Below are 132,298 nucleotides of genomic sequence, written 5' to 3'. Positions count from 1 at the left end.
AGAAGTGAGGTGCCTAGTAGCCCAGAGAGACAACAACATATCTTGCCACAAACTTCCCCCCATAGAATCCTAAAGCAGTGATTTTCAACTGGAGTGTTGTTTGTTTGTTTTTTTTTCCTCCTAAAGACATTTGACATAGAAACAGGGATGCTGGGTGCTCCTGGCATTTTGACACTACTAAATAGCATACAATTTCCAAAATTGCCCTTCACAACAAAGAATTATTTGACCCCAAATATTACCGAACTTGAGAAACTCTGCCCCAAGGAAAGAAACTCAGCACTGGGTTTCTCGTAAGAAATTCTCCTAAGAAATTAATCATAGGCAATAAAAACCACCAAGCATTTTCTCACATTTTAAAGTAGCTGAATTCACCATGAAACCCAGACCACAGGCAGGCCCTAGGTCAAGCTGTCTGTCAAGAGAGTCCCCACAAATGCAGAGATAATGCTGACACTAGAGGTGTTTGACAAGCCCCAAAGTGTCATCCTTTGATCCTGTTTCCAGACTTGATTGTCTACTATAGCCACTGTAGTACTTGAACATACATACTCTGGAAGTAAAGCGCCTGTAATCAGATTCAGCATGGGTATCATGCAAACAGGGATACTTACCTGGACTGAGAAATCAGACTTGAATTTCCTAATCTGGTTAAACTGGCCTTTTAAAAAATATGGTGAGCAATTATTTTAGGGAAGACAGTAGTTTGAGAACACTGAAATCAACAAAATTAATCTTTGAGAATTAATTTATTATATTAGCTAAGATAGTTAATATGGAGAACAAAATTAAAGCTCTAAACTAAATATGATTAATAAGAAGATTATGAAAAGTATTGTGTTCATTAAAATAAACGAAGACAATAAGGCTCGATAAAAGTTTTAGTTCAACCATATGATGCTCATTTTTAAATTGCACTCCTCAACGTGTTGAACAACAAAACAGACACAGGCTGAGAATTATTCACTGGAAGAGCTAATTTAAGAATTTCTCCAAAACACAGAACAAAGGGGAAAAAAAAGAGGAAAGATATGAGTGAAATATAAAATGGCACTAATGACTTACACCGCGATCTCAATATATTTCCAAAGACATGCTTAAGAAGAGAAGAGAAATAACAGACACTATTGATTATTAAATAGTTTAATGATTCTAGATCACTGTTTAAATTCCTTCAGTTCCACATTTGGTCTTTTGCCATAATTATTATTCTTTGGCATACTATCTTCATCAATCTATGCACATAGTTTTTGCATAGATTGCTAGATAGTCCCCAAATCCATCCATTCTTTCATATTTAGCAGCAAAACCCTGAAATTTAGCTGTTCACATGTTAATAAAGGTAAAGATTTTACTGCCTAGACTTTCTTGCCACAGAACTGTCTCCTGAAAAATGGTAACTGGTAATCAGACTTTGGCAAATCTTTACTTAAACAGAGTAGAATGCTTTTCACATTCTCTTTTTCCTCCTTCCCACCCCCTCACACAAGTGGTGAGCCATCTTGGAGCATGGAGAGAATTCAAAGTGAACATACTGTAGTTTTGTTGTTACCCGTTATCCAATCTATCATCTAACTATGCATCTATCTATGTTGGTGGAATATTTATGCATCTATCTATGTACATAGACAATCTATGTAGACTATGTATCTACTTATTTAAATGGATGGATGGATGGATGGATGACTAGCCAACCTATGATGATACATAATGCAAACTGTGTTTAATTAAACAAATTCAATATAATTGATGAGGGTAAGAAGGAAAAGACCTATTTCTTGGTGTTACATTTAAAAACATGTTTTAGGTAAAGAGAAAAAAATGATATATAACTTGGTACAAAGTTGCAGATCAAAATATCCACATGGTTATACTTTCATGCATCTATTTCTCTCAAAATCAGCATATAGGTTTGAGGAAAATTATTTTTCCTCATACTCTATACAAAACCAAATAATGCACTAATAATTTTTTATGATTTCAAAGTTTTAATACTGGATCTCTGGCTTTATGATGTTCTGTTAAATACCAGATAATCAGGTCAACTGTTTCATTTCAGATGAAGAGAAAAAATATATGGCACATTAGATGTGACTCACATGGCTACTCAGCTCAGCATTCTTATCACACCAAAGAGACCTCAAATGCCCAATTTCCCCTTCCCATAATATCTGTATCATTTTTTTTTTCTGTATGAATCTATAGGTCTTATCGCCTAGACATATAAACTCTTTGGCATTCTGCAGCATTTCACAAGATCCCTTGAGAAATTATATACATTTCTGAAAGAGAATGCAAGTTATGTGGGTCACAACAATTTATTTCAAGGCTCTGTAATAGAGTAAACTCAGCTGCGCTTGCTTCATGACATGAAGCTTCGTGGACATGAGCAATGTCTCTGAAGAAATAAATCCCACCGTGGCTTTCAATGCATTAGCAAGTACACCAGATTTTAGAGCTGTCTTCCAAATCCCAGTATGGAACTCCCTTATAGATGAAGCCAAACCATAATGATGGCAATTTGTTATCTCAGTAACCTATCTCCCTAAATGTGATTTAAAAGGGATCAAATTCATATTGCTCATTTTATAGTGAACAATATGAGAATCAGCCATGTACATATTTTTCAACCCAGCATACAAGAAAGCACACTTACTGTTAATTTATATATTTTCTTTAACACATTTAGTATTCAGCTTGAAACAAAAATGTATTTTTATAATGTAAAGGGCTATAAGTGATTCTAGTTGATGTAAACAATAATAATTACGTTATCTACTGAATAAGGATAAGTATATGTAATTATAAGTACATATTTAATTATACATATACCAACATGGACCAGTGATTTTTGTCTGGCCAAAATCAGTATAATATGCCTAATATAATTCAGTCATGAACTTATGTATGTGGCCAGAAATAAAAACATAGAAAATGATTGATTTTATTATCATAGGTGCTATCAAAGAAGGTATAAAGGATTATAAAATTATCCATGGAGAAGCAAAGTGATCAGATCATGAATGATTATGTATATCATTTTAAGGGGTTCAAACTTTACATGGAGAGGACACGGTAGGTTCTTAATAATTTTAAATAGAGCAATATTTCAGGGCTTAGAAGGATTAAGAGTACACTTACCATGATGAGCACTGAGTAATGCAAAGAATTGACAAATCGGTAGATGGTACACCTGAAACTGATATAAGACTGAATGTTGACTAGACTGAAATTAAAATTTAAAACAAAACAAAACAAAACAAAACAGAACAAAACAAAACAAGCATATGATAGCAATATAGACTAGCACATAGCCTGGATAAAGTGTCCAACTGATCTCCCTGCTCCGGCCATTTGCATTCTACAATGTGTTTCGATAGAGTACTCCCAGTAATCGTTCAGTTTTTTTTTAACTTTACTTTTTATTTTTCAGAGAGACAGAAAGAGTGTGTGAGACGTGTCCCTAAATAATCCAGGTTTCTGTTACATTTTCTGTCTCCGTACTTCATTGTAGCCACATGGATCTCCAAACTTTTCTTTAAATACGTGAGGCTCACTTCAATGTCATAGCTTTGGGTTTGCTGTTTTCTGACTGCAGTTTCTCCCACAGAAATCCTGACTGTTCTTTTCCTCATCCCCTTCAAGTCTTCTCCCAAGTCTTTGCCTGAACTTGGAATTTAAGAGAACAACTCTCTCCATCCCACCAGGATACTACTTTCTCTTTCTCTTCTACCTTTATTATCTTTTTTCTCCATATACTTATCGACCCTGACATTATACACAGTTTCTTTGTTTATTTTCGGCTGTGTTCAGCAACTATTGAAGCAGTGAAAGAGAATTATATTTTTGGCCAGAGCTTTGTATCCATGGACTAGAACAGTACCTGACACACAAGAGTCATTCAGTGTAAGTGGGGAATGCAGGAAGAGACAGACTCATTGATAACAAGTTGATGGCTTTTCCAACTAATGGAATCTTACTTTTCTTTCTTTTTCTGTGAAGTAATACACAAAGGCATCTACAGATGGTGAAGGGTTGGAGGCTGTAGGAGGTTGGAGAAGAAAGGCATCCATTTTCACTTAAGTCTTAAATCAGAAATGGCCCATCACGTCAAAATGCAAGTGTAATGTAAAACTCCTAGTTGCTCCAGAAAAGGAAAGAACCAGCAGTGCAGAAAACACAAGTTTTCTTAATTGTTTCTTTATCAGAAAGAACACTGGAGAACCAAAGAACAGGCCACAGCCCTTTCCAGAATTTCCAAAGATCCAGGCAGCCAGCTTTTTGCAGAGGATATCACAGGGTAATAATTGATGTAAAAGAAATGTTATCCTTAAGAAACATAAGTGCTCATTAATATTTGAAGATTTAAAGATCACCAACTGTAAAATGAAAACATTAAAGCAAATAGGTAACATTTTAAAAATGAGAATGATGTTGGGCAAGACCCATGCCATATCCCAGAGAAATGGTAGCAGATCTCAGGGCATCCCTAGAATGAGTAAGACACAGGTTGGACAAGGGCAAAAATTCTGCTGTCAGAGGTCTAAATCATAGCTCTATATTCCCCAGCAATAAATAAGTAAAATAAATAAAAATAAAAATTGACCCACAAGTGTCTTAGGGAACTGTGGTAGGCAGAATTCTACCAAGACTCCCTTCTTAATTCTAAGACTAAAATATGATGGATATCACAATCATGATCATAAGTTACCTTACATGGCAAAAGAGATTTTTCTGGTGGGAGAAATTTTTCAGATAAAAGCAACTTGGCTTAGCTGGCTAACTTTTAATTAATCAATAATGAGATTGTCTGGGTGAGCACAGTCTAATCACAGGAACCTTCTAAGAGGAATGTCCCACATTGTAATTTTCTCCATCTGGTAGCAGAAGAGAAATTCAGAGAGTTTCTAAGTGTGAGAAGGATTTGACCTGAAATTGCTCACGTACAGATGGAGAGGTCTCACTTACAAAATGAGGAATGTGAGTGACCTCTAGGTTCTAAGTATAATCCCCAGCTGACAGCCAGCAAGGAAACAGCCACCACATACTATAGCCACAAGGAAATGAATTCTAACAAAAATCTAAATGCACCCTGCAGCAAATTCTTCCCCAGAACCTCCAAATAAGAGTCCAATCTAATCAACACCTTGATTTCACATGTAGGAGACAATAGGGAGAAAATTTTAATGCCACTGACTTCTGACCTACAGAAGCGTGAACTATCAAATGAATGTTGTTTAAGGCACTAAGCTTTGAGGTGATTTTTCATACAGCACTACAACACCAATGTAATGATTTTATTTAATTAAAAAAAGAGTTTTGGCTTTACTTGAAGAATTTAAAAATCTGGAGAACTTGGACACTTTTCTGCATGGCATATTAGGATGTCCACTTTAACAGACACGTGATCATAACAATTGTCACACTTCCACGCTGGACACTCCATTCATTTAGTTTAAACACGCAAATGTTTGCTTTTCAGTCTTTTATTTAAACCATAGTGACCGGGGATTCTTCTCTTTTTCTTTACAGATGGAGAAAAACATTCACTGTAGTAATCCATTGTATATCCTTTTAGTAGATGTAAGTACGTATGCTGACTAATAAATATTTAAATCTATGTGGTCAACAAAGTCCTATTTCCAGACTGTCCTATTCCCAAAGGTTTTAATCGTGAGCTTTAGTAATCTTTAAAAGTCTCAAGGTTTGTCATAATTAACTGATCGACCCTCATTTCATTACAAATAAAAAAGGGTGTTCCTTTGTGAAGGGTCTGCAAAACCAGCTAAACAATACTCACACAGCGTTTTCCGTACGAAGTTTTAAAGTAAGAATTTACCCTAACGAGTTTGGAAAATAACGTTATCTATTTTATGAAAAGCTTAAACTTTATAAAAATTCAATTTGAATACTTAAAGATCAATATTCTAGATCAATATTTTATAATGTTGTATATATTTACAGGGAAGTATAAAAGATTAACTTCAAATCAATGAATCTCAGTCCACAAGTTTACAGGGAAAGGAAAAGTTCACGTGCAAGAGAACAACACTGTCTGCAAATCTTAAATTAAATGGTGTACCTTAGTAGTAATGAGATTCTGGTAAGTAGAGAAATGTTGTCAAAGTTGTTCAGGTTGCATGATAAGAAGGGTGCCAGGAACATTTAAAATGTGGGGAGGGGTGCTTTAACCTACATAAAATGTTCGATGCTGAGCTATTCATCTTGGTAAGGAGAAAAATATCTATGAATTTTAAACAGGCTTGACCATACCATCTTCAGGGCAAAATGCTTGTCAATGTGTGATCTGAAAATAGTACAATCAAGCACATTGAAAATTCAGCAGTTTTTCTCATAGGAATGGATGTCTTCCTGACAAGTGAACACTGGGTTTTATTTTGGCCTGGGGATTTGTTTTGATAGAAAACTTTATTTACTCCAAATACATATTATAAACTATGGAAATGAATCAGAACTTCAAACAAGGTTAATTTCTATGCAAAATACACCAATGGCCTGATTGTTCTTTATGATTTCCCTCCTTGAACAAAAACATGATCATTCATCATTCAAATTAGTTTGAGATTCCTGTGTGCTTAATTCCTTAGTTAGCACAGACTTTATAGCAGCACATGATCCCGTGCCAAAGCAGTAAAAACTATTGAGTTCCATGTGAGTATTTATCAATAAGGAAATGTACCTTTTTTTTTTCCTTTTTATTTTTATTATGTAATAACCATATCTTCAATAAACAAAGTTTTGGATGTTTTATGAATTCAAAAAACCATTTAGATAGTTTTAGTGTTTAAGTATTAACTAATGACAGGTGCATGTATTGACAGAGTTTCACCTCTGTTTTTTGGAATGAATTACTGTAAAATGGTATTAAAATGCTCACTGTTTGTGTGTTGAAATGATAGTACCTACACAGCATAACTTTGTTGTACTATATTCAGGTGATGAAGGGTATTAGCATAAGAAGCATGGACTAAATATTCCATAAAGTAAAAGTAAGGTCAAATAACAACTAAATAAATTGCAAGAGCAAAAACAAAAACATGTAAAACAAAAAACGATTGTTTTAAGGAAATGTTTTCCAGGGGGAACAAGTGGGTGATGTAGGTAGCACATTTTCCATTTATATTGTAGTTCAAGAGCTGACCTAATTAAAAAACAAAACAAAACAAAACAAAAACGCTTTTAGTTACTGTGATGATATCACATCATTCCTTGGTCAAATACTCCACGAGGAAATCTCATTCAGAATCAAAGCCAAAGTCCTAGTTGTTCACAGGCTCTGACTCGCGTCTCTGGCTTAATCTGTTGCCTCTTTTCACTTGCTCCCTCTAATCCATCCATCTGGGCCTCCCTGCTATCCTTCCAGACTCAATGCTTTTTCTCAAAGGGTCCTTTGAACTGGAAAATATAATATAATATAATATAATATAATATAATATAATATAATATAATATAATAATATAAATATAAATATAATATAATATAACATAATATAATATATATCCAAAGATATAGTAGAATGTCAGCTCCAGGACTGCTTGTCCAGTAATCACCCAATAAATGTTTGTTGAGTGAATCACTAACTGAATGAATATATATTGGGGCACAAGTGGCTCAGTCAGTTAAGTGTCCGACTTCAGCTCAGGTCATGATCTCACGGCTCATGAGTTGGAGCCCCATGTCGGGTTCTGTGCTGACAACTCAGAGCCTGGAACCTGCTTCGGATTCTGCATCTCTTTGTCTCTCTGCCCCTCCTCCTCCCACACTTCGTCTCTCTCTCTTTGTCTCTCTCTCAAAAATAAATAAACAACAAAAAAAATGAATAAATATGTATCACTCTCTTTGAAATAAGTTTGCCATTTTTAAGAAGTGTAGAAATGTTCTTATTAAAAAAACAAATATAAAGCAAAATGTAATGTATGAACGTGGTGCTTTTAAAAATTAAGGATATAAACCAGACTCTACAACAAGATGTGCTAAACTCAAATATACATGTAAAATTTCCTTTATGCCCAGATTGTCAGGAAGGGCAAATAGGTACCTTATCAAAAGTCAAAACATATTCTCCCTCATAGTTGTTCAAGAAAATACTTTATGTGGGAGGGAAGGAGCAAGCAGTAACTTACAGTTCTTGATAGGTGGCCTTTCAATTTCTACAGTGTTTTATAGAGCCTTGCAGAAATTACTTCCGAAGTCTCCTTGCCTATTCCCTTTCTGATCCGCTTCATTCAGTGTCTCAGCTTAATTACTCTAAAGATACTAGTTTTCCAGCATATATTGTTTTCAAGCTTGACCTCTTATTAACATGTCTGTTTTGGATTCTCATATTATTCAATCTGGGTAAATCAAAGACAAGCAACCTTTTTCTTAATAATGTTAGTTGCTTTCCAGCTAAATTATTCCTGCTCTGCCCTAAGTTTTCACTGGGTTGAATTATCTCTTTGAAGTATCATTGGCAATGATAAGAATGCTTTCTTTTTTTATACCTGTTCAGGAGATACTTTCATGGAAATGAAGCCTCAAAATCTCTCTCTTGTCACAATGTATGTGAGAATGGGGTATCAAACTGAAACTTTACCTGTAGACCCACTACCTCTGTGGATTCTTTCTGATTTCTGATAGAATGTACCTATCATAATGACTGAAGTATTTAGTTATCATCAAATGTGTTACTAGATTTGGACCCTTGGTTTCCAAAAGACAAAATAATATATATTTTATTAGCAAAGAAATATTTCTGGGGTGCCTGGGTGGCTCAGTCAGTTAAGCAGCCAGACTTTCATTTCAGCTCAGGTCATGATCTCACATTTCATGAGTTTGAGCCCTGTGTCGGCCAGCTTGGGATGCTGTCTCTCTCCATCTCTCTCTGCCTCTCCTCCTGCACTCTGTCTCAAAATAAATAAATAAACAAAAAAAGGGTGAAAAAGAAAACAAATATTTCTAACCAGTTGTCTCAGTCAGCATTGTTCTGTATCCTGATGTTTCAAATAGAAGCAGCCCACATTTGGTCATTCTTCTGCATGCATTCCTGTCATTGACTTCGTGGTCTGGAGTTCTCTCTTATTCAGCAAGAGAGTGAATGCAGGATTAAAATGCAAAAGAGGCTAATGTCCAGGAGGAGACAAGAGCCCAGAGTAAGGGTCCTTTGCTCCGTTTTTATTAAGATTAGAAGGCTTAAAAGCATAGTGGGTATGCACAAAGAGACAATGAAACTGTGAACATTACCACATGGGCATGAGGGAAAGGGGGTTTTGACGATATGCAGTGTTAGGGGTTTGGGTCAATACAAAACAAAATCTTGGCTGGGCAGAAGGTTGTTTACAGCAAACATGAGGCCCCACCTTTGTTTACCTAAACTGGCCTAGGGGACTAGAAAGAGCATGCAACTTCAGGAGCAGAGGCAGAGACTGGAGTGATGCATGACCTCAGGGTCAAAGAGGCACCTTTCTTTTGCTAGTTAGCTCCATTCTGGGCAACTTCACCCTGCAGCAATCTAAAGTCCTGTTTTCCCGTTTTTGTCCTTCCTTCCTGTGAAAGCAGCTTTCTACTATTGTACTAAACTGGAGGGCTTTTCTGCCCTGAATACCTAATCATATTTACCTCATCTTGGATGTTTTCATCCTGAGATTTCCTATTCCTATATATTTGTCCTATACTGGGACCCTTTGCTCTGTTTACCTAATCTTATTTACCTAATGTTGTTTACCTAATCTTGTTTACCCAAACTTGGGTGTGTTCATTCTGTGGCTTTCTAATTCTTTATGCCTTGTAACCCATCAGTGCAAGTTCAGGAAATTCTTAAGCTTATTCCTCACATAGTCCCAATGCCAAGCGTGCATTTGTTTCTTGTGGCTGCTCTAACAAATGACCACCAACTGGGTGGTCTAAAAACAATAGAAGCATATTCTGTCACAGTTCTGGAGTCCAGAAGTTAGATATCAGTATCAATGGGCCAAAATCAAGGTGTTGCAGGACCACACTCAATCTGCAGGCTCTAGAAGAGAATCTGTTCTAGTTCCTTCCAACTGCTGGCATTCCTTGGCTCCTGGCTTCATCCCTCCAGCGATGCAGTGCCTCCATCTTCACATCATCTTCTCTTCTTTGGTTTGCGTGCATGTCTCTAATTATATTCTAGAACACTACACTCTTCTACATTATACTTAATGGATTGGGCATAATGTCTTCTTTTCATACAGCAAGATTTTTCTCCAACTACAGAGTAAGCATATACTCATATAACCTTTGTTTCCAAACTTTCCCTTCTTCTGTTGGTATCTCTAAAGCAATCTCTGCAATTGAAAACATCTATTATCTCTACATGATAGCTGGTTTAGAGTTTCTGTAATCTAAGATTGCTTGGGTGCAGCCTCAAAAATTGACACTAGGCTGTTTTCCCTATTCTTCACTTTGAAGGACATGACCCATTATCTGCAACCCCTTCTTTGACTAAATATGGTGTCAGGAGAGCTCTGCCTGTAGCATATACATTAGTATCTTTCTTGCTTACCTGAGTCTATATTTTATGTACAAAGTCTGGTGCAATGACACACTAACTCCGTGCTGTTTTAGACTCCACCTCATGGTTTATGGAATTATTACCTTCCATCTATCAAAGTGTTTGCCTTACATTTTAAAGACTTATGTATTTAAATGAAGCTTACTTCATTTCCAAACCTGTGACCCTGGGATTTTTTGGTAAATAATGGAATGAGATAGAGTTGGATTAGCAAATGCCATGACTCTATTTCTATAGTAACCTTCCTGATGTATTACTTTATGAGGGTCTGGTAAACATAAAGGTCTTTAAATAAATTGACAATATTCTATTTCCTCAGCTCGATGATGAGTAAATGAGTACTTACTTACGTTCTCTGCCTCTCCATATGCACTGTATGTCTTGTTTTACATGTATAATAAATACCTTTTACAATTGAATCAAATAAAGTGAACGCACACTTTAAAAAGGTCCATTAACTAGGCTTATAGCCATGGGAAAAAGCACAACAATCGTGGTAAGCCCAACACCATCACCTTTATTAGACATTCCTGAGGATACAGTACTCTGTAGGGATTCTCAACACTGTCAACTCTGACAGCTTAGACACTTTTTAACAGTAGTTCCTGTCAGATTTTTCTCCATGGCTTTTTCATCTTTTCCTATGCTGATTCTTTGTTTAAACTGTTTCTTTTATGCCTCTTCTCTTACTTCTTTAAAAAAAAAAAAAAGAAAAGAAAAAGAAAAAGTCCTGAAAATCAAGCTGGAGGAAAAGAATAAACAGCCATTATTAGAGGTGTGTGAAAAACTTCTGTATACATCTGAGATAGGGGAGAGGAAACAGGGGAGATAGGGGAGAGGAAAAGCTTTCATGGGCGTTTTTCCCCCATATAATAATGTCTCAATTATACGAATTTCTATTTATTTTAGTGTTCACATAATTGTGGGTAGGAAAATTATTGCCAATCCTTAAACATTCATGTTGGCTATGTTCATTTCTTATGTGTTAATCTCTCTAAACAAAGATATAGGAGTGTATAGGAAATTTTATAAAAATTTTGAAATATTGAATTGAGCTTAAAAACTATCAAAGATTTTAAAAAGATATCTCTCTTTTTCATAGTATATCGTATTATTTATTCAGAATTTTATTTTTGCTAATAGTTCGAAGTTAATAATTGCACACGGTATAAATATTGTTCAGGAAATAAGGCTGCTATTTGCAAAGAGAGTTGAATTCTTTCGAGAAGGATGGAACAATAGCAGGAAGTGAGCTAGAGAAAATTTTATCAAAAAGGTTTCCTTCTAAGGGAGATAAGGAATACGGTATGACATAGCAAGGTAAATGATTTGAAAAAATAATATGAAAATAAACACAGTAAGTCATGATTCTTGCTTTTCTTTTGACTTTTTGCTCTTTTACTCTGTAGGTTTTTATTTGCCATTTTAATTACCCTAAAATAATTGTTATATGAGTGAAATATCTTTGTTTGCAGTTGTATCACATTGAGATTTATCATGAATATGAAAAAAATCCAATTAAAGATTATATTTGGGTGATTAATAGCACAATGTAGTAATTATGGGATCTGGACCAGACTTACAGTTGTATCTTATGTCTTAGTTCTTTACTTATTAGGGGGTGGGAAAATGGAATATATAAAATCCGTCTCTACCTCAGTTTCTTCATCTGTGAAACAATAACAATAACAATAATATTTTCTAACTGAAGTAGTCATTGTCAGGAAGGAGTCACTGAAATAATATATTTTATTTATTAATTTACAGAGATTCCTCGTGACTAACATAATTTTATGGCTAAGAATTAGAATTTACATAGAATTAAATGGAAATTCCCTGAAATGCTCATTATTAATTTTTATCAGTGCAAAATTATTGATTCAGTAATTTTTACTAGTGTAACACATGCATTCTCAAGGTCGACATCACCCACAAGGAGGCAAAAATTGGTTCTGGAGGTGTAAAAAATCCACTCTCTTTATGTAGAAAGCACAAATATACGCATAACACATAAACAGATATACAGTACATCCATTGTATTAAAATTTGATGATACTATGTTAATAAAAACATCCTAAATAGCACCTAGGGTGTAGAGTGATAATGAAAAAATAATAATAATAATTGAGGCCAATGGTGTAACACAAAGCAAAGAAATAGGAAGTTTCTAGAAATGGATCTATAAAAGACAAAACTTCTGTTTTTATTATTTATTCTGTACAAACAATACACTAGCGAATAACACGCAAGTGTGGTAGGTAGACAATTCTCTGTGGGTCTCTATACTTTTGCACACCTTGTGAGCAGAAGTGGACTCTCTTTTTTCTTAGTTTTCAGTAATGTATATATAGTGAGCAGCCTCGGAATACAGAGTGTCACCATTCGAAGCAGCAGGCATACTGGCTCAGAGTCCCTCTCCTGTACTGCAGTCCACTGCATGTGCAGGTGCCACCTGGTCATTTTGGTTTCATTCTGTGCATATTGGGACTCAAGAAATTGGTGCCATTTAAGAAATTGCTGATTCTATAGCTACTGCTATTGCTGTGAGTAATAAAACCCTTTTTCTTTGACCTTAGTGTCTCATGTCTTCTGCCAGCCTCCATGAATCTGGGGCTGAGAAACTCGCCAGCTTACATGTAGAGTAAAATCTCAGACATTTTAGTTTTTAACAAGTATAAGTTTCTAATTCTAGAAATTTGTTTTGAGTTGCCTATAGCATGAAAAATTAAGTAGATTTTTTTTCTTACAAGTAAACCATTTACTGTTTCAAAATAGATCTCAGCCTGATGTTAATTTCTACTGTTTTAGGTATTAGGGGGATTCATAGTCTGATCAATGCCTATTGATATCACAGAACAATATATTCAATATTTTAATATCCTTATTTAAAAGAATTATTTGAAGTAGTCTATAGATTCTGTAGAGTTATCTGTGCTTTTAACATTGCTTAAAACTATCAAAATCATTATTTCATTGTTTATCGTTTTAAAATACATTATCCAGATAATGCCATGCTTTTTAAATATTTCAAAGGAATATATAGATTATTTTCCCAAATTATTATCTATTTTAATCACACAAATGATTATTCAAGTAAGCTGAAATAATAATTTGAGATGTCTAATAATAATTGTTCTTATATATGATCCAAATACCAAGAATGGAAATAGTTTTCCATTTCCTCCACCCTAGGGAGAATTATGCTTCAAGCTTATGGTCCCGTCATCTTTCTCTAGCTGCCTAATTGATAATCACCAAACTTAGATTTCTCATGTCAAGGAAAATTTTGGTTTATTGCTATAGGTTTTTTTCTGCTGCAATGATCCCGCTTGTCTACACTTATGTCAAATTCTGTAATAGTTATTCCCATGACAGGGTTCATAGGGGCTTTTCTATTAAGTTGAATTCAGAAGTCAAGTTTCCCCTAAGGATTACTGAATGCCAAGCTGACAAAATACCAGGGAGAATTTCACTGTTTTTTTTTTTCCATAGTCTTCTTTCACTTTTGTCCCCTCTTTTTTTTTTAACTCAGCAGAAAAAATGTGATTTGAAACTGATATACAGCGTGTAGCTCCGTAAGTTTATTTTAAACTAATGGTACTATTAGAGTAAGCAGGTGAAATCTAGATAGAAAATGTATACTGGAGATAATAATGGGCAAATATCACATTTCCTTTAGTTTTGTTGTTGTTGTTGTTGTTCTTCTTCTTCTTCTTCTTCTTCTTCTTCTGATATAAAACATCACATTAAATTCCTTATTTTCAAGTAAACATGAAGTTACCAACTGAAAGTTAAGCTTTGCACTTACTGGAATCTATCTATAGAATGTTCTCAGGGCATGGCGTTCAATGAGAGAGAGAGACTTGTATTAAACTCATCTCATATATGGATTCTTCATTTTCTTGAAAGAATATCATCCATCTTTCAATTATGGTCAAGACTAAATTTTTCCACTTCAATGTCTTTTTTTTTCTTTCAAGCACACATAAATTTATTGTTTTCAAGTTTTTATTTAAATTCCAGTTAGTTAACTTACAGTGTAATATTAGTTTGAGGTGTATAATATAGTGATTCAATACTTCCATACATCACCCTGTGCTCATCTTGACAAGTGCACTCCTTAATCTCTATTACTTATTTAACCCATATCCCTGCTCACCTACCCTCTGGGAATCATTAGCTTGTTCTCTATAGTTAAGGATTTGTTTCTTGGTTTGCTTTACTCTCTTTTTTTCTCCTTATGATCATTTGTTTTGTTGCTTAAATTCCACATCTGAGTGAAATCATATGATACTTGTCTTTCTCTGACTGACTTATTCCCCATAGCATAATATCTCTAGATCCAACCACATCTTTGCAAATGGCAAGATGTCATTCTTTTAATGGGAGGGTAATATTCCATTGTATATACAAATGCCACATTTTATTTATCTATTTATCAGTTCATGGACACTTGGGCTGTTCCCATAATTTGGCTGTTGTAGATAATGTTACTATAAACATTAGGGTGTATGTATCCCTTTTAATTAGTGTTTTTGTCTTCCTGGGGCAAATACCTAGTAGTGCCATTGCTGGATTGTGGAATAGTTCTATTTTTAACTTTTTGAGGAACATCCATACTATTTTCCAGAGTGGCTGTACCAGTTTTCATTCCCACTGACAATGTAAGAAAGTTCTACTTTCTCGACATCCTTGCAAGCTCCTGTTGTTTGTTATACGGTTGGTTTTAGCCATTCTGACAGGTGGTTTTGATTTCCTTGATGATGAGTGATGTTGAGCATCTTTTCATATGTCTATTAGCCATCTGTATGTCTTCTTTGAAAAAAATATCTATTCATGTCTTCTGCCCATCTCTTATCTGGATTATTCCTTTTTGGGGTGGTGAGTTTTATAAAAATGTCTATTCATGTCTTCTGCCCATCTCTTATCTGGATTATTCCTTTTTGGGGTGGTGAGTATTCCTTTTGAATACTAACCCTTTATCAGATATATCATTTGAAAATATCTTCTCCCATTCCATAGGTTGCCTTTTAGGTTTGTTTATTGTTTCCTTTGCTGTGCAGAAGCGTTTTCATTTTGATGACGTCCCAATAGTGGATTTTTGCTTTTGTTTCTCTTGCCTCAGGGGACATATCTAGAAAGAAGTTGCTATGGCCAATGTCAAAGAGGTTACTTACTGCCTATGTTTTCCTCTAGGATTTTGATGGTTTCCTGTCTCACATTTAGGTTTATCATCCACTTTGAATTTATAGTGTATGATGTAAGAAAGTGATCCATTTCATTCTTAGCATGTTGCTATCCAGTTTTCCCAACACCATTTGTTGAAGAGACTCTATTTTTGTCGTTGGACATTCTTTCCTGCTTTGTTGAAGATTACTTGACCATATAGTTGTGCATTCATTTCTGAGTTTTCTATTCTGTTCTATTGATCTATGTGTCTATTTGTGTGCTTCCACCACGCAATTTTGATCACTACAACTGTGTAATATAAGCTGAAATCTAGAAATGTGATGACTCCAGCTTTGCTTTTCCTTTTCAAGGTTGCTTTTTGGCTATTTGGAATCTTTTGTGGATCCATACAAATTTTAGGATTGTTTGTTCTAGCTCTGTGAAATATACTGGTGGTATTTTTTTTAGAGATTGCACTAAATGGATAGGATGCTTTGGTAGGATAGACATTTTAACAATATTTTTCCTCCAATCATATTCTTGGAATGTCTTTCTATTTCTTTGTGTCCTCTTTAATTTCTTTCATCACTGTTTTATAGTTGTCAGAGTACAGGTCTTTTACCTCTTTCGTTAGGTTTATTGTTTTGGGTGCAATTGTAAACGGGATTGATTCCTTGATCAATATTATTCTGCTGCTTTTCTATCCTACAACTTTCCTGAAATTGTGTATCAGTTTTAGCATTTTTTGGTGGAGTTTTTAGAACTTTCTATATGTAGTATCACATCTTTGGCAAAGAGTGAAAGTTTGACTTTCTTCTTGCCAACTTGGATGTCTTTTATTTCTTTTTGTCTTATTGCTGAGGCTAGGACTTCCAGTATTATATTAAATAACAGTGGTGAGAGTGGGCCTCCCTATCTTGTTTCTGAGAGTAGAGGAAAAACTCTCAGTTTTTCCCCATTGAGAATGATATTAGCTGTGAGTTTTTCATAAATGGCCTTTGTTATGTTGAGGTAAGTTCCCTCAAAACCTACTTTGTTGAGAGTTTTTATCATGAACAGATGGTGTACTTTATCAAATGCTTTTTCTACATTTATTGAAATGATCAGATGGTTCTTATCCTTTCTTTTTTTAATGTGGTGTATCACGTTGATTGATTTGTGAATATTGAATCACCTTTGCAATCCAGGAAAAAAATCACATTTGATTGTGGTGAATTGTTCCTTCAATGCATTGTTGGATTTGCCTGGCTAGTATTTTATTGAGAATTTTTCCTTTCATCTTCATCAGGGACACTTCAATTTCTTACTATAATCTCGCCTTGTATTTCCATTTGCCTTCTTTTCCACACCTCCAAACCAAATGGTGTTTTATGTTCCTTCAAAGACCTTTCTGTTATTCTTTTCCCCCCACTCACAATTTCCGCTTGGGGTGCATGGGGTGGGGTAGGTGGAATATTTTATACCATAACTCTTACTTATCTAGAACTGATAGGTGCACATAAAGTGTGATAAAATGCTCTAAGCAAAAGCTATTACTATGCTTATTTGTAGGGATTTCTTAAGAAAATGAACACAGGAAATATTGCTTATAGAGAGTAGTGTTTAGCCCATCCCATCTTACTTCCTCTTAAAAGAAGAAAATAAATAGTGAAAAGAAGTAGGATTCAGAGAAGGAAGTGAGACATTTATTCTGCAGGGAAAAGGGGCAGGCAGCACCAAGATAGGCTGATCTGATATAAATATTATTTTATGTTAAACACAACCAAAACCCGGCAGATTCAGGAAAAGTCCTTTACCATGCCCTCAAATATCTTCCTGTACCAGGAAGAGAGCTGTTATCAGAGACTCCTCTTTACATAAGAAATTTATCTACATAGCAAGGCAACCTTTGTTTTCCAAACATCTCCTCTCACCTTTGTGCTAATGCTCTTCTTCCCCTTCATGTTCTTGGATTGTATCCCTCTCCTTCACCCATCTAAGCATCATATCACCTCTCTCTTCTTGTAACTTCTTGTCTGTGTGGATTCCTTGTATTTACAAAATTAAATATGATTTTCTCCTGTAAATCTGTCTTATGTCAACTTGATTCTTAGTCCAGCTAGAAGATCCTTGAAGAGCAGAGGAAATTCTTCTTCCTTAACAATTCTCTATGATTAAGTAGTAGGAGGGGCCAAGGGATGTTTTTGTGTCTTTCCACAGTGGAAGCCTGGGCTCATGGAGAAAAATAATATAGAGCATTGCAGTTTGTACTGCACACTACAGTGACTGATTGAGGAATTTTGCAGAGATTAGAGTGGGTGATAGAATGAGGGATTTTCACTGAAAATTGATCACAAATGTTATAGAGAATAAAAAAAGCAGACAGATTTTTTTAGATTCAAGAGTAGTGATTTTTAAGCTACTTTTTGACTTATATTAACAACAAGAAAAGGATTTCACACCACAACCCAGAATACAGACACACACTTATAAAAACAGCAAAGGAAAAAGTACTTAAACTAACTCTGTGTTGCAACCTTATATTCCCTTTTCTATTCAATTCAAATCTATATAGTGACCAACTAAATTGATTTCACATCCTGTGGATGGTGTAGGAGCCACGGGTAGGCTACCCCAAGATGGACCACTTTGGTATAAAGATTTTTTTAAGTTGAAAGCAATCAAAATCTAGCAGATTGAGGAAAATATCTTTACCTCCCCTCAACCGCCTAAATTTACATTGGAAAAGAGAGAATGTACCAGGAATAGATATTAACAGAGATTTCTTTTTGCTAAAAAAATTATCTGCCCAATAGTGAAAGCTTTGTTTTCTAAACATCTCTCACCTTGCTGCTGATAGCCTTCTTCGTCTTTTTATCCCCAGACCCCTTCCCCTTATATGGCATATAAGCCTCCTGTTGCCTGACTGTCTTTGGAATTCCATGGTTGGATGGATTTTCCATAAATACGAAACTAAATTTGATTTTCTTCTGTTAATTTCTCTCACACAAATTTAATTCTTAGTCCAGCTAGAAGAACCTTCTATGGGGAAATTTCTTCCTCCTCAACAACAGCAACTCATAATTTGAACAATGATGCTTTAATGGAGACTGGATCTTGATGCTTTTGCTAATGAAGGTGTACCCAGTAATTATAAAGCAAATCTACGGGACACAAACTGATTGAGGTAGGTTTGCTACTTTATGTGTTTCTAGCAGAGAAAATAAGACGTATTAATTTTTGTGGCAAGGCTAGAATCATTTTTGTATCAGGTACTGGTGAGGGGAACTGTGGAAAAAATGAAATAAACCCCAATGAGAGCAGTGGGACAAGCCAGAACTGAGTTAATGCTGCATGTAGTGAGGTCTAGACAGATTGCCACCTCTCCTCAAGAAAACAAAATTTCAGTGTTTTTCTTTAACATAGTTCTCTATTACTCATGCTGTCTTATATGTGTCAAGTAAAACAGTTTTAATAGGTAGATGTTTTACATAGTTTTGTCACCAGCTATACCCCAAGACCTGACCTTTACTGGTCACCCTCTTGTACCCACCAACCTTTGTCCCACATTTTTCCTTAAGCTCTTCTTTCCAGCCTATCTCTTAACTCAGGAAAAATACCCTATGGGCATGGCATCCCATCATGGAAACCAAAGTACCTCTAAAGTACTAATAACTGCCCTGACAAAGAGTTCCAGCTGGCACAGACCACCTGAAATGGCCTCCAGTCTCAGCTTAACCTCCCACTAACTTCTGCCTAGATGGACAATGGAGTGACCCACAGAGTGAGTGACCTATAGTTACCTTTAGTTCATTATACCACACGGAAATCTTCACCCAAGGAGAAGCACAGCCTCATTTACAAACATACGATGTATGTACAGCCATGTTTCTTTGAGATCCATGTGTGAACTTATGTCTGCCTCTGCATACAATGACAAGGCTCCCTTCTGCATCTAAATACTGGAATCACCCTTGCTCAGGGAGTCACAGCTTTGGAAGTTATTCCCCGTGATCTTTGCTGCAAATAAAGTTTACTTTGAGTGTATGACTCCATGTGGTGTAGTTTCTACCCGTGACTCACCAAGCAGTGAACTCATGCTAGTTCAGTTACAGCTTCACCTGACAGGTGAAAGTTTTAATTCCTATCACTGGATGTTACTATATCTAGTGAAGTAAAGGGACAAAGAATTCTTGGAGCAAAACTAATCCCTGAGTGAGTGAGTGAGTAGTAGACTCAGACAGGCAGATAGTCCGCTGTGAGAATCAAATGCTGGCATCAGAACATAATCTGCTTCATGTTTTCCAAAGCTCCAGTCTAATCCCTGGCCTCAGTTCTGTCTTCAGAGAGAACCAGGTGCCAGCTGAGCTACCTCTCACAAAATCAGAATAGCTTCCTTCCCTGGAGTCCTGGAACTTACTGAACTGGCTTTGGATTCTGCATTATTGGCTGCATATCCCTTTTAGGTATGGCTATGAAATTCAACTATTTCTTCAAAAGCAAAAGTTGGATAAGTCAACATGAAAGGACTGCACCAGTGGCCTGAGCTGCAGCTACTGAAATTCTCTGCTCTCTGCGAAAATGTAGTTTGTAAACTCAGGGGACAACAAAGGATCTTAGTGATAACCTTCTGTGATCAGGTCACCTATTCTGTATTTGTCTCTGAAGATGTTTTATCTGACAGGTCTGTGGCTAAGGCCTCCATATGTCTTGCTTTATATCTGGTTTTAGTTGGAGAGTTGTTAATTAACCTGTGAAAGAACTATATGTCATACAATCTTCAGTTTAAGAAATTGTAATCATCAGGGTGCTTGAGTGGCTCAGTCTGTGAAGCATCCGACTTCGGCACAGGTCATGATCTCATGGTTCGTGAGTTCGAGCCCCACGTTGGGCTCTGTGCTGACAGCTCAGAGCCTGGAACCTGCTTGGATTCTCTCTCTCTGACCCTCCCCCATTTAACCTCTGTCTCTCTGTTTCTCTCTCTCTCAAAAACAAAATTAAGAAGAAAAAGAAATTTTAATCATCAATACTTTTTGAATATATACAGTACTTAAAAATCTTGGCTTTGCTTCAAAATCCTAAGGATTTCTTCTTGAGATTTTTCTGTTATAAGTAGACAAAAACTCCTGATGCATAGCATCCCTCATTCTGTGAAGCAATTTTGAAACTGCTGGATCACATGATCATGTAGTAAAGTAGATTTTGTGAAAGCATGGAATGCCTCCAGAAAGAGGATTTGGTAGTCATGCAGGTAGGTTGCGTCTAAGACCCAGAGGGGGTCCCTCAGGAGCAGCCAAGAGGGTCCTTGGCTATAAGCAGCATATGAATCATATACAAGCCAGCAGGAAGTGAAAGCAGAGTTTGTTGAGGGTATAGAGAGAATGCAGGTCTAAATGGAGCATCTGGGAGACTCAGAAAGAAAAAGAGAGTCTCAACTTTTCTCGGGGTCTGGGGTTTTTATTGAAGGTTGTTGTCTGATGTATGTATTCTCTCAGGCATCCATAAGCCATAGAACATTCCAGTTGTCCCTTATAAGTCACTTATGCCTTGGAACTTGACATCAGGATGTCTAGTGTCAGGGGTCTGGAATACACATATGATGGCTTTGTCTGATCATTCTTGGCCAGTCCTTCCTCAAATGTTATCTATTGTGCTGAAAGCCTCTAAAGAAACCATTAACTCCTTGACGTTTACGGGGAAGACACATTATAATGCATGTGGAAGGTAAGGCTGCAGGTCCCAGCAAGACTCTAAGTAGAAAAAGGAGCAAACAGCCAATTGTATTTTATTTCATTTTATTTTATTTTATTTTATTTTATTTTATTTTATTCATTCATTTATTCATTTATTTATTTTTGCACAAAGCAGATTTTTATGGCTTCAGTTTCCCTATCTCAGTAGCAAGAAGTACCGACTTGGCAATACACCTCTGAGAAATGTGGCCCAGGTGGATATTAAGAAAACAAACAAAACGAACATTTTGGTATTCAAACAAAACAAAACAAGACTTGGGTGCCTATAGGGCTCTTCAATGATACTGTAGGAAATATTGTTTATTTTTTACTGATGTCTAATAATGCCTATATTTTTAAAATTTTCTTATTCATACATGTATTCTCAAAACTCTTGCTTTTTACATTATATTAAAACATATTTTTAATGATTTTTTTATTTTTTTGAAGTTTATTTTTTTTTTTGAAAAAGACAGACACAGGAAGAGTGGTGGAAGGGCAGAGAGAGAGGGAGACGCAGAATCCAAAGCAGGCTCTAGGCTCTGAGCTGTCAGCACAAAGCCCAATGCGGGGCTCAAACCCACAAACCCTGAGACCATGACTTAAGCTGAAGTCTAGCACTTAACCAACTGAGCCAACCAGGCACCCCACTTATTACCTATTTTAACATAGCATCTTAAATTTCTTATAGCTAAGTTTAAATAATCATGTTTTATTTTAATTATTGAAATTGTTATCTCAATTATAAAATATATTCTTTAATATTTTAGTTCATATCAAAGAATAATCTATATTTTAACAATATTTTTGAAAAAATTATTAACGATTGAGAAACAATTAGAAACAAAAACCCTGCAACTTTATTTATAAAGAATTTTATTTGAAGGGTGCCTGGGTGGCTCAGTTGGTTAAGCGTCTGACTTCAGCTCGGGTTATGATCTCCCAGTTTGTGGGTTCGAGCCCCACTTCAGGCTCTGTGCTGACAGCTCAGAGCCTGGAGTCTGCTTTGGATTCTGTGTCTCCCTTTCTCTCTGCCCCTCCCTTATCCTCTCTCTCTCTCTTTCTCTCTCTCTTTCTCAGAAATAAATGAATGTTAAAAGAAAAAGATGTTAAAAATGTTAAAAAAAAGAATTAAAAAAAGAATTTTATTTGAACCTTTTGTTGATTTCCAAGCTCCTCAGAAGCTTCCCAGATATAATCTGAAATTGGTCCCTGTACTCAGTGGGCATAGAAGGGACCAAAAAAAGAGGCAGGCCGCTCCAGGTTGGCAGGTGGCAGTTTTAATAGGCAAAGTCAACTTACATATGAGACTTGTCTTGGGTGGCAGCAAAACAGTGGATCCTTGCATCCATTTGCCAAATAAAAGTTTATATAGAAGCCTTAACTAGGTTCAGTTACGTTTACCATGCAAGTGTTCTCAAACCATATCATTACCTCAAAGCTATATCACTGAGCAGTCTCTATGAGTGGAAAAGCCAAACAGAACCTACATTCTAAGGTCAGGGGAGGGGGTGAGGAGTCTCTCATTGTCCAGGGCCAGCTCCTGGTTGATGAACCCTCCAACACTCCACCCGTCATGACCAGCTCATATAATATCACATGCATCCTCTTCTTCCATAGTGTCCTGACTTGTCAGCAAGGGGCTTCACTAGTATGCACGTGGGTCCTCATGCAGATATCTGGCTATACTTTAGCTATGACACAGGTATATGTATGCAGAAACACAGATTAAGACGATGATTCCAAAATCGGTGACAACTTTTTCCATAAGACCCCATGATCCATACCACTGATTTATCAAGTCCTCGAAGCTGGGGGTTGGGCCACTCAGGGTGTTCACTTGTGTCCTCATATGATTTAATAAACATGATACATTAGCAGATTCATCAGATATGAACACACAACATTCTGTTTGGATAATGGCCAAAGTGCTTCCTTTTTAGGTAGTAATAATGTCTAAGGCCATTCTATTTTAGAAGACAAGTTTTCTCATCAGAGACATCTTAGTGTTCAGTAAGGACCAGCCTTGTTGGCTATCATTCAGGGCTTAAAGAGTGAGTAAGGGCTTTCATGTGTGTTATCAAATCCTTCAGGCCAATAGAGGAAACAAGACAACAGCCAAGTGATCATACGAGTGGAAAAACAGGACATCCCCACCTGGACTTGGCACTTCTAGAAACTTGACCTGGCTCTATATTCCATGCATGGCCAGAGTAGGCAGCACTGTCAGGCAGGAGGAGAAGGACTGGGGGAAAAGTATGCCAGAACAAGACCCTCATCTTCTCTTCTCTTTTGATGGTACATGTTCCATTCCGGATACAGTACATTTTGACCGGTCCAGGCTGCAGCAGGATAAATGGATCACAGTGGACACTGAGGAGTTCCCTTTCATCCAGGGGTGTAAAATAGCTCACCCATCCTGGGAGAAGTCCCATTGCAGATTCCAGTAGATAATTTCTTTCCCAGTTGTGATGGGATTGGTAGTTCAACAGCATAGTGTGTTGGACACAGCATCAGGACAATGGCTGTGTCCCACGACACCCTACCTTTATGGCATTGGATGCCTTGGCAGTGTCCTCAGTCTGGCATATGGGCAACAGGCCCAGTGGTTTAGCATTCAAATATATTAAAAGCTGGGACACTACTTTAGTCTATCCAGCCAAGGTAGTTTTATCTGTTACTAATTTCATCTGCTGTTTTAATATTTCATTTTTCTTTTCTGCCAATCCTGCTGCTTGTCGGTTATAGGGGAGATAGAACCTTCATTCATTGTCATGTTCTATCACTCAGTCTTGAATGTCGTTGTTTTTTTTTTTAATATTTATTTATTTTTGAGAGAGACAGATGGGGGAGGGACAGAAAGAGAGAGGGAGACACAGAATCTGAAGCAGGCTCCAGGCTTTGAGCTGTCAGCCCAGAGCCCCACATGGGGCTAGAACCCACAAACTGTGAGATCATGACATGTGCCAAAGTCAGACATTTAAGATAGTCACCCCTCAGTCTTGCATTTCTTGACTTTTGCAATGTACCCCCAATAACAGTCTCATCAAAGAGAATATCGGTACATGGTACTTAGCTGTTCTAATCTCCTAATGGTAGCAGTCTGATTTGCATAATGTCCAGAGAAAGCTTGGATTAGGCCAGATACAGTGTCCATTTAAACCAAGGCATATTTAGAACCCTATTTAGAGGGAAGGGGTCAATATAATCAATAGGTTAATCCTAAATACTTGGGAATTCTGGTGGATGGACTCAAACTCCTTTGGCACTGCCTTCAGCATTGTTTAGAATACACAGAGCATGCTATTGCTATTGCATTAACCAACTCATTCTACTTCAAGGGCAACCTGGTATTCATGGTAATAGGCCATTCTACTCAGGCATTCTTTCTCTGCACCTAATCTGCTGTAGCTTCTGAGGGGTCAGTAGCTGAGGCTTGTACCTGAGCTAAGCCATCAGCTTCTTCATTTCCAGGGGGCGTCAGTGTCTTTGAGAGGAGATGTAGAAAACAGTGAGGACTGCCTCAGGCTCTTGCCAATGGACCCAAATGTCTTCCACAGCTCCCGATGCCTTAAGGGCTTATAAATTGTCATTTGTCCCTCTGCTTCCCTTAGTCCAGCCATACCTTTTATAACAGCCCAAATATCAGTACGAAGTGTTAATGACCAGGGCTCGGTAATCACTAGCCAGACTATTCTGAGCTCAGCCCACACTGTCCACTATGGTTTGTTCCTGCTTCTCTCCGATGGTGTTAGTGATGGGCTAAATAGTAATCACGGTTCATATGGACCGATTTCCTCTACTAGACTCATATGTATACAGGCATCAGTGGGAATTTCCCTGGTGTCCTTTTTGTAGGCTGCACAGGCCATCATAGGAAAAAGGGCAGAGGTATCTGGAAAATTTACATGCTCCATAGGGCCAAGTAGCATCCACATTTCTAGAGACATTGGGCTGGCATATAAAGTGATCTTCTGCTACAAAGAGGCATGTCACTCAGTGGAAGCTTGAACCATGGCAGAGGTCGGTTTATGGAACATATCCTCAACCCAGCCCTTGATTGACAGGGAGGTTCTTACCAAGATATGTTCTTCCTTAGTGAGAGGCTCTACCTGGAGCAGTGTTGACTACACTGCTAGGAGCTATTGCTGTATGGGAGAATATCAAGCTTTTAGAGCTGAGACCAAAATCCTAGGAGCATTATCCTTCTGTTATTTCTGCCCTAGTGCCCCACCCACACCTTCCAGAGTAACAGATATACCTGACTCCAAATGGCACCCTACTTGGGAGATAACCCAGAGCTTTGATCTGCTGTGCTAGAATTTTGGCCTTCTCAAAGGTGGCTTGTTGCTCTGACCCTCGATCTCATAGGTACCCTTTTGTTTATCAGGTGATATAAAGAATGGAGGCATTGGGACAGATGGGCAATAACATTCCTCCAAAACTCATAATCCTTAGAAAGGCTTGCACCTCTTTCATGTTCTTAGGGGATGGACAAGCTTACATCTTATCAATCACAGCATCTGGGACAACATGGATCTTGCCAGAACAGATGACTCCCAAAAGCGTTACAAGGGTGTCGGGGTCTTAAATCTTCTTTACGGTTTTTGCCAATCTTCTCCTTCCCAGATGTTTCTGCCAAGCCTGCAATGTTTTCTGCAGCAGAGGCAAATCTTCATGTGTTAGCATTAAGTCATCAATGTGATAGGCCCATTTTACTGGTGTCAGGAAGGAAAATAGGGACAGATCTCTGGCTGTCATCCATGCCATATGGTGGGGCTATGCACATAACCTTGGGGGAGCACTTGAAGGGCCCCTTGTTGCTCCTCCCATGTGAAGGCAAATTAACTTTGTGATTCAATGGCCTGCAAAAGATATTTGCTACAGCTAGGCATGCATCTATGACCATGGCTAAGGTATCTAAGATGGTGGCAATGTTGGGCATCGCCTCATAGATGTGGGACACTACCCTGTTTAGTTCCTGGTAGTCTATTGTTATCTGCCATGAGCCATCTGGCTTTTTTACAGATCATATTGGATGTTGAAAGCACTGTGGGCAGGGTGTACATATCTACTGAGTACAGTTCTTGGATAGTTTCTCCAATGTCCTTTATGCCCCTCAGGTGTAGAATTGTCTGAGAGTTGCCACTTAAATGAAGCTTTCTAATCATAACCTGTTTGCCTTCCCTAGCCATCGATGGCACTCAGGGGGCAGGGAAACTTTGGAGGGTTACCATCTATTAGAGTATGTTCATTTGCATTGTCCACCAGAGCCATTGCCTTGGGTGTTTCTGGAGGAATAGTGAATAGTGAGCTCAATCAAAGTGAGGCTTCCAGTTGCCCTCAGTGGCCCTCACCTGGAGGCAATCTTGGCCTGCATCCTATGCCTGAGGTATGGGAGGTATCCACCCCAATATCTGCTGGAGCAAGTGGAACATCAGGGAGGGTAGGGACAGTTGGGGCAGGTTTTAAGGCTTTCTACCAACCAACCCAGTATTGGATAGTCTATCTATTTCTCCTTCAGGCTGGATCCTACAGCATTGGAGTCATGCCATATTTGCTTCCAGGTTATTTCTATGGGACCCTTCAAAGCCTATTGAGACTGCCTTCTGGGTTTCTGAGCTTCCCTTTTATGTCTGGGCTTTCCCACAGCTCTTAACTGTTCCTGGGATTTGTCAGTTTCCTTCAGATCATCAATGGATTTCCTGATATCATAAATATCCTGTCTCACAACTGGGCTCAACAAGGATATCAGTGTTTCATACCAGGTACTTCGGGTGGACTGGATTATCTTAGCTTTCATTCCTGCAGTGAATGTGGCCAGATCAGGGCCTTCAAAGGCAGGAGTGTAGATGGCTTGTGTCATTCCCAGCTCCCTAAGAACTTGATGCACCTCCTCTAGAAAATGCCAGGGTCTCATACTGCAGAGAGAACTCCTCATTGGCTAAAGTCTCCCTGCAGGATAGACTGTTTTAATTTATAAGGGGGTGAGTGAGTACCTTGAACCCCTTGAGCATCATGCAGGCACTGCTGGATGGCAGGGTGTGTGGTGATGTTTATTTTTGTTTTGCCTCCCAACTAGTCAGAGAAATGCCAGTACCTGTTGTATCCCATAGCTGTACTAACCGGGATACTTTCCCTGGTCTTTTGCTGGTATTTAACACCTACCTCAATAAGCTCACTGGGAGTGTATTCTCTCATTATTTCCAGAATTGAGGGCTGTCCTGGTAGCTACTGTTGTCATTGCTGTACTTTTGCTTTCTTTTGCATTAGGAGTAAGATAGTATCGGGCATTTTGTCCATTTCACTATCAATCCCCATGACATCCTCCTTTTCATTCTTATCACTTTTCCAGGGATTTCAAGTCTTAGGGTCCCAATTAGACTGAGTCACAAATGTTCAGATCTTAATCTGCCGTGGTTTATGCATTCCTAGCTTTGCAAAACAGCATGCTAAGGTCTCTAATTTATCTTGCTCTCCACCTTGTCTGCCAGCTCCGAAGCCAGAGGGCTAATGGACATTCGCATGTTCTTGTCTTATGTCAGCTCTTTTTTTAACTTCCTTACCCGAGCTTCAGCTTCCACCTGGGCATTGGTGGCCAGTAGAAGTGCCCCCAATAGAGGCCAGCCCAAGGGAGCATCCATATGCTTTCCTTCTCTGCTGCAATGTGCCATGTGCAATTCCTCCAACAAGCATGTTACAAGGACTGGCATTTTGGGAGCATCCCTGTACTCACACGGTGGCCCACAAGCATCCAACATATAGGCCACCCCTCCCCTATAGAAGTTGATGACCAATGCATGATTTCCACCACAGATACCCCTTTCCTAAGGCCCTTTTCTTTGGTCTCCTGACTGGCACACCAAATTTTGGTTTGCACACATCTCAGGAGCTTCCCAGGTACAACCTGAAATTGGCCCCTGTACTCAGAGGGCAGGGAGAAGCTGCCAGAAAAAGAGGCTGACTGCTCCAGGTTAGTAGGTAGCAATTTTAATAAGTGAAGGGAACTTAGGTATGAAGTTTGTCTTGAGTGGCAGTAAGACAAGTGGATCTCAGCACCTGCCTTGATGCATGCCTTGATCCATTATCCTTGATAAAACATCATAAAAAGACGTCACTAGAAGTTCATGGAAGGAAATAAGAAAGAAATAGGGAATCAGAATGGGATAGGGAAATAATCACAAAGTTAAATTAATTTAGAAGTGAAACTAACAATTGCACTTATATTTAATACACTGCTAGAGGAAAAGCCTACATACTATGCACTTCTATTTACTGATAGTGTCTAGTAAAATGCCTTGAATTAAAAAAAACTATTTAATAAATTCATCCATGAAGTTTTGAGTTAAGTAATGCCTAATAAATATTCTCAAAACCTCATTTTAACCATTTATTATGAAATTCCTATTTGGAGCAAGCAACTAATCTGGGGTAACAATTTGTGTGTTCAGCTATTTGTAGGCTAGTACATAGTGAAGAGAAAAGCAGGGAAAGGTGGGTAGGATAGAGAGAAAAGAGAAACGAAAGCCAAATGTGCTTACAACTCACAACATGAATGAAAAAAATATATTTCTTTAGAATCTGTACTCTATTGGCTTAACTTTGTATTATTGTATATTTTCACATTAAGATTATTTGCATCCTTTTAATGTTTTATCTTCTTGGAATTTCTGCTCTTTTTAGAATGCTTTGACCTTGTTGTTAAGAATATTTGCCCTCCTGACGGCCCATGAGATACTACCAGCACGTTAAATTTAGCACCAACTAGCACTTAGTAGCTGTGTGCCTCCGCCCTCAGTCTGCTCATTAACACGTAAGACATTTGCGAAATAGAAAGGGCGTAGCAGATTCAAGCAACTTAATGCACTTTGAGGATTGTCATTAAGTAGTCTGTACATGTCAGTTGCCTTTATAAAATTTATAATTAAAGTGAAAATTTAAAGATCATAGAATAAACGCTGAGGGTCTAACCTTAGAGCCTCATTTCCTAGCCATGTGACTTACACCGAGGTATTTAAGCTTCTTATTTCTTGATTTCATTATTGGTAAAATAAGACTAATGGAATCTACCCTGCTTGTCTCACATTCATCTAATGAAAATTCAAATAAAATTTTTGTGACACTTTCAATGTTATCATATCATAGTGGAGTGCAGAGAAACACCCAACTACTTTCGAAAGTCCCATGGAGCAAAGATAAAATGCAATTCTACAATGACGTGATTGGGAGTGCATACCGGGGAGCAGAACAGTTAATTTTATTTATTAACAGATTCTGTTCAATTGCATCTTCCTAATGATTGATCTCAGATTCCCCATCATTTCCTTGCCCTCGCCTGTATCGTAACTCATTGACTGTGTAGAATGACGTCTCTCTGCCTCATGTAGTTTTGGGTGGAAAATTTATTCAGTGTTAGTAATGCCTTTATTCCCTTATGCAATACACATTTCAAAGAAAGGTAACTGACAGATTCTTTGGTTTATTCAACAATGTCATATTCCAATGTAAAAGGATTGAAGTTCCATGCCATATATGTGCTTTCTTGTAATCTTTCACATTATTTTTATTTTAAGGTGGAAACGGTATTCTATTCAACGACAAAAATCACAAACTATTACTGTGCTGGGTATCAGTTTGTATTTACATATTTTAGTATTTCATGAATAAAGAACATCAGTGAGGTTATGAAATCTGCATCTTCTTTGGTTGATTTTGTTAAACATATATCATTACCTATGGCAATAATCCTGAGATATTAACAAACTTTGTGGAAATTTTGATAAAATAATTTTTTGCACTGGATGTAAATAGAAATCTTAATGAGAAGAGAAAATAAGATAATTTCATTTTCATCAAAGCTATTATTTCAGTATATTTATCCATTTGAAAATATACAATTTTTAGAGCAGTTTTAGGTTCACAGGAGAATTGAGAGGAAGGTACAGATATTTCCACTATACCTGCTACCCCCACACCTGAATAGCCTCTCCCATTGTCAACATCACTCACCAGAGTAGTACATTTGTCACAACTGATAAACCTTCATTGTCACATCATAATCACCAAAGTGGACAGTTTACCTAAGGGTTCACTCTTGGAGTTGTGAATCACTTACGCATTTTTGGAGCCACACTACTTTGCAAATTCTAGTAAGCTTTTGCTGCTATATTTTATATATTCCTGTCCTAATTCTGACTTTTATAATGTAAGGATGAAGAGGTCGGCAATGTTCACAATAGTCCTTAATAATATTAAAGTCCGTGTTAGTGTCTGTGACACAGACACATTGTCAACAATTTTATCGTTTTGTACAAGTTTTACTTTATGGTAAGTTCAGTGTGCAACTTAAAGTCTGCTACAGAGCCCGCATACATTTCCAAGTCCTGAAACGGACTGAATATGAATTCTTAAAAGCAAAGAGTAAAACTGCATACACCGTTGCCTCATCTCTCACTATTTCCTATCCCAAAAGTGACTTATATCATAATCCATTCTTTTTAGTACACTTAAGGTTCAAACTTTATTACACTTAAGTTCAAACTGTTAGTGCTGTAGATGTAAATGAGATTCCTTCTTAAAAGTATATACTTAATGTATTTTAATGTGTTCAATGTTTTCTATTATTTTATTTTTTTCTTATTTTAGGTTAACTGCTCAATTGTGCATAGTAATGACAGAAAAGTTGAAGTTAGTAAAATTGCTTTGCAAAGTAGGCAATGAATGCTTATGATTTGAGTAGTAAGAGTTTGGGGAAGAGTGATATCTATGTATTACCAAAAAAGATCAGAACCACCAATAAAGATATATTACCGCTGCCACATGTCAAGGCATATTATTTCATTTTATAATAACAATGATAAACTCATTATATGAGTTAATATAAATAACAGCATATTTATGAAAATTAGATATATTTTTCCAAACAAAATACATTTAGTGAGAGGAGGAATATCAATGTACCTTTTTGTGGATTCCTGTAATGTCTTATGGAGACCACTGCATCTCACATCTGGTCTGCATTCACAATGTTGAGGTAGAAAATGTCATATAACAGTCACTTTTCTCAGGATATATTTCTGGAATATGAAAGGAGTTATGCTAGTACTGTTTTAACTTGACAATGTACTATTAATGTTTGAAATAAATTTAAACTGTATTTTAAAATTTTAAGAAAATGTCATATAGGTTTTAGAAAGTTCCACTTACATTTATGTTAGTAATTGTAAGAATAAAAAAACAACAGATATTTCTATCTTGCTATTAGGAGGATATTAGGAGGAAAATAGTTTTGACTTTGATGCCCACTCCCCCCCCCACTAAGGGTCTGAAGGACCCCTAAGAAACCGAGAAAACATTGATAACTACAGTATAGTTACAGCCATGCTTCAGAGTTTATTTACCTCATCACAAGTTTAAACACTTTATCAATTACATGACTACCAAATTACATTTAAAACCTCTTGGAAATTTCAAAATAAATACTAATGTAGCATTGTAGGGGGAATCAAATGAAATAGAACAGAACATAGAATTGGTATGATGACTAAAAACTGATGGAGAAAAGTAAAGGAAAAAATGAACAGTAGAAAACGAGCAGGCTGGGGCACCTGGGTGGCTCAGTTGGTTAAACATCAGGCTCTTGATTTCAACTCAGACCATGATCTCCTGGTCACGATCTCATGGTTGCGAGATCGAGATCGAGCTCCACGTTGGGTTCCATGCTTTAGCGTGGAGCCTGCTTGAGATTCTCTCTCTCACTCTCACTCTGCCCCTCCCTGCTCATGCTGTCATGCTGTCTCTCTACTCTCAAAATAAATAAACATCAAAACAAACAAACAAACAAAAAAAGAACATGAGCAGGCTGGCTTACTGTCTGAGTAATCTTATGGTGTTCAGACCTAGCTACACATTTTAATCACCTGGGGGGTTTGTTAATGTACCTGTAGCCAGGCCTTATTCAGGTCCACAAAGGAGAATCTCTGTGGAAGAGGCTTCCTTCGAACAATTAAAAATTAACTCCAGAGAATCTCTAACGATCAAGCAAGGTAGAGAATGTTTTGGAGTAATAACACAGAAGTATCCCATGCAAATAAAGCATAAAAGTTTAAGGCAGGAAATATGATAAAGTATGATCACTGTTGAATAAGTATGTGAATTTTATATAAAATGTTTTATTAAGTATAATGAAAATATGTCTATTACATTAAAAAATCTGTAGCATACATTCTGTTTTGCCTTTTCTCCGAAACCAATCAGTCACAAAGAAAGAATTTTGACAGAACCTTCATAAATGTATTTTTAGCAGCAATACCTATGTGTTGTTCTCTCAAAAGTTTGATCAATGTTTTGAATCTGCTGAGAAGAAATATATTGCTAATTTGTTGCCTAATAATATATGGATAGAGTTCTAAAGTGTGTTCATCACTATATTAAAACCAAACTATTAAAAACTGAGAGAAAAGCCACACTTTGCACCAAATCACACAGGAACATTTACAAATAATTCTCAGATACTGTTTTATCCAACAGTTCGTTAATTCATTTAGAAGTTACTCTTTCATCCCATTGTGTTATTACAAAGTCATGAGGATAAAAGCTCACCTGCCTTCTGAACCTGTCACAATATCTAAGCAGTATTAAAGATATTTGAAGTTTTGTAGTACATGTCCATCTGTATACATTGTACCACACAACTAAGCAAGAGCTTTGTCTGCTGCGGTCTAATACTATTTTTTCTCTTCTTGCTAAAATATAAGTTCCAAAAGAATATGAATCTTTGTTGTGCTTCGCTAATATATTCCAAATGCTTTAGAACGGTGCCTGGTACCTAGTAGGGGTTTTCAAATATTATCAACCAAATGTATAAATAGGTGATTATAATCAAGCCTGAGAATTTGCAGAAGGCTTGTATAGGAGTTGACCTACATTTTCTCCTTTTTTCAAAAAATCTCATTTCTAGAATGTGCAGAATCTGAACAAAGAATACATGAATTCATTATGACATACTGACTTTAAAAAATATTATCAATAACTTCACTTCCAAGCATTTTTAATTTGGCCGTGTGTTCTTTTGTTAAATAGGAAATACTTTATTACTCAAATAAAAATGACGTGGCACAGTAGACTTTAAGACATGCTTTTATGTGTATTAAAATTATAATATCTCCTGACAAAGAAGTTTTGTCACCCTAACAGTCTTTCTATTTATCACTGATACAAGGAAAATGAAGGAATTACTAGGAAACATACCTAAGGGAGAGTTTTTATTTCCTACTGAGTTATCATTTTCTTTTCTTTCTTTTTAAAAATATTCATAACAAATTAAGGCATGATTCATGAATAAGAGAAAATAATGCTCGTAATAAAATGTGGGTATTTTTTAAGAGTCAAAATATTCCTTTGGAATTTACAAGCATGTAATATTATAAAATCAAATGTGAATGATGTATATAACCAAGTAGTGGTGTATCCATGCTCACTATTTATTCAGAAAAATAACAAATATTTTAAGCAATTAAATATTTCATTTAGTATTTAAAGTTAAATATCAGACACCTAAACTGCTCAATGTCTCAGGTTCTTATTTTTCATGTAGTGTTAAATATTGACTTTTTAAATGCAGAGTTTCCCAACACTTGTGAGATTATATATATATATATATATATATATATATATATATATATATTAGTTTCTCCTCTATCCATGGACTGTATTCTTGCTTTACAGCACAGTACAGAGCTGCCATAAAATAGTAGCTTTTTCAAAATCTTCTGTTCCTTGATATGTAGGAGGGTTAGCAGGCTCTTGATGTAAGTTAAGGAGCCAAGGAAATGTTGTCAATGCCAAATATCTGTTCACTGGGTGATATGACGGTTCACTGGGAACTGTTTATAGTGCCTTAACTTTCCAATATTAGCATCCTTTTGGAGTAGCAAATATGTCATCGATGAGGTTGACAGAATTCCTCACTAACATGTTACTAAGAAACCAGCCCAGTATCTTCTGGTTTTGCAGAGTTATTGAAAGAAAAAAGGGAAGGAAAGTTTTAAGAGTTCAAAGACTGTTGAATAAGGCTTGTACTGAATTCTAGCGTAGGTCCTGTAGCAGCTGTGTAATCTAAAGCACTTAAATTCTCTGTCTCTTATGTATACAAGACATTTCTACCTTATAGCAGACATTTATTTCAGTTAATTCAAGGGGAAGGACTTAATTCTTCGGTGGTAAAAAAACAAAACACATCAAAAACAAGAGCAAATCCCACCAGCTTGTTCCCTGTGTGTATGATTCTCTCTTTTTTAAAAAAGAATTAGATTCCATGTAAAAGTAAAATCATGTGACACTTGTCTTTCTCTATCTGACTTATTTCACTTGACATAATACCATCTAGGTCCATCCATGTTCGTAGCAAGATAACATAAGGTATGGAATTGTTGAATCTCTGTGTTGTATACTTCAAACTAATATAATATTTTATATTAAGTGTACATCAATAAAAAAGAAGCAAAAAAAACCAAAACACTTAAATTGGTCAACTAAACTAAGTATAACTATTCCTTTTAAAAAAATTAATGTTTATTTAGTTTAGAAAGAGAGAGAGGGACAGAGTGTGAGCAGGGGAGTTGCAGAGAGAGGGAGACACAGAGTCTGAAGCAGCCTCCAGGCTCTGAGCTGTCAGCACAGAGCCTGACGTGGGGCTCGAACTCATGAACTGTGAGATCATGACCTAGCAGAAGTCAGACGCTTAACTGACTTAGCCAACCAGGCACCTCAAAGTAGAACTATTCTTAAAGCCTAAGTCTTAGTAAATAACGATTATGCATTTGAATGAAACATTCAATAGATTTACAGAGGCAGAGAAACTTAGTGTATGTGACCCAGCTAAAATTTACTTGTGCCCCAACAGAAACAAGGTTTTATTTCCATGTTTTCCTTTTTATGGTTACAAGGCAAAATTTAAATAAACTGTACAGCATACACTATACGTTTTTTTTTTATAATCATGCAATGATTTTTTAAATCCAAGTACTAATTCCCTCATGTCAGCATGTCTCTTTAATTCAGAGCAAATGATCTACAGAATTTGACCAACACAAAGGCTATGATTTAGTCACACAAGAAATCCTATAGTTTATCAAAATAGCACTTCCCACTGGGTTAATCTAAATATAAAAAAATCTAAAAAATTATAATGCTTTTGGAAATAAATAACTTTTTTGTACAAGAATGTTTTATAGGCTCCTATACACATTAAAATACGTTAAAGTGATTTTTACATTTCAGTGTTTTATATGAGAGATTATATAATTTTGGAGCTTATTTTTATCTATAATATCTTAATACTGAACATAGAAGAATATTGAAGAGAACATAGCACTTTTAGTGAGATTATTGGGATGGAGTCATACCCAGATAAAATTATACATAAAATATTACATTCATTTAGTATATGTAATATATTTTATATTATAGGTGTAATCTTTACTGTATTTATATGACATGCATTATAGTTTAATTTCCAAGAATAAAAGTATAATGAAATCACAATGTTAATGTTAATAAATTTGAAGGCAGAAAACAACAAATCTTTCTACACACAAAGCATTATTGAACTCAAAATACAAAATGAAAAAAAGCTACGATAAACCAACAGAATATAATAGCCTTAAGATGGAAATATGTATTCAAATTGATGAGCAATTCACAAGGACTTCACATGAAAAATAAGTAGAATAAATTAAATATTTTTAAACTGTTGTTTTTCAATTTGAAATTACATAGAATCTAATGACTCTGACAAAAGAACACTCCACTATGTTTCTCTGCACTGAATGGAAATTATCAGAGCAGAAATTTGGGGAAGAAATTTAGCAGTATAAATCAAAATCCATGCAAATATTCAAAATATATGCCCCAGGGATTTCATTTTCAGTATTTTATATAAAGTATTCACAAAGTGTGTACTAAAATATTTCATTGAACACTGGCATGTATATTTATTATGGCAAAAAACAAAGAATCATAATAACTTTTATTGAATAATTACTCTGTCCTTGGTGTTCTTCTAAGTGATTTAATTATGTTAACTCATTTATTACACACAGAAACACTTCTCTATTTCAGATATGAGAAAATGAAATTCCAGACAGGTTAATTACACTGAGTTAGAATTTGTAGGACATAAAATCTAGCTGTCTGGCTCAAGGGATCAAAACTCCCAACAGTTATGCAGTGTTGCCTCTCAACCAGCAGATACTATAACAAGATACAAAAACTTTTATGTTAGGGATGTAATGTACAGCATGGTGACTATAGTTAATAATATTGCATTGTATATTTTGAAGTGGCTAAGAGTTCTCATCACAAAAGGAACGATTGTGTAACTCTGTATGATAACAGAGACTAACTAGATTTATTGTGGTGATCATTTTGCAATGTATACAACCATTGAATCGTTATATTGTACACTTGAAACTAATATAAGGTAATATGTCAATGGTACCTCAGTTAAAAAAGAAAAAAAACCACTTCTATATAATAAAAGTGTATAGGGGCACCTGGGTGGATCAGTCGGTTAAGTTCTGGCTTTTGGTTTCAGCTCAGATCATGATCTCACAGTTCGTGAGTTTGAGCCCTCAGAGCCCGCTCTGAATCTCTCTCTCTCACCCTCTCTCTCTGACCCAACCCCACGCATCCTCTCTCTCTTTCTCCCTCTCTCTCAAAGTAAATGAATAAACTTAAAAAATAGTGTATGTAAAACACTTAGCTCCAAGCTGACAACAATTACTGTTGTTATTATTATTATTCAATGTTAGGTATTAATATCATCGTTATAATTTTTCCTAAGCCATTAAAATAATGCTTCCTGGCAATATTTGTTATAATCAAAAAGCTTCTGAAGATGTTATTTAGAAGATCTAGATATAGAATTATAGATAGATGTGATTTTTTTATTTACATTCTACATCATACGACTTTTTTACATTATAATTTTTTCTTTTTTAATATTTTGAACAATAGTTAACAGTACCTCTATACAGCTAAGATCAAACACAATAATTTGGGGGCGCCTGGGTGGCTTGGTCAGTTAAGCGTCCGACTTCGGCTCAGGTCATGATCTCACGGCCGGTGAGTTTGAGCCCCGCGTCGGGCTCTGTGCTGACCGCTCAGAGCCTGCAGCCTGTTTCAGATTCTGTGTCTGCATCTCTCTCTGCCCCTCCACTGTTCATGCTCTGTCTCTCTCTGTCTCAAAAATAAATAAACGTTGAAAAAAAATTTTTTTTAAATAAACACAATAATTTGATGATGTATTATAAAAATAAATTGTGACAGGCTCTGGAACTTTTAGGACTTCTAAAACCAGGCAGGCCATGATGAAAACTAGACCAAATAGGAAGATCCTTTCCCAATTTAGTGTCCTCCTAAATCTGCATAAATATAATTGTGATTTACTTCTATAAATGTGTCTGTTTCTTTCACTGAGAGCTGCTTCACTAACTTTTTTTTTTCCCTTAAGCATTTATCCCTCTTGAAGTGAGCAATTGTTAGGAATAAAAAAAAAAAAAGTGCTTGTTTACATTACGAATAAAATTGTTTTTTCCATGATGTCTGTGCAGAAAGAATTGCTGGTGGAATAAGGAAAGAAATTAGCAATTGGTTGCATGGGAATGGTTGTTGTCAGAATTTCATATAACAGTTGTGTTGCGTTGAGAGAACACATAGCATTTTATTTTCAATAGTTATACATGTTTCAATGATTCATTCTGTTCTTTCTTCACAGTCCAGAAGGACACTCGGATCAGACCCTTCTAGATTTGGAGAGACAGAGAAAAAAGACAAAAAACAAAACCAAAAACAAAAACAAAACGACCTCCTTCATTTTTCTCTCAGTTTTGTTAGTAAACCAGATTATTGGTTTGGTAGTTGAACCCAGCAACAGAGTCTTCTTGATAATTTCTGTGGAGAAAATATCTCTCTTCTGTGGCATCTCTTTCTCAGAAGGAAAAAAAAAATGTCATCCCGTAGTCACCACACACATCTATATATAGAAAAGATATCTGTAAGCACCTAAATCCTGCCTTCGACATAACACAGCAAAGTTATTTTTCCGATATGAATAACATATTTTCTATTTCCTAATTAAATAAGCTTTAAAACTCAACACTTACGTTATTTTCTCTGGGAAATATTTGCATATGTTTGTCGGTGTGCTTTTGCATGTAAAAATTCTTACAGGAAAGCCTAGGACTTCGTTGCAGCCCTTAGAAGTGGGTTCTATGTAGCAGCACCTGGGTGTCTCAGTTGGTTGAGTATCTGCTTAGGTCAAGATCTCATGGTGAGTGGGTTCGAGCCCTGCATTGGACTCTATGCTGACAGTTCAGAGCCCGGAGCCTGCTTTGGATTCTGTCTCACTCTCTCTCTGCCCCTCTCCTGCTAGTACTCTCTCTCTCTTTCTCTCAAAAATAACAAAAAAATGTTAAAAAAAAAAGAACAGAGTTCTATGTTATTTTCCCAGATAATCTCTCAGTAAATAACAACAATAACAAAAAAAAAAGTTCCTTAGCTTAAGTCATTGTAGTTTTATATCTGAATTAAATTTAAAAACCTATTTTATTTCAAAGGAATACTGAGATTGTTTTTCCTTCTTAAATCTTAAGGTTTGACTTAAAATGGGTAACTTTCATTTTCTCACGTAGATTCACATATTCCAAAAGCCATATTGAATTGATAATATTAGAATAATAATATGGCATTATAAAAATGGGTTTTGAAAAATATATTTGTAATGAAATATTTGTTTTCCTAAGAAAAAATCAGTGACTCAAAAATTAAAATCATAGACTAGTTATACTTTCCCTCATGTTCAATTACACTTACCATTCATACTTGAATTTGATATTCTTATTTTCAGTTGATGAATAGAAAGGAGAAAATTATTTCCAGTTGGAAAGCACTTATATTTTTTATCCATTTCAGTTCATAACTTAAGTTTACTCTTACTTAAATTTACTTATAGAGAAAATAAAGGTGACATTTTTTCTTTCATTATTTTTTCAGGTGTTAGGAAAAAAAATTAATTAATGAACCCTGACTGATATATTTTAGTACATTATAAAAATATCAGTATGACATTTTATTTAAATGACATAAACAGCAAGGCCTATATATTTGCATTACTCTATTTGTTTCTGCAGGCTTTAAATAAAATAAGTGAGGTATACCAGAAAATGACATTTTAAGTTATCTTCGTCTTAGGTACTTTCTAGACCTAATGAATTTAATGGTATGGGCATGTTTCTGAAATCTCTGTTCTTCAGTTCTTTTGTGGATACGGTGGAATTTACTTCATAACTTCTCTCAAGAATTGGATAACATGAAACTTTAAAAAGTGTGAGACAATGGATTGTAGATGTTAAACACTCAATAACTGTTAATAACAGCAACGATATAGAGTGTTAATGGTGCTGTTATGCTGCTCTGTCCTCTCTTTTTCAATAAAAATGGAGGGGGGTGGATTGGATACACTGAGCATGATATTACTAGCTTGGTGATTATAAACAGGTCACGATCTCTCCGAGTCTCTGTTTCTGTGTAATAAAGACAGTTCAACACATGTTCCTCGGAAGAATATTGCAACAAGTGGACCAAGTGGTTAGCTCAATGACTTGAAATGCCTCATCACTCACAGAAATATTCACGTATCATATAGCTACTTTTTAAATGCGTTTTGGGGAACTAGGGGTACAAGATGAGAAGACAAAACTCCCATCCTTATGCCTTTCATAATTTAATGGATAATGTAATGTTTTAACAGGTGACTACAATACTGTGTCCCTCTCATTAGCAAAGGCACATACAAAATGCTGAGGAAGTTTAAAAGCTGCAATTAGGTCTGCTTGGTGAATGAAAGACAGTTTTATAAAATTCACAAAAAAGGTGCCATTGAATCTGCAACCTGATGAATGAAAACGAGCAGGTAAAAAGGAGTAGGCTATGCGAACAAATAGGTTTATGAACATGTCTCAGATGATTATGTGATCATGAGAAAATCAGGGTTAAACTTAATCAATGGCAAGACTTCAAAGGCATGTCGTAGCCAAAAATTTTACACACACACACTCACATACACGTAATACGAAAGATTAATGCATGTTTCTTTAATGCATACGCTCACACATTTATGAGTGTTTTCTACTTTTGGCACAATGAGAATTTTCTTGGTCAAAGTCCATGGGCTCTCCTGCTGCACCTGTCTTCTATCTCTGATTTTGTGCAAGTGCGGGTGTACATTCATATTGTAGTTAATTGTCTACTAAGCACAACTTGCTCTCGTTAAGGATATGATGATTTTCACTTCATATGTTTTGATAAAAGTTTGAAATGAGAAAAGAATCCCAGTGCTCAAGTTTGGAACCTCCTTATTTATTTATTTTTATTAAAACCAAATTTTCTTTTTTAAGTCCCCTTACTTTCCAGAAATATGGTAATGTTTATCTTAATCATTCTGGATGTAATCCTCTGTCTGCAGAGTTCTGTAAAGAGGTGATGTACATGATCCTACGGGTCTGGTGTGGATGTCTGCCCGATATGAAGACAGGGCTGCATGTGGGTAGGTTGGGGTGGGGAGAGCCTCACAACTCATGGATGTTTGGCCTATGTTCCTGAAAAGTGGAGTTAGGGGTGCCTGAGTGGCTCAGTCAGTTCAGCATCTCACTCTTGATTTGGGCTCAGGTCATGATCTCACAGTTGGTGAGATGGAACCCTGTGTGTCTCTGCACTGAGTGTGAAGCCTGCTTGGGACTCTCCCCCTCGCCCCGCCTCTCTCTCTCTCTCTAAAAAAATAAATAAAATAAGGGGCCCCTAGGTGGCTCAATCAGTTAAGCATCCGACTTTGGCTCAGATCATGATCTCACTGCTTGTGGATTCGAGCCCACGTCAGGCTCTGTGCTGACAGCTCAGAACCTGGAGCCTGCTTCAGATTCTGTCTCTCCCTCACTCTCTGCCCCTCCCTGGCTTGCTCTCTCTCTCTCTCTCTCTCTCTCTCAAATAAATAAACATTAAAAAATTAAAGTAAAGAAATAAACATTAAAAATAGAATGAAAATCCAGATGTCCTTTGGTTTGTAATAATACAGACTTTTCCAAGAAGTTCCTTTATTTTCCCTTTTACTCAATATATTGCATGAAATCCATATACCAACAAAACTCTCTCAAACTGCTGTCAGAGGTAATGTGCAGGTCACATGTGCAGTGTCTTCTCTAACTAGATTCAAGCCATGCTTATTTAAGCTTCTGAGAGGCACCAGGGGAGTCCCCAAAAAGAAATGCACATATAGCTCTCAATTAATACTAAAGTCCTTTTCATATGCTTCAAATATTACTTTCAGATCTCTTAAAAGTTTTGTGTATTTTACCTGTACCAAGTCCCTAACACAGACAGCCTCTAGTGAATGATGGGGAAAGGGGTAAGCCTTAAAACATTTCCAGTGGGGTACAGATGTGAAGGTAGCCCTTCTCCAAGAGCACTCCACAGAGCAATGCTTGGGGAAAAGTGGAACACTTCAATTTGTCATTCTCTGAAAGGGAACTTGTACGTATTTCCCCCACCCAAAGAAACACTGAACACTGATGATGACAGAAGTTCTATCGAGAGGTTGCAATTAATGTTGGATGTTGTCCTCAAAGTCTAGCAGATTGTTCTCTGACACCACACAAAGTAGAGAGGCTTCAACACAAAGACACTGGAACTGTGTGATATGAATACACACAATTACTTCTCTCACAGTCTTAAGGACTAAGTTCTTAAAAAAAACTTTAATGTTTATTTATTTTTGAGAGAGAGAAAGAGAGAGAGAGAGACAGAGCTCAAGCAGGGGAGGGGCAGAGAGAGAGGGAGACGCAGACACAGAATCCGAAGCAGGCTCCAGGCTCTGAGCTGTCAGCACAGAGCCTGATGCGGGGTTCAAACTCATGGACTGTGAGATCATGACCTAAGACAAAGTCAGATGCTTAACCCACTGAGCCACCCAGACGCCCCTTAAGGACTAATTTCTAAGTCTGTAGAAGACTTATTAAAGCTTGATTTAAGGTTTCATGAAATTTTCTCTTGCAGTACTCTTTTCAAGCAAAATGGTCTAATTCTTCCCACTTGCCACTGATTTTGTCAGATTGTCATTTCTTTGCACACTCTTATACAAGAATACTACCCAGCTATAAAGACAGTCTATGTGTGCGCAGTCAGCCTTACTTACAATTCTTTTCCTTGGGTGACCAAATACCACAGAAACTGATGGGAGTCTCATTCTGTCGGCTTCAATGAAAGTGAACATTGGGATGCCTGTCTTTGGTTTGGCGTAGCCTTGTAACTTACAGTTAGGGCTCAAAAGTGGGGTTAATTGATGTATTTCATTTTTATGCTTGGGTCTCTCTTTTTCTGAATTTGTTCTGAGGGTATCATGTGAGTCACAGAGGCCATGAAGTTAGTGAACTCTTTATAATGGATTTTCTTTCTCTAAATTGTCTGGTGTGTTTATAAATATATGTATATATTTTAATTTAAAAACAAGTTTCATTTCTTTATTAAACTGGGTGAGAAATACAAAGGTGTTTGGTATGCTTTATATTTTTTGAATGTCTTGTTTCATAATAGTTATTTCTGGAAACACTTTAAAGCAAACTTGTTTCACTACTTGATGTTTTTATATTACAAAACGATTGTTTTCCATTTTCATAGAGAACTAATTGACATGCATCAGTTTAAGGCATACAGCATGATGGTTTTATTAATAAATATTATGAAATGATTATTTCAATAGGTTCAGCTAGCATTCGTTACCTAATATTGATAGAATCAAAATAAAAGAAGGAAATAAGGAAAAAAAGAAAAAAAAATAAGATTTATTCTCTTAACAATTGTGTATATATAATGAGGCAATGTTAACTACAGTCATGCTATTGTACATTACATTGCCAGCATTTATTTATCTTTAACTGAAATCTGTACACTAGTCTGTCTTCCTCCAATTTTCTCTCTTCCCTCTTTCTGCCTCTAGTAACCACGTGTCTGATCCCTTTTTCTATGATTTTTTTTATTCCATGAATAAATGAGGTCATACAGTACTTGTGTTTCGTCTGACTTATTTCACTTAGCACCATGCCTTCAAGATCCATCAATCTTGTCACAAACGGTAGGATTTCCTCATTTTTTATTGTTGAATAATATTCCAGTGTGTGTGTGTGTGTGTGTGTGTGTGTGTGAGCGTGCTATGGGAGTACAGATATCTTTTCAAGTTAGTGTTTTTATTCCCTCTGGATATATTATCAAATTGGAATTATTCGATCTTATGATAATTATATTTCTAATTTTTTGAGGAGTCTCAATTCTGGTGACCCCAAGGTACAGTAACCTGATCAACACCTCCATTTTTATCTTCTGCATTATACACAGTACATGATAAAGAAAATTTAAAAAAAATAACCAAATTTTATAGAGGTTATATTATCTTTCTAAAAATTTTAAGTCTTTACATTCTCATGAAATCAAGACCTACTTTACTTTTTAATATGGCAAGTTGAGCCAATAAATGTCTTATCTGGTTGATACTATCATGAAAAAATTACCTGGCAGAGTCTTAGCATCAGTACTCACTGCACTTGGAATGTTTGAACATTCTTCATTGACTATTCCATGTGCATGGGGGAATGGGGCAGAAGTAGAGAGAGAGAGAAAACTCGCAGGCAGACTTCATGCAGAGCCTGACATGGGGTTCAATCCCATGATCCTGAGATCATCACCTGAGCCAAAATCAAGAGTCAGATGATCAACCCACTGAGCCACCCAGACGCCCTTCCACGTCACTGGTAATATTTAACTTATAGTTACCTTAAGTGAAATAAGAGCATTTCTATCCTGGCTGCCCATTCATTACTTCATCAGCCCCCAGGAATCCAGGCATACATTTGCTTCTTTTTATGATGATTTGTTCATCATTAACATGGCTCTGTTGGAGAGATCTGAAAACAATGACACAGTAAATTATGTGTGTGTGTATTACAGCCATGGGAAAACTTCATGCATTTTTGCTCTGAATGAAAATCCAGGCTGTCCTAAGCTATACTATTTTGGACATCTCTTACCATTTTGATTGTTATTCATGAGTTAGATTCCAATTCACTTTGTCCTCTAAATCTCATTGTATTTTATTGAGCTCTTCAAGTGATCTCTTTAAGAAACTTCTCTTTTGTGTGAAGATGAATCTTGCCAGTCAGGAAGGATAAGGTTTCATAGCATCACTCTATTAAAGAAATCTTCAAAAATCCTCTTTCTATACCTTCATGCCTTTGAATTATAGAAATGATTCAGCATTTTCAAATAAATAAAGTAGCCACACTTTGTAATTCTTACAATAGCCCATTGGCCACATAAATCAACGCTATCCATTGTCAGAGGGGAATACCAAATGCCTGCATCCCAGGAAGGGGCAGCCATTGGGAGCCATCTCAGAAGCCAGCTGCTGCAGTGTTCCTCCCACCGCCAATGATTTATAGGCAAAACACTCTCCATATGCAAAACATACTCACCCTTTCTCAAGCTTTGAAAGACCTTATCCCACTAAAATTTTAACACCTTGGGTGCCTGGGTGGCTCAGTTGGTTAAGCATACAACTTTGGCTCAGGTCACTATCTTGCAGTTTATGAATTTGAGCCCTGCATCAGGCTCTGTGCTGATAGCTCAGAGCCTGGAGCCTGCTTCAGATTCCATGTCTCCCTCTCTCTCTGCCCCTCCCCTGCTCACTCTCTCTCTCCCTCAAAAATCGATGTTAAAAATGAAAATAAAATAAAATTCTAGGATCTTATCATCCAAATTAATTTTAGGTGTAGCTCTTCAAGCAGAATTCCTCTTGATACAAAGACCTGTGAATTAAAGAGACAACTTCTCTGCCTCTCCTGGTACACATACGATACAATCTCATGAAACGATCCTAGGAGACTACTATAGACATTTCCTTTCAAAGGAGTGTGAGTGGTGGGAGGTACACAGGAATTGCAGTTTCTTAGTATTTCTGAAATCCTACCAAGCAAATGTTGAAATGTCCTCGTTCAGGACTCAGTCATATACTCATCATGGACTAATTCTCCATAATTCTTGGCTTTCCTCTCTAGATTTCAGAATTCATGATTTCACCCTGAACCACCCATCCTATTTTTGTAGCATAGTCTGTTTGCACCTGAGTCATTTCTTCAACCTACCTTCTCACTGTAAAGGTTAGATTTCCAAGGACCTCTTTTCAGTTTAACCGTCTCTTTCAGTCAAAGCTGGCACAATTCTTTATAGTACAGTTCTCTTAAAAACGTGTTCATGTTTGGGTCACCTGGGTAGCTCAGACAGTTAAGCATCTGACTCTTAATATCAGCTCAGGTCATGATCTCATGAACCGTAAAATCAAGCCTTGTGTCAGACACTGTGCTGACAGCATGGAGCCAGCTTGGGATTCTCTCTCCCTCTCTCTCTTTCTCTCTCTCTCTCTCTCTCTCTCTCTCTCTCTCTGCCTCTCCCCTATTTGTGCTCTTTCTCTCAAAATAAACTTAAAAACAATTTTTTTAATTTATATTAAATCATCTTTTATTGATTTGTGGCAGCTTTTTTTATATATTATGATTACAAGCCTCCTATTAGATTACACGTTACAAGCATCTTATTTCACTACATGGCTTTCGCTTGCCTTTTTAATCATATATATATATATATATATATATATGCACATATATATATAATATCTATCTATTATATAGAGACTGCTACATATGTAATTATGTGCATGTGTATATAAGTAATGGCGGTTTAATATATCAGTCTTCCTTGTCACCACTTTTTAAGTTCTATTTAAGAATCTTTGATTAGAGGTCACGTTGATATTCTCCCATATAATCTTCTAGAGAGAGATTTACTGGGTTCAAAATCACTTTTGGATCTAAAATCCCCCTGAAGTGGATGAGAGGTCATCAGTGTCTTTTTTCACATATATACTCAAACCCCATAGACAGACACCTGCCCTACCCTTCCAAGGACTCTCTCGCCAAGCTATTCGCAGCAGCAAGACTGGTGGGAGAGTAGCCCTGAAGAGTCTGCAGCGAGGCAAGCTTCTGGGAGGCAGTAAGATCCCGATGCCTCTCTTCCTTATGAATTACACTTTTGAGGTCCCTTGGTTTTTCTGCATGGGGGTTGCTTTCCAAATGCGTCCCCTCAAAAAGCTTACAATGCCAATGCCAGTGACTGGCAGCTCCGACTCCCACTCTCCCTCCCAGTCATCTTTTGTGAAGCTTGGCAGTGAGCACTGGAGAGCCAGAGTTGTAGAGAAGTGGTGGTTGTCAGAGGGATAAAGTCTGTTGTCTCATTGCTAATCTCTAAGGGTCTTCTTTAGAACTCAGCACACATCATCTCTGGGTATCAGCTGTGGGTCCTAATTTCCTCAGCAGAAGTTCTGCTCAGCCTGTGTGTACATGAGTAAAGATGTAGTTACATATGTAAAAGAAATTCTTTCTTCCATACACTCATTTATCTGTCGAATTAAAAAAAAATAACGTTTATTCATTTTTGAGACACAGAGAGAGACAGAGCGTGAGCAGGGGAGGGGCAGTGACAGAGGGAGACACAGAATCTGAAGCAGGCTCCGGGCTCTGAGTTATCAGCATAGAGCCCACAAACTGCAAGATCATGACCTGAGCTGAAGTTGGATGCTTAACCAACCGACTGAGCCACCCAGGCACCCCATATCTGTTGAATTTTAAATCAGAAGACTATTGATGGCACATATTGAATCTTGAAATATTCTTTTTAGTGTTTATGTCAAAAATAGACAAACAAAAACCTGTATTTGCAGAAAAATAATGCATTGAACTTTTAAAGGAAAATGATCCCAAACCATATATAATCTAACTTTACTTCCAATAGAATTACCTACCAAATTGCAGAAACTCTAATGTAGAATGAATCCTCACAAGAGGCTAGGCAGATTAAAAAAAGAAAAGAGTAACATCTCCAGTATAATTCTTATTTATGTTTCAGCCCTACATACCAAGTTGAGAATTTATTCTTTATTATGTAGTGTCTTCTATTCAAGATCACTCAGTGAATCTTGCAGTTATTAATTGCACACGGGATTTGTTTTTGTGCCATGATAGCTCTTCTGGAAATGAAGTTATAACACGGGCTATGTGAAAATTTACAAAGTGCTAATGAGCTTTCTTCAAACACCACAAATTATTTAAGTAACTTAATGCTGTTGTTATTTTTACAGTGTCAGAGGAGTTTTCACACTAATGTGAGGCAGCCACATAATTTATTTCTCTGTTTTCAAACTTTCATGTATAAATTGAAAACATAAGCATAATGTCAAAGAAAATGACATGAATTTCTTTCTTTCAAATGTTTATAAGCTAAAAAGTTTTTTTCAGAGAAATATAATACATAATGATATGACTGATTTTGATCTTCAACGATCCAAATTTTTTTAGTACTGCTTTGAGATAGACTATGCTTAACAGGATGTTCACACGTTTGAATAGAATTTTATTTCTATTGATGTTAGTTTTATTCTCTATATTCAAATTTGATGAAATTGTAAAATGTATACATAGGTATTGTATATATGTGTATATATGTATACATGTGTGTATATACACATATATATGTATATATACACAAAATACTTATACTAAAAACCTCTCTGTGATAACTGCTCTCATTCCATCACACTTGAAAGTCAATTTGATCTTTACACGCAGATGTAAACATTGGGTAACCATAAGTTTTCTGTTTTCTTAAGAAAACCTAGAAGCTGAGAGCTATCTCTAATTCGCAGTTACACTCAGGGCTAAGGGCCATAAGCAAAAGACTGTCAATTCTAAAGAGTAAGTGGGAGTTGAGTTCTGGGCTCACTTAAATCTAGCACTAGTTTTGGGTTCTTCAGATTATAGGAGATGTACTTGTACTGTTCTAAACCCAACACCTGGGAAAAAATGGGAAGTGGAAAGGAAGATAAGACCTCTTCTATCTCCTAGAGTGAAGAAAACACCAGTAAAAATATTAAAACCTAGACACCCTTTGATTCCCACCCAGGAAAGAATTGAAATTGGTTCAACCTGATCTTTTCTATTACTGAGTTTCTAAAGTGGCGTTCCACTTGCATGACAGTAGATTTAAAACTTTTGAGAAGAGCCCCAGGGGTCCACCAGACTCAGGATTCAATCCCAGGTTTAGTGCTTATTAGCTGTAAGACCTTGAAGAATTTACTTACAATCTCTAAACCTCAATTTCCTCATCTCTGATGGATAGACTAATAATGTGTATTTATAAGTTGATTTCTAGATTAAAATGAGTTAAAAAATACAAACTTAGCTGAGTGCCTGACAGAGATTTCAATTTCACTGGATTTTGACAATTAATTTATTACTTTTATTAAACGGCATGATGTATATATCCTAGACCAGGTAAGTAATAATATCAATAACATAAAATAATAGTGATCTTTTCTTAAGTTTATAATATGTGCTGATAAAATCTCAGTACATTATACAAATGTAATTCTTTGAACAAGTCTAGATAGGGATAAATAAAAAGTCTTACAACTAGCAAAAAACCTAACCCATGGCTAATGCTTTAAAGAGAGATCTGATCCCCCAAAATTATAAATATTAGTTAATATTCTTATTCTTCTCCTATTATTATTAAAAAGTGCTAAGTTGTACCTCAAAGTAGTCATTTTTAATTATTTGAGCTTGCAGCCTCTTTGTAAGTAATGCAAACCCAGATCAGATTTGGAAACATTGAGCACACTAATTGGCTTCCGATTTTAAAACCACATTTGCAAGCATATGCACCTTGTACATTTCTGTTAGGGTTTTGGACATGTACCACAGGCTAGCACTTTGCCTTGACATTGCTGTTCTGCAAACAGATGGCAAATTCCTTGCTGATTTTCAACGAAGTGTATTTTTTTCAGAAACGTTTAAAGCACTAAGCATCCAGAAATTGAGGACACATGCACATGTAATATAATGAAGGCAGAAAAATAGACTTTTGATAAATTATACTAAAGTTTAATTAAGTAGTTCCTGGACTGATGACTTTTTTCGTTAAGGTTTTCACACTCAAGTCTCTTATTGCTTCTTCCATTTAGGTTAGGTTTTAGTAACAGCAGCCATAATCCATAGTGGAATTTTTATCTAACTCTGGTTACATTAGCTGCAAATAGGCTGATGGAAAATTTACTTAAATAATGTATCTCAAACTTCAAAAGGAACATTTGTGTCTCCTTCATTGGTACATTTAAAAATCAAAGGATATGTACTTTTAACTATGGAGGTTGGTGTTTGGAAGTTAATATTTCATTTGATTTTAACAAAAATTGTATCTTGTATAGAAAGTCTGTGAATTTCAATTCAGTAACTATATAAGTAGGAATAACAAGAAAAATTAAGAATGATGTCTCAATATCATGCTAACCAAATCTTTATATTTCCAGTAAGCTTTATCATTTTCTTTTCAATCATCTTTACTGATAAGAATTGATGATAAAATATTCAAACCATAAGAGAGCTTCAAGGTTATTTAGTTCAACAACTTTCTTCTATAGGTTCAAACTCAGTGTATTTATTTTATAGGTCCAAAAAGTGAAGACCAAAGAGATTAAAAGAAGTTTCAAAATGACACAGATAATGGAGGAAGAACTTAAACCTTGATCTGATCAAGGGCAAGTCCTAATAGACTGCCCATTGTGTGAACAAAATTATAGTATATCGTAATATTAAAGCCACCTCATAATCTATTATCTTCACAAAGACAATTAGACATAGTGGCATTCTATTCTGGGCCTCTATTTATCAGAGGTAATTGGGTTTAAAAAAGTAACAGCAGAAAATTCAGAAGGAGATCTAAATCAAGCATGCACAAAACCTAATGTAGAAGCGTGTATGTTCACATCCGCCCCCCCCACACACACATACACAGTCACTATCTACTTCTGTATTTGCAAGCACTAGACAAACACACATGCAACTGCACTTGAACAATCATAAGAGTGCTGTGAAAAAAGCTTTGGTATAAGAATTACTAAGATATGTACAATATGAAAGTTTATTTAACATGCATTAATGTTGAGCCTTCTAAGTTAAAGAACATTTCATTGTGAAATTCTCTCACCGTGAAGGATTTTGGCTGTGACTAGGATTAAAGGAAAAGACGAGCTGTAATGCAGGCATGTTTCAGGGCCCTCAGTTCTATCAGTTCTTTCTCACATTGTATCTTATGCTATTCCTGCTCCATTGCTATCCTCGAGTAACTGTGAAATAAACCATTAGTCTATAGGTCATGTTGTCAAAAATTATGGAGAAAGCTTAAATTTTTTAAGATATATATATATGTATATGTATATATATATATAACATATATGTACATTATATATTATTATATTATATATTATATTATATTATTATATAATAATATAATATATGATATATATACATATGACACAGGGGCACCTGCGTGGCTCAGTTGGTTAAGTACCTGACTCTTAATTTCAGCTCAGGTCATGATATCAAAAATTCCCATATGGAGCTCTGCTCTGACAGGATGGAACCTGCTTGGGATTCTCTCTCTCATTCTCTCTGCCCATCCCCAACTCATGCTTTCACTCTTTCTCTCTCTCTCTCCAAATACATACATAAACTTAAAAAGAGAATATAAAAAATGCTACTTCCACTATTACAGCTTGAAGTCGAGTTAAATTTTTCCTATAAACCTTCACTGATTATACTCCTCTTCAACACAGAAGTTATAAAATGTTGAATTTGTGTTGATTATTCCCTGCATTTCTTTATATTTTATTACATACATCTGCAACTATAACTATTCATATCAATATAAATGAGTCTTAAAAACAATTTTTGCATAAAATAATTTAAAAAGCTAGTTGAGAAAAAACATGTAGCATATAAAATGGTAATCATATGAAGTTTTGCTGTTTTACTTCCACATATAAACATTTTATATATCGTTATGTCTTTTCTAGTTTCTACTACATTAAATCATATTTTATTTAATAAAAACTCTACTCTTTGCTTATACTCACTAATAGATAAAGTCATATGAACTTGATTCTGTGACCTAGCAACAACGAGCAACCTATCCAACTACTGTCATTATTTTGGATTCCTCAGAAGGGACTAATATTGTTCCTTGTCTGTCTCCTGATATCTAACATCGTCTCAAAGCATCTAAGAGCTGTATTTACCATGAATGTGCTTTACTTTTGTTGGTTTTGATGTGTGTGTGTGTGTGTGTGTGTGTGCGCGCGCACGCATGTGAGTGTGCATGTTGATGTCATTTACACTAGCTGTTCATTCTCTATTCTTGTTGCTGACATTTTTATCACTATTTGGCAGGAATATGTACAAATCTTTTAAATCTTCATCGTCTGGGGTCTCTCTATGTAACATAAAGTAAAATCTTTGCTTACCAATAGCATTTGCCCTGAGTACTATCTTACCTGAGACTCACAACCTCTGATATATACGAAATAAATACATTTCTCTGTTAAATGAACCTTATAAAGCTTTAGCACTAAGATCTTCATATGATATAAGAGACCATTTGAATATAACCTTATTAATCTGGGTCGCAGCCATTTCTCTTCCTCTGTTTTTGTCACCAAAAACAATCATTGTACGTTCTTGGGTTATAGAAGCACATCTACCATAGAGAGTAAAATGAACAATTAAGTTACTTGAGTATTCTATGCAAGACTAGGAAACAATAATAACTCAAAGAAGGAATAATACTGCTGAATTGTTATTTTTAAAAACTCCGAAGAGATTTCCCATTAGAATTCAATGATATAAAAACCAAAGTTACCCCTAACCCTTATAAAACGTTTCCTTGTCTTGTGAGAGCAGAGACAAGCACATCAGGCACACATATTGAAGAAACGTAATGAAGAACAATGAAAATTAATTGAAATGCCCTTGGCCATTAGGGTCAAGCCCTTCAGTGGATTAGAGGCGCACACTATTAGGCCTTGCTCTCACTATTGCTATTTAATGTCAGTTTAATGTAGGTGAGCGTACTGTTATTCTGCTCCATTTAAATTAGTCAAAGTTATATTTTGAAATGCAGAAACACAGAGTCAACCTTGGAGAAATTTGCTAACCGTATTAAAGAATGAAATTAATCAGCAAGAAAGTTCAAATTTACTGTTCGTGATAGACACAGTTTTAACATTTCTCATTACTATCCACATTTATGTTTAAACAAGAAATGGACAAATAGAGTTTATTAATTTGTTTTGAAAAAGTATATATTTTAATGAACAGTTTACTAAGAAAATAATTGTAGTATATCATTAATCAGTTATTTCACTGGAATAAATTGCATTTGCCTTCACCTGTTTGTGCCTGTATAATAAAGTTAATTCTTTCTCTTTCATTTGAATCTTTTTTCTTCCTCTCTTTGACCTGAAGTAATATGTTCCTTTTGATAATTCACCCAGTCATTCTAGTTGCAGGAATATCACAAATGCCTATTCGAATTAGTAGGTGGAAGTCACAACTTCACAGTCACAGAGCCAGGTGGACAATTCATTTTTCTCTGTATTTCTTCACTGGGATATGAACTTCACCTTCATAAGCAGTATACACCAGAATTTGAAGAAATGTAAACTGATGTACATAAATAATCAAATAGAATTGAAATAATAAGATTAATATGATAAATGTAAGGAAGTATACTATTTATTTTTTCTTTACGAAACATTGCAAAATGACTAGATGAAATTAAAAATTGTGAATTACTGATTTTTTAATATGTAACTGTAAAAAGCAAAGTGGGTGTTTAATAGTTCCTATAGTTTTCCATAACAACTCTGGTAATGTATTAACTCTCTCCCTACCCCATGCAGGCATAAATACTCAACTCATGCTGACTTTCCTTAGAACAATAGTGCTTTGGTATCAACTTTGAATGTTTTTGAGGTAACTTACGAAGAGAAACATGAGTTATATGTAATGTTTATGAGGTGAGTGGCCATATATAAAAAAATAAGACAAAAAATTGATGTTATTCCACAGATGTTTTTAACATTGATAAAGGCCTTTCCTTCACGTTTATATTTCTTAAATAGCTATCAATAACTTAAAGGACATTTTAATCAAAATCGAGATATCAAATGTTTTAGCAGTCTGGATGAGAGACCCATAATCCATAGCGATCTTGATAGACTGAAGCATATGCCTAATATGATATGTTTATGTTTAAAGGGAATAAATATATACCCTTGTTAATGAAAGCTAATCGATAAGATCAAAAAACATCCAGGAAAGCCATAATTTAAATAAAATATATAATTAATATAAACAAATGTAAACAAAATATGTAATGTAATCATAAACTTCACCAACTGATAAGGATTCTTAGGTATAAAAAGACTAATTTGAACTAAAAATAGAATTTCCAATAACAGAAAGTATTTTAATTTTATTCTGTTTATTTTGTCAAATTTATATCCTGGGTGGTGTATTTTCAGACACTGAAAAGATTTTTTCCTAGAAAGACAAAGAACAAAGAAGATGGTACAGATAAAATTAGAAAGCAAAGACATAGAAAACAAACACAATATAGAGAAAAAGAATAAATGCAATCCTCATTCTCTGAAAAATTAAAATAAGAGAAAAATATCTGGCTAAATTGAGAAAGAAAGAAAGAGGAACAGATGTGTAAATATTAGTAATCATAGAGCAGAGACAGTTCCATATGGAAATGACTATTATAGTAATATCTTAGAGATTTTGATGAGATACCAAATTTCTTTTTTTTATTTTTATTTATTTTTTTAATGTTTATTTAGTTTTGAGAGAGAGAGAGAGAAAGTATGAGAGGAGCCAAGAGAGAGAGAGACACAGAATCCAAAGGAGACTCCAGGTTCTGAGCTCTCAACACAGAGTCCAACGTGGGACTCAAACCAACAGTGAGATCATGACCTGAGCCAAAGTCAGACACTCAACCGACTGAGCCACCCAGGCACCCTGAGATACCAAAATTTCTAGAAAAAGTTCTAGATTTTGATGAAATACCAAGATGTCTGAATTACAAAACACCTGAATACTCCTATAAATTCTAAGTAAATTGGAATATTGAAGCACTCATTATGAAATCACAAAGAAAACAAAAGGCCCAGGTGATTGTTAAAGTCTAAGGCTGCAAGATGTTTTTTGGAACACATCATTCCAATGGTATCCAAAGTTTTTAAGATAATGTAAAGAGGAAATACTCTTCATCTCATTGAATAGAGCCAGATCGCCTTCATACAGAAAAGAGACAGACATGTTATCAGATAGGAATATTACAGTCAATCTCTTCCTCAGCAAAGCCCTTAATATCTTTAACAAGGTATTCATGCTCTCAATTCTGGCAGTATTAGTCATAGTTAATTCAACATGAGTAGCTGATTTTATCCTAGGAATAGGCAAGAGTAGGTGCACAAATCAAATCTATAACTACCATTCAATACATCAACAAAGTAGAAAGAGCACACATGAGAGATTCAGTTTTAAGTATCATCAAAATCTGATATCCTCATAATTAAAAACATATATATATATTTTAATTAAAAATGTAAATATAATTTAAAAATACAATTAAATATATATATATATATATATATATATATATATATATATATATATATAACTAGAGAACAAAGAATTTCTGTAATATGTTGAAGATTAAACTCATGTTATAACATCAATTTTGGAAAACTGGGAAATTTGGGGAAAATTATTTTAAAATAAGAAATAAGACAAAGATCCTCACAATCACAGCTTATATCATTGCACTGGTATCACTAATTAGCTTAATAATCCAAACAAAATAAATTAATGGCATAAAGACTGGAAAGGACACAAAAGGAATATATTTTTTTGCAAGAAAATATGATGAGCTATTGTAGAAAACTCAAAAGGCACATTGTGAGAAAAAAATAAGAAAGATTGGGAAGGTATCCAGCTATAAGATTCATAAAAGAACAATCAATTCTATTTCAACACATAAAAATTTTCCATCTGTTTCCCAATAGCCAGTGTCTTGTACATAACCTATAAAAATTTACTTGGCTCTTGAAAATAATTTATGACATTATTATAATTCTTGCTTTTATGGGCTACTAGCTTAGTGCATTATATTATTTTAACATTTACTAATTGTATCTCTCAGAGACAGGTTGTTTTTTTGTTTTAATAATTCCACTTTAAAATTTTATATATATTTTAAGAGAATAATTAGGGTACATAAATAAAGTCTTTGTTAGGTTTAGAGCATAGAACAACTTATGAAATAAAATTTTGTGTGTGTGTGAAATAAAATTTATATATAAAAATTACATGTTTATTTTCAATGTGTTTTTTCTGTTTGTTTGTTTTCAGTCCAAATCCTATCATTATGTCTTCTGATTTGACATGTTAACCAGTTATTTATTTAGGGACATGTTACTTTTGGGGATATGTGAACTTTACACAAATCCTAATAATAGGAATAATAGATTAGATTCAAACACTTCTGAGAGTAAATATTTAAAAAATTGTTTTAGGTTTTATGTTTGATTTTGTCCCATATTAAATGATTTATATATATATATATATATGTATATATATATAATTTTTTATATTTAGTGTGGTAGATAAGCACATTGTCTAATGGTTGTCATGAGCTCTAGTTAATTTTCACACACATCATCTCTGATGGAAGTTGAACATAAAGCAATAAGATACCTCAAAGAGTTAACAGCACATTATAATAAGGCTTCCTAGACATACAATGTATGAATATGATCCCAAGCTAAGTAGATAGTATGAACTAAAGGGTCCATAAGTCACTAGCTTCTATGAAAGTACTGCAGTCTTCATTGAGGAAGGTATATAGTTCTCACATTCAAGACCTTGGAAACCTAGACAGGAGTGCTACCCTTGGGTGTAAGATGATGGTTCTTGGTATAAATCAAGATGATATTAAAGCAGTATATCTAGTGAACTGTGCAAAATAGGAAGGTTGCTAAAGTATAAAGTAAAAAATATGTACAAGGCACAATCCTGAGACTTAGTTGCTATTATACATTTTAGTCATGTAAATGAGTGAATGCAAATCAATTTCAATTATAAAAATAAAGACATCATGGGTGACAGGGGTAGAGGAAAAACTAGAAGAGTCACGAATATTGTTTTGCCCAGCCGTGGCCAGATGAAACAGAAATGAGCTAATATTAGTTTTTTTAAAAAATGAGGCTAAAGCTAAATTCTTTTGGTCATTAACTAAACTAGGGACAATATATATCTACTCATGCAGTTGAGTTACTCAGCTCTGGAAAGAAAGGGAGTTGAGGGGCTAAACTGTGACAGTTCTTTTCATATTCATTAATATCTCCATTTGCAAGCTTATAGAGAGTAGCCAGCTCTCCTCACTAAAGATGTTTTTAATTAGTAAATAGAGGAATATGACAATAAATTCAGAAAAAAAATATTAAGGCAGAATTAGATACCTCCTTAATATACAACCATTGCATGCTAAACATACTACTTTTAAAACTCCTAAGATTGGATTAGCCTTAATATTATATCTATTTCCCCCTTAGTCTATGCTATGAAATTTTTGTAGAAAAAGGTTATTGGAAAATGAGTAAGCACTTAAACATAAATCCATAATTGGATTTTGACCCTTCCCAACCACCATTTATTTTTAACAGTGTAGGAGGAATATAGGAAAGGGCAGCTGTTTTAAATGCCATAAATTACTTAGGGGTTTTTAATAGTGTCTGTAAGAAAATAATTCCATTTAAGGTGCTAACATTTAAAAAAAATCATTTCAAGTTCATTTATACTTGAAGTGAGTAACAATGCTTACATTTATAAACTGTCAGTATTTACTGCATTTTTCATGGTTTATGACATTCCACAACTATTAAAAATTATTTTACAAGCTCTGACATTCATAAAAATATAAATGGTTACAATCTAGAGAAGGCAATCTCTATAATGAAACTAATGAACAACAGGAGTTTTTATTCATTTCTATTAAATGGAAAGTAAAGACGGTAATGGAAATAGCAAATATATCCTTTAGGTTAAAAGAACTTAAATTTTTTAATGTTTATTTATTTATTTTTGAGAGAGCGAGAGAGCAAGAGAGCGAGAGAGAGCACCAGCAGAGGAGAGGCAGACACAGAACCTGAAGCAGGCTCCAGGCTCTGAGCTGTTGGCACAGAGCCTGACTCGGAGCTCGAACCGACGAACTGTAAGATCACAACCTGAGCCGAAGTTGAGCATTTAACCAACTGAGCCACCCAAGCGCCCCGAGGAAAGAGTTTAATAAAACAATCTCATGGACAAAATTTGCTTAAGCTGATTAGTGAATCTTTTTTTTTTTTTTAATTTTTTTTAACGTTTATTTATTTTTGAGACAGAGACAGAGCATGAACGGGGGAGGGTCAGAGAGAGGGAGACACAGAATCCGAAACAGGCTCCAGGCTCCGAGCTGTCAGCACAGAGCCCGACGGGGGGCTCGAACCCACGGACCGCGAGATCATGACCTGAGCCGAAGTCGGCTGCTCAACCGACTGAGCCACCCAGGCGCCCCAATCTGTTTTTTTTTATGACATAATAAATTCCTTTGTCAGCTCACAGAAGGAAGCTAAATAATTTTCTTGAATACAAAGATCTAAGTTCAAAAAGAGTACTTCATAGTAGCTTTCCTTAATTAAAGTATTGTCTCTTCTACAAGGGGGACATAACTCTAATACATTTTCCTTTCTCAAACTGTGACTTCAAAGGTTTTTATTGACAGGATCATGCCAGTTCCTCTACATAATATTCCTCAATTACCCAAAGTGAATCTATTGTTCCATATTATTACCATCTTCAATAACATATAAATACCAGATTATCCATTAATCCTGTATGTTGCTCTGTGAGTCATCTGCCTATTCGTTGGTTTTATTAAATAAACTATAATTTCCTTTAGGAGAGAATAAGGTCTTTTGTTTTTTTTTATTTTTCAGTATTTGAATTTGTGAAGAGATAAAATATGTAGCATATTATTTTTAAAATTTCAATAAAGAGAAGTATGTATTTATGAGTAAATAGAATTATGGAACTTGGTAAATCATATCTTCCCACAAACGTCATGTTATTGAAGTACTTAGCTCTTGATTTCTGTATTATTGCAAAGAACAGGGATAAAACCTATCTCAAATGAAAACATTCAATGACTTTCTCCACTTCTTAAAAGAAATTATCTTCATAATTTTTTTATCCCTTTAAAATATGTTTATATTTGGGGCATCTTGGTGGCTCAGTTCTTTAAGCGCCAACTCTTGATTTTGGCTCAGGTCATGATCTCAAGGTTCACGAGTTAGAGCCCCATGTTGGGATCTGCATTGCCAGCAGGGAGCCTTCTGAAGAGGATCTCTCTTCCCTCTTTCTCTGCCCCTCTCCCACACGTTCTCTCTCCCTTTCTCTCTCTCTCAAAATAAATAAATAAACATTAAAAATATTTTTATCCTTGGGGCGCCTGGGTGGCGCAGTCGGTTAAGCGTCCGACTTCAACCAGGTCACGATCTCGTGGTCCGTGAGTTCGAGCCCCGCGTCAGGCTCTGGGCTGATGGCTCGGAGCCTGGAGCCTGTTTCTGATTGTGTGTCTCCCTCTCTCTCTGCCCCTCCCCCGTTCATGCTCTGTCTCTCTCTGTCCCAAAAATAAATAAACGTTGAAAAAAAATTAAAAAAAAATATTTTTATTCTTAACACACATATTCCTTAAATAAAAGAAAATTAATTGATTTTCTAAATACATATATTCTAATTAAAAATGTATGTCTTATAAATAATATAACTTTAATCAAACTGTAGTGAATGTGAAGAAATTAATTATAAATTAGTCAGATATAAAATGTCTTTATGTTCAACAACTGCAGTGCTTATTCCATAAGCCATTTATGAATAGTAGCTAATATCCATTAAATGCAACTCTGTCTTTAAATAAAAGACATCAGTTTGATTTTTAAAGAAGTTAAACATGGTTTTATATTTCTACTAATTTCAAAATACAATAATACTATGTTTAAAAGTACATTGAATCTTGTGAGAAATCAATGTATAAGTCACCTTTTAATTACTTTCTTCAGAGGCAGTAACTCTTCATTAACTGTGAGGTTATGGTGTATGTAAAGCACTATATAGATTCATTTCAATTTTTATGTAATGTTAAATAGGTACCCATAAAACTTTTATGGAATTTCAGCCAGCGTCAATATTTACGTATCACCCCATATAATGCAGCTCTATGGTAAATAAATTAGTTTGCTTAGTAATATTTGAAGATAAACTGCCAAATATTAGAAAATAAATCTACTGTTTTTAACAATCCGACTCTTTATCTATTGGTCTATCTTTGAACAGGCAGTGTTCACATTACATTGAAAAATATATTTTTCAAACTCCTATTATGTACCAAAAATTATCTATCTGAAGCACTGAAGATAAGTTGGAGAATAAAAAAGACAAAGACTTTGTCACTTGGAGGCCAAATTTAGAGGCGAGACAAACACACACATGCACACACATGACTTTCAAAAAGAAAATAAAGAAGCTAAATTCTGATCATGGTAAAGCACAATAATGGGGTATGGGAAGTCAAGTGATAGGTCTTCTACCTTAATGTTAGCAAAAAATCTCTCAGATATGATGCCATGTAAGTTAACACATGAGAGATTAGAAGTAGGCCATGCAAAGAGGAAAGGAAAGAAAGGACATTGAAGAGGGAAAATTAAGTGCAGGAGGCCTAAAAGGATATAAGCATGTCATTTGGGAGAAACAGAAAGAAGACAAGACTGGCTGGAGCATAAGAAAGGATAAGAGATGACTTCAAAGAATCTAGAGAATACAAGTTGCCACCAAACTAATCCAAATGTGAACACAAATGTAAAGACCACCTTTCATAGATACATAGAAACATAAGGAAGTGAAATGCCTCTCAAATAAAAGTAAGATCTCTCTTGTGAAGGACATTGAATGACTTGAAGAAGCTAACAATAGTATAAATATACCCTTAAATGTGTCATGTTTCCAAACCATAGACTTTTGTTCCTCATTCAGGTATCGAAAGCAAGGCAGTTACAGGTTGGAGAAGTGCTAATTTCTTACATAATAATTCAATAATAACACGTCAGAGACACTGCACCTTCAACATGCGTCTTCCAAGTTGGCCCTTAGCGACTTGGCAGAGGGCAAAGTGCATGGAGGACCATGAGGGGAATATGTTTTGTTTTTTTTTTTTATGGGTTGGGGAGGGAGAGATGTCAATCACATGACCACATCTAAATGAAGGGAGGAAGAGAAATATAATCCAGAAAGAAGGGGAGATAATGATTTTTTATTGAAGTCTATATTGATATACAATATTCTGTTAGTTTCAGGTGTACATCATAGTGATTTGATATTACTATACATTACGAAATGATCCCCACGATAAGTCTAGTTACCATCTGTCAGCAAGCAAAGTTATTACAGTATTCGTGACTATATATCCTATGTAGTACATTACATCCCCATGACTTGTTTATTTTACAACTGGAAGTTTACTCCTCTTCATCCCCTTCACCTATTTCACCCAACCCCCATCCCACTCTCCCCTTCGGTAGCAGTTTATTTCCTGTATCTCTGAGTCTCTTTCTGTTTTGTTTGCTTTGTTTTTTAGGTTCCACATATAAATGAAATAAGAGTAACTTTAGCTTTCCCTGTATGACTTATTTAACTTAGAACCAATACCTTCTAGGTCCACCCATGTTGTTGCAAACGGTAAGATTTTATTCCTTTTTTTTATGATTAAGGACTCTGCCACATTCCTAAATTTCTAAATTTTGGGGTCACACCACTCTTACATATATCAGAGATATCTTCCTCATTTTGGGAATATGCAGGATGTGTAGTATGCTTTTTGAGATGTAAGCTGTTCTTCGTTGATACTTATAATTTATATTGTTATTTTTTTTAATTTTTTTTTCAACGTTTATTTATTTTTGGGACAGAGAGAGACAGAGCATGAACGGGGGAGGGGCAGAGAGAGAGAGGGAGACACAGAATCGGAAACAGGCTCCAGGCTCCGAGCCATCAGCCCAGAGCCTGACGCGGAGCTCGAACTCACGGACTGCGAGATCGTGACCTGGCTGAAGTCGGACGCTTAACCGACTGCGCCACCCAGGCGCCCCTATATTGTTATTTTAAAAAAGCACCATTTTAAATATTTCTTATCTGATAACTACATAAGTACTATACTTTTGGCGATAAAAAGGGAATTACAAGCTCTGTATAGAGATACGGTTATTTTTGTTCAGAAATTATAACAATGTGCGACTTGAAATCTGAGTTATCAAGAAGAAATACTGATACACTGAAATGACTTCCCTGGAGCTTTTGATGCTAACCTGATTAAATTTGCATGTACAAAAGACATGTGTACTTAAAATAAAGCTTGACAATCTTCAGCAACTACTCTGTACCACCTATGAGTCTAAATTGAACTAGCCATCAATTCTTGAACAATTCTTGATTATATTTATTCATTGTCTGGTTTTTAATGCATATAAATTAACCTTCCATCAGCATTTCAGAGAGTCAGTGCCCTAGGTTCTCATCTGAGAATACATTATTCTGTATTGTTCTTCAGTTCAAATAAATATACTGGATTAGAGAACTTATCTGCGTCAATGGTTTGGATGGTATCCAACCTAGCTACTCCTCGAGGTACTTTGTCTATCCCTAAAAGCCAGACTACACAGACATAAGCTTACTGAGCTTTATGTTAATATTAAGCCCTCAGTTCTCTCAAGAAGGAACACTATCTTGCTATTTGAAATCTATGACTTTATTATCTTCAGGAAAACTGTATGAAAAAGAAAAAACAAACAAGCAAACAAACAAACAAAGAAACAAAAACTATCATTTTGTAGTCCTTAGATAGAACCGTAGGTGAAGTTTTAAGTTTGTTTTGTTTCATTTTGGTAGAAGTATGCAAGGTATAGCTTTCTTGCCCTAAGGGACTAATGTGCTTTCCTTTCAGATGATGACAGTTCTGTAAGTAACCACATTTCACCCTTTCCTCTCGACTGCTTCAAAGTTGAGCAAACAATTAGAAACTCTTTTATGGCCAGTAAGAGTGGACTTCCTTTCCTTATGACTTTCTTGCTTATAAATATCTCCCACTGATACTTTGTTTTGATGTCTATTTCACTTTTTTTTTTAGTTTTGTTATTGTTACCTTTCTCAATGCTTTTTTAGGAAAATATGAGAAAATTATCTGTACAAATAAAAATCATACATCTTCTAAAGATTCACTGAAGCACTTGTTAAAGGTTATTGTTCAGCTGCACCGCTCGGGTTTCTCATCACTCCATATGCAGGGGCAACACCACCACCTACCTATTGCCATTCAAGCTTATTGAGGATTTACATGACATATACAACTTTCATCTCCATATGACTCTACTTGCATAAAAGGGACTTAAGCAATTTCCTGGAGTGGATCAGAAGGCTGTCTCTAATTATAATTGTACTGTTTCATGTCTAGGATGTCCTATCTTTCATTAATGTGTAAATGAATGTATATGAGCACACCCTTGGATTTAATCAGAAAATACATCCAAGGATTTTAAAACATAAAAGGAATAGAGAAATGAGGAAAGCTAGGAAAGGCATATGATTGTAAAGCCAAAAAAGGGGCATGTGAACTACTTTTAAGCAAGTTCTTTTAACAGTAGTAATAAAATAGCAGAGTATTCTGAGTATATGTCTCTTAGGTCAGTATCCAGTCACAGTCTTAGAGCCAATGGAATTCTGAAAAGAGCCTAGAACTACTGAGCACCAGGAATTTCAAATACTTGCTCAGGAAACAAAGGATATGTGCTAGCATTTGTATACAATCGGCTTGAGAAAGGGGGAAATATAAATAATGCTATCTGTTTAGTACTTGGAATTTTACAAGTTGCTTCTACATGGAACATCTCATTTGATTTTAACGGAAAAGAGAATAGTAATAAAAATGAAGTAATAACCACTAGGAAGAAAGAAAAGCAGCTTTCTGATTTCACCATTGTGGAATTCGAAGGTCAGATAAGTTTGATGTTAGTTAACGACACCGTACTAGGTGAGAGCTCCGATTGCCTCACTCAAGTTTCATAATTAAGTTGCTAATTATTTTACCAATTCCCTATGTCTGGACCCAGAAGAAAGATTAAACCTAGCTAGACTTACTCTGATAATTTTAGTAAATAACAGTGTCAGAGTTGTGTTTTAATGTTAATTTTAGGTCAGATTAAAGATGTAGTTTTCTTCAAAATCCCTATATTTTCCTTGAAAATTTATAAATAGCACTATAGTGCAAAGCAAACTTTGATCTTGGTTTTTAAAATTGTATTCTCCAGTTTCATAGACTCCACATTTGGAAATAGCCATACTTTCAAATACTCACTGATATAATTATAACTGGCTGCAGTAAGGCTGTACATAGTACTTACTGTATCCCTCACTCATCATGAAGCATGTCAAATGCAGTGAGCAGTAGAGCATAGCTGGCTTGTGGAAACTTCTCTCCCTTTTCTCTGCTTCAGTGCTCCCTGTCTTGACCCAGGAAAGATACAACAGCATTTTAACATCACAGCTAAACTCTCAAACAATACAAGCTGTATCACTAATAAGTTGAGGAAGAAAGGAAGCTATTGTCATTTTGTTCCAGAAATCTGATTCCTATATTTGTAAATGAAGAAACATTTTAGCAATATCAACCCACACGTTCAGTGCAAAACAAGTATTTCTTTCAATTAATTATTTAAAAAAGCATCAGGCCCCAAATTTTGTGCCATAAAAAGTTGATGTTCCTCAGCAAAATGCTTTGGTTGAAAATCCAGTTGAGAAATGAAATATGAATAAGTTATAGTTTTGCATTTAAATTTACTATATTTCCCTGAATTTACACTTAAGATCTCTATATCATCAAATAAGCAGCAGTGAATTTTCTCTTTGTAGGGGGTGGGTCCTGTTGAGAAAATAAGAACAAAATCTCTTTCCAAACCAGAAAACCTCTCCACAAAGGTAGAAGAGAAATAAAACATTTTTTATTATTAAATAGGCATTAAAGCAGCATGTTATATACATCAGAGACAATCCAATAAGAGACTGCAATGATAGGCAGAAGTCTCATTCTTTTGTCTAGGCAAGCAGACATGACCCATTACATATGCATTCTCAAAATAAACAGTAACTAGTACTCAAGAAGGAGAACTTGATAGCAACATTTGTCACATGCAGTTCATCACCTTAATTTCACCTGGCCTTTGTCGTGGCCATCTGTGTTTGTTAATTGGCTTAATCCAAAGGGAGATAAACTTCTCACATCTCTACCATAGGAGATAATTCTGTATCTCGGAGCAAGGCACCCAATGAAGTTAGGCTCTTACCCACCCAACCCTCTCCCACCTCAAAGAGACTGAGAGATTTGTACACTATCTTTTATGGAGATCCTATTTCAAAGAGATAGTTCCCAGGTCCTGGAGAAGACATTCTCGAATGTTAAAGTTAGCAAGAGGCTATTTAGCTTTTAAAAATATATTCTTACATTTCAAACAGAAAGAAAATAATTACAAGTTTTTTAAAGTAAACGCTCCACGGAAAGGAAGAAGAGAAGTCCCTTCCAGTATTTTCAACAGTGAAATTTAAGCCTTTAGTTTTTTACTTGTATTTGCCTTTACACTTCATGTGGATTATGTACGCAGAGAGGGGTTGGGTTTTCAACACGTTTTTCTATTAAATAATGCCATTTGGTGAACAGCTCATTGTTACACCGTATTTCTGACAGGCTAGATTTTGTTCTCAGCAATACATAATTTACTTTTGCTATTAATTACTATTTGCTATTAGTAACTGCTAGTAAGTCTAACAACTATTCAAAACTTGATGGGATGATGGGGACAAGGAGGAGGCATCAACAATATCAGTGATTTTACATTCAATATCAACAGGCAAACGAAAGCATCACAAGGAATCTGCTCTTTTCGCATGAAATCATACGCTTTCCTCTGAGACTCTTCCTTAAAGACCATATTTTAGCCTATTATGTTATCTAGAGGATTTCATTTCCCTATTATCTCTTTTGCCACCTTGCAGTTTGTTTATGTATGTATGTATGCATATGCATTCAGCACTCATGAATGAAATTCAGTGCCTCCTCCTTCATTTTCTAGAAAGGAAGAGGGAGAGTTGCCCTGAGCTTGAAGTATTAAGCCCAAACATTATAGATATTCCTACTATTTTTAAGGTGATTATTTACTTGTTTTTAAATTTCGAATTAAATTACTTTGAAAAGTTAAGGCTCTTGTGATATAAACTTCCTGTATCATAATAAAGTTGAATTCATCATGTACTAAAAAGCTTAGATTTTGATGAAACATGTAGAAATAGGACAACTGTTTTTTTCTAATGAAATTTTTATTTTATTTAAATTTCCGTTATTTAACATACAGTGCAATATTGGTTTCAAGAGTAGAATTCAGTGATTTATCACTTACATACAACGCCCAGTGCTCATCACAAATGCTGTCCTTAATATCCATCACCCATCTAGCCCATCTCCCACCGACCTCCCTCGTCATCTGTTTAAGAAGTCCTACATCAGTTGCACTTTAAGACTCCAATTTCTTCACTTATATGTGTATTTGTGTAGCTAACATTAATGTTTGTTTATATACATATATATGCAAAACTCATGTGTGTGTGTTAATAGTAAAATCAATGTCCCCGTGATAACCTCAGTTATTTCTGTGTAGTATTTCATTGCTTTACACAAGATAACATATTTGAGACCTTAACTCTCACTATGTCCTTGGATCTTTAAGTCAGTCACTGATGTTGATGATTTTTTTTTTAATTTCTAATTTCAGATCACACACAGCATTGCAATAAAATCAGAAAATCTGTAGCCACACTACCTTAGAGTCCTAATTACAATAATTAGTTGGCTTCATGACATTGAACAAATTACTTCAACTCTTTATGGCTCAGCTTCCTCATCTCTAAAATGAAGAAGTAGCAACTTCCTCATTGGTATTTGGAAGGGCTCAATGAGTCAATATGCATAGAAGGGGCAGTGTGGTGCCCTGAGTTGGGATTTTGTGGATTTGTATTCTAGTTTCTACTTTGCAGGTAACTACCAGATCCTAATGTCTATGTCTGAAATGCTTTCCTCTCCATTAAAACAACAAAAGCAACGGGTGCCTGGGTGGCTGGTTAAACGTCCAATTCTTGATTACAGTTCAGGTCAATATCTCACGGATTCATGAGTTCAAGCCTTGTATTGGCCTCTGTGAGCTGACTGTGCTATGCCTGCTTGGGATTCTCTGTCTCCCCCTTCCTCTGCTCCTCCCCTGCTTATGCTCTGTCTCTCTCTCAAAAAAATAATAATTATAAATAAAATAAAACAACAAAAACAAAACAAATATCAAAACTCTGGTAATCTGATGTTTTTTAATTCTAATTGTCTGTGAATTAGAATTCTTTTTCCTTCATCTCAAAAAACAATATATATATATATATATATATATATATATATATACATATACATATACATATATTTGGCATAACATGGCTGACTTATCTCATAAATTATAGATATCCTGTCACATACAGATAAAAAAGAGAATATTATATTAAGACATCCAATTATCATTTCATGTAGTCTTGAGGTAGTTCTAAAGCATTTTTGACTACAGAACACTTTACTCATATGAGTGCTTGCTTATTCAGATACCCAAATTTAGGGAGTCCATTTACCACTCCCAGCATGCCTCATGTACCAATATACAGAGGTTGCCTTTCATCAAGTTCTAGTTCCATTGTTCTAGCAGAATTTAGTTTAAAATGAGTGCTCTGGATCAAGTGACAAGATGACTAATCATTCATCAATTTAATCTCTTTTTGATATTTGTACAAGCTACCAAAAAATGGCCATAGCTTTTATAGTTCTTTGAAATGACATCAATATGGTAAAATATATATATATATATATATATAATATATATATATAGTTAATTAAAATTACAAAATTAAGAAAATGCGGAGGGGGGTGAGGCATCAAAAAATCAGTAATGTCCTATTTTACTGAAATCTCTCTCTCTCACACACACACACACACACACACACACACACACACACAAAACCAGACGGAGTGTACGATCAAGTAATATATCAGAATTTTAAAATTGGGGATCTACCAGAAATATGTTTTGGTATGATAAATGAATGAATTCAATTCCATCAACTCAATAATATTTGTTTTAAATGAGAATCTTTACCCCTTCCCAGACATAATCAGAAACTATTTCCAATTTAGTTTACCTAACTTTAAAACAATCTTATTTTTTTTTAAAAAAGCAAGATGTGTATGGATAGGCTCAGAGTCATAGATTTATGTGTTTGGAATTCTTTTTCTGTATTAAATTTAGTGGTTAGGGCATCTCTGTTGAGTCCTGTGTATCTATCAGCTCAGAAAACTGTAACTTTTCTCTTACTCTCTTGTGTTTCTTATCTAATTTATGTAGTTATTTGTCATTTTGTTTCCAGTCCTTTCCCTTGGATTTCATCCCAAACTGGAAGTCCTGTCTAGAGCCCTCAGTAACTCTTTGTATTTTTTACTTAATCCTAACCAAATTAAAAGTGCTCCCCGTGCCAAAATAAAGACATAAAGGAATAAACAGACAAACAAAAACTTTTTAAAAAGTGTCCCATCATATATCTGCATGTTTAAGGAAGGTTATGGCCATGTCTCATTCACTAGAAGAAATGTATTTGTTTAGGAAATTGGGCTGTAGGCTCAGGCCTAAGTATGCCACACCCATACGTATTAAAATGGGAAATTCTTGTGGGTGATAGCTATTTACTACTTTAGTTTTGTCTTCCTGGTCCCAGAATTTCTCCTTATACTATGGCTTGGTCTTAAAGACTCATTAGACTTCATAGTAGTCTTGTCTTTGACATAACATCTATGTTGGAATTTATCATGAAGATTATACACAATCATTTCACAAATACAAAACGGTGCATAATAAATGTGGTTGGATTTAATATGAAGCTTACAAAAATAAGAAGTTCAAAGTTATTTCTTAACTAAAGATAAATACAAAAAACATATATTTTTCTCCTAAACCAAAATCAGTAAAAGTCGATAACTGACAACATTTGTAGTAGCATATTGACAATTTGGTAGTAGCAACAGTGAGGTAAAATATCCATGTAATAACCAGAGGTGTCATATTCATCTTACGTGCAAGTGGTCTTACCCTTTTGGCAGAAGATAGTGTCTCTGATAGAACTTTAGAGTCTGAAAATAATGGTTAGCCACCAGACAGATTAGGCATATATATAGGATGGCAGGTGATGACTGAATTTCACACACTAGATGTTTTCAGTCACGCTACACCATGAGTGATTTTGCATTACATCATATGCATAGGTTGTAACTGTGATTTTCTACTACAAAAGACATAAATGTATACTGAATTCTCTATTTCTTGCATCAGGTGTGGACATAGAAAATTTCTCGATATTAAGGCTCTTTTTAATAATCCTTCACATTGTGAAATAACACAAACCAGTCATAGCACAAAGAAGGGTTGATCCAGAAAACAAAGTGGTCATAACTTTATTATAGTCTTTCAGGTCAAGCTCACCTTCCCTTAAGCCATTGCTCAGTGAACTGATTTAATAAATGCCGTCACCTTCTCTTTCAAATCTTGAAGAATATGTAATGGACAGCATCTTCAAGGGTGAATGTAGTTTAATAGATTTTAAAGTTCTCCCAGAAATCAAGAAACAGAGTTCTTCATTTGTCTTTCATGCTCTGACTCCTAAGCCTTCTATGGAGCACATCAAGTGTGTGAGTGCTTGTGCATACCTGTGTGAGTGTGTGTGTGTGTGTGTGTGTGCGTGTGTGTGTGCATGCCTGTGTGAGTGTGTGTGCATGCGTGTGCATGCCCGTGTGTGTGTGTGCATGCCTGTGTGAGTGTGTGTGCATGTGTGTGCATGCCCGTGTGTGTGTGTGTGCACGCATGAGTGTTTTGAGATGATTACAGATACAATATGAGATCATTTGGTAAAGCAAAATGATGAGTCCATCAGCCCACTTCATTTAACAGTGTGTGTCTTACTGTCTTGGCTTGAAAAAAATCTACACATTCAATCCTATAATAAAGCCAAATTAAACAAAGCTACAATATGATGTAAAATATAATTCAGTAAACCTTTAGTTTGTTGCCATCCATTGACTATTCAATTTATACTATTGTCTAAATCCAATGGGAGCGTATTTTTAGGACAGTAGTTTTTATTCCCTTTGTCCTTCTTGTTTTAACTATTTCAGTAATTTAAGATCCAATGATCTGGATATTTTTTTTCTAAACAAATAAGACTTGGAGGGTGAATTGCAATGTTAAGGGCATAAAATGCTGACTTTCCTAGAATTTCTTGGCCAGGTATCCCTTCAGAGTACATAGTCAGTAAGCCAGGTAAATATAGAAGGAAATAGAGCAGGCTGAAAAGAGATTGCATTCCCTCTTGCTCTAAACCTAAGGTCAACATCACACACCGTCAAACAAAAGATCCTTTATCCCTCATAGAACGCTGTACAGGAACTTTCTTGACTTGGGATTTTCAGAGGTATATTAGATACAAGATTTTGGGACTAAAGCACAAAATAAAGAATATAGAAAAACACAAAGTACAATACAATAAACCTTGGGGCTAATTAAAATCAAACCACTGTTTGGCTTTCAAACAGCAAATCTGCACAAATATATATTGCTGCATGAAATATCTTGGTGACTAAGAAAGAAAAGAATTGGTAGTTGGGGCCATTAACTAAAGTGAACATTAATTAATTCTTTTTCCCTTGGCTATCTGTGTGATCGTGGATAAATTACCTAAGTTATTTGGGTCTCAATTATGTCATACATATATTTTAAAACTTAAAAAAAAATCAAAGAATATATTGGGCTGTCTGGGTGGCTCAGCTGGCTAAGGGCCTGGCTCTTGATTTCAGCTCGGGTCACGATTTCATGGTTCATGAGTTCTTTCTCCGTGTGGAGCTCTGCACTGCATCGGAGTCTGTGCTGGTGACATAGAGCCTGCTTGGTATTCTGTCTCCCTCTCTGTCTGCACTACCTTCTCTCTCTCTCTCTCTCTCTCTCTCTCTCTCTCTCTCTCTCTCTCTCCAAATAGATGAATAAATAATCATTAAAAAAGAAAAAAACTCAAAGACGATAACGCTAGAATTAAAATATTTCTATGGACAACCTAAACAATAGCTTCATTAAATAGCTAATACCCCAAACTTAAATTTATAAACTTCAAAAAACAAATAGATTTCAGTTAAATATTAAAAATTCAACTAGTTATTGGTACACAGTAGTAAAGAAATGGCTAATGCTTTAGAATTATCATTTATCCATACAAAATTACAATCAAATACTTAAATGTCCATAATTTCAGTTATAAAACTCGAGCAAACTTTTCTTCGAAGACTATGCATATTATTAAAAACATTTTACTATTTAAAATTCAGCCTTGTTCAAAACCTGAGGGGGGAAAAAACGTTTGGCTTAAGGGAAATGATGGTACCAGAGCACTGTCACAGAAATTGAGAACAAAAATAATGAATCGTGCCTCTAATCTCTGGAAGTGTTGAAATCAGTAAGTCAGATTTTGTTTTCTGATATGAGAAGTTCAGTTTGTAAAATAAAATTTGAATTATTGTTATTTGCATTCCTAAGGGAGGGACCATCCTTTTCTTTCAATGTCACTTTCCATGGTTTTTATAATTGTCTTTAGACAGAAGTTGAGCATTGATGTAGCAATCTTGTCCTCCTCTAAAATTGCTTTGCACAGTCTGGCAAGAGATCTAATTTTCAGAAGTAGGGAAGTTATAATGGAAGGTTATCAAATCAAATGTGACAAAGTCCACTGTCTTTAATGACAACTTTATTTAATCTGCTTTATGGTTCCTAGAAATTATAGTTTTCTTTCTTTAACAGTCTCTGGCAGAGTCAAAACTCATCTCTTATTTGTTCTTGAGAAATTGTAACAGACAGTGGCACCATTCTCAATCCTTTTTGAGATATTTAATCTTACTTACTATTATAATTTTCTTCAGTCTTTGTCACATTTGATGCTGTTAAGATACATATGCTGAGGAATACATTTTTAGAAGGATCCATAATATATATATATATATATATATATATATATATATATATATGCCTATCCATTTACTTTAGAGAGAGAGAGACAGAGCACAAACAAGGGAAGGACAGAGAGAGAGAAGGTGACACAGAATCCAAAGCTGGTTCCAGGCTCTGAGCTGTCAGCACGGAGCCAGATGCGGGGCTTGAACTCACGAACCAGGAGATCACGACCTGAGCCAAAGGCAGATGCTTAACTGACTGAGCCATCCAGGTGCCCCTGCATGTATATTTTATTCACCTATACATGCTTATTAATATTGAATATTAATAAAAGAAAGATAAACATAAAAAGAAAGCTAAGAACAAAATGATAAAGTAAGAAGAAAACATATTCACTATGAAAGCTAATTGGATTAGTATAATTTAGTATTCAATTTGAGCCTGAGTTTCCTGAAACTTAAGGTAAGAATTCTGGCAGATCAATTACAGCTTATTATCAGAAATATGCATTCCAAGTATTTATGAAATAAATAGTTGTTATGGTCCTTAACATTTCTTTCTACACATAAATATTTTCAGACATATATAAACTCTCCATAGATAAATACAATCAATGTGCTACATTGTGCTAATGACATACAATCATATGTGCTAATATTTTAGAGTCCCTCTCTCTGTTCTCTCTCTCTCTCTCTCTCTCTTTTTGTTTGTCTAACGAGCCTCCTCTCCTTCTCCCCACAATTCCTACTATTGGTGAACCTGTGTCCATTACCTAAAATACATTATTGTATATTTCCTTAATTTGTATATATGAAAGTATAGAAAGAATTAAGGTCAATGTTGATTAGACAAAAATTGGTATAAAACTACCCCATAATTTCATTAATTATGGAAAGCCCTCTAAATCAACAGGTATATATCTATCTTTGGTTTACTTATTTTCTTAAGTTTATTTATTTATTTAATTTTTTAAATGTTTATTTATTTCTGAGACAGAGAGAGAGACAGACCATGAGTGGGGGAGGGGCAGAGAGCGAGGGGAGCACAGAATCTGAAGCAGGCTCCAGGCTCTGGGCTGTCAGCACAGAGCGATGCTCAACCGACTGAGCCACCCAGGCGCCCCTGCTTTATTCATTTATTTTTAGAGAAAGAGTGAGCAACAGTGAGGGGGGGGCAGAGAGACAGAGACAGGGAGAGAGAAAATCCCAAACAGGCTCTGTGCAAAGCTGACACGAGGCTTGATCTCACAAACCGTGAGACCATGACCTGAGGTGAAATCAAAAATCCGTCGCTAAACCAACTGAGCCACCCAGAAGCCCCAGTTTTGCCATAATTTTTAAACTTTCTTTAGTGACGGGCATTGGCTTTGTTTCTATATTTGTCTCACAATGTATCCTTGGAAGATGTAAGAGAGAGATAAAATATATCTTATGTTAATTATGTACATATGGTATATATGCATTATACATTAAAATATTTGTTTTTATATTTATTCATGTAGAGACGCTTTACCTTTCTGGGAGTGATCTTAGGTTTTAAATAGCTGAATCAAAGAGTTTATGCAACTTAACATTAATTGACAAAGTTTCCAGATAATTTTCCTATCTGCTGTCATAGTTCATGTACATGAACACTCCTGTGAGCACCACACATAGGTGTTCTGGCTGTATAAAATTATATGTCTGATATGCCGACTGTTTTCTTTTTTTTTTTTTATTTCTCTATTTATTAAATTACAAATCCATTTACTTCTAAATAACATCAGCCTTGTCGCCCAATTTCTTTCACACATTTTGAGTTTGATTCAGATGTTTTCAGTTTCTTCTGTTCTTCTGACTTACTTGTCTTTTCCTATGTAGATACCATGGTGAGTTATTTGAAGAGGTTTTATTGTTTATTCTTGTAATTCCTGCACTATGCTTTAACATTTTTTTAAATGTTTATTTATTTCTGAGACAGAGAGAGACAGGGCATAAGTCGGGGAGGGGCAGAAAGAGAGGGAGACACAGAATCCAAAGCAGGTTCCAGGCACTGAGCTGTCAGCACAGAGCCCGATGTAGGGCTTGAACTCACAAACCCTGAGATCGTGACCTGAGCGGAGGTCGGTCGCTCAACCGACTGAGCCACCCAGGCGCCCCTCCTGCACTATGCTTTTGAAAGGTATGGTGGTCTGTATTCTGGTGTACCTGTTATTCACTTTGAATTTAAGATCTTTTATTAAATTCCAAACGACAATCAACAGAGTGTTAATTTAAAAATAACGCTTCCGTACTGGGGCTTATTTAAGAGAAACTAAAGAGTGTTTGTTTGTTTTAACCACAAACACATAAACAACATTCAGACATCTGTCTTATGTTAAAACATTCTTTATTCATAATAGCTTTTTGCTTAAAGTTGATATATTAGTGATATACAACATTTAGGTAAACATTTAGGTAAAATATTGTAAGTACTAAAGATAGATGATTTCAGAATGTTTTGAGGGAGACTCAAACAGAGTCCATAAGAGTCCATAAGAGACTCTTAACAGAGAACAAACTGAGAGCTGATGGGGTTTGGTGAGGGGGAGAAGAAAATGGGTGATGGGAGGAGGTCACTTGTTGGGATAGACACTGGGTGTTGTACATAAGGGATGAGTCATGGGAATCTACTCCCAAAATCAAGAGCACACTGTATACACTGTATGATAGTTAACTTGACAATAAATTATATTTAGAAAAAAGAAAAAAATAAAAAAGAATGTTTCCAGTCAATTTTTAGTGAGATTTTTTAATTTTATTTATTTTGAGAGAAAGAAACAGAAAGAGCACAAGCAAAGGAGGGTCAGAGACAGAGAGAGACACAGAATCTGAAGCAGGCTCCAAGCTCTGAGCTGTCAGCACAGAGCCTGATGCTGGGTTCTAACTCACGAACCATGAGATCATGACCTGAGCTGAAGTCGGACACTCAACCGACTGAGTTACCCAGGCATCCCAGTGAGATTTAGATGGAATCGATATTTGGATAATTCAAAATTATGCTATCTGATTAAAACTGATATATAGAATTCTGTTTAAACCAACAGAAGAAATATATATTCATATTAAAACAAGAATATTGAATAGTATAATTAAAATTCTATTATGGAAGCTTTGCCTAATTTTTTTCCACAAAGAAGTGCGTATGTCAAAGTTTAGTCAGATAAAATATATGCAAGAATGAATTTAATAGTACTAAGGCAGAGAAAACAAAATGCAGAATTATGTATGCAAAGTATTAGATTTATTAGTGGTTTCTGGAATATGTACATGTACTTACTTTAAAGACTGATACTGAGAAGGTTGGGCATGTTCTGGTTTTGTGTGGTATGAAGGTGAGGTAGGCTGTTGGTATATTGTCTTCATATCTGTTTGTTTCTGCTTCTTAGTTCCTTTTCTCCTGGTACTTTATTCTCCTTTCTTCACTCTCCCCAAAAGCCAACAAGACAATTGAGTCAGTGTTCAAGTTAAAAGAAACATATGTTCATATAAAAACATATGTTCATATAATCATGTTATTTTAATGATAATGTTTTGGCTGTTTAAGCATGGCTTAAAACTTTTCATAATAACCATGTGTAATTTTGTAGTACATTTAAACTAATATTCTAAAAATAGTTTAGGGACACCTGGTGGCTCAGTTGGTTAAGCAATCACATCTTGATTTCATCTCAGATCATGATCTCACAGCCTGAGACTGAGTCTTGCTTAGGGCTCCATGATGTTTGTGGAGCCTGCTTGAGATTCTCTCTCTCTCCTTATGCCCTTCTTCCCTGCTCACTCTCTCTCTCTTAAAAAAAAAAAAAAAAAAAAAAAAAAAAAAGGATGCCTGGGTGGCTCAGTTGATTAAGCTTCCAACTTCGGCTCAGGTCATGATCTCATGGTTCGTGAGTTTGAGCCCCACATCAGACTCTGTGCAGACAGCTCAGAGACTGGAGCCTGCTTCCGATTCTGTGTCTCCTTCCCTCTCTGCCCCTCCCCTGCTCACATTCTGTCTTTCTCCATAAAATAAACATTTAAAAAATAAATAATAAAAATAGTTTTGCACTTAGAAAAATATTAGGTGGGATAATAGACCAAAATATTTAAATTAATTGTTTAAAACTTTGAAATAAACAAGCCATTCTTTAAGGATTTTGCATTCAGAAAGAGAGCCATGATGCTGTTTGACACATAATTATTCACTGTAATATAATAGCATTCCATTGAATTGACATTGCTTCTCTACAATTGATGGTTTATTCTTCATTGAATAAACACATCTAGATTCCCCATTTTCTTCCTACTGCTCCTGGCTTCCTGTGACTCTTTTTACCATTCCTTAGATTAGTTTGGCCTAGGGACTGTCCTTGGTCTTCTGTTTCCACTCATATTTTTCAGCTTATCTGAAAATTACTTCAAATACTACCAAATACCACCTGGATGCTAATGATTATTTAATGTGGAATTTCTAACCTAGAACCCTCTCGAGTGTCACAATGACTACCAGGCAGCCTCATCAAAATGAAAAAAAACAAAGTCTATCTATCTATCTATCTATCTATCTATTATCTATCTATCTTTATTATCTATCTATCTATATTTTATCTATTATCTATGTATGTATATATGTATGTATGTAATGTATGTATGTATGTATCTATCTATCAACTCTCTATTTATAATAATTTTCACACCATCACCTTTTAGTGTAGATGAAAACTCATTCCTCAAAATATTCTTACTTCCTTTTCCCTTTTCTTTTTTAAGGGAACTATACTTTTCCAAATCATCTAAATCATCATAAACTTGGCAGCTTGCTGTATTTCTCACTCTCCTTACCTCAATCTCCACCCATCACCACCTATGAGTTTATATCCTTACACCTTGCTTATCTGACCTTTCCCATATCCAGTGCTCCTATCTTAGTTCAGGCGATTACTTTGTGCTGAGCTACTATCTCAGCTTTCTGACTGTACATGCCTGTATTCCCACATCACTCATACATCTTGTACACCCATTTCAAAAGGATTTTCTTCTAACATAAATGTGATTAAATCACTTCCTTGCTTGACACGGTTACATAGCCTCTTCTTATTCTCAATCAGGGATTAGCAAACTATGGCCTGTGGGCCAAATTCAGGTTCCACCTGCTTTTATAAGCTTTTATTGGAATACTGCCACACCTGTATACTTTTATATCGCATAAATTGCTTTAGCTCTTATAATGGCAAAGTTGAGTACCTGTAACAGAAACTATTTGGTATGCAGAGGTTATATATCTAGACTTTTACAAAAATTTATGACCCTACTTGAAATACCAAATTCTTAACCCCAGCCATCTCTGTCATTATTTCTGAGTTTGTTTAATGCCCTGTGCAGAATACACACTGATATATTTCAGCATCAATATCAGGATATACACTGATATAGTTATATACATAACTCTCTATATATAATACACACATAGTAACTTTACATTTCAATAAATGATAAAAACTTTTAACTATTATCATTCTCTTGCCTGAAACACACATCACACTTTTCACACTGCAACCCCAGCCTTCCATTTCTCGATCACTTAAAAGATCACAATCTTTTAAGAATTGAATCAATTTTTCACCTTGTCTGTGGCATTAATCCCAGGGTAAACTAATCCCTCTTTGCCCTGTGCCCCCTTCGCCTCCCTATACCCTGTACACTGTTATTTATCACATATAAAGTGTTCTCCCTTTGTTCACACGCGATCTCTATCACTTTCCCTGCTCCTCTGCACAGAAGCAAAACATAGGTTTTATTCTTTGTGCTATATGGAGCACGGCACCTTTCATACAGTTAGCACTCAGCAAATGTTAATGGTGTACATGCATACATGAATGAATAAATATTATGTATCCTCTGGGTGAAAATCTTTATTTTAGGGGGAAAGGTAATTGGCATCCATGTTACTGGGAAGTTGTTACTCCTTATATTAACTTCTCCATATAGGTTTTTATTTTCTCAAAGTAAAAAAACAAGTCCTAAGTAAATTTATTTTTCAGATCCCATCCTATTCTATACTATATTCTGCTTAGCTTTGGTACCATTCCCTTTTTTTTCCTTCTTAGTAGGTTATATTGATTTATTGGAATAAAACTCTACTCTTCTAATTCCTTTTTTAAAATATACTTTCTTCATTTTTGAAGTTGATTTCTATCAATTTTTTTGGACAACTTTCATCCCAAGAACCTAACTTTATTCAAGTCTAATTATAGTCCTGGCACTCTTGTTTCCCAGAGAACATATTACCAAATTTGCTGCTGAAAACAAATAAACAACAAATCTGTGGAAATTATGGAGTTGTAGAACAATGCTTTAGTTTCTCACAATTGATTTTGTTTTCACTGTACATTTCTCTGTAGAAAATATAGAAAGATGCCCTATTACATTCTCTCAGTTAATAACTTTTCTTCCCCATTTTGTTAGCTGGATATTTTTTCTTTCATGATAAAGTAAGAAAAAGATAGCTTGAGGATGGAAGTAAAGATATTGTTTAAAACAATACAATTTTAATGGAATACTGTACAGACAAAGGGAGGAGATCATATAACGGCTCAGGTACTTTCTACTTCTATTATGTGTCTGAATTAAACAATAGGATTTTTTTTATCCCACTCTAAGACAATCTTGGGTAAAAGCAAATTTGGTCATAACTTTTAACATATTTTAATTAACTGTATCTAGTTTTGGAAAGCAGAAAGTAACATTCAGGATATTCATCAAACTAGTCCATACTCCCATTATAAGTAGGTAGGTAGACACATGTATATTATCTCTTCAAAAATATTTTATCTCCCATCTTATATCCAGGATTCTATCTAAGGAATTAGAAACCAAATTCAAGAGAATTAGTTCATGGAGCAAGAATGCAATATATATATGGTGAAATGTGACTTTGAGGAACAGTACAGATGTCAGATTATTCTGGACTTTACATCATACCTGAACTCATGCATGTGTACACCCCCACACAGACGCACTCACACATTTTCAGCAAAGTGTTTAAGACAGGTGTGCATTTAATAGCAATTCATTTAGAAAGAAAACTAAAGAATACAAGCCTACCAATGAGGTTGATTTCTTTTTCAGTCTGTTATGCCTGTATCAAATAGTTCAGTCTGTATCAAATAGTGAATTTCTGTAGATTGCATAACAAAGAATGGAGAGTAGCTAATATGGATTGGGTTAAATAATGGTGCGCTTCTGTATGCAAAAAAAACTTCACGTTAAAGTGACTATAAATTGTGACATTAAATGGATATTTATGGGGGTCTGGGTGGCTCAGTCAGTTAAGCGACTGGTTTCAGCTCAGGTCATGATCTCATCGTTCGTGGGTTCGAGTCCCACGTTGGGCTCTATGATGACAACTCGGAGCCTGGAATCTGCTTCAGATTCTGTGTCTCCTTCACTCTCTTCCCCTCCCCTGCTTGCTCTCTCTCTCTCTTTCTCAAAAATAAACATTAAAAAATAAATTAAAAAATAGTCATAAGGAAATTGTAAATATTCCTGAATGCACAAAAAAACACTGTCTGATAATAGAGAAATTTAAAAAACATTCTTTTCAAAATAATTATATAGACCTTAGTTATATTTAATTTTTTAAGATCCTGAATTTCACTACACACATGCCTAAACATATAACTCCAGGTATGTAAACAAATCTAGCTATAATTTTTTTAGCTGTGAACTATGTTATTCGTACAACTAAAGCAAAATGATTGGAGCAATGTATTCACGATTCCTGACTTCATAGAAAATAATTATTTACTAATATAAAGCTTATGAGATATTCTAGGTGTTAGAAATTATGGTTCATATACAGTCAAGACATATATTCATTCAAGAAACACATTAATCAAATAGTATTGCCTAATAGAGATTGGAGTAGAGAGGTGAATAAAAGCAAGCAAAAACATTATTATCGTTGAGCTTACTATTTAATGGTAGAGGTAGATCCTAGACAAGATAAATAAGTAAAAAATATGCTATGTTAGAAGGTAATCAATTCATGCTGTGAATTGGAGGTTAGAAAATGCTGGCATAAAGGGGTTTCACATTCAGCTAGGTTGTCAAGCAGGGCAAGACTAAAAAGTCCTGACAGAAAGGAGGAGGGAACTTTGAACTATGTAGGGTGAGAATGTTCCCATAAGGAGGATAATACAAACTGCCCAATAAGAGAGCAGCTACAGGCACAGCAAACAGGCCAGTGTGGTTCTTGTGGGGTGGAAGGAGAAGAGAAATATATAAAAGAAAGTAAGGGGGGTGTTGGGGGCAAGAAGTGGTAACAAAATTTTAAAACATTGATTCTCCTTTTGTAGACACTCCTTATCTGTTGCAGGTTCACATCACTTACAGATTTTAATCCTATCTTCTATTTCCTCTAGTACGCCTGTGTGTGTGTGTGTGTGTGTGTGTGTGTGTGTGTGCACACGTGACAGAGAGAGAGAGAGAGAGAGAGAGAGAGAGAGAGAGATCGAGATCCATGGGTTTCCTTCCAACCAAGAGGGGAACCAATCAGTATATTGTCAGCTACTGTGGGTTATAAGAAATGTTCTTTTGCAAAATTCAGAGTCTGGAAGTGAAGCCACAGTCATGGCATAATTCACATACACTATTATTTACCTGCTGTCTCACCTTGTTTATGTTAGGCATTGGCCAGCTGTGCAAATATGTATAGCTCTGATGAAGATGGAACAAAGTTCTGAATAAAGAACCTGAATACTTTATGCATCAAGATTTCACAAAATAATTTTTAAAGTTAAGATGTTTTAGTGTTAATTATGAGATATTCGCAAAAATAAATCAACATTTATAATAATATGTCTACAAAAAAATCAAGAGGAAAAGTTTTACAAAGTTTTTATCAACCCAGGTAATCTTACACAAGAACTAAGTTTGAAATGAGCACGAACTCATGAACTGTGAGATATGAACGGAGCTGAAATCAAGAGTTGGATGCTTAACGGACTGAAACACCCAAGTGTCCCTTTTTAGTTATTTTTAATCAAATTTTATCACAAGTGATAGATATATTCACAATAATCATTCAATATCTAGAAAGTTTTTCTTAAAACCTACTCTTATTTCTCATATTTATGGCTATTATTTAGCAAAATGTTTTCTAATCTGAACTATTTAAATATTTGTCTTAAAAAATTCTAATATATGTCATACTTGTCTCAAGCCCTAAGGGGTAGTGTTTTTTTTTAGTTGAGCAATATTACAATAATTTTTACAAGCAATATACAATGCTTTCCTTGAACTGGATACAGTGGAAATAAAGTGCCACATTGGGATTTGTCCTAGTTTGTCATTGATATAAATTAATTTTCAGAGATTCTACTATCAGTAAAATGGATTTGTCTATAATGAAGTACATCTTATAATGTCACACAAATCCTTAAAATAATAGGCTTTAAATCTGTGATTCATAATTCATGCATGTGGTAATATTATAGATAAGCACAGTGTCTATAATAGTGTTTAATAAAGACATCATGCCAAGCTAGCCAATAACCTATGACATAATTACCTACCAACTATTTGACATGTTATAAGTCTTGCTAAGTACTTAAATAAAGGAAAAATAAGTTTACCAAATGAAGAAAAAATATATATTTGGATCAGGTAAAGACAAATTAATTTAAGATTCTAATTTAATCCAATGGTACATACACATCAAAAATTATATTGCATCTTTCTGAGAATGTATTATATTGTGTTGTGATTTTTATACAAAATTCCATATTGTCATCTGTAAAAAATAAGAAATGTTTTGCATTATATTTTTGACTAAGAATGTGGTCTTTGATGATATATATTTAAGATCCCTATGGTAAAGTCCCTGTGGCATTTCCCTGAATGCTGTTCCCTTGACTCGTCAGTCAAGTTCATCCATTAAAACAGCTTATTTCCTCTTTGCTTCACAACAACAAAAAAGACTTTTTTTAAAAGATTAATTTTATAATGTCATGGAAAGATATTTAGAAAATATATTATTAAAAATATCAATAGAGCTGCTTAGAGATTAATGATCTTGTCACTGCAACAGCCTACAATTTTTTAATTAATTTTTCAGTGCTCTAAAAAGACATTATGGAGATATTTTCTTTGCAGTATGTCTACTGTTTAGATAGTTATTAGATTGCTTTAGAACATTATTTGTTAATGATAAAAGAAGAGAAGCATTTTGATGAGATATGTTGAAGCTTATTTTGAAAGACAAGTGAGAAGGTAATACTTTCATTTTCTTTTCACATTTATTCCTTTAAAATGTTGTAAATTAATTAAAACAAAACAAAACAAGATTATTTTTATGAAATTAAGTGTCCTTTGTTACAGTCTTAATGAGGTTAAAGAATAAGAAATTTATTCACTTCTTGGGGTGCCTGGGTGGCTCTGTTGGTTGAGAGGCCGCTCTTGATTTCAGTTCAGGTCATGGTGTCCTAGTTCGTGGATTTGAGCCCTACATCAGGCTCTGCACTGTCAGCATAGAGCCTGCTTGGGATTTTCTTTCTCCCTCTATCTCTGACCTCTCCCATTAGTGTTCTCTCTCTTACTCTCTCTTTCTCTCAAAATTAAATGAATAAACTTAAAAAAATTAGAAAATAAAGAAAAATTTCCCTTCTTTCCATGAAAAATATCGTGCACATATTATATGCCAGGCAATGCTAGACTGATAGAGAATTTCATAGATAGATAGATAGATAGATAAATGATAGATCAATCTGTCAAGCTAGTCTCTCCATATATTATCACATACACCTAGTAAAACAGAATTTGGACTACATCACACATTCAATCATCAAACAAATTATCTTGAACACCTGTTTATTTTTAATAACTTACAATAACTACAATTAACATAATACTTTATAGATTTTTCTTTGTGTGGGTCTATGAATATGTGTACTTGGTATTTTTGTTTAACTTTGTAAAATGAAATAATACGAGATGTTTTCTGTGATTGGCTTTCAAGGGGCTTCTAGTTTATTCACCAAGGAGTTTAATTCTATCCAGTAAAAACCAATGCAAAGCCTCTAGGCACTTTTCTGTCAATTGATGAAAATATACCTTGTTTTATGTGTATTTCTGTTTAGCAGCACCATATTTAACATATATATTGTTGGGGCGCCTGGGTGGCTCAGCCCGCTAAGCATCCGACTTCGGCTCAGGTCATGATCTCGCGTTCTGTGAGTTCGGGCCCGGCATCGGGCTCTGTGCTGACAGATCAGAGCCCGGAGCCTGTTTCAGATTCTGTGTCTCCCTCTCTCTCTGACCCTCCCTGTTCATGCTCTGTCTCTCTCTGTCTCAAAAATAAACAAACATTAAAAATTTTAAATATATATATATATATATATATATATATATATATAGTTGATTCATTTACACTAAACTTGTGGTCAACAGTATCATAACTTACACCTGAAAACTAACATTATCTAACAGACAAACTTTCTCTATAAGGCACCTCAAAGTCTTCTAACATATAAGTACACTATAAAAGAAATTCTGCACTATGTTTCAAAACCACTTAAAACAGGAAAAAATCACTGGGGTGCCTGGATGGCTGGGTGGTTAAGTGTCCAACTCTCAATTACATCTCAGGTCATGATCTCAAGGTCTTGTGAGTTGGAGCGCCATGTCGGGCTCTGCATGGGCAGTGCAGAGCCTGCTTGGGATTCTCTCTCTCTCCCTCTCTCTCTACCCCTCCCCCATTCATGCTGTCTATCTCTCTCAAAATAAATTAATAAACTAAAAATATTTTCTTTAAAAAGGGAACATCGCCAACAAGAAACAAAAAATGTGAAAGAATGTGCACACTTATTTATAGCATAAAAGCTGAGACAAAACGTCATAGCACAGCACTGTTGACTTTAGCTAGGAAGTATGTCAGGTAACTCAAATTTTCCACCTCTCTGTACATTTCCCAGGGTGACTATGATAACATCTAAGGAAGTGACTTGGGGTTACAAAGAAATTTTAGTGAATAAGTGCAATTCTAAATATGGAATCTTGTTAGGACATCTTAAATGCTATAGAATTTAAAAAAAATAGGAGCGTGTCTCAGTGGCTCAGTAGATTAAATGTCTAACTCTTGGTTTCAGCTCAGGTCATGATGTTGTGGTTCGTGAATTCAAGCACTGTCTCAGGTTCTGCATTGGCCGCATGGAGCCTGCTTGGGAGTCTCTCTTCCTCCCCTGCTTGTGCTCTTTCTCTCTGTCTCAAAATGGAAACAAAACAAAAATTACAAAAAAAGCAAACTAGGATATTCAGCCATAAAGTAGAATGGAATCTTACCATTTCCAACAACATGGGTGGACCTAGATGTTATAATGCCAAGTGCAGTATCAGACAGAGAAATACAAGTGCCATATGATCTTACTTCTATGTGGAATCTAAAACAAATAAACAAATGAAATAGAAACTGACTTCTAGATACAGAAAAATTATTGGTTGGTTATCAGAAGGGGGAGGGGTTGGGAGTGGGCAAGATAGGCAGAGAGGATTAAGAGGTACAGACTTCCAGTTATAAAATTAATAAATCACAGGGATATAATGTACAGCACAGGTAATAGAGTCAATAATACTGTAAGAGATTTGTATGCTAAGAGATGACAATTTGACTTATTGTGGGGATAATTTCATGGTGTACACAAATATGAAATCACTACCATGTACACCTGAAACTGATAGTATATTGTATGTCAATTATTCTTCAATCAAAAAGAAAATTAAAAAGCGGAATAAAATAATAAAATAAAATAAAATAAAATAAAATAAAATAAAATAAAATAAAATAAAGAGCTCTGGGAAGAGGAGTGGTTATAATCTTAAAAGAGTTACTCAGGGCATTTCTAAGAAGAGTATCCCTGAGAAAATGATATGTCCATAAGAATCTGGAGCAAGTGAGAAGGGTGGCCATTTGGTAATCTGGAATGGAGCACCCCAAGCAAAAGGAAGACCCACAGCTGAAATGTGAAGCTAGGAGTACACCTGAAGCATTAGCTGAAGAACAAGAAGGTAACAATGGTAGGAGGATTGGTTGAGGGAGAGGACAGTGGCAGAGGAGGTCAGGGAAGTAATGAAGGACCAGTTCCTGTCCGTCTTTGGGGCAATAAAATGAGAAGTTGTCACAGGACTGACTTATATTTGAAATCAACCTCACTAGTTGCTGATTTCAGAAGAGACCAATAGAAAGAGAAGAGGGGAATGGTGGTCAAAGGAAAAAGCCAAGATAGCCTCTTGGTGTGTGGAAATTAGAGTCCAGAGATGACCAGGTTCAAACCCTAATAATAGCAGCGGAAGCGGTGAGGACTAGTAACACTCTAGATATATTTTTAAAGTACCGGATGTGGAGCATGAGGGAAAAACTGAGGGGAATTAAGTGTCTAAATATTTTTAGCTCAACCAACTACAAGTATAATCAGAAGTATAATTACCCTTGAATACTGATATGGAAAGAATGCAGGAAGAGTAGATATTGGGGGGGGTGCATTAGTATTAACATGCTGAATTTGAGATGACTATAAGATATAGGGATATCACAAAGGTAATTACATAGATAGGTCTGAAATTGAGGAAAAACCATTGATATAAGGAAGAAACAAGAATGTGGAGTTGGCCGCAAATAAATAGTATTCAAAGCCAATACACAGGTAAGTGGACCATGGACAGAGCCCTGTGTTGCACCTAATTTAAGATGGTAAGGGAGGAGTGGAAGCCCCCAAAGTTGACCAAAGGAGCTACCAGTGAGACAGAAAATAAATTAGGAGAGGGGAGCATCTTGATATGCAGGGAAAGTAGTGCATCAAGGTTAAGTGTGTGGAACTGTTTCATATGCTAATAAATCAATTAAATTGGGAAGGGAAAATTGATATGAGGTTTGGTAATGTAAAAATCATTAGGGATGTCTATTTAGAACTCTAGGAAGACAATCTTGGTCAGATTATATTTAAGAGAGAAAAAAATCATGAGAATTTGGAGATGGTTAGCATAGATGATTATTTCCCAGGGTTTACAACAAATGGAAACCTCTGTGGCAGCTGGTGGTTCAAAATAATAATTTTTTAGAGATGGGATAATAACATTTTGTTTTCATGATGATGGGAACTGCACCTAGACAATAATTGCTGATATAAGAGAGAGCCAAAAAGCATTTCCTGGGCCGTATAGTGAAGGACAAAGGATAAAAGGAGAGAAAGTTAATGTGAAAGGCAGAAATTAGTGTATTCAGATGGAATTAAGGATAGTTCATGATAACACGCAAGAGTATAATGTATCCAGATGCTGATATGCAGGGAAATATGGCAGTGGGAGTGTGTAGATTTTTTCTTGTTGCCTCTATTTTAATAGTAAAGGATGAAATGGGGTTACCATGAATGTGAGTGGATGTAAACATGCAAGAGGTTTGAGGATAAAGAAGCAGTTATGAAAGAGCCCCATAGGTGAAGGGCAGCGGGGGAGTGATTGATCGAACAAATTAAAAGTTGTATCTTTGCCTGGTATCTTTATGGGCTCTTCTGAACATTGTCATTCTGAATCAAATTGCTACCAGTCCACATGGTGATATTTTTTTTTTTGCCCCAGTAATTTTTAATTAAGCGTTTGCATGTGTGGAATGGGTGAATAGACATGCTTAATCGGGGTCGTAGTTTGCCAATAAGTAAGTAAGACAAAGTGCGGATAATAACAAGGGCCAGTATTGTGTTTATTTATCATGAGAATTCCAAGACTGTGTGGCGATTTTCTCCAAGACATAATTTATTCAAATGTGCCAAACAAACCAACAAAAATCCCTTTCTACATAACAGGGAGTTTTGCCCATATCATTGCAAGGTTCAGTGATGCAATAGCCCTCCAAATGATGTGCTACCACTGGGGCGTGACAGTGCCCCTCATTGATGCTAATTTACCTTTCACGCTGCTAGTGGACTAGTCTTTACAATGCATTGGTCTACAAATGATATGTTTTGCAATTTAAAAAAAAAGTGTGCCTTTTATGCGAAAAAACAAACAACAAATTTTGCTTGTAATCCCATGACCAGAGCAAAGCTTTTTACATCCTTGTTGCATGCTATTTTCCAGGTAATTTTGTGGAAATATACACATTCCAATGGCAGAAGTTAATACCACTTATGTAGTGATATAATGACAAATAATAGTTTAACAGAATTATTAAAAAAATGATCTCATCTGGCCTGCTTTCACAATTCTTTTTTTTTTTTTCAATGTTTTTTATTTATTTTTGGGACAGAGAGAGACAGAGCATGAACGGGGGAGGGGCAGAGAGAGAGGGAGACACAGAATCGGAAACAGGCTCCAGGCTCCGAGCCATCAGCCCAGAGCCTGACGCGGGGCTCGAACTCACGGACCGCGAGATCGTGACCTGGCTGAAGTCGGACGCTTAACCGACTGCGCCACCCAGGCGCCCCTGCTTTCACAATTCTAATCCTTTGATGATTCTCTCTTAAAATAATTTTATTTTTTTGCATCAAAGCCCTTCACTAAATTCTACTCTATCTTCACTTGCATCTCACATGACTCAGATAAGCTGCTGGTGACAAATACATTTCTTTCTCTGGTCTTTGACCCTCCCCCAAGGTTGAAATTCATATATTCTGATTGCCCTTATCTCCTTTTTGATTTTCATTTGGATATCTAATAGGAAATTCAAACATAATGTCTCCAAATGCCTTGTTTCAATGGTACCATACCTGACCCCCACTTACTCCTCTGTCTTTTGTATCACAGTAAATCACACCATTATTCACACAGGTGCTCATTCCTGAACACAAGAATCTTTGACCTTCCTCTTTCTGCCAATCTACTCCATCATCAAATACTGTCAGTTCTACCTTCAAAATCAAGCCTCAGATGCACAACTTCTCATTTCAAGGTGTCCAATGCAACTCCTTCTCTGGAGTGTTCCTTTTAACGTACGAAACTCTCCTACAACTTCTCACAGAAGACAAAGTAAGGTTTAAAATCCCGCAACGCCCTGTATGCATAACATGGGAACTTTGCTCTTGAATTTTTCTTCACCAGAGAAACTCTTCCTTCCAAACGTCTCACCATCCCACATCGGTATTTTTCAAATGATGCTTTCTTAGAGAAAGGCAGGAATTATCTAAAAGGGACTATGTTTGAGGAAAATGGTATCCAGTGTGGCATTTGAAAATCTCTAGGGACATTCTGGTGTCCCCTGGGGATGGCGAACCAGTGGCATTTAATGTAGGTGCCCCAGGACTGTTAAACAGCCTGCATTATGTACAAATGTATCTTTGTCATCCACATATTTAAATCATCTGATGTATATATTTAAATAAGGTAAAAACTTATTTATAATTATCTCAACCTTAGAACTAAACTTTTTTACATAAACACAAAGTTGTTTTGGAAGCTTTTCTCATTCATGGAATTTTCCAATAATGTGACAACTGTATAAACAGAAAAAAGCATACTTTTTGAAAAACGATAAAGAATTATTCAATATATCCAAAAAATCATATTATCAGTGGTGATGCCATGCTTTTTGAGCTGGTCTCAGGCTTCTTGATTTTTTTCTTCTACCAAAAGATAGGCCAAGAATCTGATTATGGAAACACATATTATTTTTAACCTAAAATCACTTTATATTTAATTTTATAACACAGGTAAAGCATTATATTATTTTTGTAGCGGTCTTTGAATTTTTGTTACAGTTCTCTGGCTATCCTCGCCCAATATAAGTCACTCAGGCATATGTGGGAGCATCTGATAGGATTGAGAGCAAATGATTTAACATTCAACTTGTTAAAGCTCGTGTATTTCTATTTACTGTTTTTTTGCCATCAGATACGTTTCATCTCCTTACTATTTTGTAAAGTGAAAATGATAACAACACATTGCTGCCTTTTTGAGTATCTTCTGTCAATCACTTTATGTTCATCATTCCTAATCATCCAAACACCATAAAGTACTAAAGGTACTGAAGAAGAAAGAGATGCCTTATGGAATGAATGATCTCAGGGTGAGGAATCACAAGACATGACTCGATTTCTTGTCTTATCCCCCTTTTTAGACATGGATGCTGTATTTATATGCTCTATAGCATATTCCATAACGCGTTATGCATGGATATTCTAAAAAACATTATTCAAGGTTTCACATCAGAAAAAATAGGGGCATAAGTTATATTAATACTCAAACTGAAACGACAGCTCCACACTATGGCAAGTGGAGGCTGGTACCTGTTCCAATTCTTGGAAGTTTCTGGTCTTTCTTTCCTGGCATGTCCTTGAGTCCCTTTACCTCAGTCTTTCTTCCCGTGGCCTCAGTAGATAATAAGCAATGTGGCACATGCTTCCTGCAATAGGTGCCCCCAGGGCCACCTGGGTGGCTCAGTTGGTTCAGTGTCTGACTCTTGATTTTGACTCACGTCATGATCTCACAATTTGTGATTGTGAGTTCAAACCCTTGATCTGGCTCTGCACTGACAGCATGGAGCCTGCTGGGGATTCTCTCCCCTGCTCTCTCCCTGACCCCCCACCCCCCACCTCATGTTCTCTCTCTCTCTCTTTCTCTCAAAACACAAACTAACAAAACAACTTAATAGGTACCCACAACATCTTTAACATTTTCAACTGTAATGAACTTTAGTTAAGAAAGAATTTTCAGTTACTGAGGTGCCTGGGTGGCTCAGTCAGTTAAGCATCTGACTCTTGATTTCATCTCAGTAATCATCTCATGGGTTTGTGGGGTCTAGCCCTGTGTCTGGTTCCGTGTTGATAGTGCTGAGCCTGCTTGGGATTCTCTCTCCCTCTCTCTCTGCACCACCCCCTCTCAAAATAAATAAACTTTAAAAAAAGAAAGAAAACTCAGTTAAATAATATATTGCTTAATGAATGTAAAATCATTCAATCTGAATATAAAATTTAAATAATTCAGTAAATTAGGTAATTTTTGGAATTAAGAAGCCAATTTGTTAAAATGTTTCATCCATTCTATTTAAAGAAATGTTATAATTTCAACTATAACTATGTGACATACTGTCAAGATAATGGTTAATTTCTTTAAAGATAAAATTGTCAACTCATTACAGCTGAATTTGGAATATGATTTTCAAAACTGATTCAAAACTTAATTATCATTAGCTATTTTTTAGCTGATGTATTTTAAATTGTTAGGAATATTATTTTTAAAAATCAGACTTTATATGTAAATTATAAATTTAAGATTATTTTCAAAAATAGCAATGGAAAGAAACTAATTTATGTATTAGTTAGGCAAATGCTAATGTTTAAAGGCATACAGCTGCATTTCTTTTGGTAAAACAAGAAAATTCAATCTAAATCTTTTCAACCTTTCAGTTTGGATATGTGACAGTAATTGTAAATCTTGTTGACATGACCTCCCCTTCTCTTGGCAACCACTTAAGTTTGCATTTGAACAGCCAACACTCATTATCTATTACTTTGTTTTCCTCTGAATCCGGGAGAATACATTACTTTTTCTTTTATTGCGGAGTCATTTTCACAAATGGGTTCATATTACCAAGTATGAAGAAGATGACTACATTAATTATATTTATTAATAGCATGTGCTCAATTATATCACATTATTTACATATATTAATAGCATGTTGTATATATATGCATATACGAATACATCTACATATGTACACACACACACATATATATATGTGTGTATATATATATGTGTATATATATATATACACATATATATTATGTGTATATATATATGTATATATTATGTGTATATATATATACACACATATAGAAAGAAGTATTTCTCTCTTCACAGACCTGTGAAGAGAGAAATACTTCTTTCTAATGTAAGAATTCTTAAGTAAATATCTTAGAATTACTAGTAACATGGATAGCTAGTAACATGTGTTAATCTAGGTAGAGTTATCTTTCTCTTCTCTTCAAACAGTCCAGCTTTAATAATAGCAAGAGGACAAAATTTGAGTAACAAATTCTCACTAGGTAAGAGACTATATCTAATCCAGCGCTATGACATCAATGAGAATAAAGTTATTAATACTTTAGTGTACCAGATGCCTTCAGATATATTTTAGCTCAGATATAACATTTGTCCTGAAATTGAGAAAATAATGATCTGAAATATTAATTCTTGATGGGTCCATTTATTTTCTGTTGAATCTATTCACAATAGATTCTAATTCTAATTGAATGATGAGAGTAGGATTGAGAGAACAAAAGGAAGATGAAAGATTCTATATCTTCCTGACCAGGTTCGGCTGCAGATGACCTCCTGTTCTTTCTCTGATTTCTCATTGTTCCACAAGAGCTTGTGCAGATCAGAACAAGAATTCTTTAGTGTCTGTCATGTAACATTAATAATACCTCTTATCTCTTATGACATTGACCTACAAATAAATGGCAGCTAACAACTACACAGCTCAAGCTCACTCAAATGTGTGTTTTAAATAATGACAGTTTGAACATCAGATGCCTTACATATTGAATCCATACAAATCCTAGATCAGGAAACAGAATGGGATGGGATATGGACATGGGATAATAATAGATACTCTGAATATGTGAGTGATCATTGTTGGTAAGGCTCAATTGAAAATCATCTTCAGAAGGTTTTTTTTTTAACTTTATGTTAAATGTCCCTTCTACCTTTGTACTATGGTTTGTCTTGAAGTTTATTTTATATGATATTAATATAGACACACTAGTTTATGTTGTTTCATGTTTACATGAAGTGTATTTTTATAACATTTTACTTTCAGAGCATTTGTGTCATTACATTTAAATGCATGACTCCTATAGGGAAAGAAACATGCCTGGCTTATTATTATGTTATTCTTATTTATTGTTTTAAAATTTGGGCTGACAATCTGTACCTTTTAATTAAATTGTTAATTGTAGTTTTATCTGATGTAATAATGTAGTTGGACTCATATCTACCATTTTTAGCATCTATCTAAAGTTATTTATTCACTTATTTTTTTTTTAATTTCTGTTATCTTTTTCCTTCTTTCTCTTGGATTGACCAATCATTTTTTTTAACATTCCACTTAAATCCCTTTCTGCTTCTATTTCCGGGTTGCCCCTGAAATTACTTTATACTTACTTAACAGAGTACAGAGTTAGTATTTTAATGCTTTATGCAAAACATAAGCATCGTGTAATAATACTTCATGTACCTCAACTTTGTTGTGTTACAGCCATATATTTTACATCCACATATGTTACAAACCTAACCATAAAATGTTATGGTTTTGCGTTAAATTATCCGTTGTATGTTAAAGAATTTTAGAAGTAACAGAGTTAGTCTTTCTATCTTTATCCAATGTATTTATGTATCGAGCATATTCATTCTGTCCTTGGATCTGTTCCTTCTGGACTCAGATGTCTTTGCAGAAAATTTGTAATAGTTTTTGTGGTGCAAATCAGTGGTGACATTATTTTTGCTTTAATTTTCTGAAAATATTTTCAATTTACCTTCACTTTTGAAGGTGTTTTGGTTGGGTTTCCATATTTGGTTTAGTGGGTTTCTTTGTTTCTCCTTAAAAATGTCAGTCCATTGTGTACCTACATTCATTTTTTTCTGAATCTTGATAATTCCACTGTTATTTGTATCATTATTCTTCTGTAATGTGTCACTTTTTCTCTGGCTCTTTTCAAGGTGTTTATTTTTATCTCTCCTTTTAAGCAATTTAATTATAATGTCCGGGTGTGATTTTATTTTCATTTAGTCTGCTTTAGGATTCCTGAGCTACATAAATCTTTATATTTGTGTTTTTCTTCATGTTTTGGACATCTTTGTCATTATTTCTTCAAAAACATTTTATTTCTGTCTCTCATATGTTCTCTCTCTTCTTTTGGGAATTTAATTACACATATGTTAGACCCACCGGTTGCTGACATCCAATTTCTTTATTTTATTTTTTTTATCTGTTTTTCTCTCTGTACTTAATATTGGGTACTTTCTATTGATTCATCTACAAGGTCACTGAACCTTTCTTTTGCCATCTTCAATATGCTGTTAGTCACACCCAATAAATTTTAACTTTAACTTCCTAAGGCTCCCATTTTCTTTTTTAAATATGTCTATTTTTTTCACTTATGAAGATTTTTTTTCTTCAAGTGTTTGACATATTTACAATAACTGCTTTAAAACCTTTGCTTGCTAATTTCTATCTCTGGTTTATCTTGGGACACATATTTATTCATGTTCTATTGTCCATGAGTCATATTTTCCTACTTCATCATTTATCTAGTCATTTTTATGTCTTCCCAGACATTTTGGATGATATACTGTTGAGACTCCTGGTTCTTTCATCTTTCACTGAAGAGAAATGGTTCTGTTCAAGTAGATAGCCAGACTTTTGGCTGCTCACTTTTCAGTTGTAGAGTCTGAATTTAGAGCTTTAGAGTGGATCTGTTTCACTTTTGTTCTTGGACCTCAGCTGAACTCCTAGATCTGTAAAGCAGACTTTACCTGGATGGCAGAGTCGTTCCGTGGTTTCACCAGAAAGACTGATGTGTTTTCCAAGACTCTCTATGTGGAAGATATTTAAACTGTTACTTCTCTCTCCCTTCCATTAAACAACTGCTAAATCTCTGTTCAACTTATTCATGCTTTGCAATGTGTTTGCCACTGAGCTTGATAGCATCTCATTCTGGGTTTAGCCAAGGATTTGAGGGGAGATTATAAAATAGGTCTGCATCTTTCACTGATATTTTGTAAACTAAAGTATTCAAAAGAAGGTTGATTAGGCTTTAAAATGTGATTTCTAAGGATTTCTTTCTTAGGAAATTTAGGAAATGTTTTACAACTTAAATGCAGACAATTATATATATATGTATATGTCCTTGGAATAAATGTCTTTGGAATTCTGGACACATATTAATTAAGAGATATTTATAAGTGTCTAACTTGAAATAAAGACAGAAAAAGATTCCTTAAAGTATTAAATAAATACATTCTCACTATTCTCCTAAAAGTTACCGTATGTGTGTGTGTGTGTGTGTGTGTGTGTGTGTGTGTGTTTCTGTATATGTATATATACACTCATGAGGATCCCTGTGATCTGGGTAGATCATTTTTAAGTACAGAGAAAGAATGTTGCAGGCTTTTATTGGCTAATAAATGCTTCAACTTCTTGCATGTCCCAGACTCCCTTTCTATTTTTTTTTCAGGTTCCTTTAAATAATGTGTCCCCTTTCCTTTCTGTTGTATTAATCTGTTTATTCTAATGAAAGTTAATTTACTTACTTACAGATTATTTTTGGCCTTTCAGTCTCTAAGATAGTATGAAACTCTTTTGAAGTTCTATCTAGGTTATTTGCTATGAGCTAGAGTTAGGTAAAAAACAAAACATGTAGTGTAGAACTAATCGGATGTGAAATCCAAACCCCAGAAGTACAAGGGAGGACAGAAATATCTGTGACCTCCTGCACTTATCACTACTATTGTATAAGGAAGTCATCTGTCTTTTTGAAGTATTTACATTGTTTCACAGTCTCCATTTTGGTAATGTTTCGACTTAAGGTCCTGTCATAATTACCATCACAGAAAAAAACATGTTACTAAATTTTTGAAGTCTCTAGATAGATATATCCTCTAAAAAATTAACAAAGGCAAGATACTGGAGAAATAATAAAATTAAAGAGATCTCTGTAATGGTAACAAAAAGAAATCAGGAAACATACAAACTAAGTAATAATAATAGCCATAATAATAAAGACAATTAGCAGAGCCAATGTAAACAGGTGCATTATCAAAGAACCTTCCCCTCAAACTGTATGTGAATAAGAGAATAAAGAACTGAAAAGTTAGGCAAATCACCAATTTCTAAAGGAGATTTACCAGCTCATGAAATTACAACAAACTAACCAACCAAAGCCAATTAATAAAGTCTATTAAGATTTGTCTCAGGCAGATGATTTTAATGATTTTTATAAACTCATGATACATATGTAATGTTTTCTCACTTCCAAATATGGAGCCACTTCTAATGCTCTAATTCTTACATTCAGACATCATTTCTAGTTGTATGCACTTGCATTTATACACTCTGAGAAGTTTGTTAAGTACAAATATTTGTTTCTTTTATGATTATTTATTTAAAAAATACTTTATATATATGGCACTAGACTCTTTATATGCTATGATAGACTTAAGCTAATAGAAATTAGATACTGTTTAAATTATATTTAGTATGTGTTTACCGATCATCTTGGTTATTTAAAACACAAATTAATGAAAAAAATTACTTAGATATAATTTCCTAACATGGAAAATAGTCTTTGTTTATTATTTCTCCTTGGAACTCAGGACTTTTATGTTAATAAATAGATATTTATAAATGTCTAACTTGAAATATAGAGAGAAAAACATTCCCTGAAGGATCAATTAAATACATTCTCACTATTCTCCTAAAAGTAACTATAAAATTTTCCATTTTGGTTGCTACTCATCTCCACACTCATTTTTGGGAATCCTTCATACATGCCCTTTTTTCCTCTTCTGGTTTGATAACAGCACAGTCAAAGGAGACCATTGTTGGATTTCATTAGAAGATGGTTGATCAAGGGGCGCTTGGGTGGCTCAGTTGGTTGAGTGTCTGACTTCAGCTCAGGTCATGATCTGATGGTCTGTGAGTTCGAGCCCCACATCAGGCTCTGTGCTGACAGCTTTGAGCCCGGAGCCTGTTTCAGATCTGTGTCTCCCTCTCTCTCTGAACCACCCCCCCCCCCACCGCCCCAGGCTCATGCTCTGTCTCTCTCTGTCTCAAAAATAAATAAACATTAATTTTTTTTTTAAAAAGGAGAAGATGGTTGATCAATAATTCTCTATTTCTATAGTATGATCTATTTAAAAGCAGACACATGAGTTTGTATTCTAGTGTGTCCAAGTCTCTATATGTACTAAATAACTAAACTGTAATTAATTGTAATGCTCTCCTGGACAACCAAATGCAGTGAATAAATATTTTGAATTAGAAGTAGGGCCAAGATTAGAATAACAAATTTAATAGCTATTATATAAAATTGATTTTTAGTTTAGGAAACATAAAACATATAGAGTAGCAAGTATATATTTTGCATATTCAATAAATGCGCATTTTCCTATACTAGCATTCCCCACTATTCCTTAGAATGTTTTAAATTGGTAAACTATAGGGGCACCTGGGTGGCTCAGGTCATGATCTCACAGTTCCTGATTTCAGTTTGAACCCAGCCTCTGACTTGCTGCTGTCAGCCTCTCAGCCTGTCAGGGCAAAGCCAGCTCTGGATCCTCTGTCTGGCTCTCTCTGCCCCTCCCCCGCTTCTGCCCTTCCTCCCCTTCCCCACTCCCCCCCCTCCATACACACAAAAATTGAGAATCTATAAAACGTAATCACCTGGCTTTTTTACATGAGAAGTTTTGTAAAAATCATGACTTGTAGAATCTGCACAATGAGTTTTTTAGTTACACTTGTCTTCTTGTATACAACTTCTTGCTTTAATGTGTCTCTGCCTGACTTCTCTATGTTTTGATGGTGGGTTGATTTTTATTTCCATCATTGCTTTACACTGACACTTCTAAAATGGTTTTGGAGTCTCATTCTTTTTTTTTTTAATTTTTTTTTCAACGTTTATTTATTTTTGGGACAGAGAGAGACAGAGCATGAACGGGGGAGGGGCAGAGAGAGAGGGAGACACAGAATCGGAAACAGGCTCCAGGCTCTGAGCCATCAGCCCAGAGCCCGACGTGGGGCTCGAACTCACGGACCGCGAGATCGTGACCTGGCTGAAGTTGGACGCTTAACTGACTGCGCCACCCAGGCGCCCCTGGAGTCTCATTCTTAATGCACTTTTTTAAGAACACAAGCAAATTTTTTTTCTTCTCAAACTTATTGATAAAATTTAATAGTAAAAAAAAAAAGAAGGGAATTAATGACATTACTCGAATGATTTTTAAATAATCATTTGAAATTGTGCATTCAACATCGAAAACTGTTGGTTACTGTTGTACAAGTTAACAAATATATCTACATCAAATAAATCACATTTCAAAACATCTAATGATGGAAGCCTGCAATGTTAGATTTATAGATAATAAAGCATAACCAAAATTTGTCACCTAAAGGAAATTTCCCCAAATCTAAAGTTTATCAGTATCTTCTCATTCCTCTTAATATAAAAGTCCATTTGTTGACTTTTATCAGTAATTTAATAATGTTTTCTTTTTACATTTCTTACATTATGATTAATTCTTATAAAATGTGTACTTCCTCATTATAGGATCTGAATAGTTTTAACATTAACCATTATATAATTTGAAGATTTGTCATCTTAGGAGGTCTATTGTTTCAAAAAGTTATCTCGTATAAAAGTGATATAAAAGTCTAACAGTTTAAAATTGTTTTCCTTCTTGGTTATCCAAACTAAGGCATCTGTAACTAATATAGTACCAACCATGGCAAAATACGTAATGAGAATACTTTCTTGGGCTTTGACATGTATTTGTGAATTCTAGAATTTAGTTACAGGTGAGTTACCATCTCTGTCTTAAATCAGATTGCTTAACATCTATAGCTATAGCCACTGGATAACAAATACAACCGTCACTAACTGGACCACTTGCCGTAATGACCTTATCTAAGAGGAGTAATGATGTCTGTAAGGTTGTCTGTAAGGCATTGTTCAAAAATCCTATTTCTAGTATAGTGTGTGACCACTGGAGTGAAGGCACACTATATCTGAGACAGAGCAGATTGTACATGATACACATTGTGTGTACCCAGAAAAATATAAGAAACTTTTACTTTATGTAAAGGATTTCACTCAGGCCCTGTACTCTAGTCCAGATATGATGAAATTTGCATTTGTTTATTATATTTTTTCTCTTTTTGAATCCATTTGACGTTTATTATTGCCATTGCCTGAATATTTGTGGATCCCCAAAGTCGTATGTTGGGACCTATCTCCAATATGATGTTATTTGGAGGTGGGGCCTTGGGAAGGTGATTAGGTCATGAGAACAGACAGAGCCTTCATGAATGAGTTAGTACCCTTATAAAACAGACTGCAGAGGATTTGTTCCCTCCTCTGCCACATGAGGACACAGACAATAGACACTTATCTTTTAACCAGAAATTGTGCTCTGACCAAGCTGGGGATACAGCAAATCCTCTAACATCTTGATTTTGGACTGCCAAGCCTCCAGGAACTGTGAGCATTAAATCTATGCTGTTTGTAAGCAACCCAATTTATGGTATTTGGTATATATCAGTCTCAATGGACTAAGACAGTTAAGATTAAGATTTAAATGAAAACACGTAGCTGAACTCTTTCTTTTGACCCTGTTCCTTATGGGCATATTTTCCCCCTGAATAAATTTCAAACTCAGTTCCATAGAGAAAATTATTCTTACTGGGTTGTTCATCAATATAATTTACAACCAATTCAAACTCTTTTTTTTTTAATGTTTATTTATTTTGACAGGGAGAGCGAGCACGGGGGAGGAGCAGAGAGAGAGGAGAAGGAATCCCAAGCAGGTCTGTGCTGTCAGTGAGGACCCCAACATGAGGCTGGATTTCATACACTGTGAGATCCTGAGCCATAATCAAGAGTCAGAGCCTAATGGGCTATGCCACCCAGGCGCCCTACAATTAAAACTCTTTTCCATATAACTCTCTCTTGTTTGCTTTTCCACATCCACTTTCCAACTTTGCTGGTCCTGCCTTTGAGTCAAGACACTGACACACCAGGGTTATATCTACACACACTCTAGCTTCTAGTTGAGCTACACCAGTGGCAGTGGTGAGCCCCAGTAAGAAATCTGAAGGATGAAACAGAGTTAGATCAGGAAAATTATCTGCAAGCTTCCTCCCAGTAGGGTCAACACAGGTTGGTTGTGTGCCTTGACTGAAGACAGCAATCTTCGAAGCCAGTTTTTCCTGTATAACCATAACCTCACTCTCCATTCATTTTTATATTCTGTTAGTGCTGAAATCTGTACTAACATGTGAGGTCCCTTCACACCTCACTCCCACATTAATAACTAATTCTTATAATAAATAAAACCTCTTCGGGGCACCTGGGTGGCTCAGTGGGTTAAGCATCTGACTTCGGCTCAGGTCACGACCTCACAGTTGGTGGGTTCAAGCCCCACGTCGGGCTCAGTGCTGACAAGTCAGAGCCTGGAGCCTGCTTCGGATTCTGTGTCTCACTCTCTCTCTCTGCTCCTCCCCCACTAGTGCTCTGTTTCTGTCTTTCAAATAAATAAATGTAAAACAAAACAAAACAACAATAACAAAAAAACCCTCTTCAATGATCATAATTTGCATGTCATCTGTCTCCAGTTGGGATAGCGTGTCCTTGAAGATAGAGCAATATGCTTGAAATCTAAGACAATTTGGATAGTCATCTCATAACTTTGTCTAAACAACCAGCCAATAATATGTTAACATGCGCTAAGATACTAATTTTAGTTCTCACGAGAAGCCACAAGACAAAGTATAGAATGCTGTTAAAATAACTTGGGTTTATCACTTATAGACAAAGCATTTTTCAACAAGTTGCTTCAAAATTAACAATTTGATGTATTTGACAGGAACAATTTATTTAATGTTAGAAGGTCATTGTCTGTGGCCAAGTGTTCTATCTAGCTCCACATAAATGCATCACCTAACTCCATATTAATACACTTAAAAATAAGTTTAAACAATTAAAATACTTTTCATTAATTATTCTGTTCCCTATATTTAGAATAATAAGGAGGTTGCACTGTTTCAAAAATTATTTCATTAATTTTAAATAAAGTTAAACTTATGTCTTTAAAAATAGACAATACCGCATAAAGAAAGCAGGAAACACTTATTTAAAACACATTTTATTTACTCTTCATGGAATATGTCACAGTCATTATGGAATTGAATTACTAAAATCTGGAGGGAAAACTAAATTAATCGGAAAAGAATATTAGTTGTTTCACCTAAAATTATATATATTATTTACTTTATTTAACTTTAGTTATGTTTTCCAAACAGGGACCTAATCTACTAATTTATCAATTTCCCTTCCCAAGTTCCATGTTGTTAATCACTCAGTTTGTGTAGTGTAGGCTTGCAGGGTCTGGGCATTTGGCTCAATTGGTTGGTATATTTTCCTAATGAGGCCAAGAATGTATGCCCAGTCCCAATAGGTGCCACTTAGTTTCACACAGAAACAATAACTACATAATGTGTCTTTAATTTCAATACTGACTGGAAAAAATGGATTTGTTCATGTACAAGTTTGCCTTCACCTTTGCTTGCGAAACTAGTTTCTATTCCTCTATTAATAATAATTATGATAATAATAAATCATTTTAGCTTTCCATTTTCCTGAATACAGCCTTCCACCTTAAGCTCTCTCAAATGGAGGTTACTCACTTCCCATATCTCACAAAAATTGAGAGTTAGAAGGCAATGTAAGCATCCCTTTCATCCCTGCTGCTGAGAATGTCTTTCTAAATCTTATTTCTTCACATTTTTATAAAAGCCTCTGTGAATTTGAGACTCATGCCACCCTGACTACCTTCAGAAATTTTTAGCTTTTGGGGCTCCTGGGTGGCTCAGTCTGTTAAGCGGCCGACTTCGGCTCAGGTCATGATCTTACGGTCCATGAGTTCGAGCCCCGAGTTGGGCTCTGTGCTGACAGCTCAGAGCCTGGAGCCTGTTTCAGATTCTGTGTCTCCCTCTCTCTGACCCTCCCCCGTTCATGCTCTGTCTCTCTCTGTCTCAAAAATAAATAAACGTTAAAAAAATGTTTTTAAAGAAATTTTTAGCTCTTTATTTGGAAATAGCTTAAACTTCTACTACTTTTGTGAAAAGAAAACCCTTACAGATTTCATCTATATCTTCTCTATGTATTTTACAATAGGTGTGTTGTGTGTGTATACACAGACATGTGTGTGTGGTAAGATAGTAATTGAAAATCACAAGTAGACACACAGGCAGGTTCAAGAATAAGTTGTAAATGAGTTGCTCCCTTACCTTTGAGTAATTATGTATTATAATCGTATGTGTGTTTATTTTTTTATTTTTATTTTTTTAAGTTCATTTTTTTCCTATTTTGAAAGACATAGAGACAGCATGAGTGAGGGAGGGGCAGAGAGAGGGAGAGAGAGAATCCCAAGCAGGTTTCACGTTGTCAGTGCAGAGCCTGCTGTGGGGCTTGAACTCACAGACTGCAAGATCATGACATGAGCTGAAGTTGGACCCTCAACTGACTGGATCACTCAGGTGCCCCAGCATCATTCTCCCTACAATACTAACTGCCAAATTCTTAAAGATATCAAGTTTCTTTTGTTTCTCCTGATCAGATTCCTCCTGTCTTCATTTTCTTCCTTGTTCGTTGATTATTTCCTAGTGTATCAATCTACCTGATCTTACCAGTAGTTTAAGTCCCTGTGATCCATTCATTTCAGTGTCCTCACTTGACAAAACATTCATTTCAGATTCATCAAATGTTTTTCAATATCTTGCCTCTATTATAAAAAAAAGGCAGAATTGTGACACTATAAATTTATGATCCAAGGTCAATTAGGTGATTAATGTTTCCAGTCAATCCTTCTTTCCCTTTTTCTTTCAAAGGAAACAAAATTGGTCTTGTGTGGCAAGACACAAGTGAAAGCTGGCATGGGCACAACCATCAAAAGACTCTCCCCTGCCAGTGAATACCACCCATATGCTAGAGTGAGCCCTGCTTCTTTACCAAAGACACACCCCACCATGCTTTAATATTCCTGTTTCACAAATAAAGATTACTGATATACCTAAGCACCAAATTAACAAAGCTTCAAATGGTCCCCTCCTTTTTAATCCTTCCTCAAGCCTCTTCCAACTTCCCCTTATTAAAATATTCCTTGCCTTACCCTGGGGGTGTGCTTTACTTTGCTATAACAAACTAAATAAACTTTGTGGCAATACAAATGTCTTCTAGATGGGTTTTGATTATGGGTGTGGCTGACACTTCCTTGACTCATTTCCACGCGTTCCTATTTTTTTTTTAACCTTCTTTGCTTATTTTAAGCCTTCTTGGTTCTTTCCATTAGTGGCTCTGCCACTTTCCTCTTCATTTGCATCTATAAGATAGCTTCCTATTTCTCAAAAAAATATAAACACCTTTAGATAATGATTTTTCTTGCTTGTAGCATGGTGTATGCATTACCAAGGAGTTAAAGAGTTAAGTTAAGTGGCTTGAGTTAAGAACAGTGGCTTACAATTTCAGGGAGGAGATGACAATAGTCTGGAATAGAGCTCTAAGATAGAACTGCAGAATTCAGGGACACGTAGGAGATAGAATCATGAGACTGGAAGCCAAATGCTGTTCCCTTTGACTCCTGTAAAGATCCACAGGTTTCAGAGGGCTGGGAAGAGGGGATAAGAGTTAGAGAGGAAGACTATGGATTTGTATGACTGAAATACTGGAATGGACAGTTTCTTAATTGTATAGAACCTTCTCATGAATGAAAATGCAGCTATTTTGCACAAAACTTGTGAGGCCTGCTGAAGAATTCTTTCTAAAGCAATAAAGAAGATATAATCTGAAGACTGTGTAGAAGGAAAGAGAACAAGAAAATATGAAGTTTTTTCCTGAGTTGCATTAGAGTCAATTCAGCTCATTCAGTGTTTCCCATGTATGTTATAGTTTACCATTTCCCGATTTTTCCATTTTAGATAATATACACTGACTTCCTACTATATCACATCATCTCCCCTTCCATCACCCCACCCTCCTCCACACTCACAGACAACTGAAATAAACACAAATATGAAAAGACTGTTCTTTGTTTGACTTTCACTGGAAAATATCTGTGAAAATTTTTTCAAACTCTGGGTAATGAATTATTCCTCCAGAATAATAGCTGTTTGCATCTTTCAGGCAACTGGGCAACCATTAGTCCAGGACCATTTTAATTAAATTTGTGGCTTGGTATTTATTTGTCTTTTTTTTTTTTTTTTTGCATAACATAGATAATATGAATTTGTGTTGCAAATCTCCATGAGGGCATGTTTATGATGATAACTTCACAAGGATAATTAACTTAATCCCATAACTGTGCAGTAACACTTTTCTTGCAGTCACTGAAGATTGGGAGATGGAATTTGTTTATTTTCAGAAGGGATAAATCTGTGGGATCTCAGCAACAATGAGTTTGTCTCCTATTTGACCTTTCCTGGGTTTGGGGTTTCTCCCTTTATTCCCAAAAGCCTGAAAACCAAAGCCCAAACCTGATTCTATAAGTTTCCTCAAGGAAAATGTGGCTGCAGTGCTTTTCTTACCTCTGTGGTTTCCCATTGTAGGAGAGGAACATTTTTCCCTCTACCTTTCCTAGTTCTTGGCTGAGACCCCGATAACAGAAAGACAGATTAACAAGAGGAAAAGTTCATTAATGCAAGCAGCTCACAGCACACAGGAAAAAGCTAAACCCAAAACAACTCATATTGATAGCCTAGAATTCCAGCTTACATAGCATCTTCAGCAAAAAGACAATACCTTTGTAGGGAAATGAAAAAACAAAGAGGGGTTTGGAATAAGGGTAAAAAAATGTGGAGAAATAATTAGAAAGATAAGGTTTGGTTTAACAAGATTTGCTTGTATAGCTTAATCAGTCCCCACACCTCCAGTAATAAACATGTCTTTTGTTCTGTTTCAGGAGGGCACTTCTCACCTGGGAGTTTTACCTCCCATTGGGTAAAAAAGGAGAGTCAGTGTACCTTTCCTACACTTGCTGCTCATGTGTGTTTAGCTGAGAGTAATCGATATGTCGAAGTGGCATTCCTTGGGTGATGGGCTCTGAATCCAACTAAACCCTCTCGTCTTAGATTTTAGCCAAATAAATACTATCAATTTCAATGTCTTTACCCAGAAATAGTATATTTCATCTAAATTAATTTATGCTGTTTTTTAAAAAAATATTATGGTTGGCTAAGTATGTTTCTTGAACATGTATGTGGATCTACCTAGAGCTGTATATCAGAAACATACTAACATTGTAACAGTAACTAACAGTAACATACTAACATTGTTAGGTGATAAATGAGATTTAGCCTAAAATTAATAAAGACTAGCTTTTCAGAATGTACATATAATGCACAAATGGTATAAACACTTTTTTAAATACATATGGATGTATGATGTGTGAACACATGTAAAAACATACACACATATTACAGTGGTAATTTCAAATAACTTAATAACTTACAAATAACTTACAAATAACCAAAAATATACTCCCTAAAATAACTATCTGAACACTTGCTGTCCATGATAACCCCATAGTAGAGACATCAATAAAAATATTGATCCTAAATTATAAGTAAATCTTTTTGAATAGTCATCAAATTTTATAGTACAGTTGTTTTCTAAATTGAATGTTTCTTAATTAAAACTTAGGAAATTTGTTTTATAAGAATTTCAAATTTCTTCTTGTAAAAATAATAGATAATAATAATGTTTAAAATAATTAAACTGTCACAATTTATTCATAAGAATAAATCATGATATAGTTATAAGAATGGCATTCAGAAATGTCCCATATATATGTATGTATATGTATCTATGTATACATAGATATGTATACGTATCTATGTATATGTATCTATGTGTGTGTGTGTGTGTGTGTGTGTCTGTAGTGCCTCATATCATCCAACCTTAGTTTTAGAGATTTATTTTATTATAAATGAAACTTCCTCTTTAGAATGTAATAGTCCATGAATATAGCCAATGCACCGAATTTAGTCAAGGAAACTGACAATAGAGTTGATTCTCCAGATGACTGAGAAATGAATCTTAGGATATTTTAGCAAGTATTCAGAATCAATCATATTGAGCTAGGTTCAAAGGAACTATATATACACAAAATAAAAGTCAACCTGTTTGCAGTGTTAGTCACAAAACCACTTGCTCATTTGTTTGTATTATTTCACTGTGCACATTTCTTTTTTTATAATTTTACTACATTTTGAATTATTCTCATCAGTAAAAGTTGTCTGTCAATAAGGAAAACCTACTTCTATATTCCTGGGCTCGAAAGTATATTATGGAATTTAATGAGAAATTTAACTCCTTTGGATATTTATCCTTCAATATTTAAATTAATCCTAAACATTATTATTTTTTTGCAGAAGGAACAAACCTTTTGTTTATTCCAGCTATGCAATTTAAAAATTAAAAAATTGCCTAGTTTCAGTGTTTATTTTATGTAGAATGTTTTAAAAATCAGCCAACCGTCTGATAAATCCATTTTTTGATCAACACATGTCAAGTAAAAAATAAAGTAATAAAAATAAATAGAAATAAAGTAAGTAAGGTAGAAAGAAGGAAGGAGAGAAAGAAAAGATCCATGAGTATTATTTCTGGGGCAATAAACTCATGATCTGATGAAAAGTTATTTGCAAAATAACACCCACACAGTGTTTCTGTATTACACTTTTAAGATTTGAAGACTACATTAGGAAATTAAATGCAGCACAATTAGTTGAATACTTGAGTCTGTCATTTGCTATGTACTCAAAAATTCATAACTAAGAGCTGAATATAAGGGGAGAAGCATATTTGAAAATATTTTCTATTCCCCCCAAATGTAGTAGAGGATAATACTATATACAGCCAGCAATGAGTAAAAATGAGCTGACATATAAAATCCCTAAAAACATATCTTTCCAGCTCCATCCCCTACTACCCTGCTAAGTCTTTCACAAATAACGAAACTTACTCTGTCATTTTGAAGTAGTTTCTCACGTCCCTTTTGAAATCTGGTTTTGTCATACCTTTCTGAATTTTAAGCAGTTTCCTCTATAGTTTTGGGGGGAATCGATGATATCTGACATAGTACACAAAACAAATATTTGTTGAATAAATGAACAAATTGTAAGGTTGCCAGACAAGTTGTTTCTAATTTGAATAATGTGTAGTTAACAAGACAAGGGATATTTGGGGTAAAATATCTAAAGCAGAGAAAAATCATCCCTAGTTGGAGTCATGCTTTCTTGTCTTCTGTGAATAAATCATGTACTATCTTGTTTTAGGGATTTTTGGACACGCTGTCCCTTCCAACTAGAATGGTAAAGTACAGCCATTTCCTCCTGACTAACTGGAAGTCTTGTCTCAAATGTTACCTAGCAAGGCCAATTCATCTAAAATTGTAACTTTCTATCCCAACATTATTTATTTTGCTTCCTTGCTTTAGGAAGCAAAGCAAAGCTTTTTCTCCTCAGCTTTATCACCATTAGCATATTATATAATTTATTTTTTCCATTTAGTTTAATATTTGTCTTCTACTTTTGAAAGTCAAGTATCTCTCTCTCTCTCTCTCTCTCTCTCTCTCTCTCTCTCTTTCTTTCAACCTCTTTACTACTCTAAACAGTCCCTAGAAGAAAGTCTAAGCTCTTAATAAAAATTCAGTAAATAAATGAACATCTCATTCAGACTTCAGTAAATGAATGAACATATTCATTTTAGTAAAATATAAAATATAGAAAGCTCTATTTTAGAAAGCTCATAATTATTCTTAATTTTTGATGCTATTGCATTTGTATCACTCAGCATAAGCTAGGTTTTGCCAAGTTAGCCAACAAATTCAAAATCTCATTTAATTACCATAACAAGGATTTACCTTTGTTTCCATTAAGTATCCAATATAGGTCTGTGGGGAGCTCTGTCATCATTGTCAGGCAGGAACTTAGACTAACAGAGAAATTATCTTAATACATGATCTTGAGCATGTTGAGGTATTAGGTCAAAAATAAAGGACTAGTTGCTATATCTTGTACAAAGAAGGAGTCATAATTTTTGTTTGGCCCTACTGACAGTGAAAATGACAAAACCAAATTTACCTGTGCTGTTCCTTCTGCCTGGAATGTCCTTTCTCAAGATTTAACCCATTTACCAACTGATCTGTTAAGCTTTCAGTTTTGAATTGGGTACAGAGATTAAAAGAAAAAAAAAAAAAGTCTCTGTATCAGGTTAAGAATGCAGTATGGAGCCATTCTCCTTCTTTGGCCAAATGATTCTGTATATCTGATCCTATTCCAAGTTTCTCTGGCAGATAAGCAAGCTTTGTGGAACCTCTGCCAGTTATTGATAAGAGTATCATAGCACAACCCTTAGGACTTTAGATCTCAGGGCTTTAGAAAAGATTCATATCCCCTTCTAAGAAAACTATTGCCACTTTTAAAACAGAAATTAGCTTACTACTGGGCCTTCATGAACCCTGAATTCTTGGGCGAGAATGCAAAAACCTGAGCTCTAGGTATCATAATATCCATATAATCCCTAGTTAATGCTAAATTTATGGCATGTAGCAGAACTCTCTCTTTGGTAGGAGATTGGATTCCCTCTGGCTCTGAAGGATTAGGTAGTTGTTTAGGTAAGTGGTTAAGATTCCTAGGGAGATACATCTGCTTCAAAGCTCCCTCCCCCACGTTTTTTTCAACTATCTCCTATGATTTCATAGAAAGTTCTCTATAGAAGCTTAATGAAGAGACAAAAAATTTTATTATATGTTTGTATGTATAACCTAGTTCTCCCTCTCCCTTCATCTTTTCATTACACTTAAAATTTGTCTGAAATACTTAACATTTTTTGTCCTTATATGAGATATCAAGGGAATATTGGTACTGAGTTTAAAACACTTACCAGATATGGGTAAAGAGGTTTATGGGATTATGTGCCTATAATTTTAGAAAGAGAGCTAGTATATCTTCATTTGTACTAGGAATGAGCTAATAGTACCATAGCCCCTCTTTATCCATAAGAGACATGTTCCAAGACCTCCAATGAATGCCTAAAACCATGAATAGTACTAAGCCTAATACATATTATGTTTTTTTCCTATGCATACATACCTATGATAAGGCTTAATTTATAAATTAGATACAGTAATATATGAACAATAACTAATAATAAAATAGAACAATTATAACAATAAACTGTAATAAAAATTATGTGAATGTAGTCTCTCTTTCTCTCTCAAAATATCTAACTGTACCATACTCATTCTTTTTCTTATGATGATGTGAGATATGAAAACGCCTACCTGATGAACTGCAGCGAGGTGACTGATGAAGGCATTGTGATGCAGTGTTAGGTTACTACTCATTTTCTGCACAAGTCAGGAGAAGGATCATCTGCTTTCTGACCATGGTTGACCATGAATAACTAAAACCACAAAAAATGAAACCATGGATAAGGGGAACTACTGTAGCACATAAGCACAATGGAGCTATTGATGTTTAATAGCTTTATGATAAGACACTGGTATGCATTGACAAAGAGGATGACCCTGCTAAATAGAATGTAGGTAACTCAGCATCATTTCTACCACTTTTTCCTTCTATTTCTCTATCATTTTTCAGCTTCAAAAATGTATTTCCACCAATCTTTTTCTAATATGTTCCCAGAATAGGAGCTGACAATGAAAAGTTCAGGAGATGGAGGAGAAGAAAATCTCATTCTGTGGCAATAGCTGTACACAGGCAATGAAATCCTAGGCTGTGACTTCCAGAAGTTCTGAGATTAATCCATTTTGGTGCTGCAGACATATGGGATCATTGTGGCAACTTCCCTGACATTCTCAAGGAATATCTTTGCCAAAGAATAATTGATATGTGTGCTGATTTATATAACATGAGTTGAAGAGTAATTATTGAAATATCAGAAATGAAAATATCATGTCATATGTATAGTTAATTTCTACATTCTGAAGAGTGGATATAAATACCTTTCTCTCTATCACCAACAATAAGAGAAAACAAATATTTCACTCCCATAAAAATATCTGTTGAGTCAAGTTAAAATCAGAATTTAGTCTAATGTTTGTAAATATAAAAATACAATTAACAAATCTATTAATTAGGCTAAAGTCTATAGTACTGTCATTCCAGGTAATTGTCTATAAACTAATTAAAATTCCATAGATTCACAAGGACTGACAAAATAAAGTTAAATAAGAATGGTTTGACTCCTGGAGATAACTGAAGTAAGGAAATTTTGTAGGTAAATCAAACGTATTTGTGAAGTTTATGATAAATTGAAAAGAATGATAGATTATGGTAATTTTTTAAAAAGCCTAAAATCATCAAGTAATAATTTATATAAAAGTAAAAATATAATACAAAATAATGCAATTGAAGAGCTTCTCCCTTTTTATTGACTTTATATATTTAATGGCATTCTGTGTAAAAACATGAATTTATACACCAATTCATATGCATGCATATGCCTGGGTCTATATTTATATTCACTATGTAAACTCATCAAGGAAAAGAAAAGAAAATCTCTCATTTATTTTAGGATATTTTTAATTTTTCTCTTTTTTTTGTCAATTTAAAGCAAGACATTTTAATTTTATTTCTTCTTTTTAATATATAAAATATTTTGGGGCGCCTGGGTGGCTCAGTCGGTTGAGCATCCGACTTCAGCTCAGGTCATGATCTCACGGTTCATGGGTTCCGAGCCCCGCGTCCGGCTCTGTGCTGATAGTTCAGAGCCTGGAGCCTGCTTCGGATTCTGTGTCTTCCTCTCTCTCTGACCCTACACCGGTCATGCTCTGTCTCTCTCTGTCTCAAAAATAAATAAACGTTGGGGCGCCTGGGTGGCGCAGTCGGTTAAGCATCCGACTTCAGCCAGGTCACGATCTCGCGGTCCATGAGTTCGAGCCCCGCGTCAGGCTCTGGGCTGATGGCTCGGAGCCTGGAGCCTGTTTCAGATTCTGTGTCTCCCTCTCTCTCTGCCCCTCCCCCGTTCATGCTCTGTCTCTCTCTGTCCCCAAAATAAATAAACATTGAAAAAAAATGAAAAAAAAATAAACGTTAAAAAATTAAAAAAAAATATATGAAATATTTAAAACATAGAAACATGCCACTCTGGAGAACAGTGTGGAGGTTCCTCAAAAAGTTAAAAACAGAACTTGACTATGATCCAGCAATTGCACTACTAGGTATTTACCCAAAAGATACAAAAATATTGATTCAAAGGAATACATGCACCCCCCCTCCAATATTTATAGCAGCACTATGAACAATAGCCAAATTATAAAAGAGACCAAATGTTCATTGACTGATGAATGGATATATGTATATATGCGATGGAATACTACTCAGACATCAAAAAGATTGAAATCTTGCCATTTTCAACAACATAGATGGAGCTAGAGTGTGTTATACTAAGCGAAATGTCAGTTACAGAAAGGGAAATACCACAGGATTTCACCCATATGTGGAATTTAAGAAACAAAACAGATGAACATAGGGAAAGAAAGGAAAAATAAAATAAGATAAAAATAGAGAGGGCAGCAAATCATAAGAAACTCTTAACTATAGAGAGCAGACTGAGGGTTGCTGGAGGAGATGTGGGGGGATGGTCCAAGTGGGTGATGGGCATTAAGGAGGGCACTTGTGATGAGCACTGGGTGTTATGTGTAAGTGATAAAGCTCTAAATTATGCTCCTAAAACCAATACTAAATGGTATGTTAACTAACTTTAATTTAAATACAATCTTGGAAGAAAAAAAATAGGGAACTCGGGGTCAGAATCCCTTACGTATTTTTATTATTATAATGAAGCCTCTAGGAATGTTTATGCATACACATACACACATACACATACATACACAGGGCACTCTGGAGTATATACACACACAATCATTTCAAAACTAAAAACCAATATTGAAGCTATTTATATAATTGATCATGGCTAATTTAGTTGATGTGAAAGATAATTTAAAAATAGATAATAAAATATGAAAAAAACATGGAAACACTGTTAAAAGACATGAATGGGAAGTGCTCATGAATTTAAATATCAATGAGTTATAAATGCATACACGTGGTTTCAGCTTCAAAAGATAAAGAGCTTGGATGTCATCACTCCTATTCTTATGACAGTAAAAACAGAACAAAATAATAGTCAATAATTTTTCTTAGAACCAGAAGTGTTTTGAAGTCCAGGGCAAAATCTCTCTACATCTTTTAAATTTTTTTTAACGTTTATTTATTTTTGGGACAGAGAGAGACAGAGCATGAACGGGGGAGGGGCAGAGAGAGGGGGAGACACAGAATTGGAAACAGGCTCCAGGCTCCGAGCCATCAGCCCAGAGCCTGACGCGGGGCTCGAACTCACGGACCGCGAGATCGTGACCTGCCTGAAGTCGGACGCTTAACCGACTGCGCCACCCAGGCGCCCCAAAATCTCTCTACATCTTAAAAGACACTGGTGAGAATCAAAATGAGATGATTTTACCTGAATCAGGAGGAGCTGGAGCCATAAAGTGGTAGTAACATTTACATGGTAATCTTCTTTCTGGAATCTTGAGTGTGGACTAGTTTGAGAATAAGAAAGCCTTGGTCCCAATCTCAAGGTACCCCAAAAACTGTCATGAATTTTACCTCAAGGAATCTACCGAGATTCCCATGTTCAATGTTTGAGAAAATTTCCCTCACATTTCCAACAGGAGAGGGGAAAAGTATCCATTTTCAAATACTCCTGGAATATTTTCCATAAGAAATGGCAACACTCCTAGAGAAAGGATTTAATCACAATGTTATTTGAGTTGGTGGAAGGACAATTAGCCAACTCTCAATCTGTTAGGATTGTTCTCACCGAAGAGGAGGGGAAAAACAAAACAAAACAAAACAAAATTTAAAAATATTTCTGGTCAGGGTGCCTGGGTGACTCAGGCAGATGGCAGATTAAGCATCCAACTTCAGCTCAGGTCATGATCTCATGGTTCATGAGTTTGAACTCTCTGCTGTCAACACACAGCCCACTTCGGATCCACTGTCCCCCTCTCTCTGCCCTTCCCCCATTTGCACACCCTCTTTCTCTCAAAAATAAATTAAAAAAAATTAAAAAATAAATAAAAAATGAAAATAAAAATATTTCTGGTGGTTTTTAATTAGTATGTAAGACAATTAAAGCTTATCACTCCCATTTACACAGGAAAAAGCTAAAAAAAACTCAAAACCAACTTTTCTTAGATCCATCAGGGAACTGTGGCCACAGTTCAAACCACTACCTCCCAAACTGGAGAAACAGATAGACAGATACAGGAATGACAATTTACTAGAGAAGAATCCTACGGAAACCATTATAGGGTAGGAATACTTATTCTGTAATTGATGAATCTTGGAGGTCCAGTGTGGACATGTTGAGAGGTTAAAATTCCGGGGGCAACCAATCTTGGGGGTCTCTCATACTTCGTGAGTTTTATGCCCTACTTTGTTATTATAGTGTAAATCAGAGAAAAATTCCCAAATCCAAAATTTGGCAATAAGATTCTTGTTTCCAATCCAGAAAAAGGGAAGGAAGCCATTTTGAAGTAAGACTAGAGCATTTTTTTTTTAAAATTCTTAACAAGGCCAGTCTTCAAGAAAGTTTTACCAAAGCCTAAACAAGTGGAATTTTACCAGAGCCTAACCAACCTGGGAGTGGGGGGCGGGGGGAGGCAAGAACTATCTTACCTAAGGTGGTCAGGGTGGGGTTAAGAAGTACTCTGAAAATTCATCACAGTCCAGGGACAGAGGCTCACCAAAAGGCTGGGACCTAATCATAGGATTATAGCATACTTTCCCTCCCTCACACCTTTATACCACATCAGTATATCTCCCGTATAATAACAGGGAAATACACCAGAAAGAAATGTATATTTCGTATCTTATTTAAGCCCACATTTAATGGGGGACCCAAAAATAAGGGAATAAGAGGAAACTTTAGCCTCTGACACCTTCATGTACAGCAAAAAGTAAACATAGCTAACCCCTGGCCAGATAAACACAAAACCTCACGGTAAAGGCCTATGTATCTCAGTTCCTTTTACTTAGGACATCATCTACATTTCCAGATTTCAACAAAAATTTACAAGGCACACAAAAAGGCAAAGAAAACATTTTGAAGAGAGAGCACAAGCATCAGAACCAGATGCAGATATGACAGAGATGTTGGAATTATCAGAACAAAAAGTTTAAATAATATGATTAATATTATTAATAATATAATATGATTAATATCTAAAGGCCCTAATGGAAGAAGTGGACATACTAGAAGTAGATGGGTAATATAAGCTGAGAGAAGGAGATGCTAAGAAGTAATCGAAAATACGGCAACTGGGTGGCTCAATCCGTTAAGTATCTGACCCTTGATTTCGGCTCAGGTCATGATTTCACAGTTCATGAGTTTGAGCCCTCACTTGGGCTGCTTGGGATTCTCTCTCTCCCTCTCTCTTCCTCTTTCTGTCTCTCTCTCTCTTTCTCTTTCGTTGCTCCTCCCCCACTCACACAGATGCATGCTCTCTCTTTCTCAAAAATAAATAGACTTTTTAAAAGTTAAAAAAATGCAGCAACAGAAATGAAGAATTGTAATTATTACTTAAGTTTCTAACAGGTTTTATTTAAAGTCTTCTGTATAAAAGTTTATGAATGTCTGAGAATTTAATATTCTACACATCACTTTTATTTTGCAGTAAAATCAAAATTTAGAGTTACAAGGATTTCAATTTTATGTTGTGTACAAGCCTTAAAGTTACTAGTTAACATTCTTTCTCTTCATATATATCTATGCCTTTTTTCTATGTCAAGTGTTAATTGTTTGGCTTGGCTTTAATTCTGAGTCAGAGCCTTTATCTGGCTCTGTGACTACAAGAAAAAGGTCTCCATGCCAAAGTTGTGATTAACTTTATAGATGCAGGAGAATTATGGAAATGCATCATGCAAAATGCCTATTTGCCAAAATTATTTCATGACCTTGTGCTTAGGCTGAGTTTTAAATAATTCAGTGATGTATTGAATGAATAAATTTGTATTGCTTGTTACTCTAAACAGTCATGCATTCACTTTCCTTTGCCATTTTTAATAAAGCCTAGTTTTCTAATATTCATGAAATATTGCATTTCAATTAAATTACATAGGTTTTGAGAAAATAGTTTGCCCTAAGCTGTTTAGTGTTGACACCAACTGTCATTTGCTTTTTCTTTGGTATAATGCCCAAGGAGGCTTTTCAGTACAACTAACGCAAAGCACTGTCACTCTTTAATGAGATACTTTTTGATCATGTATAACACATCACTGTCTGAGGAATAGAATAATAAACTCAGACCATATTTTGTTTATGAGGGATATGATATATCAAAATATGCAGAGACTTCAAAAGAAACTTTTGCTACTTTAGTGGAAATTATATGTATACTGGTCTAACACTAATGATTTCCAAGCAGGTGCATGAAACCCATTTGAGTTTCTCAATCTTAGGCTTTGTCTCTCACACACACTACCTATCTTCACGGTACACAAATAAATGGACAAAAGAGAACAAGCAGATGTTTTAATTACTCCATTAATTTAGCCTGTAAAAGCTATAAACTTGCATTCAGCTTTTATCTTTTACTTACCTGTTGCATCTGCCCCGTATCTCATGATATTAATTCCTCAAATAGTTTTGACGTTCTCTGGTTATTTTTTACTGAATCAGGACATTGGTTCTGAAAATCAAAACGACCTTCTGTAACTAGAAATAATGGTAGTATTCTTTCTGGTTGCTAGGTCTGGTGCTTTTAACATATTCTCCTATATCTAATTATAATACATATAATTAATAATGAACTAGGTTTATTTTGCTAGTAACATAGTTTTAGTCAATTTTAGATATTATGAAAGTATTTAAATTTGCCATCCTCTTAAATAAAAGCAATACAAAATTGAAATGTATGACGCTTTACACTCGGAATAGCATGAAATAATAGTATCTACATATTAATAAGCACTTTCTAGTTGCATTAAAAGTTTTTTCATATGTTCTATATGCCATTGGGTTGATAGCTTTGGATCATTTCACATTAAAATTATTGGCATTTTCATGACAAAACACTTCCTTTCAGTAACCCTTTCATTCACCTATGGTCTCTTCTATAACGACAGGTGGTTTCAGGCAGCTGGGATTTCATACCACATAAGAATTTTCTATCTACTCCGTTGCAGAAGGCTTAGAAAAATACCCAGTCAGAATCTGCCATGGGAATTTTGGAAAGCATTTTCAGTTTTACCAAAAGTAAGGAAAAATAACCTTATTCATATATTATCTTGAATTCACTTTATCCACTGTGTATAATCCATGAAAAATTGGATAACTTCAGGTTGCCTAAACTATCACACTACTACTCATTTTGTTTTGTGTAAATGATTAATAAATTAAGACACAATAATATAGCCTAATGTAGTGCAAAATAATATCTATTATATGGTTTAATTTTTTTCAGGAGGCTTTTAAAGATTACCTCATTAATTTAGATAGCGATTACCCTCACCTTCTATGCAAAAAGACTCATCTCTAGCCATATAAAGAGGCAGACTTCTAAAGCGGTCACTGGGATTCCTCTCCTCTGATGTATGTGCTTTGTGTACTTTTCTCCTCTTGGGTGTGAAAACAATCTGTGAATATAATGGGATAGAAGCACCTTTGATATTAGCTTTTATGGCAAAAATGATGGTATAGTTATCCCCATGATTATATCACAAAGACTGTCCATCATACCAGACAGGAGAGAAATTCTCTTGTCTTTAAAGAAGTAAGCTGCCATGTTGTGAGAGAGTCAAGTAGATAGGTCTAGGTACTAAGAATGACCCCTCACAGTCAGAAAAAAAAAATGGAGAAATCATTCCTACAACTGCAAGGAAATGACCTTTGCTAACAACTAAATGAGCTTGAGGAAAATAAACATTAGATGAAATCAAAGCCCCAGCCAACACATTGATGTATGTCTGGTTAAGACTTTGGGAAAAGACCCAGCTACCCCATGTCATGTTTCCTTACCTTCAGAAACAATGAGACAAATCTGTTGTTTTCAGTGTTTAAATTTGTAGTGATTTATTATTCTGTAATAGAAAATTAATACAGCATACAGGGTTTTAAGTTGAGAGATATCAAAATTATAAATATATTTGAAAATAGTTTTGAATGTATAACATTTATGCTATGTTTGTTTTAATGTGTTAAAAACTGCAAATACCAATTCAAAATAATACTATAAATACTATAGCATAGAATATATATATATATATATATATATATATATACACACAAATATATGTTCACATAAGGATTCATATATACATGCTTACACTCATACAAATGCACATATACACACACATCAAAAATATATATCACTAAATGATATGGGAAGCTATACAGCCCTAAATAAGGTGAAAGTTTAAAACTGAATATTATATGTCTTTTTCACAATTATGGAAGAAAGACTGCAAAAACAAATAGGAAGGATTGTGTACATGAGTTCATTACCATCTTCTAAAGCAGGAATTTAATGTTACGGATTATGTATCTTTAAATTTTTACTATAATAAAGTAAATAAATGAGATATTTAGTTGAATAAAATATAATTATAACTTAGGACAACATAATATTTTAATTTTAAATTTTAACATCCTTTTAGTTAAATAATTTTATTATATTAAATTCTAAAATATAAATACATTTAAATAAAAATTTACATCATATTGGGCTCTGTGTAAATCTAATAAAGATAAACACTTTAACATATCAAAAGTGTATATAAAGTTGATTTTTATGTTTCTATTTTGTATAGAACTCTTTATTCATTTTTAATATTTATTTATTTCTGAGACAGAGAGAGACAGAGCATGAGTGGGGGAGGAGCAGAGAGAGAGGGAGACACAGAATCAGAAGCAGGCTCCACGCTCTGAGCTGTCAGCACAGAGCCCGCCAGGGGGCTTGAACTCACAAACCGTGAGATCATGACCTGAGCCAAAGTCGGTTGCTCAACCGACTGAGCCACCCAGGCGCCCCTCTTCATTCATTTTTAAAATGACTGTTTTATATTTATGAATATAAGCAGATTAGTTTTAATGTAAACAAATCCATTGAAATATAAAAGTATTTTCACATTTATAAACATATTTTTCTAAGACCCCAAATCATAAGATAAAATGTAGGCAAGAAAAAATAAATGAACTACAATTAGTGTGTTTTTTGTGGTAGGAACTGTATTTTAAAGAGAAGATTAAATATCAACCATTGACACAGAGACCAAAGGTGTCTATATACTGTTTTTTATTTTACCAAGAAAAGACTTTAAGTGTAATTTCAACACCCAGCCAAACATATTGTAGTGTTATCTACTTCAGTTATTACACTTTTTCTATTCATTGGCCTTCACACTGTGGTTGAAACCTAGTACAGATGCGTAAATCTACAATCACGGGAAAATTTAAATATTTTGATGGCAATGTATTAAGTTAGCATAATAAACCTTAAGAATGTGACTTATTCAATTCAGTATTTTTAATAACAATTTTAGACCCTTCAAGTATGCTGAATTTCTAAATGAATTTATAATAAAATGTGTATGTATTGTCAATATTATTGATTCTTATATTCTCACTTAAAATAATAGTATCCTCTTCCATTAGTGTCAAGTTAACTTATGTCGTTCTTCCTCTTTATGAGCTAATAAAAACTAATCTAAGATATTGCTCATTTTGCCTTTGGAAATACCAAGGAGAAAATGAAATCTTAGTTCTAGTTCGTCAGTTCTGAAATTTGAACTAGCTGAATTTGTTCAAACTACAATATTGGAAATGTTTTGTAAATGGGCTAAATGAAAGGGTCTGAAATGTTAATTGTAGGCCTAGGTTAGGTATTCTTTTGTTTAATTTATTTATCTTGAGAGAGAGAGAGAGAGAGAGACAGGGGGATGAGTGGGGAGGGTCAGACAGAGAGAAACAGAGAGAGAGGGAGAGAGACAATCCAAGCAGGTTCCATATTATCAGCATGGAGCCTGACACTGGTCTCCATCTCACAAAGTCTGAGATCATGACCAGAGCTGAAAGCAATAGTCACATGCTTACCCATTGAGCCACGCAGGGACCCATAGATTGGATATTCTTAACAGATTCATTTCTTATTAGAGGAGATTCTGGTATAAATTATTCCCATAATAAAACACACTTTTGAGAATAGGAAATAAATTTAAAATAAATATAGGTAAAGGAAATTGATTAGATCTTCAGATTATATAGAAAATATTCAGAATATATAGAAAAAAGTAAAACTTTACTTAAGATGAGTCCAATTTAAAAACCCCACCTCTCAGTCTAACTTTTGATTTCTGAAACTATCATGGTTACTAAATATAACAAAACTTTGTATTCAATTATATAACAACTTTCATTATTGTTATTAATGTGTTTATGTATATGTAATGCAGATTATAATATTTAATTTAAATTTATAGTTTGTGGGTACCTCTAATTTTGATTGGTATATATTTTTGTAAATGTTTGTTTATTTTTGAGAGAGAGACAGAAATGAGCAAGGGAGAAGGGTCAGAGAGAAAGGGAGACACAGAATCTGAAGCAGGCTCCAAGCTCTGAGCTGTCAGCACAGAGCCTGGCATGAGGCTTGAACTCATAAACTCTAAGATAATGACCTGAACTGAAATCAAAGGCTTAACCGACTGAGCCACCCAGGTGCCCTGATTGGTATATTTTTATTGATAGTAAAAAACACTTCATTCTCTGTAAATTTGAAATGTAATGCTTGATGACTACTCTTGGGATACTCATTGATATCCTAATAATACAATTTTTATATGCAATGAATTACACATTGGGGAGAATGTGAAAGTTTTCTATCCAATGTGAATGTCGGTCCAATAGCATGTTCAACATCTATTATGTACTGTGTTATAATAAGTATATTTCGGTTGATAAAATGAATGCGAACATTCTATAATGTTAAACTTATGCAGACTTTAATTTAAAGGACCTGTCAGCTGGGATTTCCAAAGCCTAAATGTTCATGTCACAATTCATATTCATAGTTAACATCTCCAGCAATTTTTTTGGATTTCATGACAGGGCCAATTCTTCAGTTGTCTGAATCTATACAACTGTTATGTCTTAATATTTTAAATTTTACTGAGCACAATGTATTCCATTGACTCACATTTATACACTCATTGTGCAAATAAATATTTTTCTTTATAATAATTTTTCTACATTATCTGTGGTCAAGAAAAACCTTCCTACCACCATATGTAAAAGATGTTTAAATAAAATGATAAAATGTCTGGGGGGTAGTAAGTGTTCCTTTATCCAATTTATTTTTGTAAAAATATACTTATGTGTAGGTACATTTGATCCCTTACAGAGTGTAGACATCAATAATGATATAATGTAAGCTGCAGATCTCAGTCGTTGGGTAAATTAAAGCAATAAAATATTTTTCTTTTTCCATAAAAAGACATTGTTTATTAGCATATATAAGGAATAAAATCAGAACTTCCAAAGTACAGATAACTATGTAATGTTAAAAAGAAAAATGAAAAATACTCTCATCAGTTGAAAAAAATCTTGCCTTTTCCATTAATGGAAAATATTTATGATCAGAACATATAGTCAAAACAATTTTTCTGTGGTGTATAATAGTAGTGTTTTAGTATTAATTATTTATTAATAAAAATTAAAGTAATTTTAAAATATTAATTCTAGAATATGATCGCAAATAAATGGCATACCCCAAGTTAAAAGCTGAACAGATATATGGAAATGTAACTTTATCCTGACTTAGCTTCTTTAGCCTGTACTCATATTTTCCTATTTTGCTTTGTTTTTACATTTTTTCTAAAGCCAGACTGTCATCTATAATGTCAAATATAAAATAATGATAGCAGTAGCTTGAAAACTACAGCACATTAATATAATACCACAGCAAGGTATCAAGTAAGGGTACGATCGAGAAACTAAAAAGAAGCAATGACAATCTCTTAGTTCATATCCTTCCCCAAAAGTTCTGTGAATCTCTCCTTTGATTCACTTTGCTTTAAATTTATTTATCAGAAACTAGAATAAAGGAAAGTATGTTTCTTTGAGAAATGTGTGAATAATGGCAGTTATCCAAATATGTCTAATTTCTTTATTTGTTTATTTTGATTGTTTATAATATTATTTTTTTTAGTCCTAGCACTTTGTTCTAATATTTATAATATTTCACTGATTTCCAATTGATTTTCTAGTTACCTAAGACTCGCAATGTTATATGTGAAAGAATCCAAGAAATGTACTGCTGAACTGACCCTATGTTTGGCTAAAGTAAAATCTGGTGAAAAGTATTTTAATGTATTAGTCTTCAGTTCCCTTTATATTTTATTTTCAAAGGAAATTCAGAGAGCTCTAGAGGCCAAATACTTTTTACTTAATCGGTTAGTAAATAATTGTATTCATTTAAAATTCCATAATTAAAAGGAGTTAGGTCTGAAACCAATAGTGGTTATGGCAGGGCTTCAGGATTCACGGTTAAGATATGCAAGTAAATTCCTTCCCTATATAACAGAAATGAAAGAGTTGACTTTGAAATTGAAAAACTATACCATTTACATTAGCATCTATCTATTATATATATATATATATATATATATGTATGTGTGTATATATATATATACATATACATATATATATACACACATACATGCACATGTATAAATCTAACAAAATAAGTATAAGATCTACATAAGGTAAGCTACAAAATTTTGTTAAAATAAATCAAAAGTAAATAAATGCAGAGATATCCCATGTTCATGCAGAGGAGACTCAATACTGTAAAACTGTGAGTTCTTCCAAACTTGATCTTGACCATAACAACACCAATCAAATCTCAGCAAGTTATTTTGTGGGTATTAACAAACTGATTTTAAAGTTTATATGGAGAAGCAAAAGACCCAGAACTAAAAGAGCTAACACGATACTGAAGGAGAAGATAAAGTTGAGTACTGACACTACCAGACTTCAAGACTTATTGTAAAACTATACTAAACAAGACAGTGTGATAGGTGAAAGAATAGACTGATCAATGGACTAGAACAGAGAGACCAGAAACAGATTCTCATTAATATAGTTAACAGATCTTTGACAAAGAAGCAAAAAGATAGTCGTTTCAAAAATGGTGCTGGACCAACTGGGCATTCACAAACAAAAGAAATAAAAATGAATCCAGACACAAATCTTCCATCCTTCACAAATGTTAGCTCAAAATAGATCACACTTTAAATGTAAAATACAAAACTATAGAACTCCTAGAAACACAGGAGAAAACCTAGATGACCTCGTGTATGGCCATGACGTTTAGACATATCAAAATTATGCTCCATAAAACAAAGAATTGATAATCTGGATTTCTTTAAAATGAAAATAAAAAAATGTCTGCTGTGAGAGATACTGTTAACAAAATGAGAAAGCAATACACATACTGGAAAAAAAATATTGGCAAAAGACGTATCTGATAAAGGGCCATAATCTGACATATACAAAGTTTTTTTTTCATTATATTTATTTTTTATTTTTTTTCAATATATGAAATTTATTGTCAAATTGGTTTCCATACAACACCCAGTGCTCATCCCAAAATGTGCCCTCTTCAAAACCCATCACCCACCCTTCCCTCCCTCCCACCCCCCATCAACCCTCACTTTGTTCTCAGTTTTTAAGAGTATCTTATGCTTTGGCTCTCTCCCACTCTAACCTCTTTTTTTTTTTCCTTCGCCTCCCCCATGGGTTTCTGTTAAGTTTCTCAGGATCCACATAAGAACAAAACCATATGGTATGTCTTTCTCTGTATGGTTTATTTCACTTAGCATCACACTCTCCAGTTCCATCCACCAACAGAATGGGAAAAGATATTTGCAAATGACATATTGGACAAAGGACTAGTATCCAAAATCTATAAAGTGCTCACCAAACTCCACACCCGAAAAACAAATAACCCAGTGAAGAAATGGGCAGAAAACATGAATAGACACTTCTCTAAAGAAGACATCCGGATGGCCAACAGGCACATGAAAAGATGCTCAACGTCGCGCCTCATCACAGAAATACAAATCAAAACCACACTCAGATATCACCTCACGCCAGTCAGAGTGGCTAAAATGAACAAATCAGGAGACTATAGACGCTGGAGAGGATGTGGAGAAACGGGAACCCTCTTGCACTGTTGGTGGGAATGCAAATTGGTGCAGCCACTCAGGAAAACAGTGTGGAGGTTCCTCAGAAAATTAAAAATAGACCTACCCTATGACCCAGCAATAGCACTGCTAGGAATTTACCCAAGGGATACAGGAGTGCTGATGCATAGGGGCACTTGTACCCCAATGTTTATAGCAGCACTCTCAACAATAGCCAAATTATGGAAAGAGCCTAAATGTCCATCAACTGATGAATGGATAAAGAAATTGTGGTTTATATACATACACAATGGAGTACTACGTGGTAATGAGAAAGAATGAAATATGGCCCTTTGTAGAAAGTATTTTTAAAACTCAACAGAGGGGCGCCTGGGTGGCTCAGTTGGTTAAGCGTCCGACTTCGGCTCAGGCCTGGAGCCTGCTTCGGATTCTATGTCTCCCTCTCTCTCTGACCCTCCCCTGCTTATGCTGTCTCTCTCCATCTCTCAAAAAATAAATAAATGTAAAAAAAAAAATTTAAAACTCAACAGAAAGTAAACAGTAACCCAACTAAAATTGGCTAAAGACCTGAACAGACACTTTCTCAAGGAAGATATGTAGATGGAAATTAGCATATGAAAAGATGTTTCACATTAGATGCCATCAGCAAAATGCAAACTGAAGCCACAATGCCACACCTATTAGAATGGCCATAATCCGGAACAATGACCACACCAAATGTTGTTGGGGATGTGGGGAAACAGAAATTCTCATACACAGCTGTTGGAAATGCAAATTGGCACAGCTATTATGGAAGACACTATGGCAGTTTTTTACAATACTAAGTGCACTCTTGCCATATGATCCAGGAACTGCACTCCTTGTAGTTACACAAAGGAGTTCAAAATTTATGTCCACAAAAAAATCTGCTTATGGATATTTATAGTAGCTTTACTCATAATTGCCAAAACTTGGAAGCTACTAAGATGTCGTTCAGTAGGTGAACATATCAATAAAGTGCAGTACATATGGACACTGAAATATTATTCAGCATTAAAGGAAAATGCACTATCAAGCCATGAAAATACATGAAGGAGGCTTAAATGCATACCACCGAATAAAAGAAGTCACCCTGAAATGACTATATACACTTGATTCCAACTGTATGACATACTGGAAAAGGCAAACCTATGGGAGCAGTGAAAAAGGTCAGTAGTTTTCAGGGTTGGAGAGGGAAGGAGGGATAGATGGAGGGTGGAAGATTCTAATGTCAGTGAAAATATTGTGCATCATAACATAATGATAGAAATATTTCACTATATATTTGTTCAAATTCATAGTATGTGCAACACAGAGAATCAACCCAAATGCAAACGATAAACTTCGGGTGATTATGCTGAGTCAAAATAGGTTTATTAATTATAACAAATGTACCATCCTGGTGAGAGATGTTGATAATGGGGGAGGTTATGCAAGTGTTGGGGCAAGACGTATACTGGAAATCTCTGTGCCTTCCTCTTACTTTTGCTGTGAATGTAAAAATAAAGCCTTATTTTTTTAAAGGAACTCGGTAGTCACCATGTTTAACTAAATTCTTGAACTAGATAATCGTTCTAGATAGAGAAGACTGCTTTCAATATGAACGTATGATTTGATGATAGAGATTGTATTTTCTGTTCTCTAGGAAGGGCTACTGACGCTTATCTGATTTGAAGACAGCTTATAAAATAGTCTTGTGTGCATCAAGAAACACAAAGAAACATGAATACATACTCTTGACACATATAAGCATATAATTACTCTTACCAAGTGAGTTCAATAATCACACTCACAAAAGCAGATGATTAATATGCTGATAGCTTATTATTGTTTATGGGCTAACCATCAAAGGAAAACCTTTGTTTTTGCATTTGTGTTTCTTTTACATCTGTTGTTAAATATGCTTATTTGCTTGACACATGGCTTTTTTCACTTCTTATGAGGACTAATACCGTCCCAAAGAAATTAGGAATATAAAATATTACAACAAATACTCAAATTTGGTTTTCATTTTATTTCACAGAAATAACTATGTTTTTGGTCTAAATTATAGACTGAAAGATGGTACTTAGATCATGAAGACAATATTTTTGAGTACTTAATGTCATATTTTAAAAATGCTAATCAAGGTACTGGATAATTATATTACATACAGAATTTTGGAAGTACTATTTTGATTCATCTATCATGCTAAATCTAATATATACAGCAATACCAAACAATAATTAAGTGGCATCGGTTGATGAAATTATCTTTAAAAAACAAGATTTTGCAGAATCCTAGGCATGCATATTTTACAATCAATAGTGAGCGATCCTTTGCACTTTCCTGCAATTTACCCTGCATTTGACTTTAAAATTTTCAGGTTGAAAAGTAAAAGCTATTTACTTTTAAATATCTAGGCCATAATCATACTGGAAAGCAATTTACATTATGCCATAATTTTCTTTCTTTAAATATTAGTAGATGACACAGGGCTAAACTAGAAACGCTAAATGTGGACCAACTTAACATTTAACTTTCAAGTGAGAAATTTAACTTAAAGTAACAAAAGATAGTCTAATAAAATTCACCTAAACGAGTTTCAAGTTTCTAATCTGTCCAAAGAACACTTTCTTTTCATAAAGTCAAAATTGGATAATAGAAGCTGTACTAAAAAGGCTAAATGACCTGACAAGAATAATGCTCTATCTTGTCTTTATTTGAGGCAGCTTCATGAATTTTTCTTCATGTTGAAAATCCTACTCTTTCAGAAATAAATAAAACATTTTAAAAAATTTTAAAAAAGAGGGGCCCCTGGGTGGCTCAGTTGGTTGGGCGATCACACGGTTTGTGAGTTTGAACCCCACATCAGGCTCTGTGCTGACAGCTCAGAGCCTGGAACCTGCTTCAGATTCTGTGTCTCCTGCTCTCTCTCTCTCTCTCTTTCTCTGTCTCTCAAAAATATGAAACATTAAAAAAGAAAATCCTAATCATTACTTAGTTTTCTATGAAAACTAAGTTTGAAATGCCTAGCTAAGTTTATATTGTTTCTGGGGTAAGTTAACTTTATGGAGTTAATGGTTAAAGAAGAAATCAATACAGTTTGAAAATGCTAATTTTTAATCTGTTGGATCATAATTTTAGAAATGAATACTTTCCAAAATTCAAATGCACAAACAGAACCCACAGCAAAGAATATTCAGAAGTCAATTTGTCTTAAAAAATCTTTTTCAAGTTATCAAATATATAATTTGCATTGATGCCTTCTAAAGCTATTTGTAGTGGTGCCTGGGTGGCTCAGGTGGTTAAGGGCCTGATTTTGGCTCAGGTCATGATCTTGCAGTTCGTGAGTTTGAGCCCCATATCAGGCTCTGTGCTGACAGCTCAGAGCCTGGAGTCTGCTTCAGATTCTGTGTCTTGCTCTCTTTCAGCCTCTCCCTCCACACACTCTGTCACTCTCTCAAAAATAAACATAAAGAAATAGAAAAAAATAAAATAAATCTATTTTAGTAAAAATAGTAAAATAATAGTAAAAAATATTATGTTATAATTAAATTAAATTAAACCTATAAAATAAACTATCTCCCTATTTAAAAATTAAAATTCTAATATTTAATGAAGAAAGAGAAGTCAGTTTTAATATTTACTCTTATGGAAAAAAAATTACTATGTAATTGTTAGATACAATGTGAACGTTAGATACAAGCTTTAAATGATTGTATGAGTTCATTAATAATAAATTAATCACTCGAAATAAAACAAAATGCAGTTTATCTAGATAAAAATGGATTTCTTTAACTCTGAAGAGCTAAAGTTTAAAAAGCCATTGTTCAAAATTCGTTATCTAAACATATTTTAGCTCTGGGAAGGGGATTTTAAGTACACTTGGTAAGATGAGTAATTTAGGATTACTCTTGAATTCTTGAGTCTTACTGGAGAAATAAAATTTTTGGATTCCTTATAATCTTCCTAAAGAATAGACTTAATTAGATCTTCAGAAATGGCCTCAAGCTGCTTTTTACCTCAAGGTCTTCACATAAATACTATACCATCATGAAGCTCTGTTGCCCTACCTCTTTTTTCCTTATGACTCTACCCATCAAGTACTGCAAGGATCTGCGTCCTTGCTGAAGATTTCCCTGAGCATCCATTATGCCTCCCTAAGATCACTTAGGCCACAATATTATATACTTTCCAAATAACATGTGGCTATATCTTTGATAGCACTTATTAAATTGATTGTATCAATTTTTACTATAATAGACAATCTCTATAACTTTTCTACTATAACCAAATCCCATGATACCAGAGACTTCTTTTCCAGCTCCTCATCTATCACTAAGGTAGCATGCTGTAACTATCCCAGCTTTTGGACAAAATCATTTAACTGCAATTATTCCAACAGAATTCTGGTTCTGATTGATTATGAATATCTCTATTTCTAAATCATATTAAGGGACTTACGATCATATATATCTCAAAAGAAAACAGAACCATTTTCAAATATTTTTAGTTTAATTGAATCAGGTTTTGTTGCCAAACAATTCCAAAGGTTGTTATAAATCTTCTCTAGAGCTAGTAGTTTAAAATTACTTCTCTTATATAAGGTTCTTATGCCATTAGGATTGGATGAGAATATATAATAAATATGAATAGCTATTCAGTACTGATGAAAACCATCAAATTAGTTAAAATTCTGAAAGTGCCTTTGGCATCCGAATATTAGAGGACCCCGAATTTAGATTCCTTTCTCTCAACTCCTCTCACCACACTGCTTATAAACCCACCCTGCAAAACTCCACTCCTCTAGATAATATTTCCTCTGAACACAACCGCCCACACCTGACCAAGAGCCGATCTCTCTCTTGTTCGTCACACTTTATCTAGGTTGTAACCCTGTTATCCTCTTATAGACAAATATCCTCTTGTTATTACAAATATTCTAACTTTTTGAGCATATCTGCCTCCTGTATTACACATTGTCATTTTAAGAACAGGAATCATGTTTTATTCAGTTCTATATCCTTGGCAAATCTCTCATTTTGCTAAGTAAAGACATTAGATTAATTTCATGAGGTAAAACGTGAATTTTATTACCGTTTTATTTATCAGAATGCTTTTGAATTTCATGATTTACTGGTAGTAAGTCAATATGATTGATTTATTCAATCATAAATAGTTAAATATAGTATGTTTTCAATGTTATACTCATGAACCCATTTGACAGTAATGGAAACCTTGTTCAAGAATTTTAATTTAATTTTTAACTGCCACATCTCAGTAGTTCTAACAGAAACAACTAAATGGAGGACCCTTTGTATAGTAGAGTAACATAATGAAAGAACCCAATCTAGCTAACTCATAGACAGCTTTCTATCATGAAGTTCCATCTCCTCCCACTATTTCTCAAATACTCACTTCATTTTTACCAACAACCTGCTCAGCCTTAAAAAAAAATAAAGCTTTGTCAATTGGAGGCTAGCATATAATACAAAAATAAAAGATAAAAATAAAAAAAGGGAGAAGGAAACAAAGGAATAAAATATAGCAAATAAAAAAGGCTGTTTTCTAATTATACTGATGAGAGGTCACTAAACCTGCTTTTATCAACAAACTTCTCCCTATTATATATGAAAATTGACAACTCTATTTCATTATATATGGCAACTTGTTTGCCAGGTTTTATTACTGTTTGTGAAGCTTATGCTCAGGTCTCTGTCCAGGATCTTCAATGCTGTCCTTTAAATGGCAGTGCTCCCACAGATGCCCCTTTTTAGGTTAAAATAAAAAGAATACAGGGGCACCTGTTTGACTCAATTGATTAAGGAGTGTCAAACTCCTGATTTTGGCTCAGGTCATGCTCTCGTGGTTGTGAGATCAAGCCCCATGTCAGGCTCTGAGCTGACAGTGTGGGGCCTGCTTGGGATTCTCTCTCTTCCCTCTCTCTACCCCTACCCCACTCTCTCTCTCCCAAAATAAATAAACAAACATTTAAAAATAAGTAAATAAAAATAAAAAGACTACAATTTTCCTTATGTTCCCTACTGGCATTTGTTAGTGCTTTTTGATTTATATAATAATTAAATTTCCTTGAGAGTCTTCATAATTTTATCTTCAGTTAATGACATATTTAGTTCAACTATATAATGGATTAATTTTATAACATCCATTTATAATGTATTTATTAATACCAATTCTTACTTTGAAAAGTGAATTTCATCATGTTCTCTTTCTTTTACATCACCACTCAATTGACTAGCAGGTTAGTATCCATGTTTAATTTCTATTAGTGATACATCTCAGTGATATAAGAAAATATTTTTATTCACTTAAAATATTCCTCTGCCTTTGTTTATACTTTGAGAAAATTAACTAGCATGCTTTTTTTTCATTTTTTTTTCCTCAAAATGGCTTTTAAACAATGCATTGAGATAACTTTCTAATGTAATTTCATATAGTTTGTTTGAGTGACTTGGAAAATGAATAACAGAAAGTCTACATCAACTTTTTATTCATGACATTATTCAATATGTTGACTGCCATTCACTGATAATGTCACAAGTAACTCTGTTACCTACCACTGGCTTCCATTCAGGCTGTTATTACTTACTCTCACATTCTGCAATCACTTATTATATAATTCAGTGGAGGGTAACCAACACATTTGAAAGATTTCCCTTTCGCCCCACCCCTTGATTGACAGAATTCCTGGTTTCTATTAGGAGTGGACTCATTTGTATGTAAAATATTCAGTAACATCCAATTGCTTTCATAAAAATTTAAAACAAACAACAATCAATGCAATTTTGTCCTAGTTTCTACTGACAAGTGCTGGATGGTGCACACATTGAGGAAATTCTCAGAAGACTTTTTTGAGTATGACCATTTTTAAAGTATTTAGAAATATGTATCTTAAATTAAAAAAATAGTTTAAAAGAGGAAATATCAATAACAGTGGCATCCTGGATTATTTGATTTTTGAGGCTTGAAGGTAAACATAATTCAAGTGACAGACAGATGAATTTATGCCTCCAGCTGTACCTCTGCACAGTGAGCTACGAATTTTTGAACATGGTAGCAAAAGGTTAGAAGCCTACTGGTTATATGGTTAAACAACACAATCTATATTCACAGCTTGCAGATAGGACAGTTAGATCACAGAAACCATTCACTTTCCAGTATTTTAGTGTTTTGTTTTTGCAGTCTTCTTACATTGCTACACCTTAGGAAATATGCTTCACTTTTCATTCTAGCCAATAAGTAGTTCATTGGTAATAGTTGTAACCTAGGCTGTATTACTAAAAACAGAAGACAAAGCTTAAGTATTAAAACAATGTGTGTTTTCACAATTTTTCTATGGTTGCAAAAGTAACTGACCATTGTTACAGCTCCTTTTGTTAACATTGTATTGACTGAAAAGGTTAGAATTGGACCCTCAATAGCAGTAAGGTAATCTGGCCTTGCAAGTTCAGAAATGTAATGACCAACCAAGAGAATAAGCTGAAATTTTTCTATAGCTTGGGAAAAACACCATCAATAAAGTAGTATAATTATCTACATGAAATGTGTTTGAATATAGGATTTATTACACAGTTAGCCATTTGGACAGTCTTCAAAAATCTGGTGATACACTGGGGGAAGCAGCGATGACTGAGTTTAATAACTAATTAATTTAACTGCAGAAACTGGCTAAGGCTTAGATTTCCATGTAATTCTCAAATGGAGTGTGAAGTAAAACAAAGAACAACTGGATACATTATAGAAATATTTAAAAAATTAAACTCAAAATGCTTTAAGCATTTCAATTAGTGCTTCCTAAAAAAAATAACTTGCCTGATTTCAGGTTATTGAATTGGTTATTCTGATATGTGCAATGAAGTCATCACAACCCTTAAAGAGTTTTAATACCCTGAAGAAGGAACTAAAATTGAGTTTTTCCATCTGTTGAAGTAGAAAGGAATAATTAATTATCAGCGACCTCTTACCAAATAGGTGTCTATGAATTTCCCGATCACTATGTTGCCCAGAAATATATGCAGAATTGCTTTCAATGTGTTACTAGTTTTTGAAGCCCTCTAATCATCATGATCATCCCAGAAAAAAGTTAAGGATTTATAATTCTATCAGTTTCCACAGATTAAGGAGGAGCTAGGTTTTCAAGCGGCAATTCTTTCATGCTTGAGTATCAAATCATTTCATTTTCAAACCTTGGTTAGTCAAAGATCTAAATGTGAAAATGCAGGAAAAATAGAAATGAGAATTTTGTTCTTTAATAGTGTTGATAGGGGTACCTGGGTGGCTCAGTCAGTTAAGCGTCTCACTTTGGCTCAGGTCATGAACTTGTGGTTTGTGAGTTCGAGCCCTGCCTCGGGCTCTGTGCTGACAGCTCAGAGCCTGGAGCCTGCTTCAGATTCTGTGTCTCCCTCTCTCTCTCTCTCTCTCTGCCCCTCCCCCATTCACACTCTGTCTCTTTCTGTCTCTCAAAAATAAATAAATGTTAAAAAAATATGTTGGTAAGATATTTTGCTCATAATTTTGTTATTCAATAGTTTTGGTAGGATATCCTTTTTAACAGTGAGGTTTGTCTGCCAGACACAGATTAATTGGAACTTAGATTTTGCCATTTTTTTTCTTAAGAATTTTATAATGATAGATAATATGTAGATACTGTGTTCAAACAATATTCCAGCTATTAAGCAATGTGACCAAAAATGCATCATGTAAAGTTAGAGAAAAGAAATTATAGTAGTGATATGTAACCTTCCAATTTACATGCAAACCTCTCATTTAAATTATACATATATATCTATAAAATTATTATTTAAAGTAAGACTTTAAGGAAACAGTCATTGCTATAGAATACTTTGGTTAAAATAATGAATATAATACAATTAATTGGTAGCTCCTAAGTGCACTGGAGAAGCTGGAAAAAGAAGAACATTAGTTGAGTGTTTCAAACTTCAAGATTAAAGGCTTGAGCAAGAAAGTTTCTATAATGGTGCTAACAAATCATTAGTTTCTGTAGCCACAGGGTGCTATTTCTGAAAACCAAACTCCCAGTCTAATCCTGTGAGTGGCCGAATTACAACAGAAATGGAACTTGTAACTTCATAAGTTCTATTATTATGAAGATAGGAAATTTACTAGGAAATAATGGGACCCTGGAACTTGGCACATCAGCAGAATCTGATGAAAATGGAGACATGGAGCTTCCAAATTCCTTCTGATTTTCCTAGCCAGTAGAGCCAGCTTTTCCTCCCTTCTTTAAGGAATGTGGTCTCTCCTTGTCTGAAAAAAAATCTTTAATCGCCTTCCCTGAAGTTGTTGTTTGGTAGGAGATTCAGATCATCTTCAGGACCCATTAGTACAGCGTCTTACAGCCTCTGGATCTATAGCCAGACTCAAGTACCACCATGTCCAGATGAAAAGGTAAAAAAAAATGATCCATAAGGAAGTGCTTTACATACCAAAACTGGAAGATTATGTCAAAGTACGTAAATAGAAATGTGTAATGAATATTTGGGAATAGATCCTAAGAGTTTTGTGTTAGAATGAAAGAAATACAATATTGCATCAGGCTGTAGATAGTAGGGATGCACTAAAAGGCATTCTAGGTTTAATATATTAGCTAGTGTGAATGAGAATGGCTCTAACAGTTTGCTTGTTATGTTGAGTGAAACCTAGACTCAAAGCTAATCCATATTAAATGAAATTAAAAGCTAGGAACTTCTTGATATGTAATACAGGATGTTTCCCAGAGGATTAAAGACATTCAAATATTAGATTTATCATGCAACACCCCCAAACTATGACTCAAGAAGAAGTCTGGAGACTAGAGACTGATGCTTTATGAAGGCTTTGGTAAAATATGTTTGTAAGGGAGTCCCAACATTCTCAGCATTCTGTATTGTCTCTTGTTTGTAGGCCAGAAATTACAGTGCAACATTCTGTCATTGAAGGACATGACTCCCTGAAATCAGTTCAGATGACGGGGCCTAGGATGGCAAGAGCCAAGAAGCAGTACTTAGTTATTAAAGACAGGTAGTTGTGATTACTGTAATCCTAAGTAGGTACAAGCAGTAATCATAATAATTTGACTTACCAAAATGGACATTAGCTAACTGATCATGGTGTCCCTAGAATTGAAATAGATTGATATTTTACTGAATCCTTTCTTGGTTAATGTAAGTGGATAAGCTCTTACAATGCTGAACAGAAGTACTAACTAAATAACCACAGTGGAGAGTCACAGTCTCTCAAAAGATTCCCCAATTTAAGGCAATTCACAGCACATAGATTCTTGAATGAAAAGGAGGCCTGGTCCTTTTGAGAAAGTACCTTGCTACACTGACCAAGTTTTATAATGTAAATTTTTTTTCTCAGGCTTCCCTAAGGGACCTGACATTATTTACAAGGAGCTTTGGGTACTTGAGAAGGGAAAATAATGAGACTATTTGAGGACACCTGACACTGGTTCTTACTGAGATCCCAAATGTCACTGTAGTCCACCAGTCAGAGTAGAGGTTATAGAAGTTAGGC

At 35.0% G+C, this 132,298-nt stretch overlaps 1 long non-coding RNA gene across 2 annotated transcripts; it reads right to left on the bottom strand.

Annotated features, from left to right (window-relative positions):
* Positions 1-28,397: 28,397 nt before the first annotated feature.
* Positions 28,398-89,147, bottom strand: LOC105260505. Of its 2 annotated transcripts, XR_006596756.1 has the most exons (6): positions 88,989-89,147; positions 64,013-64,115; positions 44,547-44,748; positions 44,293-44,423; positions 31,375-31,490; positions 28,398-28,531 (listed from the first exon to the last, which is right to left on the bottom strand). It is a non-coding gene; the product is annotated as an uncharacterized LOC105260505 (long non-coding RNA). The 2 variants fall into 2 exon arrangements; XR_002156696.3 differs by lacking the exon at positions 44,547-44,748.
* Between the last annotated feature and the right edge of the window lie 43,151 nt (positions 89,148-132,298).

The sequence above is a fragment of the Felis catus genome, chromosome B1 (genome assembly GCF_018350175.1).
Source record: "Felis catus isolate Fca126 chromosome B1, F.catus_Fca126_mat1.0, whole genome shotgun sequence".
NCBI classification, from domain to species: Eukaryota; Metazoa; Chordata; class Mammalia; order Carnivora; family Felidae; genus Felis; species Felis catus.
Note: the sequence above shows the minus strand (reverse complement) of the source record. Positions and strands in the feature narration are given on the sequence as shown.